Source organism: Xenopus laevis, chromosome 1S (genome assembly GCF_017654675.1).
Source record: "Xenopus laevis strain J_2021 chromosome 1S, Xenopus_laevis_v10.1, whole genome shotgun sequence".
NCBI classification, from domain to species: Eukaryota; Metazoa; Chordata; class Amphibia; order Anura; family Pipidae; genus Xenopus; species Xenopus laevis.
Genome location: NC_054372.1, coordinates 130,910,738 through 131,012,442, shown reverse-complemented (window position 1 = coordinate 131,012,442; position 101,705 = coordinate 130,910,738). Strand labels below are relative to the sequence as shown.

Here is a 101,705-nt window from a genome sequence, read left to right as displayed (position 1 = left end):
GCCTGTTTACTCTATGATTTGCTACAATAAGTATGAATGGTATGAATTGGTGTGTGAATGCTAATAGGGATCCCCATTGCACCAATTTAGAAGATGAACATAGTGCACCTTCTGATTGGCTGCAAATTTAGTTCACCATTAAAATGTAGGAAAATATATATAAGGCCTTGTGCCTCTTTGACCCAACAGGAGGGAGTAATGATGCAGCAGATGGAGTTGCAGCTTGTAGGCCCCTTTTTTAAAATAAGAATAAGCCCATTAGAGTTGTGAATGTGAAGGTGTAAAGTTTAGGGAGGGTTAGGGTTTAGGATCAAAGGAATAAGAATAGACTAGGCAGAGCTGTAGGTCCCTAAATGCTGCCTAGCCACAACTCCCTCCTTCCCCTCCCTGCCACGAATCATATATATATATATATTAGGCAAAATTATTAGGCCCATCATAATTCTCATCCCCCATAACCAGGACTTTTAAATAATAAAAGGCTTCTGGTATTCATAGTCAGTACAAAGTTGATCCAGGGACTAGTCCGATTGCCATTTTGGAGTCAGGAAGGAATTTTTCCCCCATCTGAAGCAAATTGGAGATGGCAATGATGGGGTTTTTCACCTTCCTCTGGATCATCTATATTAAACCTATTGGACACGCTCACCCTCAATTGCTAACAGTGTCCTGAATCCACCAACAGGTCCCAAGCCACATATCTAATCTTAACTTCATATTGGATAGGGAGTTACTAGGGGGGGGGGGGGATTATATAGTTAGCAAAGCAGTGGGGAGTGGAAACCCAGTCTCAGTGACCATGGGATTTGCCACAGAGAAAATATAGTGAGTGAATGAGTGAGAGCATGTGGATGTGTGTGTTATTGTAGATATTCCATTAGGGAACTTTTGTTCCTTACACCTCCCAGTCTGATCTGAGGAGGAGGGGTCCCATGACGGCTTATACCAGCCGATACCTGGCCAGATAGGGAACTATTGCAGCAAGTCATTGTGTGAGCCATTTGCTGCAATAGGTGTGTGAATGGACAGTAACGTGGTTGAAGCCTTGACGTGGCGTTACTGCTCACATGGATAACATGTGCCAATTCAACCAAGAGTGTCATTATAGAAGCAGTTTTAATAGAAAGAGAAATGTATTTAAACTGAAGCAATTCCTACATTCTTCTGCAGTTATTTAAGTATAAAAACCTTTATTTGCTTGTGCACTGAAGCCATTAACTAAAAACTGGGTAAATAGATGTGAGTGGGGAAATTTAAACTTGTCAGCTCATACTATACCATGTGATGAATGCTAGTACTTTGTGCCTATGTGAGCATGAATGCAATCACATATAAAACATAAATGTACAAAAAGCCTTGTGTCTGTGCTTTGTCTATACATTGGGCTGTAGAAAGATCTTGACACGTTCATACTTTGCAGTGGTTAAACAAAAATTGGGTCTGTCCACTGTGTAACATGGGTTTTCATGATCCCCTTCAACATAATGAAGTCTCCATCTACAATATATAACTGGAATTAAAAGTAGGAATGCTCTGAATCCAGGATTTGGTTCAGAATCACTCATTTTTTACCCATAAATGGTAGTTTTCCCTTTACAGATGATAATTTGCAGGATTCAACCTTATGCCAATTGATTAGGCGCATCCTAATTAAAATGAGGTTTGTAATGAATTCTCAACAAATTCTTGGGTGGTTACTCTGACTTCTAGACTTAATCTCGCTCCTATGCCAGGAAGTTTAAAGGAGTGGTTCACCTTCAAACAACTAGTAGTTTTCAGATAGATCGCCAGAAATAACGACTTTTTCCAATGACTTTCTATTTTCTACGTTTTTCTAATATTGAAGTGTAAAGTGTCATTTTTCACCTTCTAAAGCAGCTCTGGGGGGGGTCGCCGACCCTGTAAACTGTTCTAAATTGATACATTTAGTTGATACATTTCTTATCTTTGCCCTTGCTGAGCAGAATCTCTGGGTTTCATTACAGGCAGCTGTTAGAATTGATACAATAGTTGCTAATACTCCAGCGATGCTGCTGAGAAATGTATCAACTAAATGTTGCTAAATTGTAACAATTTAGAGTCTGCGCTGAATTACTGAGCTGCCAGACAAACACCAGAGACATGAACATTCAACTTTAAACTTAGATTTTGGAAAAATGGTAAAAAATAAATAATGGAAAGTAATTGAAAAAAGTATTTATTTCTGGGGAACAATCAAAAAACAACTGCATTGGAAAAAGTGTTTGGAAGGTGAACAACCCCTTTAAGATAAGCAGGTCTCTTGGGAGAACTTAGACTCTCATCTTAAAGGGCAATTCACCTTCATTAGCAAAACTGTAATAACACATAAAAAACACAGAAATGTGCTCAAACTTTCATAACCTGCCAAATTTTCTAAAATGAACGTGGTAATTAGGGGACGTGGCCAAAAATGGGCATGGTCAAAAAATTAAAAATGCAAATATTTTTGTCTCTCTTTCTGTTTCCAAAATTTTGGGAGGTATACATCACTAATAGTTATACTATTAAGGTTTATCAGCACATTTTACAAAACAGCTTGTTTTTAGCCTGCTGTCACTAGTGCAATATAATAGAAATATCAAGTTCATCCAGGCAAAGGCACAAAGGCCTGGGCCTAGGGCAGCACAGATAAAGAGGTGACATGCTACCCAGCCTTGCGGGGAACTCTGGGGTATAGTCAGGTATTAACCCTCAACTTCAGAAATGCACCAGCCGAGGTACTCGATTGAGGAGAGGTGTTCCTTTTCTCTTCCATGTACTTCCATTCTCTTCTTGTCCTGCTTTGGGGTGGACACACAATATTAAATTGGTATAACTGTGTGTGTGTGTCCAGCCCAAGCATGCAAAAGGATTTCTTTGGAAAGGAAACAAGTAAACAACATTGCCCAAGCAGCTCCCCATTCTAGTACTGTGGGACAGGTGCAACGGCCCAGAGCACAAGGTTAGCCAGTCAGTTCATTTTTATAACTAAACCAATAAATGACTATGAAGATTTTCATTCATCCAGGTCATAGTATATCTAGTATAGGTCAATCTAAAAACAACTGGAATTGCTGAGTAATCAATGAAGACGTTTCACTACTCATCCGAGCAGCTTCTTCAGTTCAACTGACTGACACCATGTCCCTGTGTTTTTCAAACCTAGCAACACACTGAGACAAGAACTGGTACACCCAAAGGATCCAACACCAAAAGAAAAACAAAGCAATGTGGTATACGGAGTCCAGTGTAGCGAGGAGTGCACAGATCTATACAATGGGGAGACAAAACAACTGCTCTCCAAGCGAATGGCTCAGCACAGGAGGGAGAACTCTACAGGGAAAAACTCAGCTGTCTTTCTACACTTAAAAGACAAGGGACACTCGTTTGAAGACAGCAAGGTCCAAATCTTGGATAAAGAAGACCGCTGGTTTGAATGAGGCGTGAAAGAGGCGATTCATGTCAAGGTGGAGAGACCATCTCTGAACAGAGGCGGGGGCCTTCGACACCACCTGTCTGCTACATACAATGCTGTTCTAACATCTGTACCCCGGCGGATTCAGAACACTTCACACATCCATTCATGCAACTCTCACAAGTAACACCTGTATCTAGGAGTTGCATGACACATTGGATAATCCTATCACAGTAACTAGACAGAATCAACAACCCTGTGAGTTTCTTCAGATGTCACCTCTTTGAAGAGATACAATGTGCCATTGTAAATGGATTAGTGGAAGAGTTTATATGCCGAGAACTTCCCACACCAGTCAGTTGAACTGAAGAAGCTGCTCGGATGAGTAGTGAAACGTCTTCATTGATTACTCAGCAAGTCCAGTTGTTTTTAGATTGACCTATACTAGATAAACCAATAAATATTTTCACAGCAACAGAACCACAGCACTCTCTAAATGATGTACTGCTCCTCTTGCAGTATATACAGAAGTGATATTTGCTATAGAGATATAAGTAACAATATCCACAAGATGGCTCCAACACCTAAATAACTGTCACATAATTCACTTTGCCTTAGAAGTAAGTGACTGAAAATCCTGCATGTTTTGTGGTGATAGGAAGCTTTGTTAAATAGATAATATATAAAATAATCATTAGGGATCACAGTTCTTTATGGGGCAGATTTATCAAGGGTCGAAGTGAAATCAAAGGAATTTTCGAAGTTAAAAAATTTGAAATTCAAAGTAATTTTTGGATAATTCGACCATCGTATAGGCTACTACAACTTCGATCTTCGATTCAAAGTAAAATCGTTCAACTATTCGACCATTCGATAATCGAAGTACTGTCTCTTTAAAAAAAACTTTGACTTCAATACTTCGCCAACTTAAACTTGCCTTCCAGGGCATATTTCTAAGTTTTTTGTATATGAAGGAAAATCGTATGATAAAATCGTTCGAATCGTACGATTTGAAGTAAGATTGGAGTACGATCATAATACGATCGTACGATGCAAAAAATTCCTACGAAATCGACTTTGAATTTTGTAGTATTCAATTCAATGTCAAATTTCGAAGTATTTTCCACTTCAAAATGTGACCCTTGATAAATCTGCCCCTATGCGTAGGGAACGTTAAGCATGATGTAACAGATTCAGCAGTATTCTGGCAAATGTCTCTTCAGTGTCTAATCTCACCATATGCTGTTCTAGGTCTAAACACAAAAACACAGAGTGGTCCCCTGAGCACTTTTGCAATTTTTTGTACTTTTAAGTGTTTTTTTTTTCTATAATAGCAATATTGGATAGATTTGTACTCCTATGCAGGCTCAGATTAACTGATCTTTTTGAAGGCCCAGACTGTCAGCAATCTGTGTCTATGCTAGAGTTGAAAACATATGGAACACACAGCCTGCATGGCTAATTCATTTAGATCTTTGTAATTTCGAAAAACGGTCCGCACACACCAATATTGTAGTCGGGGATTGTGCCCCTTTTATTAATGCCACCAACAATCAATAATCGATTAATCAATTGATTATTGATTGTTGGTGGCATTAATAAAAGGGGCACAATCCCTGACTGCAATATTGGTGTGTGCGGACCGTTTTTCGAAATTACAAAGCAGTAAGGTGACCTGGCAAGGTCAACGGAAGACCAGCACCACTACGCAGAATAAGTGGAAGGAGGTGTGCGGTAATATAAAATTTCATTAATTCATTTAGATGCCATTTAGATGCATGATGCATTGCTGCATATCAGTCAGTTCAGTCTGCATGTATTGCTCTATATATATATATATATATATATATATATATATATATATATATATATATATATATATATATATATAGAGCAATACATGCAGACTGAACTGACTGATATGCAGCAATGCATCATGCATCTAAATGGCATCTAAATGAATTAATGAAATTTTATATTACCGCACACCTCCTTCCACTTATTCTGCGTAGTGGTGCTGGTCTTCAGATTGTAATAACCTATATATAAATAGAGCAATACATTGCTATATATATATATATATATATATATAGCAATGTATTGCTCTATTTATATATAGGTTATTACAATCTGAATTATTTTTTTCTTTCAGGATTAAAGGGGTTGTTCACCTTCCAACGCTTTTTTCAGTTCAGTTGTTTTCAGAAATACAGTTAAATGCTTTTTTTTCCCAATTACTTTCTATTTTCTTTGTGTGATTGTTTTTCTAATATTGAAGTGTAAAGTTTCATTTTTCACCTTCTAAAGCAGCTCTGGGAGGGGGGTCCCCTGTTCTAAATTGATACATTTCTTATCTTTGTCCCTGAGCAGAATCTCTGGGTTTCATTACAGGCAGTTGTTAGAATTGATACAATAGTTACTAATACTCCAGAGATGCTGCTGATAAATGTATCAACTAAATGTTGTAAAACTGTAACAGTTTAGAATCTGCATCTGAATTACTGAGCTGCCTTAAACACCAGAGACAGGGACATTACATTTTAAACTTAGAGTTTGGAAAAACGGTAAAAAAAAAGATGGAAGGTGATTGAAAAAAGTCTTTATTTCTGGTGAACAATCTGAAAACAACTGAACTGAAAAAAAGTGTTTGGAAGGTGAACAGTCCCTTAACAATTTAGTAACTGGTGGTGGATAAATATAACCTGGCAAGTTATAACTCTTCAGCTTTCTATAAAACTTGGTGTTTGTTTCAGAATTCTGCTCAGTTCATGCTGTGCTTCATTTTCTATAGGGTATCCCACTGTTCTTATACCTCCTACTAGCGATTACATTTTTTTTTCCAGGCATGGATTCGCAGCAAAATATCTGCACTTCACCATTTGCAAATTTTTTTCACGAAATTGCCGCAGTAATTGGCTGCAAAAAAATTTGCTGTGACAAAAAGTCACGTAGACAAAAAAGTCGCCAGAAAAAAAATCACCCATTGACTTTAATGCATTTGGAGCGAGATAAAAAAAATGCGAAGAAATGCCCATGCATTTGGACAAAAAACAAAAATGCCAATTAACTTTAATACATATTTGGAGTGTGAAAAAAAGTTGCTTGTGTAAAAAAAATTGTCTCGCGTGAAAGATTCTTGTTGCCAAATGACTTTAATGCTTTTCACTATTTTCGCTAATTTTTTTAGCAGTCCCACAAACTTTTCAGCAAAAAAAAAAAAAAGGGACAGATTCTCTTATGACTGCTTTCTACCATTTTTGGGCTGTATCCTCATCTCTTTCTCACATGCCGTTACTTATCAACGTTTGGTGTGTTATATCCAGTAATAAGGCACAAAGAAATGGCCCTTGCAGATGGAACTTTAATTTTCAGCTAAACAATAGATTTAAATGAAGTGCATGGGAGATGGCCATTCTGTAATTTGGAGCTTTCTGGATAACAGATCCCATGCCTATACTTAACATATATATTGCATAGCCTTCTAGTGCTCCCACAGCCACCTTTTTTTACACCTGTCAATCACAAATGCTATTTTTGCTTTTAAGTGGTCTTAGAATGAGTGGAGTCCTGAATGGAGAAAAAACAGTGCAGCACATTTTCAACTTAATTTCAACTTATTTCTCCTTACAGAGTGCAATCTACTAGGTCACGTGACAGTTGAATATGATGAGAGAGGAAACAGCTTATATGGGCTCATTACAAGGGCTACACTCACTGCTCACGGTGACATGATGACTTCTACTGCTCCCCTCCTCTTGGCTTTAGCTTTTCTGTTTGGTGAGTGACTGAGTTTTCCCCCAAAAATGTTTTTTTATTCACACCTCTGTGCTAATCAATATATACAGTTTATACTGTATTTATTTAACTGATTTCCACTTTTTCCAACATTTGTATTCCAGGCAGGAGTTATGGGCAGTCTGCTACCCAACCTGAATCTCACCGTTCTGTGCTCCAGGGGGAAGCTGTGCAGCTCAACTGTACATATAAAATAGCAGCTGGTACTCCATATCTTTACTGGTATGTCCAGTATCAACATGAAGCTCCAGAAATGTTGACCTATAATTACGCAAAGGAAGGAAAGCGAGGATTTACTGCTAAAGTAGAAAACTCTGATACCTACAATCTGCATAAAGAAGCAGCAGAACTGACTGACTCCGGGGTATATTTCTGTGCAGTGACACAGTGACTCAAGAAGTGCTCATACCTGCAACATAACTTCTGATTTAATCTATCATTCAATTCTTATGTAAAGCTGGAAAAATAGTCAAGTAGTTGCCTAGTTGCCTTTTACTATGTTTAATTTAATTAACGAGTACCTTTCTTTAAAGTCGACTTTACATTTTCCACCAGTGAGCACAATCCAGAAACATGATGGCAATTAGTAAACCATAAAAATCTGCAAATCCAAGCCCTATTTACACGAGGCTACTGTACCAATGAATATCTTTGTCACATTTTACAAGATTGCAGCCTAAAGAAAATGTTGACTTATTTGTACATGGTTTTTCCAAAAGAAAATGCTCAATTTCCTTTTCTACAGTATATGAGAAAAATGAAATATGGTCTGTCTTAGTTTGTCTGCATCTCAGCAATAAAGTTGACACTATTCCAAAAAAAAATATATCCACTGTAGTTAGGCACCTTCTAGTCCACTTCTCAGAGAAAATAGCCAGTTCACTGGAACAGGGTGTCATGAGTTTCACCTGGAACAACAAAAGACTCATGGTCTGGTTTGAGATTATGACTAAACCAAAGGCAGTAGGTGGCTTGGAAGTGCCCAAAGTTAGATACTATTTGGCAGCAAAACTGACCGAAATTATAGCAGGGGCAACGCCAACTGGGCGCCCTAGGCAACCAGACTCCTCCTAATGCAAACGTGCGCTCGCATGCACTTTAGCAGAGGAGGGAGGCAGGGGAGCGAGGAGAGAGTAACAGGGGGGAGGGGAGAGAGTGACAGAGGGGAGAGCGACAGAAGTTAGGAGAAAGGGTCAGACAACCCACTGGGGCTGCTGTCTCTGACTAATGCTCCCCGTCTGCCCCTACTGCTAAACTGCACCCAAAGCTTGGTTTCCCTGCATTAGTGAGCACAGTATACCAAACATAATCTCCTCTCCCCAGGATACCGCTAACATTACAATCTTTACACTACAATATGAGTTTGCACAACTTCACATAACCCTCCTGCTGTTGTAGTGACCATAATAAGCTTGTCAGGCTCCAGTGTTTAGTCTCCCCAGCAGTCTCTTAATCAGGTCTGGTCTGGAATGAATATGGGCCCTGGCATTTCAGGTACACAGAGGCCCAATAAGCCCACACAGAGGCCCAAACTGCCCCCACCAGCCCACTAAATACGGACTTTCTCTGGCACCTTATAGCAGCCCCTCTGGCATTTGCCAGAACCCACAGGTTGCCAGTCTAGGCCTGCTCTTAATAATCTAGTTTTACTGCTACATAATAGCTGTCGATATGTAAATAAGTCACTCCAGAGACTAGGGACTCACACACAGTTAGGATATGATGTCAGGAAAAGATGTAGTTCACTTTCTTATCGTCAGAGCAGGTAGAAACATCCCACCCACATGCCACATTTTTCATATTTTGAAAAATGTCAGGAGTTTTCTTCTTTATGTTTTCATATTATCTATTATTAACTTAATATGGATGTTTTTCCTGAATGCGCTATTACTTTATAGTTTCTGTATCTTTATACAGTATAATTGTTAAAGTTTGCATTGTATTAATTTATGTTAAATGAATGCCAAACGCTTGATCCAGGGAATGTTTCTGATCGCCATTGAGGTCAGGAAGGAATTTTTTCCCTCTTGAAGCATAATTGGCACTGGCTTCTGGCTGGGTTTTTTTGCCTTCCTCTGGATCAAAACTGTCAGAGTACTGCACATGTAAATTTAGAAGAGGGAGAAAGGAGGTTTTCTCCTGTAATAGCGTAGTGGATTTATTGACACAGGCGCTACTATTGCTTGTGTTAGGTGACAGCCTGGTTGGATTTCCAATCACCGAGACACTGCAGATTCAGGTCCACCAGCAGGGCTGCTGAACTTCTCTCATGCTGGTGGCAGAGCATAGAGGCAATATCTTGTTAAATTCTGGCTTTAGAATATTTCCTCAGGTTAAGATGGTAATGTCCTATTTATTTGATAAAATTTGAATAAATGCCGTGGCCAATTTATACCCATCTCTGTCTCCTGGTTTCATTGATGGGGTTCAGTGGGATGGCTCAAGGCGAAGGGTCAAATTGTTTTTGTCCCCTTGTCATGTATAGTCAGAGGCACTGCGCCAATAATGCGAGTTGCATCAGGCGGCAGCGCCCCACTAGATACCAGGGGTGGAAAAAATGCATCTCCTGGTACTTTAATTCTCGGTTTTCAAACTGGAAATTCGACTCTTCTAGCACAAAGAGCGCAATTATGGTCTCTAAGTTAGCATCCTGGCCCTCTCCGCCACCCTCATGGACCCCCCGGACCCCCTCCGGCACAAAAAGGTGAGCGCACGGGGGAGGGGCAACAACAGCAAGCTGCCTCAGGTGATGGAGGGGCCAGGATTGCCCCTGTGTTTAGTATGATGTGTAGGCCTTAGTAGCAGTCTCTTATCACATAAAGTCTTAATCACATAGTTAGCTGTAGTTTAAATACTACATATCTTCCATTTCATTACTATGGCAGCTTTGACAAAGCAGTAAAAAAGCTTGTGAGTGAGCAGAGCCTACTCATGGGTGATTTTCCCCAAACAGATTAATCTGATATATGTGGCTCAGTAAAGCAGTTGAGTGACCCACTAGCGGATGGAGTTCAGCAGCACAGTCTTGTTGCAAAATTCTAAACTCACTCTAAGGAAAATACTGTTTTTCTCATGCTATTACTGTATGATATGCCCCAGACGTGCCCCTAGGCAACGTACCGCACAGTTCAGATTTTGCAGTCATCAAACTTTGCTACAGATTGTAGTTTGACAGTTCTACATCCTGAGAGAGGAAACAGCTTATATGGGCTGAGTACAGAGGCTGTGCTTACTGCTCACTGTGACATGATGACTTCTACTGCTCCTCTCCTCTTGGCTTTAGCTTCTCTGCTTGGTGAGTGATTGTGTTTATGCCTAAATGACCTATTGTTTATATCCATACTTTGAATTTTGTATTTTATACTCTCTGTACCTTCTGCATTGCAGATTGGGGCTATGGACAGAAGATTCAGCAGTCCCGCACACATTTCTCTGTCCTAGAGGGACAATACCTGCAACTAAACTGCACATATACTGGTGCTGCTTTCAATTTTTTTTGGTATGTCCAGTATCCTAAGAGAGGTCTGGAATTGCTGGTATCTACTTTGGGACAAAGGACAAACAGAGGATTTAGAGTGAACGAGCAGAAGAAAGATTCTTTATTCTATCTCAGTAAAGGAAAAACCAAAGTGACTGACTCTGCCGTGTATTTCTGTGCTGCAACGACACAGTTCCACAGTCACACCTGACATCTGTCTCATAACTCCCCTGTATACTGATATATTGGTGGAATCTGTTAATCTCTCTCTTAAACTAAAAAAGCTTAATAAAGTACAATTACTGTGCCTGGAACAAAACTGGAAAAACATAATACACAAATGTAAATTACAGATATGAAGGGATGGGACTGGAAGTACATTTCCAGAGCTATTTTAAATTATACAGTATTTAATTAGAACCCTAAAATACTATAATTGTAATATAATGCAGGAAAATTAGGAGAAGACCATGTCCCTACTGTGAGTCCTGCCTAGAATTGGACATGCCTTGGACAAGGAAGGAGATTCCTATTTGGACTAGGAGAGTTATGAGTATTTCTTAGATTTTAATGTTGGGGACCTTCTTTAATAAGGGATTAGTCAGTGTAATGTTAACCCCTTAGTAAAGCATTTCCCCAGACAACATTTGTATCATTATCATTATATCATCTCATCAATATGCCTTTTAAACATTATAATGTAATATATATATATATATATATATATATATATATATATATATATATATATATATATACAGGGCCGGAAGTAGGGGTAGGCAGAGTAGGCACGTGCCTAGGGCGCAAAGCTGAGGGGGCGCTAGGCACGTACCTGCTCTGTCGCCTACCCCGTGTCCGGTCCCGTCTCTCCCCGACTGCCACTGGTGGCTTGCGCTTCTGCGCATGCACGAACACATTTTGCTCATGCGCGCTGGAGCGAAATTTCGCGCATGCGTGCTGGCAAAAAAATTTGCGCATGCGCAGTCAAGCGTGCACAGAGCCGGCGCCGTGGCCCGCCAGGTTGCCTAGAGCGCCTGGCAGGGTTGACCCGGCTCTGTATATATACATATATATATATATATATATATATATATAATTTTTTTTTCAATTAAGATTTATAATAACCTTCCCAAAGAATAACTGTCTTAAGAGGGAAATGATTCTCCATATGTGTACCGATGAATGTTATGCATCATACCACTTGACAGCAGCGATAAGCTTATGTAAAACTCTGAAAATGATTTGTGCTAGCAATGGTATCAATCTAATTGATTTGTATGTAACTAAACTGTATGTTTAGGTCTGACATAATTTCTTTTCTTCTACTACTACTCTCAGCTAAGTGAGAATATACCCTACAGCTTCATGGCTTCACCTTCAGATGTCATTTGCACTGAAACCTACAGCTCCACAGCTGCATAAAAAAGTACAACTCCCATCATCTCACTGCAGTTTAACTGTTTGCTGAGCAAACTGGATAATACAGTCAAAAGCTAGGGAGACACAGGTTCTAAATCCCTGAATTATTTCAAATTGTTACCACTATATTTGATGAGCAGAGTATTTTTCTCTATAATAATAAAACAGTACCTTGTACTCAATCCAAGCTTATATATAATTTATCCTTATTGGAAGCAAACCCAGCCTATTGGGTTTATTTAATGTTTACATGATTTTTTATTAGACTGACGGTATGAAGATCCAAATTACGAAAAGATCCGTTATCCAGAAAATCTCAGGTCCCAAGCATTCTGGATAACAGGTCCCATACCTGTACCACAATAGCCAATCTTTTAAAATTATAGGGAACAAAATGTTGGACATCACTTCAAATACACCAAACTAAACATACATTTCTATCCTTTAGGAGCTCAAGCCTTATGCACTCAAAATTGTCTAAAATTAACTTTAAGGGGGGGGTATTTAGTAAAACTCAACTTTTTCTCACTTAAAAAAATTCAACCAACTTCCAAACCCGGATCCCCTTAATTTACCAATAAAACTTCTTGGTACTGGAAAAAGTCGCAACAAAATCATGTGTCAATTCAAATTGTGCGTCTTTTTTGAAATGTTACTAGATTTTATTGAATTGTTGCCTCAACAACTTGAATTTATTGGTTTATCAAGTGAAAACCAGTATCAAACAGTCAGAAACTATTAAGACTCCTGAAGGTATAAGACATGTTCCAATTGTCTGCCATTAACTTCTACAAGATTTCGACAGGTTTTAGCTGGAGTATTTTCATAATCTGATTTTTAGCAGCTTCAGGGCATAACAAATATAAAGAAATTCTATTTTTTTTCCTCTAAAAATTCAAATTTTTCCCCTTTAAAAACTCGACAGAAGAAGTTTAATAAATAGGCCCCCTAATATAATGTATTTTATCTGCAATCTGCAAAGGCAAGTCTTCCATGTAAAAGTAAGGTGGAATCTAATTTTTTTTTGTTATAGTGAAGAGTTCTCTAACCCTAAATTAAAGTGATACTGACACTAAAAATTTTCTTTTCAAAATATTATTCTACATTAAAAGTTACATATAAGTTATGGGTAGGAGTAATAGGAAGTAATGAATGGATATTTTTATTGTTTTAGCCCAGGGATGTCCAAACTTTTTGCAACGAGGGCCAGATTTAGTGAGGTGATAATGTGTGAGGGCCGACCATTCAGCCTGACATCCATTCCGATGTAGCTAGCTTGTGATCAGGATCATTCACTCCTGGAGATGGACGTGTACACAGCGTTTAGGAAGTGGATAAGTGGAGTCTGTTTAGACTTATTCTCTGCGCCTCATTTAATTAAGAAATACGTAGCCGTAGCCGTAATATTTGGGCACATTAGAGAGCGGCGCATCACTACTTGCCAGTACGTGTCTATTGCTAACACCTTCAGCACACAGGCAGCAGTATAGACCAAGTTATAAGCTGCTATAAGATGCCATAGAAAGTCAGTATTTAGTGGGCTGGTGGGGGCTGTTTGGGCCTCTATGTGGGCTGATTGGGCCTCTGTGTACCTGAACTGCCAGGGCCTATTTTAATTCTCAGTCCAGACCTGCTGCTAAGGCTACACAATTCCTGATTGCACAGTGCTGGGGGGCCACATTATTATTAATTTCATGATGGAGGCTGAGGGCCGGTGTAAATTTGAAAACAGGCTGCAAATGGCCCCCGGGCCTGATTTTGGACATGCCTGTTTTAGCCAATGTCTCACAGACAAAATTGCAATGAAACTCCCTTGAATCAGCAGCCATCACATTTCATTATATCTTTAGGGAAAAAAATTGAATGTTGTTAGAGAAATTGGAAATCACTTCAAATACACCAAAATAAATATGTATCCTTTAGGAAATCAAGCCCTATGCTTTCAAAGTTACCTAAAAAGGAACTACGGTACCATATTTTATCAATTTTATCAATTACTAAACTAGTTTAATCAAACCTTTAAATGTTTAGAGAACCTTAAGTACAACATATAATCTACAACTTCTTTTTCATAAGCAATCATGAGGGTCAGCCCAACAGTTTTAGTACCCTGCTATACATATATAGCTTTTAGGCAAAGACAACTGTTTGTTCTCAGTTCTCTTCAGAGTAGACTGGATCACGTGATTGTTCTATATGCTGAGAGAGGAAACAGCTTATATGGGCTGAGTACAGGGGCTACACTCACTGCTCACTGTGACATGATGACTTCTACTGCTTCTCTCCTCTTGGCTTTAGCTTTTCTGTTTGGTGAGGCATTTGCTCTGAATTCATGATTTTACTCCTTGCTTCTATGAATTTGTATAATAATTCCCTTCCGATTGTCATATTGCAGCCAGGAGTTATGGGCAAACTGCTCAACAACCTCTCAGCCAGCAGTTAGTTCTCCAGGGGATGGAAGTACAGCTGAATTGCACTTATTCCAGTGCTCTTTATCTTTACTGGTATGTTCAGTATCCAAATAAACCTCTGGAGTTGCTGGTCTCTAACTATGGAGACAAGTTTAAGAATGCATTCACTTCTAAAGAAGACAAAGCTGACTCTACCTACAATCTACATAAAGAAGCAGCAGAACTGAGTGATTCCGGGATGTATTTCTGTGCAGTGAGTGACACAGTGACACAGACAGAGCTCATACCTGCCACATAACTAACCCAATATGTTCTAATTGTGCCAACTTGTGTATTTTATATAAAGCAATAAAATAAATCATGTAATTCTTAGACATTACAGTAACTATGGCAAGTGTCAGATTTTACCTCTGCCAAAAAAATGTACAATTGCCCCAGATTGTGTCAAATATTACTGAGGTACTCATTTATGCAGTTGGTGCCTTTTATCAAAATATGTACTGTACATGAACAATACTGATTATAATTTTTTTGAAATATCATCATACTGCTTTATTTATCAAACCCCTTGATGCAAGCACCAGAGTACTGAGCAGCACAAAATCATACCCTTTAGTTACAGAGAAATAATGTCTGTGTTAGCCTAGTCTGCAACTTGTTTAATAAGGGTTGCAAGAATTAGATGGCTTCAACGTTACTCGCACATATTGGCAAACCTTATCTTGAGTGCCTAAATAATGTGCAAGCTAGGGGCTGTCCAAGGGAGACACCCAGGCTTACAGTGTCGGACTGGCCCACCGGGATACCAGGAAAACTCCCGGTGGGCCCAGGTGTCAGTAGGCCTCTTGCTCTAACCATTTAACCTATTTCATGGTCATTCTCTATTTCTTTATGGGGGAAATGCTTATTAATGGAAGAATATAGTAAGTAAATATAAAAGACTAGGAGAATAAAGAGGTTGAGTGAGGAGAGGAAGAATAATAGTTTGGAAAGTGGGCCCATAGTCTAAAGGTTTTCTGGTGGGCCCCTGGCATCCCAGTCCGACACTGCAGGCTTAGCCCTCTACCTGTCCCCCATAAATCTAATGGCTGGGACCAAACAGAAGTGCGCTATATTTAAAAGATATTTATGCAGGACATTCTGAGACCCAAAGACATGCAACTGTAGCTAATAAGTGAGAAGCACTTTTTTGAATATACATCTTACCTACCATTTTATACATGAGGCCCTAAATATCTTACCTAGAAAGGAAGTTAGTAATATGTCTTTATGTGTAGAAATCACCATTGTAACTAGACAGTTGCAAAGGTCCCTGGCGTAACTACTGGAGGCACAGTTAGTGTGACTACACCCCTATGGAGCTACGATAGGACCTAACATGGGCAGCAGGGGAAGGGGGAAAATGTAATGTCACCCATTCCTGCAGGAGGATTCCAGAGGGTTGCCCAATATAATACAAGCTTTCAAGATTTCAAAATCTCTTAATCATAATATATTCAGGACATAACGTCAATATGCACATGGTGAGGTTAAGTGGTTTGATTATCATTATGTAACTATTTTTCCATAATGAAAGTGAGCTTGGGTACAGAGTTATAATGCCCCCTTTAATGTATAATAATATACATTAAAAAAAGAAACCCAGATATTGGATCCATTACTCAGAAAGCTCATAATTATGGGGAGGCCATCTCTCATGGGCTCCACTAATCAAATAATTAAAAATTTTATATTTCCCTTTTCTCTGTAATAATAAGACTGTACCTTGTACAGGTACAGGACCTGTTATTCAGAATGTTTGGGACCTGGGTTTTTTTGGAAAAGGGATCTATCTGTAAATTGCATCCTTAAGGCTACTAAAAAAACATTTAAACATTAATTAAACCCAATAGGATTATATTAACTCCAATAAGGAATAATTATATCACGTACAAGGTACTGTTTTATTATTACAGAGAAAATATTTTTTTAAAATTTGAATTGGTGTCCATGGGGCAGATTTACTAAAGGGCGAAGTCGATATTGTTACTACCTGCAGGGAAATTGCCAATTTACTAATGGGCACAGGCGCCAATTTGCTAGCAAAAGAGACTGGCGCTAGCGGTCATTCTCATTCTATCGCCAGGCGACAATTCGCTCTGGCGAATGGACGTTACTCCGCAAATTTACTAAAATTTGCGAAAATGCGAATTTTACTGAACATTACCTCTTTCACCAGACTTGCCTTCACCAGCTCAGACCAATGAGTACATAGATCTTCAATGGAGTACATAGATCTTCCTCAATCTTCTGTCAAAGTTCAAAAAACGATGGCGACTTTTCCTTTTTTCAGAGTGATAGGCTGCAAAAGTCCTTAAAAATTTTTTTTTTTGGTAACTGGTTTTCTCCATACATTTTCTAACATATACAGTGGGCTCATGTGTAGGGCATTATAACAACTCTATTGTCTTTATTAAGGTTTATGGACACGTGTAATCAACAGTGTAAATGTAAAGTATTTGCTGCAACATATAACATTAAGAAGTCCATACAACTTTAAATTTCCCGCCATATGCAAATTAACATGAGGGCAAGCTCACTAGCAAAATTTTCACTAGGCAGGAATGAGCGCTAGCGTATCTGCGCTTTGAAATCCTCGATTACCGAAGTACCACCAGCGAAAAGTCGCCAACGTTCACACCCAGTACGAAACTCTGCATGTGAATTGGCGTTGCCTAAATATGTATTTTAGTCTGGCAAAGTGTTGTCCTGGGTGCGAAGTGGACGATGGCGAATTTTCGCCAGTTAGTAAATCTGTCCTCAAGAGAGATGGCCTTCCTGTAAATCGGAGCTTTCTGGATAAAGGATTTTTGTTTACTGCATCCCATACCTGTTCTTGATCCCAACTAAGATATAATTAACCCTTATTGGAGGCAAAAAAATTCTTTTGGGTTTATTGTTTAAAGGATGATATTTAAATGATTTTTACAGATTTAAACTATGATCCAAATTATGGAAAGACTTCTTATCAAGAAAACCCCAGCATTCTGCATAACCCATACCTGTATATCAACATTAATCTCAAACTATATATAATTTTCCCTCAGCAGCTCTAATGATCAGAAATATTCACAAGTCTTTATTCCCTAATCTAAACATTTTGCAAAAAAAATACTTAGAATAACAAAAAAACTGAAAACGACTGCAGTAAATGATAATGGCTTTGACTGGCAGTATCCTTAGCTGGCCATAGACGTGCAGTTTTACCTTAATATGGGACCAACGATGGTTCGGTGCCATCTCCCGACCTGCCACTAACCATTCAGATCAAATAAAGTAGTAAAAGAACAGATCAGACAATGTTCTGCCCCTGACAGCAATCGTACAAACGTTATGTCTGACTTTTTTAGGGCAAATACTAATCAGGAGATTAGTTGCCCCATGATTATTCTCCGCTAACAGGAGTGACTAATCTCTTGTAAAATGCTGCCCCAGTAGCAAACATGTGAATCACTGCTGAGGATTAGTTGCTCTTTGGTAGAGGAAATTATTCTTGGGAAGACTTATATCATCATTTGCCATTAATAAAAATAGATATTGTTACATATATGGAATCTATTATCTAGATATGATCTGGATCTCTGATTAATTGAGAGATAATGTGCAGTGACTTTTCTGAACACTTCTATACAGTGCACACACCAAGGGACTGATCTATTATGCTGTGTAAAATGAAACTTGTTGAAAAGATGGTGTAAAAAACGGTGTAAATTAAATGGTGAATTTATCAAGCTGTGTTTTATTTTATGCCATGCAAATACCCTATTTGGAAGTTATTTTAAAAATCATATAAACATTTTACGCCATTTCTACACTGTTGTTTACACTGCGATGCCTGGCGATGTGTGCAGAATTATTTCATCATTTTTACACCACATAATAAAAGTGCCCCCAAGTGTAAATTGGGTGTAAATTGCCTGGGTAGGTAGAGCACAGCAGTGACCAGCTGGTGTCCTCTTTTGTGGAAAAACTCCCTAATTTAACAAATTGGCACCCCCATGACAATTTGTTGGGGTTTAATGGTAAAACAAACTTTTTCAGTCATTTTAATGTTCAGCTGTTCTTATGGTTCTTATGTAGGCTTCAGGTGTGGTGCCAGGTCCCTAGCACTCTGGATAATAATCTCCTACCACTGTTTCTCAAACTCAAACTCATACATATGAATACCTACACATATACTTATTATTGAGAATTAAATCTACTTCTCTTAAATTTATGAATGTCTATTATTACTGTAAGATCATATTTGCCCTTTAATCAACTTTGCTGTAACCTACTACCCACCAATTTGCATAATATGTCTCATTCACATGACAGTTCTACATCCTGAGAGGAAACAGCTTATATGGGCTGAGTACAGGGGCTGTGATCACTGCTCACTGGGACATGATGACTTCTACTGCTCCTCTCCTCTTGGCTTTAGCTGCTCTGTTTGGTGAGTAATTTACACCTCAAAATGATTTTCCATTTCACCAGTAGAGGTGTTTTAATTTCCTCTCCTTTTAACTATATTCCAGGCAGGAGTTATGGTCAGTCTGCTACCCAACCTGAAACTCACCGCTCTGTTCTCCAAGGAGAAGCTGTACAGCTCAACTGTACATATAAGACAGCTGTTAATATGTTCTGGTATGTTCAGTATCCAGATAAAGCTCTGGAGATGCTGCTGTATAATTATGGAGAAGAAATTAAGAAAGGATTCACAGCTAAAGATGAGAAATCAGATTCTACCTACAACCTACGTAAAGAAGCAGCAGAACTGAGAGACTCTGGGGTGTATTTCTGTGCAGTGAGTGACACAGTGACTAACTCAGAGCTGTTCCCTGTAACATAACTCCCCCCATACATCACTGTGGCTGTGGGACCTACTGACCTTACTACACTACACAACTTAGTGAAATGCTGTATAATAAACGGCTCCGATTAATTACTGATAAACAAAGAAACAAATTCATAGGCCTGAATTACCAACTCACAAATCTTTTTCTCATTTGTTGACAAGCAACTACTAACTGGCTAAATATGTGCATGTTATCAATGTAAAGTGGTGCAGATCCAGCAAAAGTCAAGCCACCATCTTACTCCACCATCTTACTCCAGCATCCAGACCTTAAAATGTCCTGCCACAACTGAATCCCAGTGAATAAAATCATTTCAGGTAGCAGTGCACACTAAAATAGCTTAAAATACTATCTGTCATGGCATTCACTGTTAAAGGGGTTGTTCACCTTTGAGTAACTTTTTAGTATGATGTAGAGAGTGGTATTCTAAGTCAATTTGCAAATTTTTCATTATCTGTTGTTTTTGAGTTATTTAGATTTTTATTCAACAGCTCTCCAGTTTATAGTTTCATCAATCTGTTTGCTAGGGTCCAATTTACCCTAGCGACCATGCATTGATTTGAATATGAGACTAGAATATGAATAGGAGAGGGCCTGCATAGAAAGATGAGCAATAAAAAGCATCAGTAACAATAAAGTTGTAGCCCTACAGAGCATTTGTTTTATAGAAGGTGTCAATGACCCCCATTTGAAACCTGGGAAGAATCAGAAAAAGGAAGAAAATAATTCAAAAACCCATAAGAACTCAATAATGAAGGACAATTGAAAAGTTGCTTAGAATTAGCCATTCTATAGCATACTTAAAGTTAACTTTAATGTGAACCACCCCTTTAATGTTCTTATTAAAATGTTTGACAAGAAACTGCTTTAAGAATATGCCTGTAAATTTTCTAGTTTTTTTCATACTTCCATCAAAATTTGCCATGTTTTTTAGCCCACAATGCAACATTTTACTCAGCATTCCAGTTTATTTGTATAGTCTCTAAACAATGCACTGGATTAGTCAATACAGGTGTGGGACCTGTTATCCAGATTGTTTGGAACCTGGGTTTGTCCGGATAAGGGATCTTTCTGTAATTTGGATTTTCATACCTTACGTCTACTAGGAAATCATGTAAACATTAAATAAACCCAATAGGCTGGTTTTGCTTCCAATAAGGATTAATTATATCTTAGTTTGGATCAAGTATTAGGTACTGTTTTGTTATTACTGAGAAAAAGGAAATCATTAAAAAAAAATTAGATTCTTTGGATAAATGGAGTCTATAGGATACGGCCTTTGTGCAATTTCTGTGAAACTTAATATAATGTAATGCCTAATTCTGCCCACAGGAGAGCAGCATACAACTAAAGGAAAACAAGCATGGAATAGTTTATTGTGATTCTCTCTTTACTTGGGGGGGTGTTGGGTTTACTAAATTAAAACATATTGATATGGAGCACTGTATAACATGTACATTTATTTCCACATATAAAGTGGTAATATAGATAGATAGATGATAGACAGATAGATAGATAGATAGATAGATAGATAGATAGATAGATAGATGCCAGAAGCCCCCTGCATAACATAAGTAGGCATTTATATTATTATGCTTTATTTACAGTTTCAGCATTTATTGGAATACATTCAGGGTTGGACTGGGGGGCCCGGGGCCCTGTGCCGCATGACGCACCAAGTACGTGCGCAATGTTTTTGCTGCCACCGCCCGACAAAGGGAGGTTGCGACATTAAGAAGCGGATCTGGGCTGTTTTGTACCGGTGTCCCGCCAGCCCAGTCCGACCCTGATACATTGTTAATCTGAATTTTAACCAAACCTTGCTGTGGCTGCCACATCACCACTGTACCTCAAAATAGTTATTGTTCTGATTTTATACCGTTTTACCAATAAAGGGTGCTGTGGAATTCTCTCCTGATACCAATGTTAAAAATAGAAAAATAATATATCAGATAATATAATGGTCAGTACTTTTTTCCAGGAAATGTAACACATTTTGGTGCAAGGAGAAGCCTCAACTTTAATTTTATTATATTTTTTAAATTAGGGCAGAGGTAGTAATTTCTCATTATTTTCAGTGGTTTGTTTGATTTTTATATAAAAGTAATGTAATAAATTACTACAAACAATATAATAGGGTAAGCATACAATTACTTAAATTACTTAAAACAACAAAACAAAGCCTATTAGATATGGGGACACCAGACTGCTAGAATAGACTAATCGAACAACAAATCCATCAACCCTTTGCCCTCTGCATAACCATGCCTTTATAGATAACCTCTGATACACTTCAAGATCCAATCTACTCTATGATAGGGTCACTTGAAAATTCAGGGACTCCTAGAAACTCCAGTTATAAGGGCAGCACTGATTGGAAGCGGGTGGGGGGCCAGGGGAGGAGGTCTGTTCGTGCAGGGACTCCGCAGTAGACTCTATGGTGATGGGGACCGATGCAACCAGGTTACGCTGCTCGACAAAACCCCAACTCCAGATGCTGGGGAGATAACTGTGTATGTACTGTATGTTTTTTCAATTAATTAAAGCACATTAATTACCACATTAGCCCTTAAATGATAAGTGTAGCTGATTAACAGTTGTTTTCAACTGCTTTCATTTTTTACTGCTTGCAAGCTTTAAAGACTGGAAAATACGTATCAATTATAGATTTAGATGACACGAGGCATCATCTCTGCAGAATGTTTAACAGGAAGTGGTAAAAATAGAATTGTTCCGTAAGCATATTTAGTATATTGTATGGAGTCACCAAATGACAAATTAGGGACTGTCATGTGACAGTTCTACATCCCGAAACAGGAAACTGCTTATATGGGCTGAATACAGGGGCTGCGATCAATACCCAATATGACATGATGCCTTCTACAGCTTCTCTCCTCTTGGCTTTAGCTTCTCTGTTTGGTGAGTCATTTAGCCCCTAGAATGTTTTGTCATCCCTATGTCTATGCTTATTAGTATAGATGTTGGTTTACTTTCCTCTCCTCCAAATTGCTTTATTACAGGCAGGAGTTATGGGCAGTCTGTTACACAACCTGAGACTCACCGTTCTCTACTCCAGGGTGAAGCTGTGCAGCTCAACTGTACATATAAAACATCTGGTACTCCATATCTTTACTGGTATGTCCAGTATCTACATAAAGCTCCAGAAATGTTGACCTATAATTACGCAAAGGAAGGAAAGCGAGGATTTACGGCTAAAGTAGAAAACTCTGATACCTACAATCTGCATAAAGAAGCAGCAGAACTGACTGACTCCGGAGTATATTTCTGTGCTGTGAGTGACACAGTGAAGTACTCAGGGCTGACACCTGTAACATATTTCCCAAATACAAATAAGGCATTTACTGACAATGGTGAAATCATTTAAACAAGTGCAAAGATGAAAAGGTCATATCTGATTAAATTTGATTAAAAAAAGATTTTCCCATTGAACCACACGCAATTCAATGAGAAAAACTTATCTCACTATTCATCACATGAAAATTGTATTAAAGTCAAAGGTAAAACTGGAACTGAATTAGGAGAAAAATCTCCTCAAATTGAATGTCTCCCAAGTTTTCACGTGACAAACCATAAAATAATATATAAATAACGAAAAAAGAAAAGAAAGAACCCCTCTTCTGACTATTAATTTATTAAGTGCTTATGCACTTTAGGCAGTGGATTAATTGTAAAGGAGTGAATTAATGGTAGAATTTAATTAATTTGGTCTGCCTTTCGTAACAAGCAAATTAATTAGCACGGAAGTAGCACCTAAAATTAATTAGTATAAATTTTAACTAATTAAAATACTCGCTATTTATATTTTTAAGATCCTGCATCTATAGAATTAATTTAAAGTATCCAGTAAGTGGATGAATTTGGAATTTTAGAAGTGAACCAATAAATTACTAGTCAGAAGAGGGGTTCTTTCTTTTCTTTTTTCATTATTTATAATTCCACTGATTGAATCAGACCTCTCTATCGACTGAAGCAATAAATTAGTATTAGGGCTCTTACACACGGCCGTTCCGACCTGCGCTCCCCTGCGTTCCGTTTTTTGGCGTTCAGCCGCAGGGGAGCGCAGGAATAGACGCAAGTCATTATTTGAAATGGGCCTGTACTCACTCAGGCGCGAGTAGGCGCCGAACGCAGGTTCAGACGCGACATGCTGCATTTTTCCTGCGTTCGGCGCCTACACGCGCCTTAGTGAGTACAGGCCCATTTCAAATAATGACTTGCGTCTATTCCTGCGCTCCCCTGCGGCTGAACGCCAAAAAACGGAACGCAGGGGAGCGCAGGTCGGAACGGCCGTGTGTAAGAGCCCTAAAGAGTATCTTCTCTTTCAACAAACCATAAAATAATATTTTCTCGTGATTTGAATCTGGTTCATAATCTACGCTTTTGACAACTATTGAAATAAGAAGAATGAGCAAAACAGCAGAGCTTCCCAAATCTGGGCTAATATAGTATTATGTGTGTATGTCAAATATTACATAACTTCTATTTAAGATGCAAAAATAAATTGTGAATTATCTTTGCATCCAAAAATAAAATACTTAATTTTTTTTAAATAATTAAGAATAAAATAATTTTCAACAATAGAAACATAATAACACAATTCGACCAATCAAAATTTATTAAAAAAATCGAATTATTCAAATTGGGTGAATAGGATCGGCCCGCAAACTCAAATCGAATTTCACTCGAATCCTAAAAACCTTGAATGTCAGGAAGGCTGCAAACAACTCCAAATTGATCCCAGGACGTCTTCCATAGGCTAAAACAGCAATGTGGCAGGTTTAAGGTGGTGACAATAGTCGAATTTGAGTTTGTAAAGGTCCAGTATATGATACATATCGAAAATTTAATTAGAATTTTTTAAAAAAACTCAAATTAAATTTTAATAATTCCCTAGTCAAATCTGACAGTTTTGGCCATTAAAAAAATTTTTAATTTGAAATTCGAATTCAAAAATTCTAATTTTCACTTTGAACCTTGATAAATATTCCCCTTACTGTCTTACCATTATTTAGTTGAGTTTAACTGGTTTCAGTTATGTCAACAGACTTTCCAACTTATCTACACAGCTTTGACCATGGTCTGATTGTTAAGTGTCCAATATTGAAACTGTCCTTTGTTAAAGGAGAATTAAAGCTTAACTAATTAGGCTAGAAATGTTGTACATTATGTTTTGGGCTTCTTAACCATCCCAAGGCAACAACAGCAGTAAAGAACTGTGTTTCCAAAGATGCCCCAGTAGCTCCCCATCTTCTGTAGCTCTGTGCTGCTGTCACATACTGAGTTTAGGGACCGACACACAATATATTCAATATGCTGTGTGCCTGTCCTTAAGTTCAGTAAGTGAATATATATCATATAGATGTCACAATATATTAGCCTTGTAGCATCAGCTTATATTACAGGCCAACCCCATATTCTGCTTGATCATTTGAAGCAGTCTGAAGCAGGAGGGGGATCACTCTCTCGCATGTACCCTGGGCCAGTGCAGTTTTCTGCTAACAGGAGCACCGGCCTGGGTTATCAGTTAAGTGATTGCAATAATTGGGAGGTGCCCTAACATTTGGCACTTCCCCAACAATTGGACCTTTCCTTTTCCTTTAAATTATCAAAACCTTCCATTGTTCACAATAATGGTTATCAACTCTTCTAAACAAAAATTGCAGCTAAGAAAGGTAATGAGAAACTCGGAAGTAGGTGCCTCTGCTTTGGCAGATTATCATCATCCTTTATTTGTATAATACATATTCTGAAGTGCTTTATCATAGAATTAAAGGAGTTTGCAAGCAAATTTTGACACAGTTATGATAAATACAACCAATAAGATCCAGTTCAGAGCAGGTGAGAGACACATTTACTTAAAGGAGAACTAAACCCCCCATGGTGATAAGTCCCCATTGGCCCCCCTCCGATTGCCCCCCTCCCTCCTGCACAGTCTTACCCCTGAACTCTGTCCCCTCTAGAAATAGTGACTGCACATGCAGCGTGAGTGCAGCGGAGCTCACAGGCGCCATCTTCTTCTCTTCGGTAATCTTCATAAAGTGAGCGGCATATTAGCGCATGCGCCAAAAAAATAGATGGAAATTGGCAAAGGGGAGGAAGAAAACACGAAGATTACTGAAGAGAAGAAGATGTGCGGTCGCATTTCTAGAGGGGACAGAGTTCAGGGGTAAGACTGTGCAGGAGGGAGGGGGGCAATCGGAAGGGGGCCAATGAGGACTTATCACCATGGGGGATTTAGTACTCCTTTAACTGTTACCTTTCTATTTTTCATAAGAAAATTAATTTGTCCCCTTGCACCATATCACAAAGTTTTAAACAGTCACATTACCATATAGCTTGATTTTTCTCAAGTAGCATTAGACCAGCAAAGATTTCTAACATCAATTGTCAGTGTCACCTTAATTAGTGCACAGACTGTCCTTATCATTTCCCTGGGGTTAAGATTCTAGAGGTCCCATCATTTGGCAACAAGTGTCCTAACACAACTGAAGAAGTGCAACATACTGGATCACATGACTGTTCTACATCCTGAGAGAGGAAACAGCTTATATGGGCTGAGTACAGGGGCTGTGCTTACTGCTCACTGTGACATGATGACTTCTACTGCTCCTCTCCTCTTGTCTTTAGCTTTTCTGTTTGGTGAGTTTACCCCTATAATTTGTTATTGTAAAAGCCCTCTGTCTGCATTTATTAACTCTTTCTTCTAACTTTTGCATTGCAGCTGGCATTTATGGACAGACTGTTCAGCAACCCCTTAGCCAACTGTCTGTGATACAGGGGGAATATTTACAGCTCAACTGCACACACTCTGGGGCTAATTATCTTTACTGGTATGTCCAGTATCCTAATAAAGCTCTGGAATTGTTGGTTAATAATTTGGGGCAAAAGTCAAATGGGGAATTTACAGTCGAAGTACAGAAGAAAGATTTCCATCTTTTTAAACGAGAAGCCAAAGTGACTGACTCTGCCGTCTATTTCTGTGCTGCAAGTGACACAGTTCCACAGTCAGACCTGACACCTGTCTCATAACTCCCCATGTCTTTAGTTTATCAGCCTGCCTATTCTAATTCTGGCCTTGAAACTGACAATTCAGTCTGGTTCTCAGTATCACTGAACCCAGCAAACAAAAGCCAAATTGAAACTTCAATGATACTGCCATTTTTATTTTCTATTGTTATCCTGTTTATGTCCTCAACTATTCATCTTCCATTCTGACTTCCACTATTTTATATGGTTGCTAGCATAATTAAGTTTTTGCAAGCCCATTGGAGATGAGATGAAATTACAAGCCTTATAATGAAAGCTCTACATAATTGCAAAAGTGTTTACAGTAACGTAACTGGAGGGGGGCAGGCCCTGGTGCGGGATGAGCCGCCGGGCCCCCGCCCCCTGCATACCTGATTATTTTACCCAAAATCGGCCGATGCGGCAGAAAATCGGCAGTGAGCGAGCTGACGGGGGGCCCTGAGGGGGTGCGGGCCCTGGCCCAATTGCACCCCCTGCTCCCCCGGTAGTGTTTAAACTATACTAAGGGTCGGATTTATCAAGGGTCGAAGTGAATTCGAGGGAATTTTCGAAGTAAAAAAATTCGAAATTCAAAGTAATTTTTTGGATACTTCGACCATTGAATATGATACTACGACTTCGAATTTACTTCGACTTCGATTCCAAATAAAAAATTGTTTGAATATTCTTCGACTATATAACTTCGACTTCAATACTTCGGCAAATTAAACCTGCCAAAGTGCTATGTTAGCCTATGGGGACCCTCCAGACCATTTTTCTAAGTCTTCACACATCAAAGTAAAATCGTTCGATCGAACGATTAAATCGTTTGTTTTGAACGATTTAATCGTTCGATTGAACGATTTTACTTCGATAATTCGATGGCCAAATTCAGTGAAAAATACTTCGATATAGATATTCAAAGTCAAAGTATTTCAATCGAGGGTCGAATTTTGAAGTATTTATCACTTCGAAATTCGAACCTTGATAAATCTGCCCCTTAAAGTGAATTTCAACCAATATCTCCCCACCTGTCTTCATTCCCTTTAATTCTTTAATTTATTCCCTCATGCAAAATATTTTAGCTACTGTCACTAGGAAATATGTAGCTTGAAAATAGCATTCGTTTAAAGACCAAGATGCTCAAGCTAGTGGCTGCATTTTCTTTTTTTTGTAACTTGTATTTTTATTGAAGAATTTTCAGAAAAAAAAACATATAAATTTAACAAAAGTAATAGAGTATTCACAGTAAGAAATACAAAAAAGTAAAAAGAGAAAGATCACAGACCGGTAAAAAAAAAAGAAGAAAAAGCTCACATGATATCCGTATATGGGGTAAAGGAAGAGTTGACAGTGGTTAGAGATCACTATTCATCATAGCTGGCATGATACATCAAAAGCACATAAGCAGTAAGTATTAAGTGGTAATGGTTAAACCAATAGAGGACCTAAGAGGAGACTGCTACCTAGACCCAGGGTGAGTATCATATTCAAGTTAGCATGTGTGTGGGTAACCAAAGTAAGTATGTATATGGTATAAGCAAAGAGTTAATGAACAGACAGTCTCAAAGATATCCCTTAGGATCAAGAGGCTAGCCCCCCCGAGACAAAGCCTCTTAATTCCCACATGGACCATATGTTAAGATATTGGGGGGTAGAATTGCGTAGGTACGCTATATTCGCTTCAAAAACTCTGTTTGCATTAACTCTAACGATTATTTCTTGAATAGTTGGACAATTAAGAGTACGCCATCTGGCCGCTAGGGCTATCCGTGCAGCTGTCAAAACATGGTTGGCCAGTTTTTGGCTAAGTTTTGGTATACCGGCAAAGGGCCTACCCAACAAAAAGGTAGATATATCTAATGGAACCTGGGTTGTTAAAACCTGATCTAGTACTTTCTTGACCTCCAGCCACATTGGCCTAACAACCGGACAGTCCCAAAAAATATGTTGAAGTGTGCCTAATTCACCGCAATTTCTCCAACAAAGTGGAGAGTGGTCAGAGAATAGCTTATGTAACTGGTCAGGAGTATAGTACCAAAACATTAAGATCTTATAAATATGCTCTTTCTGTGTCACACAGGTGATCATTTGTCGAGCGTTTCGCCAAATTGCCGACCAGTCTTCTAGGGATAAGGTACCTTGAGTCACTCCATTCCACTTAGTCATGTAGGAATGCTATAAAATACTAAAAGTTAACTTAAGGCAAACTATTCCTTTTAGGGTTAACAAGCAATGGGAAATATGTGTTTGAATAGAAATATTTCTCAATTCTCCAGAATGTTCTTGTTTAAAAAAGATCGAAGTGACAAATATACTCACTTGTAAATAGAACAAGCGGTGAAACATTCTATAACAGTTTTCACACACCAAAATCAAAAAATATTCTTGAATCTTTACATATCTCTCCATTGGGCTGATAGAATACCTGGTGTTTTTTGTCACATAAAAAAATGGCAACAGTGTCCTTTTCTGCATTGAGTATGTAAGTTATATAAATGGCATCCATCCATCCCTAAACTGCTCAAGAATGCATTAGACACACCGGCTTCTCAAACTGTGCATGAAAATGTGAATGTTTGTAAGTATAAAAGCAAGTTTTCAAAGGCTTCTCACACTGATACCTTGCCAATCTCTCAGGAAGTAGCATGTGATAAAAGACAAGCACATCACAACTTTACTTGAACAGGAGGCACTCAGGTTGCAGAAGGCAGAAAGAGCAGTCATGTTTTTCTTCTTCATAATTCTCTCGCTTTGGGTGTCCCTAATAGGTGTGTAATAGTGCTCAGTGTTAATGAGATCACTTTTGAGTAGAGGATAAATTCTGTGCTCAATGCTCAATATAGTATCTTGTCTATTTTGTTTAATTTTTTTTCAGGTCTGTAGTGCATATATTGTGGTAATTTATTTAACCATTACTTAAATAAATTACCACTTTTTCCACTTTGCAAAAACCTGTAAGTGCAGATATATATATATATATATATTTATTTATTTTTTTATTATTATTATTTTTTTTATTTTGTTTTTTCCCTGGTGCAAGACATACAGTCCATGCAGTTTCAGTTACAGATAAAACTCATCAGTAAATGCCATGCTTCCTTCCCATCTGTGACATTGTAATTTTATTTCCAGGTAGAAATCATGGGCAGTCTGTTGAGCAGACACAACAGCCCCAGTCCATCCTGCAAGGAACTTCTGTGTATCTGGAATGTTCATACAAAATTTCCACCTCTGCCAATGTTTTCTGGTATATTCAGTATCCAGAGCAAGCTCCAGAATTACTCCTAAGCAGTTTAATAAACGAAGAAAACAAAGGATTTTCAGCTGAGCACAAGAGAAGTGAAACATCTTTCCATCTGAAAAAAGAAAAAGCTGAACTGCAAGACTCCGGGGTGTATTTCTGTGCTGTCGGTGACACAGTGACTCAGGGACAGAGCCCACCTGTCACATAACTCTCAGACTGAGCTCATCTCCTCTACCATTCTGCTGCTTTGTTATAGTAACTTCAGTTAATGTGCAATTGTTATATTTTCATCTTTAATGAGATTTTATTGCCATTCATTTAATACGTATTTCAATTAGTTATGAGCAAGATTTTTCTCCAGGTTTCGCCACATAAAAGAAGCCCATAGACTCCAATAAGTGAAAAAATAGTTGTGTGTCATAAATTTTTTGTTGCCCATAGACTTGAATGCATTTGCCAAATCTTTTGACGTTTTTCGAATTTTCTGCAAAATGGGTCAGATTCGTCCATCATTGCATTTCATATGGAAAAAACATGGTTTTAAAAGTGTTTCCGAAATTGTTAGTTTTTTTTCCACCAAGCAGGCTCCTTGGATATAATTATCTACAATTCTATAAACTCACATTGTATCTGATACTGAGCTATATAACACAGTGGTGAGTATTTAAATGGCACACTACAATGGTTTTTTCCAGCAGTCCATTGAGTTCTTTATTCCTGTGGCCAAACAGGAACAGAAAGTGGGGATAGTTCTTTTTGAAATGGGCATGCACCACAATGTTCTTGGGTTAGTGAAAGAGTATTTGCTCAGAACACTGTCAACACACACAGTAGAAAAGTTTAAAAAAAACATTATGTGGCGGGTTTTTCACCGGCGAATTGTCGCTGCATTGATTCACATGGACATTCACCACATATTTGTGCCTGGCGGATTTATTCGCCCATCACTATTAATGACCCTAAGAACCACCTCTAGACATGTGCTCATGTAAGTGAACCCACTTGAAGACCCACTTTTGCAAATTTAGGCCAGAAAAGCAACACTTTTGACAGCAGAACAATTTCAAGTGTGAAAGTTTAAGGAGCCCTTCCTACCCAACTATTCCTATTATGTTTTAAACTCCATCCTGTATCAGGCTTACAGATAGGGTCAGAAAACCAAGTGCCTGGAGTTGCTCCACCCAATACTAAACAGGATTAATCAGGCAGCTCCAGCAATTGCACAGTAAAAAAAAACAAATTTGGTACTATCTACCGGCAAAAGTACAGTACATACCTGTATATACACACCTGTATAAAATGGATACATGCAGCCTTTGTGAGGGCCCCACATCTCTGTTCAATTGTGCTGTCTGTACTGGAAGAGCTGGATTTCTGGCTTTAAAAAAAAAAAAGGGAACTTCAGCTGTTACCTAGAGCAGAAATTTTTGTTGCCAAAATGTGAGTCAGAGATTTAGGTCAACAACATATGAAGCCTCCCATAAACAGGTTTTGTAAAACTCCTAGCATTGCACACACACAACAACTGGTTGTCAGTTACCAGCACTCTCCAATAAAAAGAAATAGCTGAATGTCCCGTTAATAAATGTAAAGTGTGGCTTTTAATACATTCTGCAGGAGGCTTTGTGCGATGTATGGTTCACACCTAGCCACATTTTAAAAGTATTTTAGAAGTACAATTAGTTCATACATTTCTCAGCAACATTTGTGGAATATTAGCAACTATTGTATCAATTCTAACAACTGCTTGTAATGAAACTCAGGGATTCTGCTCAGCAGGGACAAAGATAAGAAATGTATCGACTAAATGTATCAATTTAGAACAGTTCAAATGTTGGCAACCACCCCTCCCAGAGCTGCTTTAGACCAGGGGTCCCCAACAGTCTTGAACTCAGCCGCCGTGCATAGGGGACAATTAACGTGGCGCGCCAAATTGGACACTGACCACTCCCGACTCCCTTCCGTCCCTCCTGACCCCCTCCCCGGGTCCTTGAAAAAAAATTTGTCTCTTCAACGGTCCCCAGGCCAAAAAAGGTTGGGGACTGCTGCTTTTTGAAGGTGAACAACCCCTTTAAGTAATATATAGGAACATTAGTGTTAGTGGTCATATATCCTCTGTCCCCTTCTTTTCTTTTGGGGTTGACAAACAAAATGAACTTTATTTACACTATATAAAGTAGTTATATCATGTTTCCTTCTGTCTTGGGATTCACAGCAAGCAGCCATTAAGTGAAATCTGTTATTAAAGGGGATGTAAGGGTAAAAAAATAATTTTTTTAATTTCTTTAATGAAAAAGAAATCTATCTCCAATATAGTTTAATTAAAAAATGTGTACCGTTTTTATAATAAACCTGACTGTATGCAGTGAAATTTCCCCATTTTACTTGCAGACAGTGCTTAACTGCTCTGCAGGGAAACAATCATACTTTCAAATGGCAGGGGGGGGGTGACAGGAACTCAAGCAGCTTTGTTTGTTTCCCTATAAAGCAGCCTGCAAATTTGTAGAGATTTGTATCTGCAGACCCAGTGCAGTCTGCCTATTCTGATTATTAATCAGTCTTGCTGTATTGGCTTCTATGGCAGATGTTATTTGACTTGTGCTGTTTTGATAATTTATGACGATCTCCATGCTTAACCTTCCAACTGAAGCCCAGATCACACTGAGCATGTGCGTAGTCTTGCATAGATGTTTAACAAAGATATAAGATGACAGCCCCCTGCAGCCAACTTTGAAAACATAAATCATTTGTTTAATTAGGCTTCTGGTGCAGTAGGTTCATGTTTATAATTAGTACAAAATACAGCATTTCTAGCATTATTCTATTTTAGACTTTAGTTCCCCTTTAAGGCAAGCTTTGCATCATACCAAAATCTTGTTTATTCACCAGAATGGGGGACCTGATTGGCTACACAATTAGATGGTACTGGCTGGAGTTTAAAATGGAGAAGGAATGTGAAGGAATGCAGCAACATCTAGAACATCTAGAATGCAGCAACATCTAGAAAATGCAGAATAAAAAGTGGAAGTACTGTAATTGCCTCCCCTTCCTCAATGTCTGAGTCATAGAAGCTGTGCAGGCAATATATGATTGACAACTGATATTTTTAAATACCTTTATAACAGGTTTGGATGTTTAAATAAAACATTTTTTTTGTTTAATTTAAAAAGGAGTTTTCTTATACAGCTTTTTACTATATGTCTGGGTGACAGGTCTCCTTTAATCACTGAAATGGTTCATTCTTCATTTATTCTGATCTGATCTATTTTTCTACTCCTTCTTGTCTTTCTTTATTATCCCTGTGTATATCTGCTCCGTTTCTCTCTATTCATTCCACATATGTTGTTTAATGCTGCACTAGCTTTTATGAGTTTCACAGTCCATCTGGTTTTGTTTAATAGTTTCAGCATCCACTTTATTCTTCTCACCTATATTTTTCCTCAGTTTTAATCCCCCTACTTTTGTCATACTCCCTATTCATTTCTATCTTCTACTTTTCCCTTTTGCATGTAGAAGAAAGGATTCATAAAGTATCTGGCCACACCGGAACAAAAAAAATAACATATTGATAAATAGGAAATGACATGTTTTCTTAAAAGGTTTACAGATAAATGTAATGCATGATATTGCCCACATGAGAGCAGCATCAACCGTACATAAAACCAGGAAATTGATTTGTAAAGTAAATATGTAGCAAAATCACCATCTCGAGGAGAGTATCTGATATTTGTACACATACTGTATATATAGCAGGCCATATAAAATATTGGATGAAAACAGTGAAAAAGGTGAAAAATGTACATATGTTTAACACTATTTTTACATAATTTTTCGTAAATCACTATTGAAAACACATTATTTAAAATAATTTTTTGTTGAAAGTCATTACCTTTCTCCTAAAAGCCTATCATATGCCAAATAGCCTATGTGACTCATTTTCTAAACAGGGAACATTTACAAGTGCACTGGATCACACAGGTGGAAAATACAAAAAAATTACATGTACAGTATTTACAGGCAATGCAACATTTCTCAGAATTCCCTCATAAATGCGACCACAACAATCAGGCAAATTATACTGGAGGCTGACGCTACGTTGTATGCCAATTGCACCTACAAGGAAGGACAAGAAGGGGCAGCATGCAGGTGGAACATGTAATATATTTACAAATAATATGGGTGACTCAACTGGTACATCATTGAATCTTATAGGCGAGTGGTTTCCAAACTGTAGGACCAGTCCCTCTGGTGGGATTGAAGCAGTGGTCAGGGTCACAAACTGAAGGTCATGTTAGGGTGAGTACTGGGACATTTGCTCTCATAGATACTGTATGCCTAAAAAGCTTTAGGTCATTTAGGGTGACATTTGAGGTTTTTATATATATATATATTTGCCAGTCTATATATAAAAGGGGGTCCAAGGACAAAGGTTGGACCTTCAAATGGGGCTTGAACTAAAGTTTGACTGGTATAGATACTACATGAAAAGGGTACTTACTGCTCAAGGTAGTGCTGAAGATTACTTCATGTATCAAAGTAGGCAACCAACAAATTGAGCTAGAATAAGTAAACACATATAGGCACATATAGTTTGTGTTGTTTATGGGCTCCATTCTGAACCCGTTTTTTGTATATTGCTATGCCTAACTATCAAGTGTGAGTCCTTGGGGCAAATTCACTAAGCGCCGAAGCGCCGAACGCTAGCGTTACTTCGCTAGCGTTTGGCATTTTCGTTACTGCGCAAATTCACTAACGAACGCTGGCGTAGTTTCGCTAGTGTTACTTCACACCCTTACGTCTGGCGAAGTTTCGCTAGCGACGTAACTACGCAAATTCACTAATGCGCGCAGTGTACTGAACGCTACCTTTTACGCTAGACTTCCTTCGCCACCTCAGACCAGGTGAAGCGCAATAGAGTAGATAGGGATTGCTTCAAAAAAAGTCAAAATTTTTTCTAAGTCCCAAAAAACGCTGGCGTGTTTTCTACATTATGGGTGATAGGCTGAAAAAGATCGAAAAAATTTTTGGGGCTCCCCTCCTTCCCCCCTACATCTCCTGACTCATGGCAACTTACCTATACAGTGGGCACATGTGTAGGGCAAAATACAATTTTTATTTGATGTTTTGAAGCTTTTCTAGCCATTTGTAGTGCTGATACGTATTCCTCCATTGAAATTTGAATTTGGCGCCGTATGCAAATTAGCCTTCGCTAGCGTAACTTCGCTTTACTTAGCGAATCAACGCTAGCGCAACCTCGCAACCTTACGCTACCCCTGAGAGCAACTTCGGATTTTAGTGAATTTGCGAAGCGCTGGTGAAACTACGCCTGGTGAAGTGTGGCAAAGTGCGCCGAAGTGCGGCGAAGTTACGCCTGGCGCAACTACGAATCTTAGTAAATTTGCCCCCTTGTGTGAGTTTTGATTTCTGCTATCTTCTCAAAATGGTGACAATTACAATATATGGAATCAAGACTGACAACTTTCAGTTGTGTTTTTTGGGGACTGTATAGATTAGGGCATACCAAAAACTATTGCAAATAAGATCTTGGTCATCCAGTTTTTATCACAAAACAGAATCAATCAGCTCAGGGCAATTTGAATTAATCTGTAAATCTGGCCTTTGACAATCATTGGTTCTACTTATATAATTTACTAAGCGCCGAAAATGCGCTAGAGACGGCTTCGCTGCACTTCGCCAGGCGTAGTTTCGGCAAATTCACGAAGATCCGAAGTTGTGCATAGGTTACCGAATGGTTGCGAAGTTGCGCTTACGATAATACGATAAGCAGTTACTCTAGCGATGCCTAATTAGCATACTGCGTGCAGTTAAAGTACAATGGATGTGTATGCTGTAGCAACTACATTACACTACACAAGGCCAGGGAAAGTTAATAAAATTAAATAGAGTTGTTATATTGCCCTACACATGTGCCCACTGTAAAGTTTAGGTGCCAAATGTATTGGGGAAGGAGGGTACCCCGAAAAATTTTTTTTGATCTTTTTCAGCCTATCACCCATTAAAAAGTAAAAAACGCCAGCGTTTTTTGGGACTTTTAAACTATTTTTGAAGAAACTCCTATCTATTCTATTGCATTTCGCCTGGTCTGAGGTGGCGAGGTCAAGTCTGGCGCAGAGGTAACGTTCAGTAAAATGCGCAAGTTAGTGAATTAGCTTAGTTACGTCCCTTCGCCATAGTGCAACTTCACCTGGCGTTAGAGTGCAAAGTAGCGATAGAATATGTCTACTTTGCTAGCAAATCTACCCCAGCACCCGTTAGTAAATTGGCAAAATGACATCACGCTGGCGAATTTTTGCTAGCGTTAGCCACTTCGCCCTTTAGTAAACTTGCCCCATAGTGTCTAAGTGTGTTTTGAATCCAGTCAGATGATGCAATCTAAACAAATTCTAAAAAAGCCCTCAAATTGACATTATATTACTTAGTGCAACTTAAAACAAAGGACCGGCTGGTCTTGCATGAAACTCAAGGGCACAATATTTGCCCTCAATAGACATTCCTGAACAGGGTGTAAAAATATATTCCACCCAGAATGTGAGAATTAGAGATATACCCTACACTCTAATGAACTATAGTCAAAAGAAAATACTCTAAGCATGGGTGAGCCCGGACTTGTGGGCATGTAGCCAGAACTGTAGAATGTAAACTTGACCCTGGATAGGCCAGTTGGATTCTTTTCCCCTGTCAGTTATAAATATCCCTAGCCAACACACTGTTGTTGATGTGCCAATAGTCAATTGAATATCAATATAGAAACTCCGAACATAACATTGTAGGTAAAATATAAACATATTTAAAATAAGTTTCTCAGTTCCCTCTTGCGTATAAAAGGCCAAGTGACTGTTCTACATCCTGAAGGAGGAAATTGCTTAGAGTATTTGTGTTTAGCAGAGGAGACAGCCCTCACTGCTCTCTATGACATGATGCCTTGTACTGCTCCATTCTTTCTAGTTTTAGCTGCTGTTTTTGGTGAGTGGGATTTATTATATATGATTATTCTTTATTGTCTATGAATGTGTATCATCATCATCCCCTTCTGATTTCTATGTTGCAGCCAAGAGTTATGGGCAAACTATCCAACAGTCTCTCAGCCAGCAGTCAGTGTTCCAGGGGATGGAAGTACAGCTGAACTGCACTTACTCTGGTGCTGACTATCTGTTCTGGTATGTTCAGTATCCCGGACAAGCTCTAGAGATGCTCCTAAGCAGCTTGCTTAATGAAGAAAATAAAGGATTTTCAGCTGAGCACAAGAAGAGCGAAACATCTTTCAATATGAAAAAAGACAAAGCTGAACTACAAGACTCCGGGGTGTATTTCTGTGCTGCTAGGGACACAGTGACTCAGGGATAGAGCACACCTGTCACATAACTCTCAGGCTGAGCTCACTACTACACTACATCTTCAGTTAAAGGGCAATGACATTTGTATTCGTATGAAATTTTAACTATTGTGTGTGCATTCAGCTTCATCTTTACTATACTGTTTTATTTTAAGACAGACATTCCCATTCATTTCATTATTGTACAGATAAAACACTAAGGTTTAAGATTGTTGTAAGTTTTGCTTATGTTTTCTCTCCATTGCAGTCTCTTTGGTTATAATTACCTGAAGATGCCTATGACTTTACATAGTATCTGATGTTGAGCCAGATAAAGGTTAAGTGAAATGTTAAAAAAACGTTTTCCTTATAGTTTCATATTCTTGTTACACAGATGTGATAGATAGGCCTTAGATATTTATGAAATGTACGTGTATCAATTACAGATACCTTAAAAAAACCAGTAAAAGAGGGCTCAATAACCTTGTTCTTACAAACATCTCCCTCCATCTTTAGATGAGCTCAAGTAAGTTTTGGAGCCATTTCTGGAAATTTCGGAAAAAAAAATCAAAATTGGAACAAATTTGACAGTAGCACAAATATCACAGTTTATGGTGGAAATTTTATTTATGTGCTTTGTTTTGCATGGATTAAAGATTTGTTCTAGTGATTTGTTAGAGGCCATTATATATTCAACTATGTAAAAGCATAAAGCTGGAATTGGCAGTTTTTATCTGTGTGTGTAGACCAGCTGATGACTGGAGTTCTCTATAGACAAGCCACACTACGGTAGTTATTTATCAAAATCCTAATTTAGCCCATTATTTTCTGAAATATACATTGACCAAATTCCCATGTGTTATTTCCTGTTATTTATCAATACATTTTACCAAATTTGGACTTTAATAAATAACCCCCTACATGTAGAATTATAATCTCCCATAGACTCCGTTTTAATCAAATAATCCCGATTTTTTAAACTGATTTCCTTTTTCTCTGTAATAATAAATAGTTGTTTTATTATAACATAATAGTTGTTTTATTATTACAGAGAAAAAGGAAATCAGTTTAAAAAATCTGAATTATTTGACTAAAATGGAGTCTATGGGAGATTATCATTCTGTAATGCTAAACTTTTTGGATAATGGGTCTCTGGATAACGCATCCCATATCTGTATAATAAAAAACATTTATACACCTCTTAGGTTAAAATGCCCTATCACATAAAAACAAACAAACATAGTACAGCATTTGGAAGGGCCCCTGAGGTGAATAAATATATCAGAGGGAAACTACCATATCACTCTTTTAATAGCTGCAGCTGGTGTTTTGAATTTATTGGTTGATATTAGGTATTGTATTTCTCAGTATGATTATGTGCCTTTAAGGGCTCATACTCACTAGTGTTTTGGGCTGCGTTCTGGTTAAATTAATTCAACCACAGGGGCCCGCAGGCCCATGCGCAGCTGATTCTTTTTTCATGGGCTGTCCTTAATATGTAAGCACCAAACACAGGTGAAACGCAACATGCTGAGCTCCAACTGTGTTTGGGTGCTTACATGCATCATCATAAGGACAGCCCATTAATAAGTTGTACACTCTACAATCTCTACTTGGAGTAAGTTTCTTAGTGGGTTGCCTCAAGGCTCTGTGTTGGGTCCACTTTTAGTTAAAGGACCAGTAACATCAAAAAATGAAATTGTTTTAAAGTAAAAAATATAATACAGTGTTGCCCTGCACTGGTAAAACTATTGTGTTTGCTTTAGAAACACTACTATTGTTTATAGAAATAAGCTGCTGTAGCCACGGGGGGCAGCTATTCAAAGGAGAAAAGGCTTAAAGGACCAGTAACATCAAAAAATAAACACCAAGACAAATAAAACTTTAAAATTGCAAAGCCTTTATTAAGAAATAACTTACCGAAACTCCACTTCCGCTTCTGTTCAGAAAAGGCGACAGGGCGACCATCCATTGTGCGGCGCTGGATTTCTATTCCCCTGGCTTCCCTCTCCCTCACTCCTCCAGCTCATGCTGCTCTGAGACGTGGCCACACTGACACTGCGGATCCATGACTGAGCCAACAGCCTCTCCTCCCAGGCCGGGCTGAACCTGTCCCTGCCCAGCTCCTCCACCACCTCCAGCTCCAGCCCGCACCAACTAAATTCACCGGCAATTAGAAGGGAATGATCATTTAGCCCCATACCTCTTCTTCTTGCCTTTTTGTTTTCACTTTCTATCCTCCCCTTGCCTTTATTAAATACCATAGTGAATCAAGCAGGCGATGCCTGTCATTTATTCGCTTTCCTCTTCCAGCTCCGCTGCTGCCCCTTCTCCGTTCCCCGCCAGCACTAATCCAGCGCACAGTTAGCGAATCTTTCATACCTTGTTCCTTCCCAAGGTGAGCAGGTCGGGCGGAGACAGGTGCCCCTCTCATTGCCCAAACCAAAGTTGCCCATGTGGAGCAGAAAGCAGACAAGCTCTATGGAACATGTTATCTGTTATCCATTATTTATCCTGTGCCATATAGCTTTTTTTTCAATTTCCGCCATTGCTACTCAGCAGCTTGTTTATATGAACTATAGTCGTGTTTCTGAAGCAAACAGATCAGCTTTACCAGTGCAGGGCAACACTACATGATATTTTCATTACTTTAAAACACTTAAATGTTTTGGTGTTACTGTTCCTTTAACTTGTTTAACATTAATGATTTAGGGAAGGGTATTGTAAGTAATGTATCAGTGTTTGCAGATGACACAAAACCATCCAGCCCAATTAATTCCATCCAGGATATGGCATCCTTGCAACAGGATCAGAAATTGGCAATCTGGGCAGCTAAGTCGCAAATGAGATTCAATGTTGATAAGTGTCATACACCTGCAGGGTCAGACTGGCCTGGCGGGACACTGGGAAAAAAACCCGGTGGGCCTCGACCCTCATGGGCCCCTACCGGGCAAGACCCCCTCTTCCAATATTGGGGTTGAGAAAAAAATATTTTTTTTTGGCACCACTGGGCCGTTTGCGATCGATCGGCCCAGTCCGACCCAGTGCACCTGGGATGTAAAAATATCCAAGCCACTTATACCCTTAATGGGACTGCACTAGGCAAATCCATAATGGAACTTGTTGATGATAAACTTGGGTAACTTGGGTAATGAATCACAAACCTCTGGCTAGAAAAGTTAAAAGTTGCAATGCAGTTCCAATCATCAAAATTATTATTATTATTATCAAATTTGTCATATACAGAAAGCAGGGCCGGAACTAGGGTAGGCAGAAGAGGCAGCTGCCTAGGGCACAATGATTGGGAGGCGCTGGGCAGCTACCTCTTCTGCCTACCCCTAGACTGGACCTGATACTAGACCTGTGAGCAAACGCCAGTACTGCGCCTCTATGCGCACATTGCTACAGATTGCACCTGGTGATTGTTCTATATGCTGAGAGAGGAAACAGCTTTTATGGGCGGAGTACAGGGCTGAGCTCACTGTGACTGCTCCTCTCCTCTTGGCTTTAGCTGCTCTGTTTGGTGAGACTTTTGCTTCCCAACATATAATTCCCATATTTCTCGGTTTTACACATTTCAAGCGTGCTTCTCTTTAATACTGATTTCATTATTTATTTAGTCATTTGATTTTTTAATCAGTTTTATTCAGTGAATAGGTCAGTGAACCCTATTGGCATAAAACAGACTGTAGTATTAGATTTTCTTCCTTTTGAACGTGTTTTATTTTTCTGTTCAAGTGCTCTGTAATTCATCTTTGTTCTTATGTCAAAACTATATTCTTGGCTGCAGAGAAACAAAAAAAAAGAAATTAAAGACTGCAAATTGTATACTTCAAATGTATGCTTCATACTATAGATTACAAATAAAAACACCTTCCTTTTTAATTTACTTTCTTCCTTACTTATTACAGGCAGGTGTTACTGGCAGTCTTAGCCAATCTGAAACTCACCTTTGTGTGCACCAAGGAGAAACTGTGCAGCTAAACTGTGCACATAATACAGCTGGAGCTAGTTATGTTTACTGTGCCTGGTATCTGAATAAAGCTCTGGAGATGCTGCTTTATAATTTTGGAGAGCAAATGAATAATGGATTCACAGTGACTCATAATAATGCCACGAATATAATAAAATATAAAAAAACATTCTATTTTAGTCACAGTTCAATGAATATCTGAGGTTGAAAATAAGAGTTTACCTCAATCAAGTTAAGCATCCAGTAATAGAGCAAAGGAAGCAGTCCTCTCAAATCTCACCTAACTAATTTTCAGACTGCCCCCCTGGCATTCATAAAAGACACTCTAGTGGGCCATCCCCACATCTCTAGAAAGACTGGATTTGGGAAATACCACAGATTAGTATTCACTTTGCAATTCAAACCATAAAACGCTTAATGCAGGAGCCATCATAGGCCAAATCTTTTCAGCACCATGGAGAGCTCAAGTGACTTTTAGATAGAAATAGTTTCTTAATGCTGGAATCTGCAGAAACGCATGTAATAATCAGCCCTACATTTGCCAGGTGCAATCACCCATAGAAACATTAACTCCAATATGTAATAAAAGGCACTAACTTTGCTCAGGAGCAGTAACCCATGACAACTAATAAGATGCTTGCATTTAAACTGATGACAAGTAAATTTTACTTGCTGATTGGTCGCTATGAGTTTCTGCCCCAGGGCAAACTTAGTGCCTTTTATTACATAACTCTATGTTTTGCTTTCAAATGCTACCTGCTGATTAAATCAGTAGCAAAATATGTGCCTTTTATTAAAATTACTACTTCACTACTACTGTATAAAGCACACATGGCTGTTCTAAAATTGCCACAGTCATTGCACAAACTGATGTTTTGCACGTTTTGGCACAATGTGCCAATCTGCCCTGTGATTATTAGATTACCATTCTCTCTAATTAACTAATGGACTTTTACAAAAAAAAGCATAAAAGACCATATAACAGGAAAAAGTCAAAGGGGTAAATTTACTAAGCGGCGAAAATTTGCCATCGACAGCTTCGCAGCCATCGCAAAATTCACTCAGACATCGCTAATTTACTAAAATGCAAAGTTGCATCCACGCGCCAAACGCTGAAGAATTTTCTCTAGCTTTACATCGGCAATGCGAGCAGATCCTGTTGCAACTTCGTTAGAGGTCTTCACTCAGGCTAATTTGCATACGGTGGCAAATTTAAAGTCTAATGGACATATATGTTGCAGCAAATACATTACATTACACAAGTCCAGGGAACCTTAATAAATAAAATAGAGTTGTGATATTGCCCTACACATGAGCCCACTGTATAGTTTATGTTCCATATGTTAGAAAATGTAGTCTGCAACTGCACATATAGTCTGCAACTGCACAGTGATTTGCATTGAGCCATCCAATGTACCACAGTAAGCTATAAAAACATCAGTAGAGCATTGGTCATTTCCCCATGCCAGCTAACTGAAACTATTAGTGAGTGTGTTTCTATCCTTGTGGATGACTGTGAGAAGACTTATTGGGCATGTGCTTTTCAACTCTCTTGGAGGATTTACCAACCACACCAACAGTACTTTATGCATATTGCTTAATTTCCTTTTTACCGCCAATATTTTTACCTGAAGATTTCCCTGCTATTTTAAACTAAGAGGTAACATTTTTACAATAGTCATCCTCCAATAAGCTAAGACGTACAACAGTATTACAAGTATTGATGCTACTTGTCCTCTACACATAAGTAAGGCTTAAAAATGCTGATTGCTTTACCTGTCCTTTATTTATGGGGATCTTAGGTAGCTTCAACTTCTCCAGAGCCTGGAAATTTATAAACATTTTTTTCAACATCCTTTCTCAGTTCTGTTTGGGTCCTCCATACCGAAACTCTTTTCTTCACAGTTATTCCCTTCAAACATCCCTGTATTTCTTGGGTGCCCCTGCCTATAATTCCATGATCTGCAGTCTCACAATCTCTTGAGCCTTATTAATTTAGACTGCGTCCAGACTAAATGTACTTTTTCCTTTTCTTTGTTTTAAATTTTCCTTTTGTTCAGCATGCTTTCTTCATTGACATATTTTGGTACATGACAAAACCACTGGGCATCCATATCCCCCAATGATATGGGTAATATTCCATTAACCTAAATCTTTATACAGTGGCAAGTGTCTCTGAAAAAAATAAACATTCATCTCCTGGAAATGGTATCCCATCCTGGGAAAAGGAAGCAGTTTATACTAGTACATATCATGGTTCTTCATCTTACCCACGTCAGTTTATACAAACGAAAAAATAGTTTGATGTAGGTAGTGTGAATCAAGGGACTGAAAGGAAACATAGGGCTAACACCAAAAAATTCCCAACCCCATATAGGCTGACAAGCAAGGTCCACTACACTTTAGGATCCATCCACTGAGCACCTGTGTCTGAGTAATTGTGCAGTTTGTGTGTGTGCTCTGCGCTGATTACTGTATTTATACTGTAGTAGATTCAATGCAGTGCAAGGACCTCCTTCCTCTTGCATCTCTTCTTATATATTATTTTATTTATTGTACTTTACTATTGTACTATTACTGTACTGTAAAATGCATAAAGTTGTACAATTGTATTAATAAAGTGACACAGCGCATAATTGCCAATTGCCCATTATTTATAGGGACAGCTGTCCTTGGAAATATTTAGTGCTGGAATGTTCTAATCTATTCAATTAATGAACACTGAAGAATTTCAATTCTTATATGCTTTCTATTTGTTAGTGTTTTAAATTATTAAAAAGGAGTGCTTCATTGAAATCACACATACATGTACCTCTTGCGTTATTTATGTGAATAAAGTATTATGGTCCCTGTCACATATTGAGAAACTACATGTTATATACCAAGTTTATTTATATTATTATAAAAATAGAACCGAATAACACAGAAACTAAAAGTAGTTTAATAGGTTTCTGTCAGATGAGGTCCATGTCCTGTTGGTAAAGCTGAGTTACAGAGTGCAGGTGTGTGTGTGATCACAGAGCAACACTGAACTATTTATTTGTTTTGTGTATTCTGGTTATAAGGCATCGCAAGACTGTGCCTTGATGGAAGCCACAAACAGCTAATCTTTAGAGAAGAAACCATTGACTGTTTTGCCAAGTAAGTACTAAACCTAAAGTTCTAGGGAACATTTAAAAAACGTACAAAGCAATAAATAAGGTTGGTGCATATTAATGAACAACACGTTTATATAAACCATTAGCCATGTTAGCTTGAGGTCAGTACACTGACAATACAAGTTGCGAGATGGTGATACAGTGTGAATGCTTTCAAGTAATATAGTTTTAAATTATGTCTGTGGGCAGAAAGAGAAATGTTGTTTTGTTTATAGAAGCGGTGTGTTGCGATAGTGAAATATATACAAATTGGGGTTGATTTATACAGCAGAAAATATAGACAATTTCCTTTTATTTAAAAAAGTGCAGCTGATTTGCAATAGGAAATATTTCCCATACATTCAGTTTTAGCATTGACAGGGGCCATAACCAACTCTGGAGCATTTTCTGATCTGTTTTACACTTATACCTCCATTCATTAGCCTATATAGTAGTAGCACACACATATATCAGCTGCTGATGTGAAAATCTTCTGTTGCTCTGCAATTTTTTCCCCATTTCCTGTACAAGCAGTTGAAAGAATTAAGTTAACCTTTGTATGATGTAAATGTATGATGTTAACAGTGATATTGTACTTTTTTGATAAATTGGGAGATGAACAAGATCCCTTACATGTAAAAGTAATAATTACAATGAGAAACATCTAAACAATTCAGGCAGTCCCCTAAATGTTGCCATGTTGAAGTAAATCAAAAGGGTTACTGCCCTAGTAGCCTCCCTAGATGTTAGGGTTGTCACTGAGAATGTCACTCCGGTGAAATGGCCTATGGCAGTAACCTCACTTTGGGGCTTGGAATAGTGCTGTCTGTGAAATCCAGTAAGTAATACAAAGAAAACTACCATTCAGCCAAAAACACAAAAGATTTAGGGGGAAATTTACTAAAGGACGAAGTGGCTAATGCTGGCGAAAATGAGTGACGTCATTTCGGCACTTCGCCGATTTACTAAAGGTAGCTGGTGTAAATTCGCTAGCGTCATTTTGCCAAGGAGATAGACTCTGGCGCAACTTCGCACTCTAACGGCAGGCGAATTTTCAGCCTGGCGAAAAAGCATTACTACGCATATTCACTACGTTTTTGATTTTACTGACCGTTACCTCTATCGCCAGACTTGCCTTCGCCACCTCAGACCAAGCGAAGTGCAATAGAGTAGACAGGAGTTCCTCAAAAAAAAGCTGAATATTTTTCTGCGTTTTTTCCTATTTAAAGGGTGATAGACTGAACAAAATCGTAAATTTCCTCCTTCCCCCCTACATTTGCTATATGACACCTAAACTATATTGTGGGCACATGTGTAGGACATTATAACAACTTTATATAATATTATTAATGTATTTGCTGCAGCATATACGGCCATTGTACTTTAACTGCACGCCAACGCTAGCGTAACTTCGTACTGCTGATCGTAATTTTGCTGGCGTAATTTCGCCAGCATTCGTTACCCTGTGCGCAACTTCGGATCTTTGTGAATTAGCGTTGTCCAGGCAAATTTATGCCTGGCGTAGTGTTGCGATGTGTGCGAAGCCTGCGCTGGCGAATTTTTGTCAGTTAGTGAATTTGCCCCTTAAAGTGAATTTATACAATATTATACAGAGCTCATTGCTTTTTAAAGATGAGATTATTCCAAGCTGTTCCTAAGTGAATAAGAGCCAAATATATCTTTTATCTAACATTTCTATTTTTTTCAATATCCATTGTATGTCCTTATGTTTCTATTAATAAGCTTAACATCTAGACACTTCCATTGCAGTATCCTTGATACAGGACTTGCATGTAACTCGGTTTTTTTTCTGTATATCATTTAAAACAGAATTACGATTTGTGTAAAGCACTGCTAGCTTTGGGAACTCTGTACAGTTTAATACTAGGCAGTTTGTTGTACTGGGGGTTGAAAAAATTAGGGTTTTTTGTTAAGGCCAATGTGACTGTGATGGAGCTTCAGAAATACTTGTCTTTGGAAATGGTACAATCCTATCAGTGACAGCCGGTAAGTGCGAGTGGAAACGATTTTCTTTATTTTTATTCTTGATGTCAGTTAAAGCATAGGCAGTCCAACATGTCAAACACTGTTAACTGTAGTTTAACAAATTCTGAAAACTACATATGATTATCTCAATGTGGTAGAATCTACAAATTCTGGGAAAATTCAAAAAGTCTGAAAACTTTTAGACCCCGTATGGTATATGGAGTTCTAAGGTAGAGATCAGTGCAGAGACGTGTGTGTGTGTATATATATGTATGTATATATATATATATATATATATATATATATATATATATATATATATATATATATATATATATATATATATATATATATATATATATCTTGTATATTTTTAGTGCAATCCCTAATGTCAAAAAAAAAAATGTTTCTATGTTCCTACCCTATGGTCATTTGTATCTTTTTTTTATTTAACTAGTTATCTAGTTAGGTTTTGCTCAGCTTACACCTGAAAAGACAATCAGTTGGACTTTTTGCTGTACTGTGAGCTCAAAGCACCTGCAGACTAATTGTTGGCATTGGAACAAGGTTACTAGTGCAACCAAGGAAGTTCCAAGTATTTTAGAATTCCTGTAGTATAAAGAAATCTGGCCTAGCCACTATTTAATGTTTTAAGATCAATTTAAGAATGTTATTAGGGATGCACCGAATCCAGGTTTCGGTTCAGGATTCGGCCTTTTTCAGCAGGAATCAGATTCGGCCTTTAACAGTGATTTACGTAGGTTATGGGTGGACTTTTTTCAGAAAAACTTTTTTTTTCCACAACTTTTTCCACGCAGAATTAATTACAGTTTTTGGGCTTTTTGTGGAAAATTGATTGTATAAAATAAAACAGGGTTTATGGGTGTTTTGCTGCCACATTTGTCTCATCACTACAGAGAAAATGTTTTTAGAAAACGGAATAAGGATAAAAAAAAGCTTAGGTTGATGTAGTTTTTTGTCCATATAAAATTAAGCTTGTGTACCCTGTCATGTTACATATCGAATACTAATATTTACATTTGTTTATACCTGTCCATGAAGCTGCTTTATATTGATATAAAACTGGTACTGTACATTTTAAAAAGAGCATCAGTAAACTGAGGGGTCCCATCTTGGTTTTTGTGCTGGAAGTGAGCACTGTGCTAGTTGGTGGTGCAGATAAACTTGTGTTTGGGAGAGGGACCACTCTAAATATTGTTCCAGGTGAGCCTTTATCAGTTACCTTTATGCACCTTAGGCTTTATTATTTATATTAGTCGGTTCAATAATAAATAAATTGTAACAGAAGTCAACTAAGTTCCTTTAGATAGACTTTGCTTTGAGTAGGGTTACCATTTACTGTACAACAACAGGCCATCCCAATATAAAGGTTCTGTTTTCCATTGCTGGTAAAACTTTAATTTAAATTTATAATTTCAATTTATACCAAGAGCATTAGTAAATTGCTGGGCACCTTCTTGGTTTTTGTGCTGGATATGATCACTGTGTCACTTGGAGGTGCAGATAAGCTTGTGTTTGGGAGTGGGACCACTTTAAGCATTATTCCTGGTGAGCCTGTCTCAGTTATCCACCGTCTTTCAAGTTTCATTATTTATGTAAGATTATGATACCTGACACCAAACTTATAATACTCCTCAGCTAAGTCCCTTTTTGGTCTTCATCATAATATAAGAATATAAGCCTTCTCCTTGTAATTTGTCTTAGATCCCTATACTGCCAATTGTATATAACATAGTAAATGTCTTGGAAACAAAGGGGATACATAACATCGCTCTGCAAAATAATCAGAAAGCTCAGGTATTACAGGTATATTTAATATGTACCCCTCTTCTGTTAAAATACAAGGCTGTCTGGGAGTTGCAGTTATAAGGTAGACAGGGAACCCAAACCAGAAATGTACTTTTAGAAATTGTACAATAAACAGCAAAAAATCTATAACTCTAAATACAGTTGTGGAATCTGTTATCCGTAAACCCATTATCCAGATAGATCCGAATTAGAGAAAGGACATCTCCTTTAGACTCCATTATAATAATAATAATAAAAAAATTTGAATTATTTCCTTTTTCTCTGTTATAATAATACAGTACCTTCTACTTGATCCAAACTAAGATATAATTAATCATTATTGAAAGCAACCACAGGCTTTTGGGGTTATTTAATGTTTACATGATTTATCTTGGTAAATTGATGGAATATAACCGGTTATTGTACAGTATGTACAATATGTAAAGCCTAGGGTCGAAAGTCGGCCAGATCTCGATCGGATGGGACAAAAAATCCCGTCGGATCACCGCCACATCTATTTGTTGATGCGGTCCCGCGATCCGACCGCCCATTGCTATTCGTTAGGATCCGATAGTTGGGCCCTAGGTCCCACGATCGGATCAGCCCGATATTGCCTACCTCAAGGTGGGCATATCGGAGGGAGATCCGCTCGTTTGGCGACATTGCCAAACGAGCGGATCTCTCAGTGTATGGGCACCTTTATACACAAAATTGGGTTTGTGTAAAGCTGTTAATGACTGTGCTTAATAAATGCCTACACTTCGCAGAAGATGGTGCTTGGAACAGGGACTCAATTATGTATCAAGCCAAGTAGGTCACTTTGTTTTGTTACTTATTAATCTCTAGTCAATTCCACCTTTCAGATCCCATATTTTCATAGCAATTTATTTATAATATCAGATCAATATTGTGTGATGTACTACTGGAACAATGATACAATATTTGGGCAAGAAATAACATGTACATTAGAGAAATCAAGTATATGATTGTATTGCTTATCAGGCTAGTACAAAATGAATGCATAAGGAGAGGTATGAATATTCTGCAGCCTGTGTTTTGGGCTGGAATCCATTGTATGAATGGGTTATGCATATCTGAGGTTTTGCTTAGAAGTCTTTAAGTGACAGGACAATATGAGTGACCAATGTATGCCATGGAGTTATAATCTAGCAAGGATTTATGGTGTTTATTCTAAGTGTTGTGTATAGATCTATAATTATCTCCATGGACAGGATATGAGTAAAGAGTTGTAACACTGTGTACAAAGTGCAGGATACAATAAGTTTATCTTTGGAGAAGGAACAGTACTAACAGTTCAGCCAAGTAAGTTGTTATTTTACCAATACACAAAGAGATCCTTTCCATGCCCTTGAACTTGCCAATAATGTTTCTTTTCAAAACATCAAAGTAATATGCACCAGTGCAGAAGCTTTTTTTAATTGAAGGCTATAACAGGATAATGCTGTTAATGCTCTATTTGTAATAATATTTTTAAGCATAATAAATTAAATTACTAATTTTGAGCCCATTTATATTTCAACCAGTCAGGAAATAATTCAGTCCCAGTTTTATTTTTTAATTTTATCCATTATCTGGTAATCACGCCAGTAGATCTGTGCTTAGTTTATTATTATTTTATTGAACTAAGTTTAGTTAATTATTGACTGCATATATAAATATAGTTGTTAATTTTTAGGAATATATTGCTAGGAAATCTTGTACCAGTTGCAGAATAATACGCCTGAAAAATGTATTCTTTATTTTCACCAGCCTGTAGGGAATTTCCTTAACGAGGGTCACTTCTGACCTGGCTGTAATTACTAACAGTAATCTAGCCATGAATAATACATAGACCATAATACCCATGCTAGGGCCACACATGGCAGAGGTGCACAGCAGGCGCATACCAAGTTCTGGATCTTGCAAAGCCCCATGTCACTGTGTTAGCTAACCAGGCGAAACTTACTTTCGGTGGTGGAACTCAGCTCTCCGTTCAGCCCAGTAAGTGCTTTTGTGTTTATTAATAGCAGTAAGACTTGTTTTAATAGCAGTGATATGTAAAAGAAGAAGTTACACAACAATAAAAACTTCCCCAACCTTCACAAATTAATGTAAATGGGTACACACATATATACACATATATACAGTACATACGAGCACATTCACATCTCCATCCCTAATTGACTTAGTTATCCAAACACATATTCATATATATAAAAGGTATGGGATCTATTATCCGGAATCCCATTATCCAAAAAGTTCTGATTTACAGAAAGGCCATCTCCCATAGACTCCATTTAATACAAATAATCCACATTTTTAAAAATGAATTCCATTTTTTCTGTAATCAAACAAACAGTACCCTGTATCTGAAACAAAACAAGCCCACTAGGTGGATTTAATGTGTTCATGATTTTCTAGTAGATTTAAGGTATGAAGATACATATTACAGAAATATCTGTGATGCGGAAAGCCCCAGGTCCCGAGCATTCTGGAAAACAGGTCCCATACCTGTATATAACAACCCAATGATACCTCGAACTGAGATTGTTGTTTACAAAACTAGATAAAAAAGGTTTCCCCAGATCTTGTAATAATGTCCCTAAAAGAGCTATACATTGTATTTTCTACAGGGTGCTGAATGTATTTAAAGGTGAAGACTTATGTTTTTCCTGACCTATGTGCGTACCTGGGGGCCATAGGTTTTTGCTAAGGTTTTTTTCATTGTGATTATAACACCAACAGATACATATTTGGAGCAGGAACCCAATTGTCTGTACTTCCCAGTAAGTATAAAGCTAGGACTGTCTGGTAACACAGGTAGTGAAAGTCCTTGTTAGAGTATAGGTCAGGCAGAATTATTATCTGCTGGTAAGTGGTGTATGTTACTAAGGGAATCACTATGGGGGTTATTTACTAAACTCTGAATGCAAAAATCATTTTTTTTTTTATAAAATCAGACTTTAAAAAATCACGAATTTTTCAGAATTTATTGAACCCTGAGTACGGAAAAGTCCGAATCTGATTTTTGATGTGCACTGGGTTTTGTGCAATACCTTGAATTTTTTTTAGTTTTCGGGTGAAAAATATAAAACCTACTACGCGTGCTGTCTGCAATAAGTACAATTGTGGGAATGATAAACATATGGCATGAGTTCAGAATTTGCAGTGGTTATTAATTCAGGTGTATATCAACAGATTCATCATTTTACAAGGAGTGTGTGTGTTTTCAAATACAGGAGAAAGTAATTGTGCTAATGTTAATTTGGCACCTCTTTTTAGTGTCTGTACTGTATTTTTGCTTTTAAACAGACGCAGAATCAATTTACTATTCTTACACAGATAAGCAACTACCTGCTTGCTAAGGTTGGTATCAGGTTTTTGTGAAGGTTTTATTCACAGTGTTATGACGGCTCAGGCAGAACTGATATTTGGAGGGGGCACTAAACTTGCTGTCATACCTGGTAAGTCTTTGGCTGATTTTCTCTGGTATTTTGTGTCCATATTTGATCTTGGATCCAGTACAAATGTGCAAGTTACAGCTAAAGTAAATGTGTAACACTCTACAAGTAATACAGTATGCACAGTGACTTGGGGAATTGCACTGCATTATATAACAAAACCTAGGAATGTCAGATCTGGGCTATGCAATTGGAAAAAAAATGTAAATGCTTTAAGTAATACATTTTTTAACAATTTGTAAACAATTTATAAAGGCTTTGATGACATGTCTGCGTGTCTATACTTATGTGCAATCCCTAGCACCTCTCTTTATTGTGAGAGGTTCAGAACTAAAGTTAACATTTAGGGGGCAGATTTATAATAATTAAAGTTTATTGAGAACAAATGTGAGCATAAAAAAGCTGCTGAAACATATGACTTTTTTGCTTCCTCGAGCACCACCTTATTATTAAAAGTCGCATACTGTTGATAATCAGATTTTTACATTCATTTTAAATAAGGCTGAAAAATATCCCATGCTGTGTTGCTTGTCCATTCATTGTCCATCCAAAGACTGAAAGGAGCAGTTTGATTTATAATAATATACATACAGAATATATTCTATTCTGTTCCTTTTTTCCCCAGTAAATGTAAAATTAAAAGAAAAATAAAGTTGTCAAAGAATACTCCCATTGACTTCCACACAACCTCGACAGATTTTATTTGGCAAGCTTTTTTTGTGACATTTGAAATTTTTAATAAATTCTGACTATACAAGGTTTCAGAAAAGATTCACAAGTCTTTTCAAATCCATGTTTTTTTTTGTTGCCTTCTACTTAAATCAGGGAGAAAATGGCAAATTGATTTTTAATAAATCAGTCAATAGCATATTTTTTGAGAAGCATGTAATGGCAATGAGTTACATTTACAGTATATATTAGTTTCTGGGTATTATGTAAAGCTGTGCAGTACTGTGTGCTACTGGGGGTTACAACAAACTCACATTTGGGAAAGGAACCAAACTGAAAGTTCTACCAAGTGAGTATTCCAAATTTATGTCAGTCTTGAGATCTGGAGGTAAAAGTAGCAGCAATATGTACCAGGCAAATTTTTTATTTGACTAGTAAAGTACTAGTTACAGCAAAGACTGAATTAACAAGAGATTACATAAATAAAGGGGTATAGAGACATAAAGACATATAGGGGTTATTTATCAAAATCCGTATTTTTCTGATAATTGTATTAAAAAAACTCAGAGAAAATTAGAATCTACGATTTGAACTTATTTATTATTTAAAAAGCACGATTTAATCAGATCAGGGAAATACTCTATAAAATTGAGTGAGAATCCGTAATTCTATGTTTTTTTCATATTTTTTTCCGAATTGATACATTTTTTGGTCTTTTTCACGAAAAGTCAGAATTTTTCAGCTTTTTGGCTGAAAAGCCCAGATTTTCCGGCTAATCCCAGCGCAGACCACAGAAACTTCCAGATAGGATAGGGACTGTTCCTATTGACTTATTTACAACCTTGGCAGGTCTGAGATGGCAGATTTTCGGATTCTGACTTTTTCCGAGTTTTTTGCATTCAGATTTTAATAAATAACCCCCAAAGAATGTAATTTATTTGTCAGACCCTATAGAAGTTCTTTATTAAACATAGATTTGCTGGTAGAGTGGGATTGATTTCATAAGCAGAGTTTGGGGAAGGGGCTATAGCACAAACTAGGATATCTGTATAAGCATTAAGCACTGTGTTAACACAGGAAGTTTGAATAAACTCACTTTTGGTGTAGGCACCACTCTGAAAGTACAACCAAGTAAGTTGTATGGTATGCTTTCTCCCTGGACTGTGTGTTTTTCTATACCCCTTTCCCTACTTACCCCATTTATAAATATAACAACAGTATTGTTTGAGCTGAATTTTGAATATAAATTGTATAAATAGACTGCTGACATATGACCTACATTTTCTATGGGTAAAAGCTACTGTACAAACACATGCTTTACCTGTAATTCTTTACACGTTATACTATATGCCTGATTAATATGTTTTATTTGTAAGTCAAGTAAATCCTCATTTGGACAATTACTAACAGCCATATTCAAACCCTAATTTATTTATTTTCATAAGTGCAATGCTTATGTTTTTTTCCCAAAATTGGTGTTGTTTTCCTAAAGAAAATTGTAAAAAAAATAAGTGGTAAGAACTTTGCTACTTAAAACCTACCAAAATTAAGGTTTTAGAAATCATGTGGAAAAACTTGACAAGAACAGCAACAAAAAAGATTAAATCAAGAAAAAGATTTAAAAAAATCTAGATTGGTATCACAAACATGAATAAATCCGCCCCTAAAAGAAGAGATACAAATATTCCTTGCATTGGTATAAACGGGTTACATCTCAGTAGCAGAGGGTGATGGGGAATTTTGTATTGGCCTGTGTCACTGTGATAATAATAATGCCAAACTCACTTTTGGAAGTGGAACCAGTTTAAGAGTTTTACCAAGTAAGTAATTATACGTCTGGCAGTTCTCTGTATAACCCTCTACATCTTTCCCTTTTTGATTTTGGTAATAATATGAGTATGTTTCAAATAATATATAATAAATGTGATGAGCAAATCTGACCGCGACATAATTTAGCTCATCACTATAAAAACACTATCCCTACTCATCACATCATTTATTAAGTGCAAAAACTATGAAAATCACTAATTTACAAATTTGTAAATTACACATTGGCAACTTTTAGCTTAAAGCTGTAAAATGTTTACTTAATTCAAGGATTTAAGTTTTTTCACTTGCACAAAACGAGTAAACAATGATTTAGAGGTTTATATTTGTTCCATGATTTTATTCATTCATGCTTTTTATATTCATATATTTTTAAGTAAACATTTGTGCTTTTTTAGAAACTGGATTTAGTTGTGGAAGAAAAACCTCTAAAACTACACATAGCAGATTTGCATAAATACCGTAAGGCCCTTTATGTGTTGCATTTCAAAATAATATTAAAGCCAATAGCATACACTATCTCTGATGAGTCAATCGCATATCGCTAAGGGGGTTATTTACTAAACTCCGAATGCAAACATCACAAAAAATTTGTGATTTTTTTTTTAAAATAAAATCAGACTTTTAAAAAATCACAAATATTTCAGAATTTATTAAACCCCGAGGATGGAAAAGTCAGAATCTGAAAATTCGGCATCATATAAGTCAATGGGAGAAGTCCCAATGATTTTTTGATGTGCACTGGGTTTCGTAGAATACCGGCAAAAATCAGAGTTTTCAGGTTTTCCACAGAAAATTTAAGGGAAAAACCCGAGCGGATTTAATCGGCGTTTGTAGCATAAAATGTTGAGATAAAATCGGACTTTGATAAATAACCCCCTGAGTGTTACAAATGCAGTGTATTTTAGCTTCTGGGTATTTTGTAAAGCTGTCCAGCACTGTGTGGTACTGGAAGTACCACCAAACTCACATTTGGGAGAGGAACAAAAATGACAGTTCTACCAAGTGAGTATTCCAAATCTATGTCTTGAGACTGGGAGGTAAAAGCAGCAGCAATATGCACCGGCAAGTTTTTTTCCTTGACTTGTTATAGTAGTTCTAGCTAAAGTAAAGACAAAGAATTTTAACACTACAAAGCATCCACCAATATAGCTAATTATAACAGTATATTTATTTGTCAGACCCTGGAGAAATTAATTAATTTCATTATACACTACTTTGTTTGCATTCAATTTAATCCGTTATGGATTTCAGGAGCAAAGTGGCCAAAAGGCTATTTTACTCTCTAGGGCAGTGGTCCCCAAACCAAGCACTTATTTTAGAATTACTGACTTGGAGGCAAGTTTTGGTTGCATAAAAACCAAGTGTATTGCCAAACAGAGTCTCATGCAGCTGCCAGTCTACATAGGGGCTAACAAGTAGCCAATCACAGGCCTTATTTGGCATCCCCAGGAACTTTTTTCTTGCTTGTGTTGTTCCCCGACTCATTTTATATTTGATTGTGGCTCACAAGTAAAAAAGGTTGGGGCCACTGCTTTAGGGTATATGTATTAGTATTTAGCAGAAGGCTGGAATAAACTCACCTTTGGTGTAGACACTAGTGATGGGAAAATTTATTCACCAGGCACATATTAGCGAAAATTTAAAAACAAATTTTGACAATTTCGATGCCGGCGACAATTAAACAGAAGCCCATTGCCTTTAATGTGTGTAAAAATGTTGCCTGTGTCGAAATTGTCACCATCTTCAAAAATCCTGTTTCGCAAATTTTGTTTAAATGGTAAACTCTTTCACCCATTGAAAAATACACCTCTAAAAATCACATAGAAATTTAGAGAGAGTTTGAATTTTACTGCGGTGAGTTCTAATTTCACACTGTCATAAATCTGCCCACTTGAAAAGTTTTATGTTCCATTTGTGTTAAGTTACAGAAATATTTATTGATATTTATTTGCCAACAGTCATATTTTAACCGACATAAATTTTAACTTAAATGAATTGTGTAATTTCTGTGGTTTTTTTCAAAATCAGTTTTTTGGGGGTAAAAAATACAAAGTAAGAATCTTTCAATCTATAGAAAAATCTAGACTGGGATCATCCCCTGAAAGAAAAGATAAAAATATTCCTTTCATTGGCATACAGGGGTTAGATCTCAGTAGTGGAGGGTGGTGAGGAATTTTGTAATGGCCTGTGTCACTGTGATAGTAATAATGTCAAACTCACATTTGGAAGTGGAACCAGTTTAAGGGTTTTACCAAGTAAGTAATTATATGTCTGGCAGTTCTCTATATAACACTCTACATCTGTCCCTGGTGTTATTAGCAATATTAGCAATTAGCAATAATCGGAGATTATTTGAGTTTGAAACATCACAGCATTGGCAATATATAGAAATAACTGGTGCAAGCACAATGTAAGTGGGAAAATACATACAAAATTAGTATTTGATCCCAGTACTAAAGGGCCTATAGTCTAATATTGCTGTCTCAAGTGAATATTCCTACTGGGACCTGCAAACTCTCGATGTCCTTTAAGTACATTTTTAAGACCTGGGCAATTATAACTTAAAGTATTCCATTGTATATTCCATTGTATATTCCATTGTATATTCAATGTAGAATGCGCGTGCATTTACTTAGCAATAAGCAATAGTTTTGCTGAACGTATTTTTGTGACTGTGAAATCAAAGAATGCTGAACAATCCAATCTTTGGAAAAGGAACATAACTTGTATTTAAACCATGTAGCTACTCCAATAATTATCCCATCATTTTACAATTGTAGAGCAGAACCAGGAGGGGAACCCAGCTTTTTCCTGAAAAGCCAGAATTTTCTGATTTTTGCCCAGAAAGTCCAGCTTCAAAAAAAGTCCAGCTACAAAAAATGCCCGGCTAATTCCAGCGCAGACCACAGAAACTTCCAAATAGTAAAGGGACCTCTTCCATTGACTTATATACATCCTCGGCAGGTCAGAGATGCTGGAAATTGTGAAAAATTCTAGGTTTTTTTTTCCACTAAAAATTAGGATTTTATAGTAAAAAAAAAACAAAAAATCTTTTCCATTCAAACTTTGATAAATAACCCCCTTACAGTTACATTTTATCAAAAATCTATCTCAGAAACAAAATAATTCTATAATATTTGCCATATCCGTTGTCACATCTAGAGGGAGATGATACAAGAGTTTCAGACATGGCAGGAAACACTGTGCTACTAACAGTTACAGCAAATTAATTTTTGGACAAGGGACTATGCTATATGTGATACCAAGTAAGTAATTATGTGCATTCATGGCGGGTGTGGCATTAATAATCAGGATCTACTTCTCAACTAGTACTGATAAGATTTGTCAATTTTTTAAAATGTACCTGTGTTTGGGAATGCTGGGATTCCTAGTAAAGATTTTGGAGTGCTTGGATTTATAGAGAACCTGAAAGGACTCTGGCTGGACATCTTAATAATAAGTCTGAGAAAAGAAGGAAACACATCTATTGCACTCCCTGCAATGATATTGGCTCCTAATGCCCTGCATGAAAGTACATATAGTAAACATGACGTTTATATTTTGCATCCAAAAAGTCTACTGTAGAGTATGGCAACATTGCATTAACTATGTAGCCAACTTTGATGTACCCTACTAAGAAAAGTATATCACTAAAGCATTGCAATGGTACAATAGTGCAATCGCTATCACATTGTATAATTTGTAAGCAAAATGTAGTGGATTAGATACATTTTATGACTTGTCCAATTACACATATGTGTAAAATATATAGTACCGGTATGGGATCCATTATCTGATAACCCATTATCCAGAATGCTCAGAATTAGGGGATATCCAATTGTTTAAAAATGATTTCCTTTTTCTCTGTAATAATAAAACAGTACCTTGTATGTGATCCAAACTAAGATATAATTAATCGTTATTGGACGAAAAATTCAGCCTTTTGGGTTTATATAGTGTTTAAATTATTTTCTTGTAGACTGAAGGTAAGAAGATCCAAATGACAGAAAGATCCATTATCTAGAAAACCCCAAGTCCCGAGCATTCTGTATAACATGTCCCATATTTGTGCAATTGAAGTAATGAAACTTTAAGATGGCATATCTTTTATAAAGACTGTTTTTGCACAAGGATGAACTTCTGGCTCTAGAACCATAGGCTGAGAATTCCTTATTCTACTATGTGCTGCTTTGGCTAACTTACTAACATATAAATAATTTGCCATAAGGCACAAACCCATAGCAACTAATCACTAGCTGATACAATTGGTCAAGATATTAGGATAATAAAAACACTGATAGGATACTATGGAATACTGCAATAGTGCACAGTATTACAGTAATACAGTGTTTAAAGATTACAGTATATGTTATTTAACAGATGAAGTCTATACTACTCATTATACAGGTGGCTTTGCTATGTGGCACTTGCAACCCTGAGCATGAGTATTTGTAATGGTAATGAACAATGTGCCAATACTGGGGCAGGCAACAAGCTCACATTTGGATCAGGCACACAGCTGCACATAATACCAAGTAAGAACTTAAAAAGTTTGTTTTTGAAGACAGAGACTTTCTTATGAAAGAGGACAATCATGAGACAGAAGGAGAATTAAACTGAGAGTTAAGAATATTTTGAGTTCTTATTGTATTTGCAAGCATGTTGTGGCTTCAGTGCAGTGGCTTTGAATGGGTTTTACTGCACACTGCATTTCATCCCACAGATTTTTTGGTAAGAATAGAAAAGGAATAGCTTTTTTAACTGAATTTATTTTTGTCTCTGTTTGACGTTTCAGGGCAGTAGGGTGAAATCAATCAGTCACTATACCTGCTGTTGTGTATTAGTAAACACTGCAATGCACTGTCTCATTACAAAAGCTTAAAACGCTTGTGGGTACATACCATAATCAGGTTTTAGAAAGCCCATAAAGACCAATCTTAGTGGTATTTTTAATCTCCTATTATTTAATATTTTTATTCACTAATTCCAGGGTTCAACCTGATGGCAGAAAAATATCCACCCACTACAATAAGTTTATTTATTATTCTCTATTCGCAATACCGAGCTGTAATGGTAGCATTTTATAATAGGAGAGATGCAAGGCTAGGATACTAATTCATTTTTAATTTAATATCTGAAATCTAGTGCTGGACCAACTTCCATAATTGTATGCTCTGTATTTGCGATGTAGTGAACATGATGTTTTTGCAATGGCTTTGCATAGTGTGCCAATACCAACAACTTCAAATTAACATTTGGCTTTGGGACCAAATTACTAGTGAGAGCCAGTTAGTATACTGCTGTAAAGGGCAATATGATACAGTACAGTGTTGGTAGCAAAAAAGTCCTTACTTTATCACTACAATAATGCTTGTAAACAATTTAATTTGGGTGGCATTCATGCTATAGTTAGCAACATTTCATGATATATTGGCCATAGACTAAAGCAGATACAGCTAAAACCAGGTATATATCATTATTATTATTATTATAAATTTAAGGACTGCATCATGTAAATGTATTATTATTGATGTAATGGAAAAAAGCAATGAAACGTCTCCAAAATACCATTAACTACTTATAGGCAATTGTGACATAAAATAGAGCTACTGCTTTGCTAATTAAATGTATATAAATGTATATAATGTATATATATATATAATGTAAAGAAAATGGTTGCAGTGTGATGAAGGAAGTACACAATGCAAGCTGCTCTTTGGAAGGGTTAAAGCTACAGGTTATACCAAGTAAGCTACTGTATTTGCTACTTAGTTTATGAACTAAGTGGCATACAACATAATAATGGGTTGCTTTATATTTGATTTTAGAGGATTGTGAGATGTTGAGAGAGAGAGAAATAAATCTAGATGGAGAAAATGGTAGTGGTAATATAAGCAGAATGGGGATGGAAAAAGAAAAGGGAAGAGATTAAGGAAAAGCAAGAGTTAACCTGATGAGGAACACCTTAAAAACATCATATGATATTATGACTTTATTTGAACATTACAATATATTTGCTCATGTGTTTTAAAGAAATAAAATCATTTAAGGACAAAACTTTCCAAATGTGGCACTTCTTAAAACAGGCAGCTAGGTCTTTTCAGAGTAATTCTTAGGTTTTTGTATTGACTGTGAGCACTGTGTCAATAATTTTGCCAATAAACTTACATTTGGTAAAGGGACTCAGCTAAATGTGAGGCCAAGTAAGTATGTATTTCATTTTTTTAATGAGAAGGCCATGGCATGTTTCATAGTTAATACATTTTCGCAAAAAAAGGAATTATGTCTAATGAACTTAATTGTAATTAAATAGTTTTAGGACCCTTTCAACAACGAATACCAACTTATTTTGGAATTACAATAAATTGTAACTCATTAATAGGCCTGCCAGAATGCAACAAGGTAATTTCTATATTGGTGGCCAGCAAAAACTGAACCCTCTGCACTGTGGTGTATTTGGCTCTTGGCATGTTATGCCAATTTGTCCTACTATTATGCCAATACAGGTATGGGACCTGTTATCCAGAATGCTCGGGACCTGGGGTTTTCCGGATAACGGATCTTTCCATAATTTGGATCTTCATGCCTTAAGTCTACTAGAAATTAATTTAAACATTAAATAAACCCAATAGGCTGGTTTTGCTTCCAATAAGGATTAATTATATCTTAGTTTGGATCAAGTACCAGCTACTGTTTTGTTATTACAGAGAAAAAGGAAATCATTTTTAAAAATTTGGATTATTTGGATAAAATGGAGTCTATGGGAGACAGCCATTCCGTAATTCGGAGCTTTCTGGATATCGGGTGCTAATGGGTTCTCTTTATCAAACATATTTAGTTAAATGCATTTCTGCCTTGCCTGGTGGTAGAGGGTTTCTGTATTGGCATTTCAGACAGTGTGAAAACAACCTGAAGTGGGTCTTTGGTAAAGGGACACATTTAACTGTCCTGCCTTGTAAGTCATTTCACAGTTGTTACTCTGTAGTATAATTTTGTTACTCTGTAAGTATAATTTTACAGGTTTAAGAAAATTATGTCTTGCGAAAAATAGATACCTATTCTAATTAATCATTTAATGCATTTACAAATTAAGCACATATCACTGTAGATCAGAATTTAATTTCTAGGCTTCTGACTATCTTTAGGGAGTCCAAATCAGTGGATGGATACATGGATACATACGTTTTTACATCAGTAACCTTGTTTTGCATTAAGGGGGGCATGACCAAAAATTGGGCCACTAAAAATATATTCTGTAAAACCTGCATATAGTTACTCTGCACAGGGAGACTTATTTATTTCCATTTTTGTGTTTTAAAATCCAAAAATGTGCAATATTTGCTTGATTTAAAACTAATATTTTCACCAAAAAATAATAGAATGCTTGATCGACTTTACAAAGCTGCTTCTTTTATGCGCATACTACAAAAAATGTTTCTGCAACACCTCTTTGTTTCAAAAGGGAAAAGTGGAAATTTTTAGCTCAGAAAAACAGACAATGTTTCGGGCTTAGTCTTGCCCCTCCTCAATCCTATGGCAAGACAAAGCCCGAAACGTTATGTCTAGTATGTCTACGTCTAGGGGTCTACGGACTGCTCTGCATTCAACTCACAAGGTTTTCTAAGGTTGAAGCACATACAACCTTTAATAATTTGTTTCTGTTAAGCACAGCAAGTAAGAAATCACTAGCTGCAAACCGCTTGATGTGTTCAAATGACATAACTGCTATCAGGATCATTAAATGCCACTAGATATCAATGCAAAGAGACTTTGATTTAGATTTTTGTGTTGGTTTGTTTGACTGTGCTAAAGCTGGGGCTGGTTTCAAACTGACATTTGGTACAGGGACAAAGTTATCTGTTTTTCCCAGTAAGTATCATTGATTCAGCCTCTCATGGGTAATTCAATTACATTTTAATAGCTTATCTCTTATTTTATCGGAATTATATGGAATTTTTTGACCCCAATTTTTCTTCTTCTTTGGTGAGAGTAGTAAAATGGAAATGTTCCATCAGGCCAGTTTTTTTAATGAAAGATTTTATCCAACAAAAGATTTATGCATCTTTTTGTATAGTTAGGTGCAAAAACTATTACTTTTTTTTCTTTATAATAATTGTTTTCCCTTACAGAATTGCAAAGATGACACTTGAATTATATCCCTGTCAATTACACTAAAATACCCTTATAATTCCTTTTTATTATTTATTTACATTATACAATATAGAAATCAACCACAGATTTTAGAAAGTATTAAGTAACAGGTACAGAGGAGTGAAGCAATATAATGGTATTTGGAATTTTTTTACATGAAATTTTTCCATTATGCAAGATTGTGCTGGTTATAAAATAAAGCATACAATGTGATGCCAAGTTCTAAAAAAATTGTAGCGGCCAATTAATTAATAATAATAATTAATGAGAAAGAAGAATGAACTGCTAGGAGTCTCACCCCTGCTCTAAATATGCCCTGCTGTCTCTTTGCTAAAGGGTTAAGAACTGTGTGGTTACAGGTTCATATAAGCTCACATTCAGCACTGGCACAAATTTAGCAGTAAAATCAAGTAAGTGCATGCTCTTAAGAATTTTTACATACATAATAATATATATATATATATATATATATATATATATATATATATATATATATATATATAGGAAAGATAGATGGTATGCTAAGCAAATAGAAATGGTAACATCAAGAGTAGCATTTACAGTTAAATGTTTTAACTGAAAATTAATCAATCAATGTTTAATTTACATTTTAAAAAAATTAACATTTTTTATTTTAACAAGTATATTGAAAAGCAGCTCACTTTGTGTTTTTTTTTTGTTCTTATCACTAAAACCATACAGTAAATCCTAAAAGCTGGTTCTGTTTAGAAAAATATAAATTTCAGTGTATGATAGAAAAAAAACTATACTTGCTTCCTTATATGAAAATTCAAGTGCTTACTGAATGTTAATATAAAGCTTTGAGCCACTATGCAACTTCTAGCCACTATAGAAAATTGGTCTTTGGACAAGGGACACAGCTGAGAATGTAAATCCAAGTAAGATGTTTTATCAAACTAAATATATAGTATATTAATAGCATTAAAGGCAATATAATATCAGTTAAAGGTAATGAAGTTTATGTAGGCTTGATGAAGAAATTATTTGAAACTGTTGGTCTGGTACAATGACATCATTTGAATAATCCTGGTAATATTACAGGTTATATTCAGATATTCATTATATTTCCAAAGTGGAAACTTTGTATTAATACTGAGCAAAGCTTCTCCATATGTCATAGTCCATTAGCAATGTAAATCCACAGGCTGTGCTTTTAGGAGGCTTTCTCCATACTTTTTTCACCTTTCACCCCTATGACGCGAAGTATTTTTTGAATTTTCATAAAAGTGCTGTTATATAGGCAGGTGGATGTCATATTCGAGTTATACATCAGTAACTGTAGGTTTGTGCAAAGCATTTAGTAACTGTGCGAATAGTGGCACTGGTTGGGGTAAACTGATCTTTGGCACTGGGACCAAATTAATAGCGACTCCAAGTAAGTCTTTTAATGTAATGAATAGATTTGTTTCATCATTTTCATAACTTTATTTTTAAGAACTTTTAAGACCTTCAATAAATAAGCCTCCATGGATTGCATTTGTTTGGTATTCTTTGAGGATGACAACCGAGCACCCTCAAATACATATTTAAAACACTACCAATAGAAATTGCATTGCCAGTCTGTTATCTGGACAATGTATTTAATACAGGAATGCGATTTTGTTAATGGTACTACAAATTACCACAAAGGAGAGTCAAATGAGTTTAGATGTTTATAAATGTATATATGTAATTTTAAAAAATACAAAAAGCAACTTACTTTAAAAGGGAGAAGAAATGTGGCAAAATTTAGGAACAGATAATTGCCAAGAAAAGGAGATGGAGAGATAATGAGTGAAAAAAGGGGAGGGACATAGACAGAAAAAGTAGGGGAGCACTTACAAGGCACCAGTGAGGGGAATTTTTTACTTTTGGCACCACTGCAGCTAAAATCTACAAATGATGCAAAGTGCATTTATACCAGTGTATTCCAATGTGCCACTTATTTCACATTATTATGAAATCACATTATCTTTCACTATTACCGCAGCACCTTAGTACTCATAGGGGCACATTTACTTAGGGTCGAATAACGAGGGTTTATTAACCCTCGATATTCGACCGTCTAAGTAAAATCCTTCGACTTCAAATATCGAAGTTGAAGGATTTAACGCATTTCCTACGATCGTACGATAGAAGGAAAAATCGTTCTAATCGAACGTTTTGAAGGATTTTAATCCATCGATCGAACGATTTTCTTTCGATCAGATAATTGTTAGGAAGCCTATAGGGTTTTAGGTGGCAAAGTACTTGGTCGAAGTTTTTTTTAAAGAGACAGTACTTCAACTATAGAATGGTCGAATAGTCAAACGATTTTTAGTTCGAATCGTTCAATTCGAATTCAAAGTCGTAGTCGAAGGTCGAAGTAGCCAAAAAAAAACATTCGAAATTCAAAGTTTTTTTCTTCTTTTGCTTCACTCGAGCTAAGTAAATGTGCCCCTTAATGTAGGAGCAGTTACTAGGTTTTTGTTCTAATTTTAAGCACTGTGCTACTGATGCTACCAGAAAGCTTTCATTTGGCAAAGGGACCAAGCTAAATGTAATGCCAAGTAAGGGTATTTGTTATGTAGGAAAAGACAGTTTCTAGGTTTATGTACTGATGTTAAGCAATGTGCACATAATGCTGCCAAAAAGCTTATGTTTGGCAAAGGGACCCAGCTAAATGTGATGCCAAGTAAGTATACTTGTTAGCAGTTCCATTGTTTAGGTATGGGATGTTTTATCCAGGATGCTCGAGCTGTTAATAAACATAGCTTAAGTTGTTAATAAACATAGCTTCAGTGTGTAAAAAAAATATTTAAACATTAAATAAACCCACCTGGATTGTTTTGCCAACAATTTGAATTCATAAAGCTTATGATGAAGTAAAAGGTACTGTTTTAACAGTACAGAGAAAAGGGAAATCATATTTAAATACTGGCACTGTAAATTATTTGTTTGAAATGGACTTAATGGAATATAACCATCCCAGATAACCATTCAGAGCGTTCGGCATAACAGGTTCCAGATAAGGGATCACTTGTACCAACTCTGAGCACTGAGTTAATAATGCTGCCAAAAAGCTTAGGTTTGGCAAAGGAACCCAGCTAATGATGCCCAGTAAGTATGTTGTAATGTAGGAGCAGTTCGTAGGTTTATGTACTGACTGTGAGCACTGTGCTAATAATTCTGGCAGGAAGCTTACATTTGGCAATGGCACTCTGCTACATGTTATGCCCAGTAAGTATACTTGTAGGGGGTTATTTATCAAAGTCCTATTTTATTTCAACATTTTCTGCTTCAAACTCCGATCAAATACACTAAGGTTTTTTACGCTTATTTATGACATTTTCCTGAAAATACGCTTTGCAGGAAAAAATAAGATTTTTACGGTTTTTTCAGATTTTTCACCCAAAAACTATGAATACTTATGTTTTTTGCCCGAAAACTCTGAAAACTTCGGGGTATTGAACAAAACCCAGAGCACATCAAAAAAATCCTTGGGACTTCTCCCATTGACTTATATGCAACATCGACGGGTATTTTTCGTGATTTTTGCATTCTGAGTTTAGTTAATAACTCCCGTAATGTAGGAACAGTTCCTAGGTTTATGTACTGACTTTGAGCACTGTGCCAATAATGCTGCTACTAAGCTAATATTTGGCAAAGGAACTCAGCTAAATGTGAGACCAAGTAAGTGTGCTTTACTCAATAAGACTGACAATGAAAATTGTTAGAATAAACAGAGTATCTTAGCAAAGGTCTATATTCATAATATTAATTATAATTCATAATAATCTAGACTACCTACTCACTGCAGCTTCCTCCAGAAAAGCACAAATGTTTTTTATATTTAATAAGATGTTTCCTGTATTTAGGTATTCTTCTGCTGCCCCACTTAATACTTTAACTCACCTGTGAGATGCTTTAAATTTCTCTATACTACCCAGTATATTTATCACATGATGAGAAGTCTTCAGAGAATTACTTTTAACATTCTGTTGTTTGTGTGTATTTAAAAGATTTTGTGAATAGTTTTTTACTTCAGCCTTTAATACATGTATTCCCAGAACAACCAGAATGGTATGTACTCAATCCATCAGTATTTATAATCATAACAAGGTATACATTTTAGCAATTTTGTTCTCTATTTCTTAGATTAGAATTTTAGGGTCATTCCTATTTGATCAAATGTTAGACATTGAGTTTTTTCATAAACAACCTCCTATTCGAGTTGTGAGTATATTTGAATTTATTTGAGTTAAAAAATAAACTCACATAACTTTGAAATTCGACCTTTGATAAATAACTCCCGTAGTGTCCTAGTTAGTGTCAGTTGCTGTAATCAAAAAAGTTCTTTGCAATAAAACAAAATTCAATATCTCTTCTTTAAACACAAATTCAACCCTGTTTTTATATACTGTATATATATATATATATATATATATATATATATATATATATATATATATATATATATATATTACTTTTTGGTAAAGGGTTACTCATTGTGTGGCTTCTGGTTCTTTCAAACTAACATTTGGGAGTGGCACACATTTAGTAGTGAACCCAAGTAAGTTCACGGTTTTGAAGACATTGTGTAATGCATACATGCTCTTAACATATAAAAAAGATCAACAGAGAGATAGATATAACCTGTATAGATATAATAATTAAAAGATAGAGCTCTATAAAAGCAAACAAATAAGTTAAATCAAAGTATACTGTATACAGATAAATGTTTACAGTACCTTAAAAAATTAATTTTGAATGCAATTTTTACATTTTTTATCAGGTAAATTAGGTATATTTCTTATACTAGAAATATATACAATATACTTAATCCTAAAATTCACTCTTAGGAAAATATGTGTATGAACTATACCTGAATACCTTATATGGCTAAAAAATGTGTAGTGAGTGTTCGTGCAAAGCTTTGAATTACTGTGCAAGTACTGGCAGTTATGGAAAACTTATTTTTGGACAAGGGACACAACTGAAAGTGATTCCAAGTAAGATTTTTTTTATAAACTACGTATATTTTGTATTTTTTATCTTAATAGGCAATCAGGAACATGTTAATGTCAGTCCAAAACAGCTTATTTTATAAACCCTATAATCTGCTCATGTGTACCTTGGCATTATTTTAATTATCTCAGCAGAAAGTACTGCACACATGAAACCTAGATGGACAGTTTTATATTAGCACTATTGAAAGCATGGAGGTCAAAATCCCTAATTCTATTCCTATTACTAGGAGTTGAAGATGGCAGTAGCTATAGAGTAGTGTTTAGACTACTGGGATTACATAGCATTGCAAGATTATTTTTTATAGCAGGATCTTGATATTTAAATTAGTAGCATGGTTTATTTTTTACTGAGTTGTTGACTCACAACTCCTCTTTTTTTTGTTTGCAATGAAACTAGGATGACTTGTGATAGCTTGGGATAACTTAGACAAAGGTTTTGCAAAAACAGTAAAACTGAACACATTATCAGCTACCCTATATTATATTAAATGGATATTTATTGTGATCTAGCTTGAACATTGCCAAAAAGCAACTTGTACTTCAGTTAATGCTTTTACCAGTAACTCCACTTCCTGATAATGTACAAGATGGCAATTGTGTAACTACATTATAAATATTACAAATTGTAATTAAGGTAACGTAATTAGTGATAAATGTATAATACAAACTATTTGATGCTTTATTTATATATGGTAGCATCTAGCAGTGAAGATTAAAGTAACTGTATTTTTGTACTGTCAGTAAGTACTGTGGTACTTCAGGCGTAATTAGGCTTATATTTGGAAAAGGGACTAATTTGATTGTTAAACCAAGTAAGTGAGTACAACATTTTCTAAGATAATACTATTTTTATGCAAAAAAACAACAAATCAGTATGTGACTGTAAAAGCATTTGAGTACCATATAATAGATGATATGAATTATATTTGTTATTTTTACTCTAGTTAATAAAAAATACATCAATTGAAGAGATTGCATATTCTTGTACTGAGGTGCAACAAGTTGAAGCACTTGCGTTTGGCAGAACTAAATAAGGGGATAAAAATTAAATTAGCTCAGTTCTTGTAGAGAGGTTTATGGCAGTGCTTATAATAACTACAAATACAGTTTTGGCTCTGGTACACAGCTTAATGTTATTCCAAGTAAGTACATTTCTTAGTTTCTGTTTATTCCATCATCCTTCTAAAATGACACTGGTAATATTTTAAATGGTTTGTAAAACAATGAGAAATGTTTCACTAACAATGGTTAGATAGGACAAATAACCGAAGATATTGAAACACCTGTACTAGAAAGGCACTGTGCACAGTCTAATATCTAACATCTATACTGTATTTAAACAGTATTCTTTTTTTTTTTATATATAAAACAAATAATCTTGACTCCTGAACTTTGTTTTAGCGTGAGAAAATAGGATCAGTAGCAAAGTGGGTCAAGTCTGTATTTGCTGTAAGACAAAACACTGTGTTACGCAGCTGGTTCTAAAGTTATATTTGGTAAAGGAACAATAGTAACAGTGAATCCTAGTAAGTAAAAACATTTTTTATTAATTAGTAAAGTTTGGCATTGTGCATTGTGCATCTATTAGTATTGATTTATACTACAAACCATGTCATCTGAATTTCCAGATGTATTGCAGTTTCTTCATCACACAACTCTATCAGCTTCTACGTATGTGTCAAACTTTTTCTTATTTAAGAATGCTCACTCTGGAAAAATGCCTTAACTAACAAGGTTTTTATCCCCAAATCCTGTATGATTGGTCAAGCCAAAAGGTTTGAGAAATCATAAATCAACCCCTTATTATAGGACACTTATCAGGAGGCAAATGCCTGGGTGCCACACTAAAGTTCGCTAAATCATTTTATGCAGAAGTAAGCACTTGCAAGGCTAGTTTATGTCTGCTATATTTTTAAATGTAACCTTAACTTGATATATTAAAAGAAAGTGTGTTTTCATCTGTCTAGTAAACTGAGTAGATAAGTGACACATTATAGAATATAAAAACATCTTTGGGGGAATATAGGAGAGCTCATAAATGCAAAATATATGCACAATGAAAATATTGTGTTCCCTAAACAACTGACAAATTTGATATATAGTTTAGCAACCTGAAAAAAGAATTTTGCAACTAAGACATTATTTATTTTACATAAATCATAAAGAAGATTACAGCTACAAAATTACAAAAGTTGACTCTGTTGTTTGTATGTGTTTTTAGAGATACAGGATAGAGATAGATAAAAAGATAGATAGATGATAGATAGATAGATAGATAGATAGATAGATAGATAGATAGAGCCGAACAGCCCTGCTGCTTATTGATTTTCCACTAAAATATAACATTATTTGTGTTTTTTTTAAAGAATAAACAGGTATAAAAATGTATCTGTTTTAATACATGAGAGAGTAAACACTTCCTTTTATGGCATAAGGTAAATAAACATGTACATGAAGGTAAATGTAAAGCTATTAACAAGTGTGTAAATACTGGTAACTGGGGAAAACTAATCTTTGGACAAGGGACAAAATTACAAGTAAATCCAAGTAAGTTTGATTGACATCATATATTTGGAATATTCATGGGGTTAACATAAACCTTGCTTACATTTGACACTGCTTCTTAACTACTTGGAGGAAAACTGTCTTTGCTATGGAAGATTACAGTAATCTGAATCAAGATGACTATGTTATGTTCAAGTAATGATCAAATTATATCTAAACCTGCTATTTGGCTACTATCAGTTGTATTAATACAGATTTGTGAAATTAAAGCTCAATTTCAAATTTCAAAATCTCCCAAATTCCAAATGTTCAAATACCCCCACTCTCTATTCATTCGTATGGGATTTTTAAAAAAAATCCCACAGGAACGAACAGAGTGGTGGAATAGAGTGATGAGCTTTACGTTCACAATTTGATCAATCTGTCTCTTAATTATGGTAATTTAGGTGAATGTTGATGCTAAGAGTGGGAGAATCAGTCCAGTTATTCAATTCAGATTAGTGGTGCAGAATTTAATCTGCATTTAATTGTTAATATGAAACAGTTCATGGTTTGATTTATCATTTCTAGTCCCATCGCTCTTAGGTGCAGATTTATCAAAGTGGAAAATTAGAGCTCATCACAGGAAAATTCACCCACTTTCTATTTATTAGAATAAAATAGAATAGATAGGATTCTTAGAAGTGTATTTATTCAACTGGCAAACCCTAACTTTCATCCATTGATAAGTACACTTCAGAAACATTCAGCTGTTAGAGTATTATGGGATATGTATTTTGGAGGCCAAATAGTTATTCCAACATTGCTGGCATAGTAAAAACAAACTTTTTTAAAACATTTGAATGTACCATGCTAACATTTGACACCCATTATTAACATAAAAGCTTGTATTGCTTTAATCTTGTAAGATTCTAGCTTTTTGTAAAGATATGGAACACTGTGTAATGCTGGCTTCAGTAAGCTTATATTTGGTAAAGGGACACAGCTACTTATTACTCCAAGTAAGTCTACCTGCAATACTAACTTTACTAATAAAATGTCTGAACATGTAACAATGATGTTCTTAGCAATGAGCAAGCCATCTATGTGAAATCAATCTTAGAATCTGACCAAACAGTTTGCTAAATCCAAAAGCATAAAATATTGTAAGTCTGCAGACCTATTATTATAGCTGTAAGACACTTACTGAGTTATGGATCTTCTCCTTACAAAGTCCAATTATAACATTGGTTTACCCGCCAATCATATATTTTGTACATTGTTTTAAAATGTGTTGGAATGTAGATCAGCATAAATGTGCTTGTTTAGGCTCTGTGCACGTCTGCAAGGCTAGCAAGCACCAATTTTCTCATAGGATCAACCAGCAGCATGGCTGAATTTAAAATTGCAATATTTACTGAACAGTTTATTAATGATACAACACTCAATAAATTATTCTTGAAAGTTTGGATAGCGCCTGTGCCTTTGGCACATCCTATAGGGGAACAGAGTACAGTACCCATGTGAATCAGACAAGAATCGTTCTTGTAATGAGGTTTAACACAGTGCAAATTCTGGCTACAAATTTACATTTGGCTCTGGTACTCAGCTAGTTGTTATTCCGAGTGAGTATATTGTTTACAATACATTGAAATAAAATGTGCTGTATTACAGATTATACAATCCACAAATGTGTAGCGAGTGCAGAAGTTAGATAATTCCATTTTGAAGCAATGTCATAATAAGCAGGTGAAAAAGCATGAAACTGCTAACATTTTTTGATCCCCTTATACATGCAGCTAACTTATAATAAGAAAATCCAGATATGCTTTGAACCTTTTTACATTATTTTCTGAAATACTTATATCACAGAGACCATCTTATACATTTAGAACCCTTACTGAGTACACATATACTGATAGTGTATTTGTTTACCTATTACAAGATAAACGTAAAATTATGTTACATATTCTAATAATAGAATATTGCAGTATACATAATGTCCATCTGACCATCTGACCATGCCTATCCCTACATTTAAGTGACTTAACAAGTAGAGCTAGTATTTGCATTCCTACAACTATATTGTGTTAGGATTTAGGCAATACTTGGTCAGATCATCCATGGCAGGGAGTAAGCAATTGCCCATTTGCCATTGGTATATACACAAGAGGATGTTATTCTCAGTAACTTTGAATATATGCTTATCAAAATGTTTTAGAGTAATTTGTAAATGCTATTGCTTTTTTTAAGCATTAACTCTTTTAGTTTTTAGTCCCTTTCAGTTCTCACCACTTACTTCTTATTGTGAAATAATGACAATTCACCGGAGAACAGATGAGTTCAGTTTCTGTGTTAATTTATTCAGATATGCATGGCATTACATGTTTTGTACCACAGGGGTCCTTCTTACAGAAGAATATATGCCACATATCATAATTGTTAGATTCTGTGAAGAAGGTTTTAGAATCCATAAAAAAGCACAACTACATGATATTTGCAAAGAAATATGAACCAGATATTTCTGTCATATGAAATCTAAGTTATCATTGAAGGTTTATGTATTGAGATTTCTGACTGTGCCACTAGTAGCAACTGGAAGATCCTTTTTGGCAAAGGAACAAAGCTAAATATTTATCCCAGTAAGTGATTATTATTCCTTGGCAGGGTTTCGTAACTGCATGGCAAATTGAGGGGCAGATTTATCAAAGTTTGAAATTAAAGCTCACCACAGTAATAATCCGTCACTTTCTATTTATTCCTGGGTTTTAAGAGGCATATTTATCAAATGGTAAACTCTTTCTTTCACCCATTGTTAAATATGTCTCTAAATTATCCCACAGGAATGAATAGAAAATGGTGGCATTTTACTGTGGTGAGCTCTAATTTCATACTTTTACTCTGCCCCTAAAGATCTTTGCTAATGAAAGCAGCAGCAATTGTAAGCGTATAACAGAGGCATATTGGAAAATAATATCCATTTTAGAACTTAAAGTAACAAATATTCAAGTAACTTGATAATGAATTTGTATTTGTTATTTACAGTATATAGCACCAACCTAGATAAGTTCCTTTATGTCACATACAAAGTTAGATTTTTACTCTTTATCATTATAGAATAATTCAAACATTTACCATCAATGTATAAAAGTGCATCAAATGAATAAAATTACATTTTGGTGAATATGAATGAAGATTTGAGTTTCCTTAAACTCTGCATCCTTCATCAGGCTGAATTTTCAAGTTATAGAGGTTTTTCTATCTTAAATTAATGCTTTAGCTGAGACAGAGAAAGACTGAGAAACATGGTTTGTGTATTGTTCTGTGTGACTGTGCTTATTCTAGTAGTGGCTTGAAGTTGAACTTTGGCAGTGGGACGCAGCTAATTGTACAGCCAAGTAAGTCAATATTCGTAGTTTCAATAGTACTATAGTTACCTAAGCACAGATATAGTATAACCAATGATATTCATTGTCCAATAAATTGAACTATAATCTAATAATCTGATTCAATTAGGAAGTTCAGTAAGGCATGTTTTACGGAATCTAGCTAGAAAGCCAGTAAGACGTTAGTACCTGTAGTAGTAAATTTTTGCTTCTTAATTTTTTTTATATCAATACATGTATATAAAATGAATTGTCATTTCAATTACACAAAAACTCACCAAATTTCAGTGGATATTTAGTGCATTATTTTATATTGATGCATGGAAAATTAATGAGCTGTTTAGCAGCCAGTAATGATGGTTATTGATTCACCAGATTTAAAAAGTGCTTTTCTGCAATAAAAATGTATTAAATTACACATGAAAAAGAGCTTTCTGATCTGTTAAGCACCCCAACAGAATGCTCATTCATTTTTTAAGCAACAGAATGCTCATTCATTTTTTAAGCTATATAAATAAATAAATACAATGCAATATAAAAGTATTGGATGAAAAGGCCCCAACATAAGAAATTTAAAGAAGCTGAATAACCTTTAAATTAATAAAAATGATGTAGCTATTTACATGGCCCTGAATATATGCTAAATGCCACAAATTAATTTAATATTTTTCTGGGGAAATTTGGAATTATATTACCGTATGTTTCTACATACCTGTTTGTATAGTAATTTGGATACTGCATAAGGAAGGTTTGCGTATTTATGTTTATGACTGTGCTAATACTGGTTATGCAAAGCTGACATTTGGCACAGGGACCCAGTTGGTAGTACTTCCAAGTAAGTTGTTTATTTTTTGTACATATCATTAGTATGGAACATGGACATGTTTTAGACAGTAGCTGAACAAACATAAACCACTTGATATATTTTTTAATGATCAGTAAAGTTTATTTTCAAATAAATAATATCAAATAATTTAGTGGGCAAGTCATAAATTAATACTTAAAAGGATCCATAACAAGGAGATACAAAACGTGTGATAAAACAAACTAAGATAACCTATACCATGAATTATTTCAGTTGCAATTAGTACCATTTGAAAGACTTTTTTTTTTTTTTTTTTTTTTTTAAAAAGAGTAGCAAATAATAGAAAGAATTTGCTTCTGGTTTGTTTTAGAAAATTTAGTTTATGTTTTATTTATTCCTGTGACTGGCAACCTTAATTCATTTTAAACAATTGCATCTTTTGTTTAAAGTGCTGTAGATAAAACTTTACACATAATGACATAAAAGGGGTCCATTCTTGCAAATTGAAGTTCTCTGACTAATTGGCCCACAACCCGTATTGACAGAGAGCATACACGAGGACACATGCAGTATCACTGCCTTCCTATTGTTTCAGTTTAAGCAGCAGCTCTTCACTTTCTCACTTGCAGATGCAACATGCACTGGATGGTATGGTGCATCAGCATAGGAGATATGGAAACTGGTCTTATTCATATCCACAGTACATTATATCAGTACGGATTGGTTAGCCACCATACTTACCAATAATCGCCATTTCATATGATATTATTGGTACATGGTAGCTTAACATCATAAGAGTGAATTTTTACATGGAGCATGGTGTTGTAAATGGACCTTAGTAAGTCAACTCTGCTTTAACTGAATATTGGATAAATCACGCACAGGGCAAGCATATACTTCTAAAGCGTATAGGTAGCTAATTGTTCCTTGCTATGGAGGTCACTGTTTCTGCTCTGTAGTTCTCTTTTTAAACCCATTCTCTTTAATATTGGCTGCAATGGAAGTACAAGACAAACTGGATTGCTTGTGATATCAAATATTGGGCACTAAGCATATCATTTCAATTATATATTCTTCAGTACAAATGTTTATTTTATTCTGGTGTTCAGTTGGAGTCTTTGTAAATTCCATTGTTATACTTAGGGGCCCATTCATTAAGTTCGAGTGAAGGAATAGAAGAAAAAATACTTCGAATTTCGAGGTGTTTTTTTGACTACTTCGACCTTCGACTACGACTTCGACTCGGACGATTCGAACTAAAAATCGTTCGACTATTCGATAGTCGAAGTACTGTCTCTTTAAGAAAAAACTTCGACCGCCTAGGTCGCCACCTAAAAGCTACGAAAGTCAATGTTAGCCTATGGGGAAGGTCCCCATAGGCTTGGCTAACATTTTTTGGTCGAAGGATAATCCTTCGATCATTGGATTCAAATCCTTCAAAAGATTATTCCTTCGATCGTTCGATCAAAGTATTTGGCAAAATCCTTCGACTTTGATATTCGAAGTCGAAGGATTTTCATTCCCCAGTCGAATATCGAGGGTTAATTAACCCTCAATATTCGACCCTTAATACATCTGCCCCTTAATCTTATTTACACAAAAAGCCATGTACTTTAGGTTCTGTATATCCTAAATTCCTTGAAAATCAGGATTGTACTTACCTAACATGAAAATTCTAAATACATATCAGTATTAACTGATGAAAGTCAGTTTATTTTGTATTTATTTTGAGAATATGCGCCTAAAAAGATTTGGCAAAATCATCTATCTTCTTATAGATTCATATTAAAAGACAAATATAGTATTATGGCACTCAGGCCACTCCAGTCATACTAAAAAAAGGAAGGATCTTCAGGCACCATAATGTATAGTCACTGTGCTTATGGTGGTGGCTCTTATGGAAAACTTACCTTTGGTTCTGGGACCAAACTAGTGGTTATATCTGGTAATATAACCACTAAATAATGCAGACTAACTTTAGTTCATGATCTTATAAACATGAACTTCATTTAGCATTGCCACATCAATAAATTAAGACTGGGCATGGTTTAATTTATTTATTTTTGTCTTTGCCTATGCTGTTTAAAGTAAATAGGTGATAAATGTTGTTTACATTGTTCTAAATAAGTATAACTAAATATGAATATTTTCATTGATATCCAATTAGACAGGTCATACATTTTGCAAGGCCATCTACAATTATGATAAACTGAACACAATATTTTATCTGTACTGCCTTTCATTTAAAGGATTAGTGTATTATTCCATATGTATATACAGAAATAATATGTATATACAGAAATAATATGTATAATATATAAAACTACATTTGCCTGCTTTGAGAAGTTAAAGTCTCACAGTTGCAGAAAAAGTGAGGAAGTGGCATAGAGTTTCTGAACTGGTGTTTAGGGCAGTGGGACAACTGGTGGCTGGAAGTATGTTTTTGGATCTGGCACAAAACTAAACGTGCTGCCTAGTGAGTAATACTGTTCTGATAATAGAATTTAAAAGATCTTGATATTACTTTTGGGAGCTGTTTTCTAATTTGAAATATATATATATATATATATATATATATATATATATATATACGGTATATATATATATATATACGGTATATATATATATATATATATATATATATATATATACGGTATATATATATATATATATATATATATATATATATACATAGCACATAAACTACAGTAAGGTTTCAGTTATCACTCTTAACTGCACATTATCTTACAACAGGGTCATAATTAATGACAGAATTATTTAGTGGAACATTTACCTGATAGGCTAATCACACACATAGCATATTTTAGCGGTGCAGAAATGTATAGTGAACCTGTGCAAATTTCTCCCTGCTTTATTTTAATTTTGGATTAAAGTAATGCACAATGTACAAACTTGGTGGGTACATTGGGCAACATATAAATCTAAAATTTTTTGTTATTTATAAATACTTAAAGCTGCTGCTGCTGCTGCTATTCACATCAGAGCATAAGGAAGTTGATATATTTTGCAGGCAATATACCAGTTATCAAATTAGATATGCTACTTTGATTAAGGAAATACTGCTTGTAAATGTAAGGAAATATTTCACTGTGGGGTTTTGGGGGTAACAAACTGATCTTTGGAAGTGGAACAGAACTGATTGTACAGCCCAGTACGTATTTATATAGAGTATACATTCATTTAATTTTGTTTGTAATATTAAATATATGGAAAGGTTGAAGTGTCATTTAGAATAAATTATATTTAAGAATATGTCATTTAAGACCTCTTTTGAGGTCAGTCTTATTGGGCACTTTTCAAATGTATGATAGAAAATTACCCTGTTCAAAAGGTAGGAAAGGTGGTAGTATAATAGGTTTGACCATGGAACTAGACTGACTGTGCTTTTTACATTGTGCAAGCCTCTTATACCCATTTGCCTCCAACACCAAAAATATTTTTTTGAGTTCTGAGCTGCAAAGTGTCAGCTGTTTTCATTTTTTCAGTTATTAATATTTAAAGCAAAATATTTGTAAATTGGTTACCTTAGTTACTAAAAATTTTTTAAGTAAAAGTAAGTAAGTTGCACTATACTAAAATAAGTATATAAACTTCTACTGTATCTTTTTTGCCAAATTAAAATTTTCAGAAGTCACCAGGCACTGTGTCTTGATATATTGGAATGATTATTTTTTTGTAAACAAGTAGCTTAGTAGTGTTGAGTGCCTAGTATATCTGCCAGGGTTAGTATGATGCATCTTCTCACTATGGTATACTGGGGGCTTTAAAATTCTTTTTGGGTCAGGAACCAAGCTTAATCTCAAGCCCAGTAAGTATGCTTGCCTTTTATTAGTTGCATGCAGTCAGGGGGGGCAGCAGGTCAGGTCAGATTGCTAAATCATTTAAATATTAAACAAGCTTAAAGGAATACATGATTACATTGTTCTTTTGAATCCTGTGTTGCTGAGGAGCATTGACTCTTCCATAGATAGTCCTGTATTTCTATTTTACATTTTAAAATATATCAAAAACATAACGATATTCAAAAAATGCACAGATATCTAAATATTTTGACCCCACGAAAGACAAACAAAAAACCTCAAACAACAACTATTGGCTAGATAACTAATTAAATAAAATTGTAACAATCTTTATTGAAAATGCATTCGCTTGATTGAAACGCATCCAAACATTCCCTAAACCTAACCAATGAATTCCGAATCAACTCCTTCATCATCATTTATTCATATAACTCCTTTCTCTTAGCTTGACTGTTCTTATAGTAAGAAGTAGATTAGTACTGGCACTGGCAGGGCACTAAATAAAAATAATTGTAAGGCCATAGGATTTCAAATGACATCATGACCTATTACCCCTAGTATTTTTCAATATAAACAAATTAAATGTCTCTGGTATTTTTTTAAACTTAAACTACTATTCTTTATTTTTATTGTAGCACTTTCACTGAACTGTTTCCATATATTCCCTGTAGATGGATACCTAAACTTTATACATTATGAATTGATCCACAACATGTTAGTTAATAATATCCATTAAGGTTCCTAAAACATTATCTTGGATGTGTGTAGTTTAATTCCCTTGGACTTAGAGGGAACACACCCTATACTATGATTATACAAACTGGAGCTCTTTTTCTATTTATCAAAGTGGAATTCATCTTATCATTACTAGGGCAGTAACCTATATCAAGTAATTAGTAATTAGTTTTTTGACCAGCTGTAGGTAGAATTATGAAAGCATACATTTGATTGGTTTCCACGATTTACTGCCCAGGCGTAAATTTGATTAGCCTCATTGTCTAAATTTTTCTATAGTACGTAAACGCAGAGTCTGCAATCCACCATATTGTTTAGGTGTATATCACTGTGCTTATGGGGGTGGAAATGATAAGCTTACATTTGGCTCTGGAACCAAACTAATTGTAAAACCTGGTAAGTGTTCATTAATACAATCAAACAAAATTGCTTGAATATTCTTTTCATGCATACATATGTAACTCAAAGTTACCAATGAAGTTACCATTTAAAGTTCATCCATTAAAAAAAACAAATTAAAACTGAGGAAAGGTATTTAAACATTAACTCTGCTCTGCTCAAATTGTCTGAAACTGTTTCTAATTGAATAACCTTTTATACAGTAGTTTAGTACTGTAACTCTTTAAATATGACCGAGCCCAATTCAAAACCGTCTTCTAATACTTATAAACACTTTATAGTTGCTTAGTAGTGTTGGGTGCCTAGTATATTTGCCAGGGTTAGTGTGATGCATCTTCTCATTGTGGGATGCTGGGGGCTTCAAGATTCTTTTTGGATCAGGCACCAAACTGAATGTCAAGCCCAGTAAGTATGCTTTAAGTTGCATGTAGTCTGGAGGGCAGTAGGTCAGGTGACATCGCTAAATCATATGAAATATTAATCAAGTTTAAAGTAATACATGATTACATTGTTCTTTTGAATTCTGTGTTGCTGAGGATTGACACTTCCCTAGCTAAGCCCATATTTCAAATTTACCTTCGAAAATATTCAAAAAATAACAATATTTACATTTACCTGGTATTTTTTTATTTAAACTACTTTTCCTTATTTTTATTGTAGCCCTTGGAATTAAACTGTTTCCACATATTCCCTGTAGATGAATACCTTAAGTCACTGAAGAGCCAAAGGGTGCTCTATAAAGTAATGCATTTTCTCTGCAATTCAAGCATTTAGTTAAGCCACTCTATTCTGGATCATAATGTGGATTGTAATGTGCTGTTCTATTTAAGTATTATACAATATGAGTTCTTAAATTGCTTATTAAAAAATTTAGGTTATGGGGAAAAAGCAACAAATTGAATACTAACAAATTTCAGTCAATGGAAAACATTTCATAGAAATACATGTATGGTTTGCTATAAAAAAACATAATCACAATTAAATGGTCCCCCAAAGTGCCCCAGTTTTGCCTTGATGATAAATATTGTACTTGTTTGTATCACTGTGTTACTGCTGGTGGTGGTTATAGATTGATTTTTGGCCTAGGCACAAAGTTAATAGTGACACCTGGTAAGTACATTTAGGTAATTAAACACATCCAAATGAGACAAGTGCAAAAATGTATATTTTAAAATTATTCAAAATACAAATGTAGTTGGTAATAGTAATAATTGGACCATATTTTATTACAGTAAATACTTGCTTATAGGCATATTATATTATGTATTTATAGTTATTTATATAGCGTTACCTTACACAGCACTGTACATTAGAAATAATAGAAATAATTGGACCATATTTTATTACAGTAAATACTTACTTATGGGCATATTATATGATGGGTATGTATTTATAGTTTTTTATATTGCGTTATGTTACACAGCACTGTAAATTAATGTATTAATACATTAATAGAACAGATGGTAACAATGCAATAACTGAACATAAAAAAACAAAAATATAGTCAATTGCATTTACAATAAAGTGCTAAGTGTTCGGGGCATTATACGCCTATATACACCTTTGACTAAAAAAATCATATTGGTTAGATATTTTTATTATAAAACTATTATATAACTTTGCTTCCATGCTTTCTATCTTACCATTAATTTGAGTTAATTTAACTAGAAATACTAAACACTATAATAACTTCCTCCCTTTACTCTTTGGCAGTGTCGGACTGGCCCACAGGGATACCAGGAAAACTCCCGGTGGGCCCAGGTGTTAGTGGGCCCTCATGCTGCTAAACATTTGGCCTATTTCATGGCCATTCAATATTTCTATGAGAACAAAGAGTCTAAATAGATTGAATAATAGATTATAGTATGTAAATAAGAGAGACTAGGAGAATAGGGGTTGAGTGAGGAGAGGAAGAATAATAGTACTGAGAGTGGGCCCCTGGTCTAATGTTTTTGGCTGAGCCCCTGGTGTCCCAGTCCAACACTGCTCTTTGGTGTGACTGTTTGGGCTTACAGATAAACAAACATCCATTATGCATAGAGATTATCTGTGAACTGGTCATTTAAATATCTATTTATCAATTTTCCTTTTTAGCTAAGGAAATAATAAAAATATAGACTTTTCATTATTAAATGAAAGGAAAAAAGTTTATTCAGCACAAGCACATTGAATGCATATTGAACAAAGTGGAGGAGGATGAAGCTTTCTATTTCTTTAAAGAAAAATAATATATGCATTTGTAGAGTAGACACTTTTACAATGAATTTTTGTTGAAAAGTTTGTAGTGGAATCAACAGAAAGGCAAAAAAATAACTGGCTAATGAGTTGTTTGGGAAAAAATATTGTGCAGATAACCGTGAACCAGGCTTTTGTTTTTAATTGTAACACTACATTTAACATAGTTAAAGGGTAACTATCACAAAAATAAATGCTATCAATTAAAAATTCTGTACTGTATCTGAAATAATGAAGTTCGTCTTCACTATCTCTCACCATCAGTTTCTCTTCATTTTCTCTTCATGTAGGAGTTGGCTGTCAGATAATCATTGACAGTTAGATCCAATATATCTTATAGGGGGGCTCCTTTTGCCTATAAGATGTATTAGAGCTCACTCTATTAAAATCACCAAAAATCCTGTCTCTCTACATGCAGAATTTGTGTAAAATGCAGTTATTTTGTTAGATTTTGTTTTATTTTGTTTGTACTGGAATCAGTTACTTAATTGAGCTATAATACATCTGTTAGGAAAGGAGCCCCCTATAAGATATATTGAATCTAACTGTCAATGAATATCTGATACCCAACTCTTGCATGAAGAGAGAATGAAGAGAACCAGATGATGAGAGAGGGATAATGAAGAAAAACTTGATTATTTCAGAAACGATGCATGATTTATTATAAAGCTTAAGTTTATAATAAATCTTAATTTTTGTGATAGTTCCCCATTAATAAGTTTGTGTATTGGCTCCTAACACTGTGCAAATTGGGGAACAGGTAACAAGATCATATTTGGAGGAGGAACATTTTTAACAGTATTGCCAAGTAAGTTTGCCTTAATTTGTACACAACTGGGTGGGGGGCTCGTAACGGTTTAATAATTATTTTAAAAAAATCAATGTGCTTCACACTTCTTGAAAACATGGTAAATAACCCTTCAATACCTTTTGAACAATTTATTGGTGTTGCAAATTAATTTGCTTATACTGCAGATACACGCGTTTAAAACAGTTTTGATGCAAGTTGTGATTAGCAAAGCATTTGTTCTAAAGTAGGCTTTAAAAAGCTCCAACTCAACATTTTATTGATAGGTATTGTATTTTATCAACTTTATAGATCTACCCATATTGATTCAAATAATGTAGGCTATGTATTTTGATTTAGGTAAAATGTCTCCTATTTTCCTGATATTTATGTTAGTAGCTACAGGGTGGCTGTGAATAAACTAATAGCTTTTGGGAGGATAGCTTGTTTCAAATCAGTGCTACAAATGTGAAAGTTGCAGCTGGTATGCTGAAAATACACTGTGTTAATAATGTGGAATTCAATGCTACTTTTACTTTTCTGGCAGCAAGTTAACTGCCAGTTCTATTAAGGCTTTAGGGGGAATGCAATTATTTAAAATGGCATTTTTGCAAATGTCTCGTAATGTAAAATAATTCACTGGCAAATATTACATTGCTAAGAAATGTTAGCGTAACACCTGCTCTGGAGTTTCGTTAAATATTTTGTGACAAAATACTCTTTGCAATTGTTAAATTTTATTACATTCACTGCGGATGTTTACAAAAGCCATTTGGTTGCAAAGGAAGTCCTTGAGGTCTATAATCAGTCAAAAAAGACACAATCGTGGTCACTAACATTTGCAATGGTCTTTGTGAACGTATTACATTTCCCTATTTGTATTTGCAAGTAAGTAGCATGCCAGAAGCATTTTAGACAGTCTTAACATTGTTTAAGCAGATATTAAGAAATCTGGAGTTACTGTAGAAATGTAACAAAACATGACACTGAGGAAAATGTACTTTATGACTACCATCTTAAAAGCACACATTGAAGAACAGGTTTCCAGAATTATACTTCAGAATAATCAAAGATTTATAAAAAAAAATGATATTATAGAACATAGACATTTCACAAGACTATTTGTTAGATGATATTTCAGTGTGTGAATTATGGAGGTAGCAAAATTATTTTTGGTACAGGGACAATACTAACAGTGACAGCCAGTGAGTATTATTTAACTTAAAATTAACGTTATTATGAAACTTTAAGTTATTTTTTAATTATTTCAATTATTTTAATGGTAAAATGTTCTTGGCAGATTCTTTCTATGAAGTTACCTATATGAGCAGTGGAACAAACTTAACTCCGAATAACGAAAGGTGTTCCACTGACCATATTGTCACCACGTCTTTGCATGTTATTTATAGTTGCAAAAAAAAAAATGTATTTGTCCAATAAGTGTACATTATAATATATATAATTCTTGAAGTACAGCACCACAAATGTTGTAGGATAAAAAAAATGCCTTTATTTAGAACACTTGGCAGGGCCTGGAGCGTATCCAGTGTTCTAAATAAAGGCATTTTTATTCTACAACATTTGTGGTGCTGTATTCAAGAATTCTACATTTCAAGAGTGGACAGTGGCCACTAATGGTACTGGCACCAGGATTTTATAATATTAGGAGCAGAGGAGCTGATTCTGCCAATTAAGCAATACGTTTACATGACCCATCTGGTCCCCCATGTTCCTCTATTAGGGGGCCGCCATATTTGTACAGCAGTAGTCCGTTGGCATTCTAAACTTTTAACTAACAGGTAGAGAAGGGACAGTCAGGTTGGCAAAACAGTGAACTTCAAGGAACAATACAAAATTAGCCCCTTCAGCAGAAAACCATCAACATGACCTATACGTAACTTTTAGGGGGTTATTTCTCAAAAAACAAATCTTTCTGATTTTTTAAATAAAAAAAAGTCTGACCAAACTAGAATCCACAGATAACCGTTATTTGTCAATAAAAAATCCTAAAAAAATCGGGTCAACAACAACATCGGATTGTGCACAAAAAACTTGACCTTTTCAGATTTTCGCACAAAATAAGTCAAAGATTGTGAAATCAGCAGAAAACCCAGCACAGACAATAATATCTTCAAATTGCAAATAGGACCTCTGCCATTGATTTCTACAGGACCGGTTGAAGATGGAGGATTTCCCGATCCTCGGTGTATAATAAATCTCGATACATTCAAGGTTTTTTTTCACAAAAAATTCGGATTTTATAGTAGAAAAACTCAAACTTTTCGAGTTTTTAGCTTTCGGAATTTAATAAATAACCCCCTGAATTTCAAGCCCAGTAAGTGAATATAAAATATTTTTAATATGAATCCTTTAAAATCAGTAAAATGCAGCAAATGTTGACTCAATATACAAATTCAATCATAATAAGTTGGCTATGATGCATATTTACACTGTACTTAAATATTTTGGCATATGAATATAAAATATATATAAAACTTTAAATAAGATGGAAATCGCATCATTTATTTGTATGACCACAACCCCCCCACCCAACAATAGGTGCTAGTATAGTCACATGTTCTTGTTCAGCACTGTACCATAGTGCCAATATTAATTATGGGAAGCTAACATTTGGGAAAGGAACAATGTTATTGGTGACGCCATGTGAGTAGGCCTTTCACAACATAACTTTACATGTTAATTGTATATAGATATGAATGTTGTACAATATATGCATTTAATTATAGTAATTATAGTTGGTACTTGGGAAATAATTGCATTATTATTTCAACCGTAAATTTTAAAATAAATAAAAGATCAGAACAGAAACAAGAGCTACCAAAGCTGCCTATGCCAATTTGTGTTATAGTATTTTATACTGTGTAAATTATGGAGCATCCAATAAATTAATATTTGGTTCAGGCACAAAGATAAATGTGAAACCAAGTAAGATTAATTTTTTTAAAGGAAACTAACAAACCGAGATTTCAATAATGCATCTGATTTAACAATAGATACAATTTAAAAAGTCATAAAATCTAGTAAATAATCTTGCAAATAATTATTAAATAATGACTGTTTTTACTTATTTTGTAGTAAAATTCTGGTTTTTTTAAACAAGGTCCTAGATAATACTCAGTGGCCTAAGAATTGCTCATGAAAATTGGTTAAAGATAAATGTAGGCTGATTAGAAATTGTTTATTCCTGAAATTTGTTGATTTGCAACATAGGGTTATTTGTATTCACAGATTAACATTTAAATTTGGTTGTTATATAGAAAAAACTTGAGTTCCCTACAATTATTATTTTCTTGAATTGTCTATTAGATCTTATGCATCTTAAAAAAATCAACATAGAGGGGCACATTTACCTAGGGTTGAATATCGAGGGTTAATTAACATATTTGACCGTCAAAGTAAAATCCTTCGAATTTCGAACGATCGAAGGAATAATCGTTCGATCGAACGATTAAATCCTTCGAATCGAACGATTCAAAGGATTTTAATCCATCTATCGAAGGATATTCCTTCGATCAGGAAATTGTTAGGAAGCCTATGGGGACCTTCCCTATAGGCTAACATTGTCCTCGGTAGGTTTTAGGTAGCGAACTGGGGGGTCGAAGAAATTTTTAAAGAGACAGTACTTCAACTATCGAATGGTCGAATAGTCGAATGATTTTTAGTTTGAATAGTTCGATTCGAAGGTCGTAGTCGAAAGGTCGAAGTAGCCCATTCGATAGTCGAAGTAGCAATATTCGACCATTCGAAATTCGAACTATTTTTCCTCTATTCCTTCACTCGAACTAAGTAAATGTGCCCCATACTTGCTTAATAATTTTGGAGATTGGAGGATTTAGAACGGGTGGGGCAGATGCTTTTTATGATTGCTCTATCCTGAAATACTTAAAAAAACAGAGCTATTCTAAAAAGTGGCAGGTTGTGAGGAAATATACTGTATATAGAGTAAGTATAGCTTTTGTGCTCTGCTTTTAAACACTGTGTAAACTTTGGGACAGAAAAACTCACATTTGGAATAGGAATTGTTAATCCAATTAAGTAAGCCGAAGAAAGGGTCTATATACACCATATCCCGTAATTAGTTTTTTTGTGTGGTTTATTTATCCTTTTTTCCATCATTAGGTAAAATGTATTAAGGACCACTAACACAGCATATTTTTTATTAGATTTAATGACTCAAACCCATTAAATATATGAAGAAAACCAAGTTTATTCATTCTATATTCTATTATGTGAACAATTTACTCTTATTATCTTTTTTGTTTCAAACTATGGTCAAAATTAGTGGTATTGCTGGATAAAATAACTTATTTAAAAGATATAAATTACATAAATTATTGTTATAGCTAACTATAATGGTGTATTTATGTGAAGTATAATTCACTAAATATGTTTGCTATTAAAAAATGTTTTTTCTTTCCACCCAGACATTAAAGATGCTAAACCTTCAATGTATCGCCTCAAAGCTGACACGAATGAACCAGGAGTCCCTGAATCTGTGTGCCTGGTCACTGATTTCCCAGTTCTTAGTAATGAAACAGAGCTCCAACTGAATGGAATAAAGGTGAACAAGGATGAAAGACTATTGTTGGACAAAACTGAAGACAACACATGGAGATACAGTTCAGTCCTGTGGAATGATGATGCAAAAACAGAATGCACAGTGAATTATGCAAGCAACAAAATTTCTGAAATACCCGTAGCAGGTACAAATAAAAATCGCTCTACAATATAACATATATAAATAAAATATATTACCAATGGTGGCCTCTTTCTCCAGACACCAGCTTAAAAACGGACACATTGCATGGGCATAAAGCCTTTTGTGATGTTAAGGGATTCATTTTCTGGCATAGATGGTGGATGGTACATTAGCGTATGTTGTACTAGTGGGTTTTTTTCTTACTGGTTTTTAAATATTTCTCTGAGCAAATGCGTTTCTTAAAGGACTTGTTCACCTTCCAAACACTTTTTTCAGTTCAGTTGTTTTCAGATGTAAACAAAGACTTTTTTCAATTGCTTTCCATATTTTATTTTTTGACCATTTTCCCAAAAAGTTTAAAGTTTAATGTTCCTGGCTATGATGTTTCAGTCTGGCAGCTCAGTCACCCAGACGCATTCTGAACTGTTACAGTTTGCTGTATCAATTCTAACGGCTGCCCTTAATGAAACTCCAAAGATAGGAAATGTCAATTACTGCTATCAATTTTACCACAGTTTGCAGTCAGTGACTCCCCCCCCCGAGCTGCTTTAGGACACGAGAAGGAAAAAATTTAACTTTAACCTTCAATATTAGAAAAACAATAGAAAGTTCTGATGAACTATCTGAAAAATACTGAACTGAAAAAGGTGTTGTAAAGCAAACAACCCCTTTAATAAAATAATAGTAATCTAATAAAATAATATTTTCTTTTTTTATAAATTTAAAAAAATCTAAAAAAATGTTTTTTTCTTTCTATAGAGAAAATTGAATGTTCATCGCCAAAAATTGATGAGACCTTTAAAACAGGTTAGTAAGATTTGTAATCAATTACCACTTACTCTAAGGCTAGGGCCAGACGACTCAGATCTCGGCCTATTGCTGCCCGCTGCTGCCCTTCTGCCTGATGTGCCTGCACACAGAAACATTACTGTCTCCTGGGTGTGGGCAGATGCTGCAGATTGTGACACAAATTGCTAAATCTTGCAATTCAGCACTGAAATCCACCTCGTCTATCTGCACCCAAGTGGAGGTAATGTTTCTGGGTGCAGGCACAATGGGCAGATTATCAGCCTGCTTTTCTCCACAGGCTAAGAAGATCTGACTCATCTGACCCTACCTGAACAGCTTTTATTAACTGTGTAAAATATGCTTTCTGCTCCTTGAGAATATATATAATATATAATAAAATAATTACACTTTATCTACAAGTTGTTTCCACTAAGATGTGTTGGGTATAGGAGAATCATAAAACGTAACTGTATTTTTTCTTTAAAGAATGGTAGCATAAAGCATTCAGTATGACTTACCTATGCTGATATAATTTGGTACTCAGTAATTGTAGTGTTTTTGGTAATACAACATTTCATCATGGCTAGGTGGGTTATAAGCTTTTCTACATTATTTCATTATTAAAATAGATTATATTCTTTTGTTTTATAGATGAAAGACTGAATACAGTATCTCTCAAAATGCTTGGACTGAGGTTCTTAACCATCAAAGCCATAGTGTTCAATGCGATAACAACGCAACGACTCTGGTCAGCTTAAGGTAAATGCTGTTATCTTGAGAGACTCTGCTTTAAAATTACAGCAAGCCTTATTTTATTATAATATATATTTTTACACAAACACATACCTATAGTGCAGGTGTAAGTGCGGACACCAGGAGGCAAGGAGCTTTGTACATAATGCCTACCATAACTCCCCTTTGTTAGATCATGTATAATACACAAGCTTGGTCTTCCAGAGCGTGCTGACATACCAACCATTCTGTCCCTTCTATGCAAACAATGCTAAACACAGGGAGGACTGCATACAGAGTGAGGTGGACTTCATTCTAGGAGATAAAAATATGTGGTTGAGGGATCAACGATTGAATTTCAATGAGGCAAAGTGCAGACAGTAACAGTGCTCACCAGCATTCTGCTGTCCCTGGCGCTCTTTATCACCTTGTCCCATAAATTGTAAATGAGGCCCTATTTTCAAGCAAAAGTAAAAATGTTGAGTATATTTAAGGGTTTAAGTGTGGATTTTCAAATTTACCATATTGTTCGACAAAAATTTTAATCTATCACAACATTGTAAATTTGCTAAAAAAAATAAGGATAGCAAGTTTTGGCTTATGAAGGTCATATTGCCACACATCTTTTTGCAAAGCTAAATTTTGCCAGTGTGAAACTTCAAAAACTCACTTATTTATCAAAAGTGCCAATGAATATTTTTGCCAAGAGTTATTTCAATATAAGTTCCGCGCTTGTGAACTACCATTATAATGACAGACCAGATATTTTTGTAAGTTAATTCCTCCATGATAATTTGGCATTTCTTTATGGCATACGTTTGCCTGTGAACTTTTCCCCATACAAATGTATGGACGTAACTGCCCTGTGAAGTGATAGTCCTAACTGCTTCTCAGCAGTGGCACAGAGCTAAACAACCTGTATAAATCCTTGAATCCTAAATTTTCAGTAATGTTTAGACACATAATAAAATCTGCTGCCCATTTAGTCATTTTAGCATTATTACTTTTACTTATGCTTCTAAACAATCCCTCTCCTATTTATCTTCCACTCGTATTATACACTGCTTGGTCATTGTGATCAGTGACCCTAGCAACCAAATAATCGGTATACATTTTGAGAAATTTATAAAAATAAATTTAGAATAATATTAATTACAGAAGCCTTACAAATAGCAAGACATAGTCAAAAATGCAGAACTGCTGTACTTTTGTCATTCCCAAGATCCAGCTGTTACCACAAAATATAAGTGATCGGATCTTTAAATAGCTCTTCTACCTAAGAAACACAACACAAAATATTTCAAGTGTTTGAGCCAGATTTATCAAAATGTGAGCTTTATCTAAAACTCACCCATGTTCTACTCATTCCTATAGGAATTGTAGAATTGTATTTAGCAATATGTGACAAATTTTGACATTTTGGTACATCTGCCCTGTGGAGGCTTATTTGTTAAAGGTCGAATTACAGTTTGTTTTGTTTTTGAAACCACACCTAAACTCACATACTCTAAAGCCATGACTGCCATTTAATTGATTAAAAATTCCAAATAAAAAAGGTACAAATATAAAAATGATCTGAGCGATCCGGAAAAAATCGTAATACCACAAAAAAAATCGTGTTTTTCTGACAATTTGTAGCAAAAAAAAAAAAACCCAGAGAACCTCTAACATTCAGATTTTTTTCTATTTTTAATGCATTTTTTAAAAAAAAGAGAAAAACACAAATATTTTGAGACTCTTGGAAAAAACCTACATTTTATTGTTAGTAAATGGGCCCCTTAGTTTTAGCATTAGCTTAGGGCATTGTAATAAAAGTATTAAGGTTTTTATCAGGTCTATTGACGCATAGCAAACCAGTCAGATATTAGTTTCCAAACATGTGACCAGTTACTAGGTCATTGGTTGCTTTGGTTTATTAAACCTGATTATTAAGTTACCCGTTAATAATATATCCAATGCAAATCCACACCCTTCAACCTACATTTCCTGAATTTAATGTTTTGCTTTTTTAACAGTATTTTTTTCTTCTTCCGCAGAAATTTTTACTTGTGACTCAGAACCCACCTTCAAATATGAAAGTTATTATCTTTAATCAAGTTTCTTGATCTGACGATTTTCCTACACTGAATGCCAATCTCGTATCTGAAAGATGTTTAAAAAGCATGAAGAAGGCACTGAAATCAGTTGAAACGTACATTGCCTATTCCGTACCAGCACATTAAAATCAAATGCAGATGTCTCCTCTTTGTATATAGCATAGTCTTAGCTTAATAAAAATGCCATGATATTAAAGTTTAGTGTAGAATGAAATAGATAGATTAAAATTCATTTTTTACTATTTTACTGTTAACAGATTAATCTTGATGATGCACTTTAATGCATATTACATTAGACATAGTACATTTCAGTCTCAGTAGTGATATAATTCATATTTTTAATTATTGTCATTCTAGATTTTTTTATGATTTCAAGTTAATTTTTAAAAATGTTACTGTAGATTAAAAACAATATCTATTTCCATTGTACAATATAGAAATGCTTCAAATAAATCTATTAAAGTTTTCACAATTGGCAATGTGTTTTCATTAATAAGGTAAAATCAACAGGGTGTATACTGTAAAGATTATAAAGGTTTTAAGCCATTCTGGCTGCTTGTGGTAGTAAAATAGTTATTATGAAATTATCAAAAATGATGATGAGACATGGTAGGGCCAATTCAGATAAGGAAGTAATTTTGTAAGGTCAAATTTTTGCATACAAAGCTTTAAATACCAGCGCTGCAAAATATGTTGGCGCTATATAAATACATGTTAAAAATGATAATAATAATAATGATAATAATAATACAAAAGAGCAAGATGATTATAGGGCAGATTTATCATGCTACTTACTGCTTAGTTATAAAAAATTGGGCATTTTAAATTAAGCAATAGTTAAGGTTCTAGTGTAGTTCAAGTAGAATCCTTAGTTACGTCTTGCAATTTGGAAGTGCTAATAGTTCAGGTGGTCCCAGGAGAAAAGTGAGTACATATTCTGATAAATTGATGCATAAATCTGCTTTGAAAGTCAATGTGTTACAAACATTTACTAGCCAACAGAAAAAATGTTGATGGATTGGTAAAATATTGAAGTTCTGGGAATCATTCAAGATTTTATAAATCTGACCCTCTATGTAATTTCCACTATGCTGAAAAAAGGTAAACATACAATAAAAAGGTTATTATTATTTTTTTTAATAGAAAATATTACCGGTACAGAAATATTAATTCAGCATTCTCAGATTACCCCAGTTACCCTAATTGTAATTATTTTAACTGACACAATTTTTTAAAAAAAATATATACAGTTTATCCATATATCCATTGAGATAATAATGGAAAGGGCAAATATTGTAACAATTATAAATCACGAAAAGACTCATTTCTAGATGCAAGAACAGCATGAAATGCACTGGTTAAGAAGGGACAGTCAGGTTGGCAAAAAAGTCAGGTTTAGAAACTTCAAGTAACAATTACTTATGAAAGCTATCAGCGAAAAACGATCAACATGACCTATAGGTACATTTTAATGTACATTCATATTTTGAAAAAAGACCAAAGTCCATCAAGTTCAACCCTTTCAAATGAAACCCAGCATCCATACATTCACACACTAAGGAGGGGGAGTAGTTCCCCAGAGGTTATAAAAAGGTATGCACACATGTGTTCTGTCTCTCTCTAGTGCACCTACTGGCTGAAGGAAGTGGGGTGTTGCTGCTAGGGCCTAAGGTGGAAGAAGACCTCAATATAGGAGCAAACAAGCATCAGGTCATAAACTGTAATAGGTCACTATAGGAGTGACATATCTAAATTAGTGAAGTTAGTCAGCACTAAAGGCTCCAAAGAGGCATTTAGTGAAGGGCTAATACCCTGCGGTGACAAGACTACCAGGTTAGGGACAGGGATAGAGAAATCCTTGGAGTGTGGGACCAGCTGTGAGATTTGCCTCCAATGGGGATTGTGCACCAGAGGCAGGCAATACTACCCTGTGTGGCAAGCTAACTAATCAGAATATGCCAGTATTGTATCAATGTAATTAACCTGCGGTCATCTTGTTGCTCCTGTAAGGTAACCCTCAGCACACACTGTGATAACTGAAGTGATTGGTATCTTAGAATTGTACCAAAGGATGAATAAAGAATTCAATTGTTTTTTTTAAATGTTTTTATTTGCACCATAATAACCCAACATACATTACAAAGCAAACATGTTATTACAATTATGAATAAAACTTTCTGGTCTACACACCCTTTTTGACCGGCACCAGTCATAATAGCATAATGACAATGACACAGAATGAGATTGTCCGGAATTAGACAACTTGTTAATACAAAAAACCCTATCTTTCTCCATTAAGGAAACTCCCAACACACTGCTGTTTAGTGCATAACTTGCATTTATATTATTTTTGCCAAAGTGCATAACCTTGCATTTATCAATCTTAAACCTCATTTACCGCCACTCTTTGTATTTATCTTTTAGCCAGTTCACTATCCAGGTACAGACACTTTGTTCCAGGCCAACATTCCTTAATTTAACCACTATATGAAATGCTTTCGCAAAGTCAAAGCAGATCACATCCACTGCCAGAATCGAGGTCCTTGCTCACCTTTTCATAAAAGGAAATTAAATTAGACTGACAAGATCTATCACACATAAAACCATGCTGGCACAAACTCATAGTATTATGCTTTGCAATGAAGTCTAGTATCTTATCCTTAATACCCCTTCAAAAAATTTGCTACCACTAATGTCAGACTAACCTGCCTATAGTTCTGAGGCTTAGAATGGGATCCCTTTTTGAACAGCAGCAACACATTAGTAATTCGCCAGTCTCTCAGCACCATGCCAGACCTCCATGAATCCTGAAAAATTAAGTAAAGAGGTTTGGCAATCACAGAGCTAAGCTCAGATAGTACCCTGGAGTGAATACCATTCAATCCCGGACCTTTGTTTATCTTAACATGTTCTAGTCTCTTTTGAATTTCCTTGTGCGTGAACCATGCATCATAAGTTGTATTACTAAAATTGGGACTATTAAGAAGGAAACTTTCATTAACTGGTTCCTCATTTGTGTAGCAAGTTAGGATCTCTGCTTCATCAACCAGCTGACTCCCCTCTGATATTAAGGGTTCCACCCCTTCTTGCTACATTTTTTTACTATTTACATATTTAAAAAAAATAATTGGATTCTTTTTATTGCTTGCTGCAATATCATTTTCTATCTCAATTTTAGCATGTTTTATTGGCCTTCTTGTACCTGATAAATGTCTCGGCTGCCCCAGCTAACTTGAAAGCCTTCAAAGCTTGTCCTTTCTTACCCACCTGAACACCAACACTTCTATTAAACCATAAAGGTGTTTTTTTGCACCAATGTTCCTTGCTTAAAAGGGGAATATACTGACATGTATATTTATTAAGCAGCATTTTAAAGACATCCCATTTTTGTTCTGTGTTTAACCCTGTGAAAAGCATTTCCCCCTTAATAAGTTTCAGAGATGCCCTTATAGGGTCAAAGTTTACACGTCTAAAATTTTGTGTTTTAGTTACTCCCAATGTCTAAAAGAGAATCATTTAGGTCAGCAGGTTGTTGAACGAGCTGAAATAAAAAGTTGTCAGCATATTTATGAACCTGCTAGCTTTCTCTGACTTGGCAACCCCATTACACCTGTCCCTGTCTGGATACTAGTCACCCATAATAATAACTTGACCAAGTAGTGAAGCTGCATCTATTTCTAAAAGTATATATATATATATATATATATATATATATATATATATATATATATATATATTTTTCAAAATGGACCAGCACACCGTTTATCTTCAATCAAAAATAGTGTTTATTCTTCATACACTGTGCATACAGGATGCACAGTGTATGAAGAATAAACACTATTTTTGATTGAAGATAAACGGTGTGCTGGTCCATTTTGAAAAATATACAATACACATTGACTAAGCACCCGGCTTGAGACTTGGAGATTGGAGTGCAAGTGTTCATATTGGAATATATATATATATATATATATATACACACACACACAAATACAAGAGTCCTCTGCACTCAACCCATTATCAATATATTAAAGACAGAGACATTTTGTGCATACTGCTACTGAAAAATGCCTTACCCCTTTAAGCAAAACAGGGATTGTTTGTCCATATATTACAATATATTTAAGCTGGCCAACTACGTCAAAGTCATCCCATATCTGGCCAGTCCTACGCTCAATTTTCATCTGATTCATTAAGAATTCTATTGCTTCATTATACATTTTACAAAGGGACTAAGTTTTACCTGCAACTTACTAGCTGCTTTCAAAGTAAAACTCCCATACTTGGCTGCCCTTTTATTAGACACCAGTGGGATCACCTGACTATAGCTGGGAAGGCTGTCTTAAATATATTGATAATGGGTTGAGTGCAGAGGACTCTTGTATTTGTCTATATGTATTTTGTGGTCACAGCCTCAGTGCACCCCCGCCTAATGGTTTTAAAAATTGGTGGTGAGCACAACTTTCCCATACGAATTCCGAATTTTAACGCCAGCACTCCAACATATAGCCCCCTGGGAAAACCAATTTTTGCACAACTGAACTGTAACTCTAGTAAAAAAGAGACACTTTTAGTTACAAAGTTTGTACAAAGTATGCATAAGCTGACGGGCCCCGTCAAGGCAGTGTCCATACGTCAGTCCTAACTAAGTGAAAAAAGTGTTATCTTTGGGGGGAGAAAGACCATACCTGCTTTTCTCTTTATTTAACATGATGTCTTCCAAAGACAACACTAAGTGGGGGTTGGGAGAGTAGGCATTGAGGAGAGAGTCACCTCCCCATAATATAAAATTAAAAAAATACAATGAAATGCTGCTCATCCCAAATTCCAAAATGTAACCCCAGCACTCCAACATATAGCCCCCTGGGAAAACCTATTTATTTATATATATATATATATATATATATATATATATATATATATATATATATATATATATATATATATATATATATATATGTATATATATATATATATATATATATATATATATATATATATAATGCACTAAAACCTATTTGATGGCTGATTCTAGCTACAACCAATGTATGTAAAGTGAAGACAAATAAATGGAAAATAAGTGTTGTTATTTCTGTTACTGAGATGAAAGTGAGAGGTATGTTTGCTTTAGATCTTTTTTTGGGCCTGCACAGTTTCTGCCTCAGACCCTTTTTTCTGTCTGATTTTCCACACAGCTGCTTTCTTCTTCCCCCTGCTCCCCTCAGCAAGATTAAAAATAATAACAAGGGCAGAAAAAGTAGGTGTGCATGGTTGGCTGCAGGTGCAAGTTGTCTCTGGTTATCACTTACTTAACAAAATCAGGTCACATTTGAAGCTTCACTCAGTTTACCAACCACATCCCCTGGAAATGTATCACGGCAAGAATACATAAAAAGCTATACAGTCAGATATGATCAATAAGAGCAACGTCATAGGCCCTCAAGATACAGGTGGCCCACCACACTTGCAGCTTTATTGTGGTTGGGTATGGTGCAGCTGTAAAAAGTGATATAAGTAACAACATATTTTTATGTAATTTATGTATGGCATAAATAATGAAAAAAATGCTTACTAATGCACTACATATTTTCACTTAACACATTCATAGTCACTTGTTTCTAACACCATGAACAGGTACAATACAAAAATCCAACCCTATGCTTCAAGAGTAACTACAGTGCTATTAGATGATAACTGCCCTGAAAGACAATTGAATAGTCTAAAAATATGGATCTGCCAAAGAAATAGTTTTCAAATGAACAGTTACTTAATTTAATTTTTAGTTTTGCACAGCATGAAAATGTTTAATATCAACCAATAAAATTTTGCAGCGGGTGGAAAATAAACATAACTTGTGGTACTGCTTTTTCATGCTGACTTATGTGGTTGTTACCCTTAGTTCTTGAAGTAAACTGTTCTATTTGAGGATAACAGCTGTTAAAACTGATCTGCAATCACTCAAATGCTGAACAAGGATGCCATCTATGCATCACAAAAAGTACTGAATGTTTTGGAGATTTCACAATGGGAAACTTTTCAACGAAAATAAAACTAAGTGGTATTGTTGAAGCAAACATCTGTAATCTGAAGCTTCTGAATGAAACTCAGTATTAAATTGCATTTGGTCTGTTCCTTCTGTCTTCTTCCTATATAAGTAGTGGTGAACAATATCTGTCCAGTTTCACTTCAACGAAAAATTCAAGAAACTGCTAAAAAAGATATGTGAAATGGCAAAAAATTTGCAAAGTGCATTAAAGTCAACAGGTGACAATTTTATTTTTACATATGACCATTTTTTACCCGCACATCTTTTTTCTCACTCCACATGCATTAAAGTCAGTGGCCGTTTTTTCTCATGGCAACTTTTTTGTCTCTCTAATCTTGGCGACTTATTTGTTGCAGAAAATCCATGCCTGGTGAAAGAATGTGCTCATCATTATATATATATATAAGGCATGGATTATATTAATGATGAAGCTTATATTAATGATATATTCTTCATAAATTGTGTAGCATACAGGCTCTTATTTACTCTGATAAGGTATCTCACTAAGAGCAAAAACCTGCGGTGTCCCTTTGGTCACTAAAAATACAAAAGAAGGCTGTGATCAGTGCACATTTCCAGGTCCCCTTTTTTTGTTATTTAAGTGCATGCATCTTTAACAGTGGTTGTTAAAGGGGCGGTTCACCTTTAAGTTAACTTTTAAAATGTTAAAGAATGGGCAGTTCTTATTATTTGCCTTCTTCTGACTCTTTCCGCTGACTCCATCTAAAAACAAATGCTCTGTAAGGTTATAAATGTATTGTTTTTGCTACTTTGTATTACTCACCTTTATATTTGGACCTCTCCTACTCATATTCCAGTCTTACATACAAATCACTGTAAGGTTGCTAGGGTAATTTAGACTGCTGAAATTGCAAACTGGAGAGCTGCTAAATGACTAAAATACCACAAATAATTGAAAAAAACGATTGCATGTGGTCTCAGAATATCGCTATCTACATCATATGAAAAGTTAATTTAAACATGAACATCCTCTTTAAGTTACAAGTTTATGGTCATAAAATTGACAAGCCAGCATACCAAGTCAAGATACAAGCCATATGGTCCTCCTAACTATTTACCTCTGGTGATATTTTTCATTGGGTGCCACCTCCCTGCATGGCTGCATTTCTTGGGAATAGTGTTCCCTAACTAAAGCATTGGCTTTCCACTCTGATACTCAGAACTGTAGATTTTGTAGGGAAGAGATCTCCAACACCAACCCTTATTTGTAAACGGCGCCTGTCCCGGCACTGCTAATAACATAACAGTATGTATAAAACACTACATGAAACATTGTCAAATTTTACAGAGTAGAAAAGTACACACAAGTAGGACAAACAAAATAATAAACAAGTCACAAGCATAGTAATAAATAAGTACAAATATGCCTTCTGTGTGATGTGCTAAAGACACAGCCAAAGACACAGGAGTTTCCTGCCCCACGGAGCTTACCATTGTTCAACTGGGGGTTCAGAGCCCACCAACCTCATCCCCTTAGCAAAATACCCCCCCCCCATCCCCATAGCTCTCTCCTTTTGGGACCTGCCAATAGCATCCAACTGGGGGGGTAGGCCCAGAGATCTCAGCCAGCTGGGGTGCGTGGGCGCCTGCTGATCAGCAGGAGGGTGTGGCAGCCTGTACATCCCAGCCAGGTGTGGTGTGGGGGGCCTGACAGGTATTTTCCCGGGAGCTCCGTCAGTCCGACCCTGGAGCTTGCATACATACAGACAAGGCCGGACTCGGCCAGCAAGACCCCAGAAAAAAACTTGGGGGGCCCTGGTTCTCATGGGCCCAGACCCTCTTGCAGTCCCTGACCCACCACTATGGACCCATCACGGCTAAAGGTACTGCTTATAGTCCCCTTGTGCCAGCGCTCGGCCTAACCCACATTCTGGAGTTGACCAGTGCTATAAATTATAAAAGCCAATATTTGGACACAAAGAGAAGAAGAAAGATTGCTATAGCACTGACCCCATCTGAAAATAAATGCTTTCTAAGGGTAAAACTACACGGTCAATTTCAATGAGTTTTCGGCGGGTACGACGTGCTGCGCCAAAATGCAGGCGTCAAGTCAGATGCGACGGAAAATAAGGTAGTAATACAAATGTCGGATCTTGTCTCAGTGTTCATCTGACACGAAATGACGGATGCAAACGCTGCCCGATAGTCGTGTTGTGTCGGATGAACGCTGCGACACCATCCAACACTGCTATTACTTACCTTATTTTACATCGCATCTGACTTGACGACTGCGTTTTGCCGCAGCACATCAGATCCCCCGCAAATGCATTGAAATCGGCCGTGTAGTTCTACCCTAAGGCTACTAATGTATTGTTATTGCTACTTTTTATTATTCAACTTTCAATTCAGACCCACTCCTGCTAATATCAGGAGGAAATTGCTAGGAGGCAGCTACAGAGGGTTATTCGCCAGGCAGGCGTATGCACTGCAAATTATTTATAAACTGAAAATAACTCATTTTACTGAAATTATCATTAGATTTGAGAGCTTAATATGGGAGACTTATATAAAATAAATTCAATTTAAAAATGCTAGTTGTGGTATTGCTATTTATTGTCTTGTGTGGCAAGCACAACCCACCTGCTCAAAATATATATATATATATATTTTTTTTTTAAATGGCAGTCTGACAGGTGTATCAATAAAGGTAAATATGTTTTTGCATTATAGATGAGGAAATAGCCAAATTTGTATGATTAGTTGTATGCCATCACCAAATGGCAGCTTATTTGCTTTCCACTGTTAACCACAGTGAGATGTTTCCACCTGATAGCAAGCAGTTCTAGTGAGGCAGGCTGCTTACACACTTGTGGATTTCCTGTTAGCTGTGGGCCTGGCAGGAAGTGACTCAGTACTGATATTGTGTATGCAGGTTAACCATTGCATGCAATGATTAAAATAAGTTCTGTGGCAGGGAACAAGCAAATAAACTATACAAATGGAAGGTTAGGTTAATTTTGTCAAAGTAAAATGCAAACTATCAATAATATAAGTTTCAGTTCCTAAAAATAAAACTCGCTAAATATGAATAATTAAAAATGATGTATTGTTTCTGAAATAATCCAGTTATTATACCCTCTCAGCAAGTTAAAGCTTATATACTTTTCTTTTTTTAATCATAGTCCCCCTTTAAATAGCAAATTTAGACAGAATGATGTCCTATCGGTTGTTGGTTAATATTTACTATTAATACACACTGAGGAGGTTATAGATATTAGCACAATGCCCCACGCAGTGTGCAAAGTGCAAAAAAAAAGGCTCCAACCAGCCATTTTCATGCACTTTGCCAACTGCATGGGCATTTGCATAAATAGCCACAGGTTTGAAACGGAGTGCCAAGATCTGCGGACTGTACAAGCAATCTGCATCTAGAATTGAGCTGTCTGGTAAGTTTGCATGGGTAAGTAGGCATATCTAGTCTATATCTACAGGTACATACACAATTTCTCAAAATTTCAGATAGAGACAGGGTTCGTCCACAGAATGTATTTGGCCCTATATAGACTGGCCAAATTTTTCCAAGTACCCCAGATACATGTTTTAAGTGTGAGGTTGAGACGGCAACCCTGTTTCATGCCCTCTCATACAGCATTTTTGGACCGGGATCTTAGAAATTATACAAAATGAATTTGGCCTCCCCAAAATATGTTCCATAGAGTATATATGTTCCAATATATGTTCCACAGACCCTCATGCCCTCAAGTCATAACAGAGGTTGTCTTAGCTGCAAATGTTGTACTACACACCCTGCGAACATGGGAGGCTTTAAAGCCACCTATGCTTGCTCTATGGAAAAGGTCCATTAATGAGCCCCCCCCCCCCTTCCAAAGGATGTGTAGCTTGCTAGGGCATGTCCATACAAAGTCAAAGTTTTTTTTTTCAAGTTTTTTGAAATGCATTAAAGTCATTGGGCATTTTTTCTTGTGGCCACGTTTTTGTCTCGGAAAATTGTTTTGTCTCAGCGACATTCTTTTTTTGCAGCAAAGTTTTGATGCAGTTTCATGAAAAAATTTGCAGATGCAAATGCGTAATTTCTCCACGAATCCATGCCTGGCGAAGAAATGTGCTCATCACTACTCATCTCATACCAAAACACCAAGAGCAGTTATTAGAAGTAACTAGATGTGGGTAAACCTTGATTTCAAGCATTTTCTTCAAGCATCATTTATAAACAATTACTGATTTAAGTAATAAGCATGGTTTCTATTTCCAGCACTTATAATGGTGAGTGAAATTAGGTAATATTAATCAAAAATATTTCCCGTGTTTTTTTTAACTTGTGAAAATACTCAAGAATAATGGTACTGCCAATTGTAAGTTTCCTATAGGTCCCCATGGTGAGACTTTATCAAGCATGGCTTTTTTCCCTAGGGGCCACTGAGTTTTTTTTTTTTTTCAAACCTGCAATAATTTGCCTGCAATTTGTTGCCATAATCTCAGACCTAACAAAACCAATGCTGTAATTAAATCCGAAATGAAAAAAAAAGCAGTAAACAAATTTAACTTTTCACGCATGTGAAATCTACCCTCATATGTCCCAAAGAAAAATGTTTCAGCCATTGTTTGCCACCCTTTATTACCTTAAAGGGGTCGTTCAATTTTAAAATAATTTTACTATTAAGTAGAGAGAGATATTCTGAGACGATTTGCAGTTGGTTTCATTTTTTTATTATTTGTGGTTTTTGAGTTGCTTAAAATTAGCCATTCCACAACATACTAAAAGTTAACCACCCCATTAAGAACAGGCACTAATCTAAGTTCAGTGAGAAGTAGTAGATTCAAAGACAGCCGTTTACATTTCTGCTTATGTTTTATAATAGTTATTGCTGAGTGAATTTTTTTTATGTTAAAAAGTGAGGATTTGGTGCCATCTCGTGGTTGCTTTTCATATGGTAAAACGCAGAGCAAATGGCTCATAATATTTCAAGATAGTTTATTATCCCTGAAAGATACATTTTATGAAGCACTTTCATAATAAATGAAACCCATTAATTTACGTATTTTCATAATTCTGAAAATAGAAATTCTGGAATAGAAATTAGCCTAATGCATAAATGCCTGTGTGTGAGATAGTAGAACTGCTAGTTCAATTTGAGTTTCCCTTTATAAATACAGGCAGGTGTACAGGGCCTAAATGTTAAGTACTGCCATTATAACATGTACATAGTATTTTTAAATAGGGATGCACCGAATCCAGGATTCGGTTCGGGATTCGGCCTTTTTCAGCAGGTTTCGGCCGAATCCTTCTGCCTGGCAGAACCGAATCCAAATCCTAATTTGCATATGCAAACTAGGGGCAGGGAGGAAAATCTCATAACTTTTTGTCACAAAACAAGGAAGTAAAAAATGTTTCCACCTTCCCACCCTTAATTTGCATATGCTAATTAGGATTCGGATTGGTATTCGGCCGAATCTTTCAAGAAGCCTTCGGGGGTTCGGCCAAATACAAAATAGTGGATTCGTTGCATCCCTATTTTAAAAAGATATGGGATTTCTGGGAGAGATATTAAAATAGTTGGAAACATCCATATCTAATCTGAAAATATTGATTTCCTATAATTACTGAATCAGTAATTGAATGCAGAATTTAGAGTACCATGGGGCGATTTTGCTTCCTTTAAGA

The 101,705-nt window shown here is 35.8% G+C and overlaps 1 protein-coding gene and 4 gene segments (V, D, J or C); all 5 read left to right on the top strand.

Moving 5' to 3' along the window:
* Positions 1–7,011: 7,011 nt before the first annotated feature.
* Positions 7,012–7,601, top strand: LOC121398994. The segment is given in 2 exon segments: positions 7,012–7,192; positions 7,315–7,601. Coding segments are annotated over 2 exon segments (336 nt in total).
* Positions 7,602–10,234: 2,633 nt separating this feature from the next.
* On the top strand, positions 10,235–10,942 carry LOC121399452. The segment is given in 2 exon segments: positions 10,235–10,505; positions 10,598–10,942. Coding segments are annotated over 2 exon segments (351 nt in total).
* A 7,992-nt stretch (positions 10,943–18,934) lies between these two features.
* trac.S (T cell receptor alpha constant S homeolog) lies at positions 18,935–90,477 on the top strand. The gene is made up of 7 exons (XM_018242390.1): positions 18,935–18,992; positions 19,075–19,350; positions 53,803–53,856; positions 86,124–86,402; positions 87,158–87,205; positions 87,839–87,946; positions 89,956–90,477. Exons 1-6 carry the CDS (start codon positions 18,944–18,946, stop codon positions 87,943–87,945), a joined length of 813 nt encoding a protein of 270 aa, XP_018097879.1. The 5' UTR covers positions 18,935–18,943; the 3' UTR covers position 87,946; positions 89,956–90,477.
* LOC121399450 lies at positions 25,624–26,986 on the top strand. The segment is given in 2 exon segments: positions 25,624–26,055; positions 26,138–26,986. Coding segments are annotated over 2 exon segments (435 nt in total).
* LOC121399453 lies at positions 36,295–37,915 on the top strand. The segment is given in 2 exon segments: positions 36,295–36,652; positions 36,738–37,915. Coding segments are annotated over 2 exon segments (345 nt in total).
* Positions 90,478–101,705: the final 11,228 nt, after the last annotated feature.

Excerpts from the sequence above, each read along its gene's own strand:
- trac.S (XM_018242390.1), top strand. The coding sequence starts at position 18,944 with ATGATGACTTCTACTGCTCCTCTCCTCTTGGCTTTAGCTGCTCTGTTT. Across the intron at positions 53,857-86,123 it reads CAGTTTAAGAGTTTTACCAA|ACATTAAAGATGCTAAACCT; the intron begins GTAAGTAATTAT and ends CTTTCCACCCAG. Across the intron at positions 86,403-87,157 it reads TTCTGAAATACCCGTAGCAG|AGAAAATTGAATGTTCATCG; the intron begins GTACAAATAAAA and ends TTCTTTCTATAG.